At 37.9% G+C, this 144,179-nt stretch overlaps 2 protein-coding genes, 1 long non-coding RNA gene, 1 other non-coding gene and 1 pseudogene across 10 annotated transcripts; 1 reads left to right on the forward strand and 4 right to left on the reverse strand.

Annotated features, from left to right (window-relative positions):
• Window positions 1-1,054: 1,054 nt before the first annotated feature.
• Window positions 1,055-1,161, reverse strand: LOC148804280 (small nucleolar RNA R71). Its single transcript, XR_016081724.1, has one exon. It is a non-coding gene; the product is annotated as a small nucleolar RNA R71 (small nucleolar RNA).
• An 11,380-nt stretch (window positions 1,162-12,541) lies between these two features.
• LOC104596302 (putative carboxylesterase 9 pseudogene) lies at window positions 12,542-13,459 on the reverse strand (annotated as a pseudogene).
• Window positions 13,460-42,915: 29,456 nt separating this feature from the next.
• Window positions 42,916-57,150, forward strand: LOC104596233 (uncharacterized). Of its 5 annotated transcripts, none has more exons than XR_016080826.1 (7): window positions 42,916-47,599; window positions 47,690-48,057; window positions 48,133-50,911; window positions 51,007-52,084; window positions 53,073-53,156; window positions 54,416-54,531; window positions 56,744-57,150. It is a non-coding gene; the product is annotated as an uncharacterized LOC104596233 (long non-coding RNA). The 5 variants fall into 5 exon arrangements; XR_016080824.1 differs by having other exon boundaries at window positions 42,919-47,599; window positions 51,007-51,079; window positions 51,547-52,084; window positions 53,037-54,531; XR_016080825.1 differs by lacking the exon at window positions 53,073-53,156 and having other exon boundaries at window positions 42,917-47,599.
• A 4,866-nt stretch (window positions 57,151-62,016) lies between these two features.
• LOC104596303 (putative carboxylesterase 9) lies at window positions 62,017-63,469 on the reverse strand. Its single transcript, XM_010257375.2, has one exon. The coding sequence runs from the start codon at window positions 63,351-63,353 to the stop codon at window positions 62,340-62,342; it is 1,014 nt and encodes a 337-aa protein (XP_010255677.1). The 5' UTR covers window positions 63,354-63,469; the 3' UTR covers window positions 62,017-62,339.
• Window positions 63,470-78,856: 15,387 nt separating this feature from the next.
• Window positions 78,857-81,409, reverse strand: LOC104596235 (putative carboxylesterase 8). 3 transcript variants are annotated; one of them, XM_088895693.1, is made up of 2 exons: window positions 80,105-81,409; window positions 78,857-79,183 (listed from the first exon to the last, which is right to left on the reverse strand). In XM_088895693.1, exon 1 carries the CDS (start codon window positions 81,106-81,108, stop codon window positions 80,110-80,112), a length of 999 nt encoding a protein of 332 aa, XP_088751819.1. In that variant the 5' UTR covers window positions 81,109-81,409; the 3' UTR covers window positions 78,857-79,183; window positions 80,105-80,109. The 3 variants fall into 3 exon arrangements, with proteins under 3 accessions (XP_088751819.1, XP_010255611.1, XP_019053080.1); XM_010257309.3 differs by lacking the exon at window positions 78,857-79,183 and adding an exon at window positions 79,429-79,749; XM_019197535.2 differs by lacking the exon at window positions 78,857-79,183 and adding an exon at window positions 79,613-79,630.
• Window positions 81,410-144,179: the final 62,770 nt, after the last annotated feature.

Here is a 144,179-nt window from a genome sequence, read left to right on the forward strand (position 1 = left end):
ACCTGAACACAGTTGTTCTAGCTACTGATTTCAGACCTGTACATTGAATGGCAATAGTATAGCTTCAGTAGCTACTGATTTCAGCAATAAGAACAGATCAGTACAAGGAGAAAGAAATTTGTAAATTGCAGTAGCTGCTGAAATTTAAGATTTCAGATCTTAATGTGTAAATGATTTATGAATGTACCCTCATAAATTTCAGATCTGAATGTGTAAAAACCATGCACAACATCTGTACTCAATAAGGTTAGTGGTATGAACTCAGATATGAATATGACTGTTCTCAGTAGCTAAGATTTCAGTTTTGATTATAGGTCCCTGTAATTAATGGCTTCATGCAAGACATACAAGTTGAAACTTAAAGAAGAAGCTTAAAGCTCTTGATTCCAGTCCTATTTCAGATCTGGTTGCAGTAGATTTCAGATCTACTTATTGATATTAGGATTAGAATTTTGTATTCTAAATAGTTGCCTTGTACAATTCAGTTAGAGTAGGATCATTGATTGGTTAAATTATTCATATTCTTTTGTGTATACTAGTCTTTTTATTGCTTTGACTTCTACAGTTTATGACAAGCAAACCTGAATTGAAGGAAATTCTTTACGATCCGGAGATTGAAAGGACTCTCCGTATCTGCCTAAGAGCTGTTAGACAAGTCAGACCGAAAATAGAAGAGATGGCTGAACCTAGAACCATGATGGACTATGCCAAGCCCACCCTAACTGGGGCTGCTTCAAGCATTTTAAGACCGACCATTGCTACTAATAACTTTGAAATCAAGCCAGCCATAATTCAAATGATTCAAAACATAGTTCAATTCTATAGTATGGCTCACGAAGATCCAAATTCCCATATAGCCAATTTCTTGGAAATTGGCGACACCTTCAAGCATAATGGGGTAAGTGATGATGCTATAAGGCTGAGGTTATTCCCATTCTCATTGAAAGATAAGGCCAAGGCTTGGCTAAATTCATTACCAGCCGGATCTATAGCCACTTGGGCTGAGATGGCTAGCCGATTCCCTTCTAAATACTTCCCTCCCTCCAAAACAGCAAAAATGAGAAATGACATTACCACTTTCTTCCAACAATAGGGAGAATCTCTCTATGAGTCATGGGAACGTTATAAGAAGCTGCTGAGGAAGGTTCCTCATCATGGCCTTCCGATATGGCTACAAGTGCAGACCTTTTACAATGGTTTAACCGATTCAAATAAGACCATTCTAGATGTAGCCTCTAGGGGCTTCATCAATAATAAGACCCTTGAAGTGGCCCATGCACTCATAGAGGAGATGGCAGCCAATAATTACCAATGGCTTTCAGAAAGAACACAAGTAAGAAAGCAGCATGGTCTTCATAATGTTGACTCATACATGGCTCTATCTGCTCAAATTGGTGCACTCACCAAGAAATTAGATGAGATGCAGATGGTAGCCATGCATGTGCAGCCCGTGACATGTGATTTGTGTGGGGGAGGCCACATCAGTACTGAATGCCAAGTTGGCATTCAGTTTAGGCAGTGTACAGAACATGTTGACTTTATCGGCATCCTTCCAAGGCAGCAAAGATATCAGTACCATCATGCCTTTCAACCGGGATGGAAAGGACACCCGAACCAATCATGACAGAATTAGCATGCACCGAAGCCCTTCCACCAAAATTTTCATCAACCAAAACAAAATTCTAACCTAGAGGAGCTGATGTCTAAGTTCATAGCCAGTGCTGAAACTAGGTTTCAAAACCAAGAGGCTTCAATAAAGAACTTAGAAAATCAGGTTGGGCAGTTGGTGCAATTGGTCTCAACAAGAATACCAGGCACACTACCAAGCAATACAGAGGTGAATCCATGAGAACAAGTGCAAACTATCACTTTAAGAAGTGGTAAGAAGCTTCCAGAAGTAGAGAAGAAAGCAAGGGTTGAACTCAAGGCAGATGCAACCCTTAAAGTCGGGAACCAGAAGAATGAGCAATTTGAACCGCAACAAGAAATGCACCAACAGCCACAAGTTCCCTTTCCTAATCGGCTGAAGCAACACAAGCTTGAAAAGGAATTCGGTAAGTTCCTTGAGATATTTAAAAGCTTACATATTAATATTCCTTTTGTTGATGCTTTAGCCAAGATGCCCCACTATGCAAAATTTTTGAAGGAATTATTGGCAAACAAAAGGAAATTGGGAGATGTGGCTACGGTTGCTCTAAATGAAGAATGCTCGACAATCCTTCTTAACAAGCTGCTTCAAAAGCTTAAAGATCTAGGGAGTTTCACTATCCCTTACACTATAGGCAATTTAAAAATTGAAAAAGCATTATGTAATTTGGGAGCTAGCATAAATTTAATGCCATACTCGGTTTTCAAAAAATTGGGATTGGGAGAGCCCTAACCCACTAGAGTTGCACTGGAATTGGTTGATAGGTCCATTAAGCATCCTAGGGGGATCATAGAAGATGTATTGGTTAAAGTAGATAAATTCATTTTTCCCGTTGATTTCATTGTATTAGACATGCAAGAAGATGTGGATGTCCCTCTCATCCTATGGAGACCTTTCCTGGCTACCGGGAAGGCAATGATTGATGTCCAACAAGGACAACTCAGCCTTAGGATACAAGATGAGGAAATAATTTTTAAAATGCCTAATGCCATGAAACATGCACCCTCTAGTGATGACTCTTGTTACATGATTGATGCTATTGATGATGCAGTTAATGATTGCTTCCAGGTGAATAGATCGGCTGACCCTCTTGAACCCTACCTACAACAAGGAGAAGTTGAAATGGGAGAAAATGAGGAAATAAACCTCATGATGGCATACTTGAATGATAAGCCTCAGTTCAAAGGGAAGGGATTTCTCAAGTTAGAAAACTTAGGCAAAACTCTTGTACCAACAGGTAAGCCACCATCTCAAAAACCCCCCACCCTTGAACTGAAACAATTACCACCCAACTTAGAGTATGCTTTCCTTAAGGAACCATCAGCTCTCCCTGTAATAATTTCTGCATCATTGAACCCATTGCTAAAAGAAAAATTGCTAAGAGTGTTGTGAGAACACAAAAATACACTATCTTGGAGGGTAGAGGACATCAAAGGCACTAACCCACAATATGCACACACAAAATTTTGATGGAATAGGACAACAAGCCCTCGGTTCAGCCCCAAAGACGCCTAAACCCAAACATGAAAGAGGTGGTGAAGGCTGAAGCCATTAAGCTCTTAGATGCTGGGATCATTTATCCTATCTCTGACAGTTCTTGGGTGAGTCCCGTACAAGTCATGCCCAAGAAAGGGGGTATGACCGTTGTCCCAAATGAAAAAAATGAACTCATCCCGACTAGAACTGTCACCAGGTGGCGAGTATGCATTGACTAGAGAAAATTAAATGAAGCCACCCGTAAAGACCATTTTCCTTTCCCATTCATGGACCAAATGTTAGAGAGGCTCGTCGGGCATGAGTATTACTGTTTCTTGGATGGATATTCAGGGTACAATCAGATCCCATTGCACTAGAGGACCAAGAAAATACCACTTTCACTTGCTCTTATGGTACCTTTGCATACCGAAGGATGCCATTTGGATTGTGCAATGCCCCACCAACCTTTCAGAGGTGTATGATGTCCATATTTTCTGATATGGTTGAAAAATTTATTAAGGTTTTTATGGATGATTTTTTAGTTTTTGGTTCTTCATTTGATGCATGCTTGAATAATTTGGAACAGGTGCTTAGGAGATGCGAAGAAACACATCTAGTGCTGAACTGGGAAAAGTGTGATTTTATGGTGCAAGAAGGTATAGTGCTTGGACATAAGATTTCACAGAAAGGTATAGAAGTTGACAAAGCTAAAGTGGAGGCCATTGAGAAGTTGCCACCCCCATCATCTGTCCGTTCTCTAAGAAGCTTCTTGGGGCATGTTGGATTCTATAGAAGATTTATTAAGGATTTTTCAAAGATAGCCAAGCCATTATCCACTTTGCTTCAGAAAGAAGTGGCTTTTGAATTTTCAGTTGAATGCCTATAGGCATTCAACATTTTGAAAGACAAGTTGATGAATGCACCCGTCATGATAGCGCCAGATTGGACACTTCCATTTGAACTAATGTGTGATGCGAGTGATTCAGCCGTAGGAGTTGTTTTAGGACAAAGAGTGAACAAACATTTTTAGCCGATTTACTATGCTAGCAAAACCTTGAATATAGCACAACTAAATTACACCACAACAGAGAAAGAGCTACTAGTAGTAATCTTTGCACTTGATAAGTTTCGTTCATATCTGATTTTGTCCAAAGTTATTGTGTACACAGACCACTCGGCATTGAGGCACTTGCTTACCAAGAAAAATTCAAAACCAAGACTGATCAGGTGGATCCTACTACTGCAAGAATTTGACATTGAAATACGAGACATGAAGGGTACCGCAAACCTGGCTGCTGATCATCTCTCCCGGTTGGACAAGGTAGGCTTGAAAGAAGAGAAAACCAGCAACATTCAAGAAGAATTTCCAGATGAACAGCTGTACTCCATTCAGGAATATTCATCTCCTTGGTATGTTGATTTTGCAAATTATCTTGCTGCACAAGTCATCCCTCCTAACCTTTCATATCAACAGAAGAAGAAATTCTTTTCTGATGTAAAATATTATTTGTGGGAGGAACCCTTTTTGTACAAATTATGTGCAGATCAAATCATAAGGAGATGTGTCCCCGAGGAGGAGATGGAATCGGTACTCCAATTTTGCCATTATAGAGAAGCAGAAGGACATTTCAAAGCTAACCGCACCGCAACTAAGGTCTTGCAATCAGGTTTTTATTGGCCGACATTATTCAAAGATACCCATAGGTATGTGTCCACATGCAAAAAATGCCAATGAACGGGTAACATTTCTCGACAGAATGAAATGCCCCTTTCTAATATCCTGATCTGGGAAATTTTTTATGTCTAGGGTATAGATTTCATGGGGCCCTTCCCGAATTCTTTTGGGAATAAGTATATCATCGTTGCTGTTGATTATGTGTCTAAATGGGTGGAATCCATGGCTTTACCCACAAATGACTCTAGGAGGGTAGTACATTTCCTGAAAAAGCTTTTCACCCGATTTGGCACTCCTCGAGCTATAATAAGTGATAGGGGAACTCATTTCTGCAACACCCACTTTGAACGGTTAATGTAGAAATATGGAATTAAACATAAATTGGCTACCCCTTATCACCCTCAAACTAGTGGCCAAGTGGAGTTGGCTAATAGGGAGCTCAAAAGAATTCTAGAGAAGACTAGCATCTGCTAGGAAAGATTGGGCCATCAGATTGGATATGCATTATGGGCATATAGAACTACATATAAAACACCCCTTGGCATGTCCCCGTACAGAAAGGTCTTTGGTAAAGCATGTCGTTTACCGGTCGAGTTAGAGCATAAGGCCTATTGGGCACTAAAATTCTTAAATTTTGACATACATGCCATGGGTGCTAAGAGGCGATTGCAATTGAATGAGATGGATGAATTCAGACTTGCCGCCTATGAGAATGCTAGGGTTTACAAAGATAGAATTAAAAGGTGGTATGATAAGAACTTGTTGAGACGGAATTTTCATGTAGGCCAGCAAGTTTTATTGTGCAATTCCCGTCTCCGCCTGTTCCCAGGCAAGCTGAGATCCAGGTGGTCTGGACCTTTCACAATTACACAGGTTTTTCCCCATGGGGCCGTAGAGGTCACCCACCCGGTTCAAGGCACATTTAAGGTAAATGGTTAGCGCCTGAAACCATATTTGGTGGGCGGCACAGTGCCCCCTCCATCAACTCTCTATCTAGATAACCAGTGACCTCCAGCATGATAATATTTAGATACTTAGTCATACACTGTCTGACTTGCATAAATTTATAGCATTTCCTTGTTTTTTATTATTTTTAGGATGTTAGTTAGAATAATATAGCTTCTAATCTCTCCTTCTAGTTTGGAGTGATTTCTAGCAGAAGAGGCTTCCTACTAAAAGAACCATTGCACAATTTAATCTTCAAGAAGTCCTCTACACCACTTTATTCACTTGGTATTGCTCTTGTTGGATTTATTGTTACTCCCTAACACTAGGAACATTGGGGACAATGTTCATCTTAAGTGTGGGGGAGTTAGGCTGAGGCCAGGGTGTGGGGCTGGAACCATGCACCTCAATCACCCCAACACACACATGCAGGCAATGACATGACCAATTAGACTGAAATCCCCTAAGTTCATTGCTGTTTATTAGGTGAATTTAAAGAGGGAGTATAAAGAGTTGAGGGAGACCAACGTTTGTATCAGTTTTTATTCTTGAGAATGATCCAACTTAGCACATGCATGAGGTTAAGGGGGCTGAATATGTCTTTCATCATGACTAGCCCTAACTACCTCCATGTGTATAAAAGCAGTTGATTTCATCATTAATGGTTAGTCAAGCTAGTTCACTTCTAAACTGTTGATGCATGAGATTCAACAAATGCAAAAAAAAAAGGACAAAGCCCAATTGACTCCGCTATTCCGAGCTGAATAGTAAAATTAGCAGCTTGGAATATGAGTTATTGTTATTTGCCTCAAGCTTGTGACCAGTGTGAGATGAAGCATAGAATGCACTCACACACAAAAAAAAGTGTGAGATGGAGCATAAAATGCATTCACACCAAAAGAAGAAGAAAAGGGTGAGATGGAGCATAAAATGCACTCACACCTAGAAAACAATTGAGGAAAGAAAAAGAAAATTGGTAACGACTGAGGTTCAAAGGGACAGAATACAATTGAACTCTCAATGAGGTGCCGTTATAGATTCGAACCTAGTTCAAAGTAATGGTTAATTTTCGTAGTCAACGAGCTGATTTACATATTGAACGGGAGTGAAAACTAGAGCTTGAAGAATCTCATATTCTCTCTTTCCTTGTCTCTTATGCATGTGTTAAATGGTTGTTTATATGAATAGGAGCTGAATACTTACAAAAGTTTCCCAACCACTCAATGCAATTCCCTCCTACAAATTCATCCGGTAAATGGTGAGAATAAAGGGGGGGATGATCAGTTTATGGTTGATGTCTTTGTTTGAGGACAAGCAAAAGCTTAAGTGTGGGGGTATTTGATGAGTACATGGTTTACCTACAATTTATGAAGTTTTATGCATGATTTTATGATGATTTTTTTTGAGTTTCACCCCATTTTTAGTTTAATTTCAAGAAATATTCTAGGGAAACCAATTCAAGAAAAAGAAGGCATAAAACAAGAAAAAAAGAGCCGAAAATAAATTAATTTAGCCCAGCCCAACCAAGAGAGCAATAGAGGATCGCTCAGCCCATGTAGCCCATGCTACACTCTTTGGGAGAACCCAAAGAGAGAGCCTAGCAAGAAAGCTAAATTTGGCCCAACAAAGAGGAGGCCCATTTCAACTCAAATGCAGCCTAGATTGCAGCCCAAAACTGCTCAAAACTCAGCTAAGTTGCAACCCAAAGGGAGTTAGGGGCGGCAACTTCTAGAGGCTTCAAAAGAAGAAAGGGGGTAGCACTCTAGAAGGTTCAAGAGGAGAGAAGGGCAACCAATTCTAGAAGCTTCAAGAGAGGCCTCTAGACTCTTTGAAAGCCTATTTAAGGAGGTCTCTTGAAGGGGGAAGGCGTTTAATTGCCTAAGTTCAAGACTCTCTAGTTCCTTGGGTTCGAAATTCAAGAAGAGGAGAAGAGAGAGCTAGGCACAAGAAGAAGGAGTGAGGAGATCCAAGTATCCAAGAGAGAAGAAGGTGAGTTCGAAGGAGGGGAAGCTTGATTGAGAGATCTAGGTTACATTCTTACTCAGTCTTTGTTTTCTTTGAATTCGAGTTCAACTTTAGATCATGTAGTTTCTCTTCCTTTCTTTCTTTCTTTCTTGCTGTAATGGAGATTGAATGTTGTAAATTCAGATTATGTAATTAAGTTTTCTTGAATCATTCGAATGAATTAGATCTAGCTTTGATATTTCTTGATTAAGAGAATTGATTGTAGAACTGATGGGCCGAATTGTTCTCTTACAAATCCAGATATGAAATTTCAGTTCTGAGATTTGTAATGTCTGAATTGCTTGAGAAAGAATTCAAACATTCATTATTCAGTTTGGCCGATCTGTTCTAACCTCTTGGAATTTCTAGAGTGCTTGAGAGAGACTCTAGAAATTCGGATCTGCTACTCAATAACTGAATTGAATGCAAGGTTAAAGATAACTTGCACAATTCAGTTGGTGATCAATTCAATCTGAATTGATGCCCTTGAATTGTTTGATCTAATGCATGCATGAATGATTAGATTCTTGATAGAGATATAAGAATCATCATTCATGCATAGGATGAACATGCACTTAAAGAGGTTGTTCATTGCCTTGGGGTTTCACCAAACCAAGGCTGAATCATACTCTATTCGAATGATCTAAGAGGGCTGATTGCTGAATCATGAATTTGTAATTTTAGCCTATTCTCCCAACTTGAATGCAAGGTGTTGAACCAATGCCTATTAGGTAGTTTGTAGTTTAGAATTTCAGATTTGAATAAACTGTAGGATTTGGTTAATCAGATAAGAGCTGGCTGGTTTAGTATTAGTAGTTGCTACCCACACGATACTCTACTCATTTCTTTATTACTTGAGCGGCTAGTGCACTTGCTAGTGTCACAATGAACCACCAGTTACCATATCTTTATGCATTTTACATCAGAGCATAAGTTTGATATCCACAGTTTTCCTTTTCTGTCATATACTCATAGTTGGTTGGCTTTTCTTTCAGGGGAAAATCTGGCGATGATTTTTACTGGTTTAGAAAATAATAGGTTATTCAACAATTTCAGCTTTAAGACAATTTTCCAGTAATGTAGTTTAACCCTAAAGAAAGATTTTGTATTAATGATTTTGCTTTTGTTTATTCTTGTTATTTTTATTTTGGGAATCAATCCATTGCTCTTATGTGTTATTGTTGTAGTTTAAGCCTGAGAAAGTAACTGCCATCATGAATGACTTTGCTGAACCTGTATCACTTACTCCAACTGTCTCACCTTGGTGGCACTAAGTATATGGTGATCCAAGATGAACCAGGGGCTGTTATTCAAGGGAAGAAGGTAATAATTTCATATCCTTTCTTAACCCATCAACTTCTTTATTTGTATGCTAGTAGATGATATTTAAGGCTTAATGTAAGGCACAACACTTCACATTGCTAAGTGGTTATTGCTAATGGGGCTGAAATTCTCAAATGGTAGGGCATATATTAGATTAGTCAAATCCTTTTTTTTTCTTTTATTATGGGAAAATGGGCTAATGGGGTGGCTCTCTCCCAAACCCAGGTAAAGGCAGGATTCAACCTCAAGTCTCTGCAATGTCCAGCCATACATTACAAGAAAGTTAGTTGGCACCTTCTATCCAAGTGTCTATATATTTTGGATGGTCAAACAGAAGGCTGTATTGATAACATGGAGATATTCCCGGTGCATGGCTGAAAAGGGCTGTGAGAACAGTGTGAGCACAATTTTGTGAGGACTGAATCTGCGCACCTTTGATGTTGTTTGCCTTTGATAAGTGATGCATTGCTAGTATGCCCTTATGGATGCTACAGAATATTTTGAACTACTATTTATATTCCAATTAATTGCTTAGAGTTCAACCCATGTAAATTTTAGTAACTATTTTTATCTTTATAGTTAAAATACTTGAATATAATTCTAATATTTATATGTTTCGATTTGTAGGTTCAACCAATATGTTAAGTGGATTTGCATTGGAAGATGTGCCACATTATTAGAGAATTTAATTGTTTTTTTATGTTCTTGTACTATTTATATGTCAATTGGATATTGTATTTGAACAATGTCTTTTGGATATTTTAATATATAATCTTTGAATTAATAGATTTTATTTTAATTTGATTTTTATCAAATGGTTTTGCTATATTAAATAGGTATGAAAATGCTAAATCAATAGACAATTTAGGTACCACAAAAATGATGCAATTAAGTGGGAATATGATTTTTTTTTTTTGAAAAAAATTGGTTTATGCCAGCGGTCATGCAACCGCCGGTTTAGCCACAAACAACACCTAAGGTAGCGGTCATCTAGCACCTAAGCTGGCGGCCTTAAGGCCTAAGAACCGCTAGCTTTGACCGTTTTTCTCGTAGTGTGTGAGCATTTCCTCATAAGCCCACCTTACTCAATTGGATAGTAAGTGTTGGAAGAATGGGGTCACTGTAACTTTGGAGGAGAAGCTCTGAGGCGCATCTGAAGACACTGTCTTTAGAACGTTATTTGCCCCCACTCAGTTTCACAGAGTTTGTTGTTGGGTTATAGGCAAATTCATTCCCAGGATACAACAGAGCCTTGGGTGAGAATCTGCAACCAGTAAAGTTGAAGAATCTCCGAAGAAACCTTCTGTGAGACTGTAGTAGATTGGACTGAAAGAGAGAGAAAGTGAATTTTGAAATTGTGTTTTTGGAGTCTGATTCATGCTCCTTAAATAGTTTATGAAGAGGTATGAAGAAAAGGTAGGTGCTGGTTCAGAGAAGGCACCTTGAACAGTCACAATTTCAAATATTGTGACTGTTTAAAAAGTAGTTAACAGTTAATGACTGTTAACTTTGAATTGTCCCTCTTGATCATACCCGATCAAATCGTGACCGTTGATCCCATCAACGGTGATCAATGGTCAGCATCGCACCAAAAGCACGAAGTGCGAGCAAAGTGCACCTCTAAAGCGCCTCATTGCGAGGCACACACGCATGCGCGCATGCGCGGTACCGAACCCCCATACTCTCCTCTACTAATTCTAAGGAGTGTAAATCAGCTCCTATTAAAATACTGAAAACAAAGCTTTTAATTTTCCAATGTGGGACAAATTCAAAACTGGATTTTGTAAGAGAAAAGCTAATTTTTCAATCAAGTGTGGAGGTGCAATTTCTCATGTAATTGACCAATCAAACCCATTGGATTTAATCTCTTATGAGATTAAAATCCAACAGTAAGTATCCTTGCCAAGATACCCAATGATGTTTCTTTTCATCATAAATATCAACACACAAGAAATTACTAAGGAGGGATTCAGCCTTGTTCGATACCCAGTTTCAAGGGTAGAAACCACATTCAAACAAGATTTTGCCTCCATGAAACAAAATTTTTACCCTTCCATCCAGCAATTTTTGCTGCTATTTCCTATAAAATATCTTCAAATAAAGTACTTTTTATTATGCCTTTTGTAGTATATAAAGGTAGATGTTTTCTGACGTAAAACCGGTTACCTACTCTATTATTTGAGTTCTTGATCTTGTAAGTGTATTCAAGATCACGTAGCAAATTTTCATATTTCTCCAAGAAATCCATAATCTTCAAAATGGTTTTTGAATATTACCTCTTGCAAATATGATAGGCTATGACATCCTCGAGAAGCATAATGATAAATTACAGCATCTTCCATCATCATTTTTCTCAATCCTTTACCCATAGGTGGATTTAGAAAATGCATGAGAAAACCTATCAATACCCAAGGAGAGACCCAACCCAAGAATTGGATATCATTTTCTGAACCAGCTGAATCCAATCATCAGTAAAACCATAGGTAATATAACTAAAATCTTCATAAAAAAAAAACTCCAATTTTTTTTTTCTCTAATGTGAAGTTTCCTAAAGGGACACAAATGATTTTGATGGAAATGAATAACACAGAATTGCTTATATGGTAGGGATTGCGATTTGGTCGGGTGCAGTCAGATCCTGCAATTTTAAACGAACAGAAGCTCAAAAGTTTGGGATTTTTAATTTTTTTTTTTTTTTGTCTGGGCTTAAGCCTGATCCTTAATTAATCCAAGCCTAACCCGACCTTTATCCACATCAGCCTGGCCTGATATATACATACATTTTCGTCAAATTTTGGCATGGACTGATTGACCAATTTGAGCCCATCCAAGCTCAAGCACAATCCAAATGCATCAAATTTCAGTGCAGATTAGGCCCAGGTTAAAAGATCGGGTTTGATGTTGGACTTGGTCCAGGCTCCAGCCTTAGGCTCAATTCTTATTCTTAGGTTGGTCTTGGTCTGAATTCTGAACTTAAACTCCACCTAGGCCTCTCGACTTTGAAACCGGATCTGTTCCTCACATAGGGCACCTCATACCGCCCTCACATGCACATCCTACCATGCATTGGGAACATCATCAGTACTTATTATTCACAGGAGATATTCCCAATGCACGGTGAATGTGTCTGTGAGGCGCCCATGGCCATGTGTGTATAAAGTATTGGTAGCTAGACAAGTATGGCATTTGGCACAAGTTCCAATCTGATCCCAACACAGGGACAAGGTCCCAAGTCCCAAGTCCCAAGTCCCAACGGCCATTGGGAACATCATCTCCCGCGCGTATTCTTTTATTGGCGAGATGTTCCCAATGAACGGATACAATGACTGCTGGAATGTGCAATTATCCAATATCCAATTCGTTGGCAGAGTGGTTGACATTATATGATGAACAAATATGAATTGATTATTACAATGTAATAGTAAGTACTAGACAAGGCAAGACGGGCGTAAGGCAGCTAGCTAGCTTAGCTAGTCAGTTAAGAACTCTCTGAGCATGGAGAAAGTGATGGAAGCCCTTCTGAAGTCGACGAGATCAATCCCATGGAAACCAATCTCATCAAAATGAGCTTCAACTTGGACGCCATGTTTCAGTAACATCTCCACCAACTCCTTCTGTCTGTCGGTGCTAACATCCCCACCGAACCCCCTCACGAAGCATTTCCCCAACAATCTAATCTTATCAGTGGTGCACCCTTCCACCATGGGGTTACAGAACTCGTGGTCACGATCCGCTCCCACCGGCAATATCGACTTCCAGTACTGATCCGTCATGGACAGAGGCAATATCAGATCGTTGGCATATTGCAGCTCTGATCTTGTCCTCTTCACCCCACCAAACACAGGCTGGCTCAATATCAACCCACACAACTTCACTGGCTCAAGGTCTAGTCCCAACAAGTGCAGCATGGAGAAGTAAGCGATGTTGCCACCACTGCTCCACCCCACAATATAACACTGCGAGAAGTCACCCAATTCCCTCAACCACGGCTCACCATCGCTGTCCAATGCCTGTTTCCTAACCCACCGAATTGCAGCCTCCACGTCATAGAAGGCCGTCGGTAGCCGGTGATTTGGACCCAGTCGGTAATTCACATGGAGGACTAACGCAGGAAACGAGATGGCACCATGCTCGCAAATTTTGTCACTGAACATGGAGGATGAACCACTGAGGATGAGTCCGCCATGGAGGTAGAACGTAATGGGCATTCGGGTACTAGTCTCCGTCTTGCCATCACTACTACTACATGTTGATGTTGTGGTTGGTCTGAAGATGCGGATCGAGATGCCCTTCTCGGCATCGATGACTACATCTTTGACGAGCACAGTTGGTTCTGATTCCTCCACCACCACGGTCCAAGGGTTCTCACTCTCCACTTCCACTTCCATCGATCACCACTGCTCTATATACTATAGCTAGCTAGCTAGTAGCTACCCTTTCGCCGATTGCCTGTCTAGCACTGTCACTCACTCACGTCGCCATGGAGGGATATATAGAGTAAAACGCAGGGATGCACGCTCACCGGCCGGAGAGGGTGAGGGAAGGGAGAGGTAGTTCTACCCTCCACCATACAGTGGATGGCGAACCGTTTCCCCTTCTAAACAGGATGGATCCCTCTACATATATTTAAACTCTTAACTTGTCCCTATAAAAGGTTGACGTAGTACAGGATTCGTTAAATTTTTATGGACACAATCCATTAATTGGTTTAATACGACCGAATCGTTCTCCATTCTTTTCTCAATTTTAACCTAAAAATTAAGAGACTTTTCATTTTTCTATATATGGAGGGGCTGGCTCTTGCTCTTGGGCCTATGCCAAGCCACACTTTTGACCACCAATTAATTGTACACCCCCCCAAAGTAGAGTTGGGGTAGGTGCCGGTTCGGAATTCATGCCAATTTAGCGGACGGGCATTGATATATAGAGCGGAGGCATTTAATATTTTGAATGTTTATAGATTTGCTGTAGAATTCTGAAATCTGCATTGAGCTTGTCCATACTATTTCATTTATTAATTATTCGATCAGACCAATCCATCAAATTTAAAATACCAAAACTTGCTCTTACACCAAAACCTTTTAAGTCCAAAATATATCATCTCACTTGTTACAGAGTGTATACTCTTAGCTTCAATCAGAATGATGTATATTATGACATTTAATGTAAATGAATAAAGTACATATTTGATTCATGTTATTATGGTATGTTTTTGTGTAATACCCTTAAACTGGACACATATGAGACTCGTGTTAGTTTAGAATCTTCACAGTCGTTGGATAGATTTGGTGAGATTTATCCTGCCAAAGCTGACACTAGTGTGCCGCCAAGTTGGTTGGGGTGGCTTATCTCAACTGTCAGGGTGAGACCTGAGGTGCATGTAGTGTGGGTTTTCTTGAAACCCTGAACCGGACCAGAATTCCAGTATTGCCCTGGACCTTGGAGATAGATGGGCAAAACTAGAATGTTACACCTGACCCCTAGACTCAATTATGATACTACACTAAGTGTCGGATTGGGCTATCTTTGATATGCCAATTAGTGAAATCCTTAGAGGGGGTCAAAACCTGGGTATATTGGGACAGCCCAAGAATTCATCTGAGTGGGTGATCATAATGACAGGATTATCCCCTTTGTTGGACAAAGTGAATGATCAAGGATGCACTCTCCCTGATGGAAACCTAAACTATCGGTAGTCGATTTCAACCATTGAAATTTGTTTTGCAAAATATATATATATATATATATCTTGCTTAAGTCCTAGAAGTTTGCTTAAGTCCATATATGGATCTATTAAGTTTACATACCATGTGTTCCTAACCAGCAGCAATGAAGCCTTGCAGCTGCCGCATGTAGATATCTTCACTAAGATCTCCATTCAAAAACACGGTTTTGACATCCATCTACCAAATCTCGTAGTCATGGTATGCTACTATAGCTAGCAGGATCCTAATGAATTTAAGCATGGCCACAGGCGAAAAGGTTTCCTCATAGTTGATGCCTTCTTTCTGAATATACCCTTTCGCCACCAAACGAGCTTTGAAGGTCTCAACCTTGTCATCGGGGCCCTTCTTCCTCTTATAGATCCATTTGCAACCGATTGCTTTTACCTCAGAGGGCGGATCTACTAGAGTCCAGACTCCATTGGCCTCAATTGAGTCCATCTCAGCTCTCATGGCCTCCACCCACTTCTAGGAATCTATATCCAACATAATTTCCGCGTAAGTCATGGGATCCTCCTCACTAGTCAAGGCTTCCACCAAGTAACTATCCTAGTCATAACCATAACGGACTGGTGGCCGGGATACCTGGGTGGATTTTCTAGGTTGGTTACTACCTAGAACTTGTAGGACATCTCCCACTGCTCCTGAGCTCTCCTCATCAAGAACTATTTCCTGACGATGAGTGTCCAAGATATAATCCGTCTCTAAGAACTAGGCGTTTCGACTGCAAAACACTTTCTGCTCACTTGGGTCATAGAATAGATAACCCACCAAATCCTTTGGGTAGCCTACAAATAGGCAACGACTGGTCTTGGATTCCAACTTGTCCGCACTCGTTCTTTTAACGTGCGCAGGACATCCCCAAATCTTCAAGTGTCTGACACTTGGTTTTTTTCCGGTCCAAAGTTCGTATGGAGTTTTTGGAACCAATTTGGTTGGAACCCGATTCAGTACGTAGATTGCAGTCTCTAATGCATATCCCCAAAAGGATGTGGGTAACTCCGAGCGTGTGAGAACTGACTGGACCATGTCTAACAATGTCCTATTCCTTCTCTCTGAAACACCGTTAAGTTGCGGTGTTGCAGGAGGAGCTAGCTATGATATTATCCCGTTGGCCTTCAAATAGTCCCTGAATTCGTCAGAGAGATACTCGCCACCTCGATCTGATCGAAGGGCCTTAATTTCTCTCCCTAACTGTTTCTCGATTCACTGTCTGAACTCCTTGAATGTTTCAAAGGATTCAGACTTATGTCTCATTAGGTACACGAAACCATATTGTGAGAATCATCGGTGAAGGTGATGAAATACACGTGTTGGTTACGAGTCCTAACACTCAGGGGACCACATACATCAGTATGTATAAGGTCAAGCGTGCCTGTACATCTTTCAGGCTTACCGTTAAATGGTCATTTTGTCATCTTACCTCGGAGGCAAGTTTCACAAGGGGGAAGATCTTCTATGGTTTGAAAATCCAAAGGACCATCCTTTACCAGTCTTGTGATTTGGTCAACACCGATATGGCCAAGTCGGTAATGCCACAGGCACGTGGGACTAACTATATCACGAGTCCTTTTCTTGGGGATTTCGACCGACGTAGTTTCGGTTAAGTTAGTTTCTAGAGAAGGATGTAGAACATAGAGACCGTTCTCCAGTTCCCCACATGTGATGGATTTATTGTTCCTTTTAATAGTAATCATATTACTAAAACAGACAGTATATCCATCAGCACACAGTTTAGAAACAGAAATCATATTTCTTCTTAAGTTTTGTACATAAAGACAATCCTTAAGTACAAGTATTCCTTCTCTAAAGACTAATTCTACGGTTCCTATTGCCATAGCTGCAACACTTGCAGAAGTCCCCAAGTAAAGTGTCACTTCTCCTTCATTCAGCCTTTTGCTTACTTTGAACCCCTACAGTGAATTACACACATAAGTTGAAGCCCCGAAGTCAACACACCAGGACACAGAAGCAACTAACAGATTAGTTTCCATGACACAAGTTTCGAAAGTACCTTTCTTAGATTCCAGGTAGGCAGGACAGTTACTCTTCCAGTGGTCGGCCTGCTTGCAGAAGTGACAAGCATCAGATGTCTTGTCTTTCTTTTGTTTCTTAGATTTAGTGGCCTTTTTCTGGGGTTTTCTATGTTCCCTCCTCTTCTTGGCAGATTTGCCAGCTTCAACAAGCATGGTTATCGACTCATCCTTCCTAATCAGTTCCTCGGCTCGTTGCAACATATTGTTGAGCTCTTGAGCGCTAACTTTTAGCTTGTTCATATTATAATTCATTATGAACGGATTTAAGGACGGAGGCAAGGAGTTAAGAATGGCATCTATCTGTGTGACCAGATCTAGCCTAGACCCAAGGACCTCTAGCTCGTTTATGCAACCCATCATTCGGAGACAATAGTCATGAACTTGTTGCCCCTTGGTCATCTGTGCAGTCATGAACTTTTTTAGGACCTTTTGACGAGTAGAACGGTTCTTCTCTTCATACATAGTTTTTAGACTATCCAATATGTCCTTGGCTAGTTCGATCTGATCAAACTACCTCTGTATCGGATTATCTAAAGAGGCTATGATATAGCAATGGGCTAGGGAGTTTTTCTCCTCCCATTCTTGGTATTCCCTCCTACGGGCTTCCGAAACCCTGTCTCCAGGACGATCCGGTGCAGGATTCTTTGCCACTTTATCTAACTTTTCTGAAATCAGGACCAGCATAAGGTTTCTGTACCAGTCGGCATAGTTTGGACCCTTAAGTTTGTTGTCGTCAAGCAACTTAGCAAATTGTCCATTTGCCATTTTCTGGTAAAACAGCAAAGCGTTAGTCCACAACCTTAGTTTGATTCATGTTACCTACATAGATATGGCTTTTAATCTATGTTCCATTCCCATTTGTCCATCTATGAGATTTCCCTCCTATCTCAGTGATGGAGACAGTGAAATGTCTCTAGAAATGTGGGAAATCACATAGGTTGCGTGGAGCCAACTGTTTCAGCTACATATCCCCACCACCTTTCTGTGACAGATCATATTCACTCATCGTATGAGTTTCCCTTTGGCCTCTGCCAAACAAGGTTCATAGCCATTTTAGGGTAAACCTTTCTGTCCAGTGAGTGTTCACCCATCATATTTAGGTTACGCCAAGGTACCATGAGAGAGTTCCCATTTTCTGGTGAAGCCCCTCCCACATCGGCCTATGACGCCCCTATCATCTTATGAAACACTCTGACAGACCCAACAGCAAATGGATAGCCCAATTTTATGGTGTGTTTCCTCATTACTGAAGAACCCATCATCGTGCTAATGACGGAAGGCCTTTAGAGAGTCCATCATATAGATCTCCCTATAACATGCACTCATATTACCGGAGGGAACAAGTGATTACGCCCTAGTTAATTTAGGTCAAACCAAAGTGGCTCCCACTGACTTTCATAAAGTTAGATTTCTAGAGGCCCAATGGGGCTAGGGATTCCGCATGCGACCCCTTTCAGGGTTGTGGGGCCCACCACGAAAGGAGGGGGTCATCCAATGACCGTAAGGGACACCATGGCAATGATGTGCATTCAGCCATGGTGTGCGCAAGAACCACTATCGTATCATCACGGGCCAAATGCTTATGCCCCATGTGTTAGACAGTTGTATGCCCTTAGCTCCAATCAGAAAGATGTACATTATGAGTTTATTGTAAATGAATAAAGTACATATTTGATTCATGTTCCTATGGTGTTTTTTGTGTTATACCCTTAAATTGGACACTTATGAGACTCGTGTTAGTTTAGAATGTTCATAGCCGTTGGATAAGTCTGGGGAGATTTATCATGCCAAAGCTAACACTGGTGTGCTGCCAAATGTGGGGGTGGCCTGTCTCAACCACCAGGGGGAGACCCAAGGCACATGTAGTGTAGGATTAATTGAATCTTTGAACCGGACCAGATTTCCAGTATTTCCCTAGACCTTGAGATTGATGGGCAAAACTGGAAAGTTACACCTGACCCCTAGACTCGATTATGATACTACACTAGGTGTCGGATTGGGCTGTCTCTGATATGCCAATCAGTGAGATCCTAAGCGGGGGTCAAAACCTGGGTATGTTGGGACAGTTTGAGAATTCATCTGAGTGGGTGATCATAGCGACAGGATCAGTTCCTTTGTCGGACAAAGGTAATAATCGGGGATGCACTCTCTTTGATGGAAACCAAGACTGCTAGCAACATATTTCAATCGTTGAGATTTGTTTTGAAAAATATATTTTATATGAGATAGAAAAGTATATATATTATGGTTTCCAAACGTTTGCAAAAGGTTTTAATTCCTAGGATCCATGTGAGTAGAGAGTGCAGCATTGTTCCTTGCAGCCGAGGGAGAGGTCCTTTCTTTATCGGGCAGTGTTTGATCATTATGGGCTGAGAGGTTAAGTGTAAGACCATTGAGGGTAATACCTGATGGGATAATCTTGCATCTGCCCACAGTCCTTGGGTTTTATAAGGTGGCTTGACCCAAGGACCATTTAGTGCAAATGTTGGGCCCATTAAGAGCCCATGGTGATGGACTCAGGGGTTCACTGTCTCCTATAGTAAATTCGGCCAAGCCTTGTAACAAAGGCTGGGCTGAACCCATGTGGACGATGTGTAGATCATTGTTTGGGTCCCACGCCATACAAGGATAGCAAACTGGGCAGCAGATTAGGTGGTTAAGAGAGCACATAGACTTAATGGGCCTAAAGCCCAATTTGAACTGGCTTAATGAGATTAATTAAATAGGGGTGGTTCTATGATTTAGATCAGCAAATAGGATAAGGGATTATCCCTATCCACTTAGAGAATCTAGATCCAAATAAAGATTTGGATTAGGAAACTCCTAATTTCATTAGGAAGGTTGATCTTTATCTGTAGATAAGACCAGGGATTATCCTTATCTCATAAACTCCTAATGGGATTAGGTGATCCTCTCTTTAAAGGTTATAAACAGAGGAGCAAGGTGAACCTCCAAAATACACAACAAGTAATCAAATCGAGAATTCTTGGTTCGCAAATCATAGAGAGAAGGATCTGCAGTTTGATTACTCCTGCCTTCTGCTCTTGCCGCCCTTGCCAACTCGATCTACACCAGTGGGAGTGATCAAGAAAGGTTCTTGATATTATCTTTTGGTAGAAAAGTTAATCTAAAGTCGTGCTCACCAGCCCTCCATCACATTCTTGTTGAAGAATTCGGTTCTTGTTGAAGAATTGTCCGGCAGATTCTACTTCATCCTACACCGTGTCATCTTCAGTAGAAGAGTCTTTGCACTTCTCCTTGGGCGTGAACACCTTTATTGTGGGTTTACCATTACTCCGTATCAGGTATATCCCTCTCCTCCCATTTGGTTTCAAATCTGGTCTAGTTTGGTTTCAAGATTGATCCTTGAAAATGCAGTTTTCTAAAATAGGGAATAAAATTCACACATGGGAGAGAGAGAAATTTTTGAAATTTCGCCCAACCTTCCTATAGGGTTCGGCCATCCATATGATGGATCTCTCATCCCTTCAGTGGTATCAGAACCAGGCTCAAATTTTGAACCAAATTAAACCAGATATGGATCTGTGCAAATGGGCAAAAGGCGTTCTACCTTATTTGTGCAAATAGCATTTTTCTGGGAATTGGTTCTCAGTTTTTGGGCGATTGATCTGAAATTAAATCTTTATTAATCTGATTAATATTTATAACTATTCTATATATATTTTTATTGATTTTTTGGGTTGTTCGTATGGTGGAGATCGAAATCTTTAATGGCACAAGAAATCTGCGCACCTGTTGTTCTATTCATTCTTGGTCTGTAATTATTTATTCTTAAACAAAATGTATAGGAATTTAAATCTGATGTAATATTAATAGAGAAATAGGTTTTCTATTTTATTTCATTCAGTGATGAAGTAGAAAACGCAAAGGAGAAATTTCGCAAATTTGGGTTCAGCCATCTGCGATTTGCAGTTTTGGAAACTGCATACTACGAACTAACCTCTGTTTTGTAGGGTAGCAGACTTACGAACAACCCTCCTACTGATTCTTGAATGTCTTGTATCAGTAATTTAATTTCTGATCATGATCTTGAATTAAATCTTGAAATTAAACATCGAATCCTAGACCCATTCGAACCAGATTGGACCAAACTGGTTGGACCGAATCTGTGGTTTGATGGGGCTGTTCTCAGCCCCAAATTTTTCACATGGATCCAAGAATTGTTGGTTAATTGCAAAATGCAATTCGACCCACTACTGCAAAACCCAGTTTTAATTTGTTAAAACTGCTTTAAGCCTAATTCAGCATAAAAGATATATGGGCCAAACTGCTCTTTATAGTTCAGCTCATATACCTAGATAATATTAATGGTAATATTATTATAATATCTAGGCTTTAATTATGGGTTTTACAGTTATTTAATTGATTGGATCAATTATGGTTTTCATGCATGGGATGTATGGATGTGTGATGTGCTACGTTCATGGGCCATAAGCACTTGGCCCATGCTGATTCGGTTGGTGCATGTGATAGGAAAATTCATGTGATGAACTCTCTAAAGGCCTTCCATCATTAACATGAAGATGGGTTCTTCAGTAATGAGGAAACGCACCATAAAATTGGGTTATCCATTTGTTGTTGGATCTGTTCGAATGTTTCATAAGATGATAAGGGCGTCATAGACCGATGTGGGAGGGGCCTATCCTAAAATGGAAGACTCTCTCACGGTACCTTGGCGTTCACGAATATGATGGGTGAGCACTCACTAGACAAAAAGGTTTAACCTAAAATGGCAATGAACCTTTGGTGACAGGGGCCAAAGAAACAGATCATAATATGAGTGGATGTGATCCTTCATAAAAGGTGGTGGGGTTATGCAGCTGAAACAGTTGGATCCATGCACCCTATTTGATTTCCCACATTTTCAGAGACATAATTCGCAGTCTCCGTCACTGAGATAGGAGGGAAATCTCATAAATGAATAAATGGAAATGAAACATAGATTAAAAGCCATATCTATGTAGATAACATGAATCAAATAAGGTTGTTGACTAATATTTGCTTTGCCTTTTATTAGAAATGGCAACCGGTCAATTCTTTAAACTGTTGGATGATAACAAGCTTAAGGGCCCAAACTACGCTGACTGGTATCATAACCTTATGCTAGTCCTGACGTCTGAGAAATTGGACAAAGTAGCTAAAAGCCCTTCTCTAGATCGTCCGGGTGATAGGGCTTCTGAGGCCCGCAGGAGGGAGTATCAAGAATGGGAAGAGAAAAATTCTCTTGTCTGGTGCTATATCATAGCCTCCTTAGATAATCAGATACAGTTACAGTTCGATTAGATCGAATTGTCCAACGATATCTTGGATAGTCTAAGGACAATGTATGAGGAGCAGAATTGTTCTACTCGTCAGAACATCCTGAAACAGTTCATGACCGCACAAATGTTCAAGAGCCAGTTGGATGTTAGCATCCACGAACTCAGTAATATGTTGTAGAGGGCCGAGGAACTGATAAAGAAGGATGAGCCCATTGTCATGCTTGTTGAAGGAGGCAAGTCGGGCAAGAAAAAGAGGAAGGCAAAGAAGAAGCCTCAGAAGAAAATTAGCAAGACCAAAAGGCAGAAGAAGGATAGAGCATCAGATGCTTGTCATTTCTATAAGCAAACCGACCACTGGAAGAGGAATTGTCCTCAGTACCTGGAGACCAAGAAACAAGGTAATTTTGAATCATTTGTCATAGAAACCAATATGTTGGTAACTTCTGCTTCCTGGTGTGTTAACTCCGGGGATTCTACTCATGCATGCAATACATTGCAGGGGTTCAAGACAAGAAGAAGACTAAGTGACAGAGATGTGATTCTTTACATAGGGACTTTTGCAAGTGTTGCAGCTACAGCCATAGGAACTGTAGAATTAGTTTTCAAAGAAGGAATTATTGTACTAAAAAATTATTTATGTACCCAATTTGAGAAGAAATTTGATTTCTGTTTCAAAACTTTGCGGATGGATATTCTGTTCTCTTTAGTAATATGATTACTATCAAAATAAATAACAAATTCATCGCATACAGAGAACTTGAGAGTGGTCTCTATGTTCTCCATCCTTCTCTGGAAATAAATATAACTGAAACTACGTCGTAAATAATCCCCAAGAAAAAAACCCATGATATAGTTAATCCCATGTGCCTGTGGCATTACCGACTTGGCCACATTAACATAGATCGTATCACAAGGTTGGTAAATGATGGTCCTTTGGATTTTCTAACTGTAGAAGATCTTCCAACCTGTGAACCTTGCTTTCAGGGTAAGATAATGAAACGACCATTTAACGGTAAGCCTGAAAGATCAACAGGCACACTTGACCTTATACATACTGATGTATGTGGTCCCATGAATGTTAAGACACATAACCAGTATGTGTATTTCATAACATTCACCGATGATCACTCTCGGTATGGTTACGTGTACCTAATGAGACATAAGTCTGAATATTTTGAAAGGTTCAAAGAGTTCAGACAAGAAGTCGAGAAACAGTTATGGAGAGAAATTAAGACCCTTCGATCAGATAGAGGTGGCGAGTATCTCTCTGACGAATTCAGGGACAACTTAAAGGACAATGGGATAGTATCACAACTAGCACCTCCTACTACACCACAGTTAAACGGTGTGTCAAAAAGGAGGAACCGGACTTTATTGGATATGGTCCAATCACTTCTCGTACACTCAGAATTACCCACATCCTTTTGGGGTTACGCATTAGAAATTACGATATACGTGTTGAACCGGGTTCCAACCAAATCCGTTCTGAAGAATCCCTATGACCTTTGGACCGGCAAGAAACCAAGTGTAAGAAACTTGAAGATTTGAGGTTGTTCGGCACATGTTAAAAGAACAAGTGCTGACAAATTGGGATCCAAGACCAGTCGTTGCCTATTTGTAGGTTACCCAAAAGGCTCTGTAGGGTATTTATTCTATGACCCAAGAGAACAAAAGGTGTTCTGTAGTCGAAATGCCCATTTCTTGGAGAAAGATTACATCCTAAACAATCATCGTCAAAAAGTTGTTCTTGATGAGGAGAGCTCAAGGGTAGTGGGAGATGTTCCACAAGCTCCAGTTAATAACCAACCTAAGAGATCTACCTGGGATTCCAGGCCTCCAGTTCGTTACGGGTATGACCAAGAAAGTTACTTAGTGGAAGCCATGACCAGTGAGAAGGATCCCGCGACTTATATGGAAGCTATGTTGGACATAGATTCCTTGAAGTGGGTAGATGCCATTAGAGCAGAGATGGACTCAATGGAGATCAATGGAGTCTGGACTCTGGAGATCAATGGAGTCTGGACTCTGGAGATCCACCCCCTAGGTAAAAGAAGTTGGTTGCAATTGGATCTATAAGAGGAAGAAGGGCCCCGATGGTAAGGTTGAGACCTACAAGGCTCATCTTGTGGCGAAAGGGTACACTCAAAAGGAAAGAATCGATTATGAGAAAACCTTTTTGCCCATGGCCATGCTTAAAGCCATTCGGATCTTGCTAGTTGTAATAGCATACCATGACTACAAGATTTGGCAAATGGATGTCAAAACTGCGTTCCTAAATGGAACATCCGGTTTGACTCTACCATCAAAAAGTTTGACTTTGAGGAAAATTCAGATAAACCATGTGTTTACAGAAATACTAGTGGGGATAAGGTTACATTCTTGGTTTTGTATGTAGATGACATTTTACTCATTAAGAATGATGTAGGAATGTTAACGACGGTGAAAATATGGCTTTCACAGCAATTCTCCATGAAAGATCATGGAGAAGCCTCCTACATACTGGGTCTTTGACTCTATAGAGATAGATCAAAGAGGATAATAGGATTACCCCAATCTGCTTACATTGACAAAATAGTCAAAAGATACAGCATGGAGAACTCCAAGAAAGGAAATGTTCCTTTCAGGCATGGAGTCACTCTCTCCAGGGGTATGTCCCCCAAGAAAGGAAATGTTCCCTATGCCTCAGTCATAGGGAGCATCATGTATGTCATGCAGTGCACTCGTTAACATTTCTCAGGTAGTGAGTGTGGTAAGCAAGTACCAATCTAACCCAGGGCAGGAGTTTTGGACTACTATGAAAAACATACTAAAATACCTTCGAAGGACAAAAGAGTTTTGTCTGGTATTCGATGGTAGTTCACTATAGATCCAATGGTATACTGATGCCGATTTCCAGTCAGATCCAGATGATAGAAAGTCTACGTCTGGTTATATATTCACGATAAGATCGTGTGCTATTTGCTAGAAAAGCAGCAAACAGGGGTCCACGACGTATTCCACAACCGAAGCTGAATACATAGCCGCAAGTGAAGCTACCAAAGAAGTCGTATGGATGAAGAAGCCAATTTAGGAATTAGGAATAGTTCCATCCAGCACATCACCCAATCCATTGTTGTGTGACAACACTAGAGCAAGTGCTCAGGCTAAAGAGCCACGAGCCCACTCGAAGTCGAAGCACATCGAGAGGAAGTACCATGTACTGCGGAAGATAGTTGGAAGAGGGGACGTCTTGATTCAGAAGGTAGCATCAACGGAAAATGTAGCAGACCCCTTGACTAAGCCACTGATACAGAAAGTGTTTGAGAAACACGTGGAAAGCATGGGACTCCGGCTTATACTCGATTGGACCTAAGTGCAAATGGGAGCTATTAGACAGTGTATACTCTTGGCTCTAATCAAAATGATGTACATTATGACATTTAATGTAAATGAATAAAGTACATATTTGATTCATGTTATTATGGTGTGTTTTAGTGTAATACCCTTAAACTGGACACATATGAGATTCGTGTTAGTTTAGAATCTTCACAGCCGTTGGATAGATCTGGGGAGATCTATCCTGCCAAGGATGACACTGGTGTGCCGCCTAGTTGGTTGGGGTGGCTTGTCTCAGCTGCCAGGGTGAGACCTAAGGTGCATGCAGTGTGGGTTTTCATGAAACCCTGAACCGGACCAGAATTCCAGTATTGCCCTGGACCTTGGAGATAGATGGGCAAAACTGGAATGTTACACCTGACCCTTAGACTCGATTATGATACTACACTAGGTGTCGGATTGGGCTGTCTTTGATATGCCAATCAGTGAGATCCTTAAAGGGGGTCAAAACCTGGGTATGTTGGGACAGTCCAAGAATTCATCTGAGTGGGTGATCATAATGACATGATCAGCCCTTTTGTCGGACAAAGTGAATGATCGAGGATGCACTCTCTCTGATGGAAACCTAAACTGCCGGTAGTCGATTTCAACCGTTGAAATTTGTTTTGCAAAATATATTTATATAAAGATATACATATATATATTATGGTTTCAAAATGTTTGCAAATTGTTTTAATTCCTGGGATCCATTTGAGTAGAGAGTGTAGCACTATACCGTGTAGGCGAGGGAGAGGTCCTCTCTTGTCGGGCAGTGTTTGATCATTATGGGCTGAGAGGTTAAGTGTAAGACCATTAAGGGTAATACCTGATGGGCTAATCTTGCATCTGCCCATAGTCCTTGGGTTTTTATAAGGTGGCTTGACCCTAGGACCATTTAGTGTAAATGTTGGGCCCATTAAGAGCCCATGGTGATGGACTCAGGGGTTCACTGTCTCCTACAATGAATTTGCCAGGCCTTGTAACAAAGGCTGGGCTGAATTCATGTGGCTGATGTGTAGATCAATGTTTGGGTCCCACGCCATACAAGGATAGCCAACTGGGTAGTAGATTAGGAGGTTAGGTGAGCACATAGACTTAATGGGCCTAAAGCCCAATTCGAACTGGCTTATTGAGATTAATTAAATAGGGGCGGTTCTGAGATTTAGATCAGCAAATAGGATAAGGGATTATCCCTATCCACTCAGAGAGTCCAGATCCAAATAAAGATTTGGATCAGGAAACTCCTAATTTGATTAGGAAGGTTGATCTTTATCTGCAGATAAGACAAGAGATTATCCTTATCTCTTAAAGAAAATCTAGATCCAAATACAAGATTTGGATTAGGAAACTCCTAATGGGATTAGGAGATCCATTCTTTAAAGGCTATAAATAGAGGAGTAGGGCGAACCTCCAAAATAGTAAAAAAGAAATGAGATTGAGAACTCTTGGTTCGCAAATCACAGTGAGAAGTATCTACAATTTGACTCCTCTTGCCTTCTGCTGATTGAGAACTCTTGGTTCGCAAATCACTAGTGGGAGTGATCAAGAAAGCTTCTTGATATCATCTTTTGGTAGAAAAGGTAATTTGAAGTCGTGCTCACCAGCCCTCCATCACATTCTTGCTGAAGAAGTCAGTTCTTGCTGAATAACTGTCCTGTTGATTCTGCTTCATCCTGCACCATGTCATCTTCAGTGGAAGCAATCTTTGGTTTCAAATCTGGTCCGGTTTGGTTTCAAGATTGATCCTTGAAAATGTTATTTTCTAAAATAAGGAATGCGATTCCCACATGGGAGAGAGAGAAATTTTTGAAATTTCGCCCAATCTTCCTGCAGGGTTCAGCCATCCATACGATAGATCTCTCATCCCTTCATCACCCCTTAATAATGTTAATTTTTACGATTCTGATTGGAGAAACTATTTTAGGTAATTGAAATACTTCAGTATTTTAGCACGATGCGACCAACCAAGCACTTCCACCAAATCAAACTTCAACCTCCAAATTTAGAAATCCATCAATTTTCAATTCTTTCCCCAACTGCATCAACAATTCATAATTGATCCAACACTATACACTTCCCACACCCAAGAATATTGACTAGATCATTAACACAAGCCCATATTTCCTATAAACTTTTCCTACCCACTATCTACCCGCCGTGAAGGAAAAGTTTATAAGAAATCCCGAGTGCATTAACACCACTTAAAAGTTAAATTTCTTTCCATGCAAGCCTCATCAAAGATCGAACACTTACGACAGAAAACAAGCACCTCATCAAATTTCACTGTTAAACCCTTTTCACCCACTGCTAATCTATTTGCAATTCCTTTCTAGCCAATTGAATTGGGCAATTATTTGCTCTCTTCATCGAATGAGATTTCAACCATTTTTGAGGGTGAGATTTCTTCCATCTTTGATCCTAAGCCTCCAGTACACAACTCCATCCAAGATCCTCCTATACATCCCCATTTACCCTTGTTTGTTTTTAAGATCACCAAACTAGAAATGGGATCTGCTCCTCACACATGGGCACCTCACAAGTACATCCATCATGCATTGGGAACATCTCCCCTGAATAATAACTTATAAGTACGAGAGATGTTCCTAATGCATGATAGGATGTTTGTGTAAGGTCGGTGTGAGGTGTCCTGTGTGAGGAGCAGATCTGTGCTCCCCAAACTCGTCATGCTTTTTAGATGGACTGCCTAAACTGCCCCTGACACTTGGAAGTGTAATAATTACATTAAGAAGTATATTGGTATTGGTGAACTTTTCTTTCCTCTGAACTCCGAATGCAAAAAATGTTGTTCTGAATTCAGAATTCTGAAAACTATCAAATATCCATTTTGACTCATATATAAGAGTTTTTGTTTGTCATTTCGAGGTATCATCGGAAAACAAAAAGTTGTATGATTCCACTTTAAGAGATAAGAGGTAAGAGGAAATGAAAACCAATTTTCTCCTAAAGTTAAAAGATTCCTCCTAAGAGATAAGAGTTAAGAGGAAACGACAGACCCTAAGAATCACACAATGTTTCTAAGTGCATAACCAAGAATTATGCACTTATTCTTGGCAAGAGGGACCAACTTGAAAGTTGAAACAATCCTTTCTCTCTATCAACCCATCAAACACAAAATATCAAATGGAATAAATTCACTTTTCAATTTCCCTCCCTCTCTCTCTCTCTCTCTCCTATTTTTTCACCAATATTTAGTGTCCAATTTTCTCTATCAACCCATCAAACACAAAATATCAAATGTTCTTTTTTCTTCTTCTTCTTCTTTTTCCACCTCACTTCAATTGTTTCTTGCCTAGAAGGGCAAAATAAGGTTTTAGAAATTTTAAATAGGTTCACATGTGATGTTCCATTGATAGAAAGTCTCTTTAAGTCCAGTGGGGTTAGCCCACAAGAAGTCTTTTGGAAAAACTAAGAATACGTTGAAGTCAAGTTAATTTTTCATAAATTCAAGGTATGTTTAAGTCTTTTGGTCAAAACATTAATTGGTGTTAGCTAAACCGTAACATAGGCTTAATATTTTAGAGCACTTGTCAAAAAATTCAATATTTTAGAAACATTCTTCCCAATTTCACCCTGTGGGGGAAATTGGGTTTATTAGCAATTTATATGTGCACACCTTGTGATAAAGCACATAACTTGTTGGTTAAGGGAGCTACATGTTTTTATCTACTAAGAAGTATTCTATCTCCGAACCACATGCATTGGAATTGCTAAGATTCAAATTAATAGAGTGCACAATTGATACCATCCAATCACACATTGGGGTTATCTTACAAGCATGTATGTTAAATTCATGGGGAGATGTTTCTAATGTGCAGCTAGATTTCCATGCTTTTATTGCCTGTGTAGAGTTTTTTCTTGCATACCATCCCATCACAATCACATTCCAATTATCCAAACTGTCCCAAACAGCCAAAAATCAAGGGTTTAAAAAGAGCTACCAACAAGTCTGAAATTGGCAAAAACAAATACATAATTACAACCTGCAAATTAAACAAAGTTTAATGAATATTTCTTTATCCATTAAAAGATGAAGAAAAGCAAGGTGCCAACCAACTGGCAAGTGAGGTCTCCTCTCCTACTAGTCATAGCGTAGACTTGTGATTGAATCCTGCCTGCACTTGGATTGATTGAGAGGGTTATAGGTTGGGGGATGGGCTACCCCCCCCCCCCCCCCCTAGTTGTGTAGCCCTTCAAAAGAAAGATGAAGAAAAAAAACTGAAACAAAAATTTTGGTTTGCCATAGTTCAAAATGTAGTTTTGCTTTCTAGTAGGGGTGCTCAAATTCAGCTACACAACCGAATAAGTAGATTTAGTTTGATTTATATGGCTTTTGGTTTGGTTTGGCAAAAAAAAAATCAACCGAACTGAACCAAATAACCAACATATATATTAGTATATATGTATATACAATATATATGCATATTTAAAACTGTAATATAAATATTATATTAACATAATATATATTATTTATTAATACTGATGATGGCAGCTCCAGGTTGGCAAGTGACTCAGATGCTTGGCTAAATAATTCCCACCTGGAATGTGGCTTAGATGCCTAGCTGAATGGTTCCTACCTAGAAGGTGGCTTAGACGCCTAGCTGAATGGTGACGAGCTGGAGAGGTGGCTCTGAGGCCTAGCTAAATGGTGATGAGATGGAGAGGTGGCTCTGATGGCTAAATGAATGGTGATAAACTGGAGAGGTGGCTCTGTTGCCTAGCTGAATGGGGATGAGCTGGAGAGGTGGCTCTGTTGCCTAGCTGAATGGTGATGAGCTAGAGAGGTGGCTTTGATGCGACCTACAAGGAAACAATGTCAGAGTGTCCGGGTTGCTTTACCCGGGGTGGGCACTCCGATGCTTAAGTTAGCGAATTAAAGATTTTAAGATAGCCAAATGTGAGAGAGCTGGAGAGCTGCGAGAACTAAATTGCGCATCTACCTGGGTCTCAGGGGCTGATGCCCTTATATAGTTGGGCTACCGTGGGTCTCGCAAAACACTCCTGGAACCCTCGGCCAATGACGTAGGGGTCCGTTCCGCTTTGAAAGGAGAAAAATGTGCCAATTAATAAGGCTTGTTGTTTTCCTCCGATTCGAGTGGGATGAAGATAAGGCCTACGGTTACGCATCATGATCCTGAAGGGTTCGAAGACAACTAGCAAGCTTCTAGAGAGGTAAGTTGCCAGATCGGAGACAGAGGCAAATCGCCAGGTCGCCAGGTCGGCAAGAGAAGTAGGTCGCCAGGTCAGCGGCAAAGGCAGATCACCAGTTGGGACCCCATTTTGGCTAAGGCAAGTTGTCACCTAGGCGATGCTGGGATGTAGTTCAGTTGTTCTGATATGCCATGTGCCATGATTGTTAGACAGTTATGCCCTTTAGCTCCAATCAGATTGTTAGACAGTAATGCCCTTCATCTTTGGTAGAAGTAGTCTTTGGTTTTTTTTTTCTTTGGGCGTGAACACCTTCATTGGGAGTTACTGTTACTCCGTATCAGGTATATCCCTCTCCTACTTTTTTTGGTTTCAGATCTGGTTTGGTTTGTTTCAAGATTGATCCTTGAAAATGCAGCTTTCTAAAATAGGGAATGTGATTCCTACATGGGAGAGAGAGAAATTTTTTAAATTTTGCCCAACCTTCCTACAGGGTTCGGCCATCCATATCATGGATCTCTCATCCCTTCAGTGGTATCAGAACTAGGTTCAAATATTGAACCAAATTAAACCAGATCTGGATCTGCAAATATGTGCAGAAGGCGTTCTACCCGATTTGCGCATTAACGTTTTTTGGGAAATTTGTTCCCAATTTTTGGGCAATTGATCTGAAATTAAATATTTATAAATCTGATTTATATTTAGAATTGTTCTATATATTTTTCTTGATTTTTGGGTTGTTCGTATGGTGGAGATCGAATTCTTTAATGGCACAAGAAATCTGTGCACCTGTTGTTCTATTCATTCTTGGTCTGTAATTAATTATTTTTAATTTTTAGACAGAATGTATAGGAATTCAAATATGATGTAATATTAATAGAAAAATAGATTTTCTATTTTATTTCATACGATGATAAAGCAGATCGCGTAGAGGAGAAATTTTCGCAGATTTGGGTTCAACCATCTGTGATTTGCAGTTTTGGAAACTACACACTGCAATCTAACCTTTGTTTTGCAGGGTAACAATCTTACGAACAACCCTCCTACTGATTCTTGATTGTCTTGTATCAGTTATTTAATTTTAGATCATCATTCTTGAATTGAATCTTGAATTAAACATCAAACCCTAGACCCATTCGAACCAGATTGGACCAAACTGGTTAGACCAAACCTGTGGTTCAATGGGGGCTGTTCCCAGCCCTAAATTTTCATATATGGGTTTAGGAGTTGATAATTAATTAAAAGATGCAATTCAGCCCACATCTGTAAAACTCAGTTTTAATTTGTTAAAACTGCTTCAGCCCAATTCAGCATAAAAGCTATGTGGGCCGAACTGCTCTTTGCAGTTCAGCCCATATACCCAGATAACATTATTTTATAATGCTATGGGCTTTAAATGGGCTTTACATATGGGTTTTACAGTTATTTAATTGATTGGATCAATTATGGATTTCATGCATGTGATGTATGGATGTGTGATGTGTTACGTTCATGGGCCATAAGTACTTGGCCCATGCTGATTCGATAGTGACTCTTACGCACACCATGACTGAATGTAGATAATTGCCATGGTGTCCTTAAGATCATTGGATGATTTCCCTTCGTGGTGAGCCCCATACCAACTTCCTCTCCAAGAAGAACCATGCGGAACCCTAGCCGTTTAGGGCCCATCTAAATCTGGCTTTATGAAAGCCAGTGGGAGCCACTTTGGTTTAACCTAAATTAAACTAGGGCGTAATTATTTGTTCCCTCCTGAAAATATAAGTGCATGTGATAGGGAGATTCATATGATGAACTCTCTAAAGGCCTTCCATCATTAATATGAAGGTTGACTGTATTGGTGGGTGGGGATGCACCATAAAATTGGGCTATCCATCTGCTAATGCAGTTGGTTGGATTGTTTCATGAGATGATAGGGGCGTCCTAGACCGATGTGGGAGGGGCCTATCCTAAAACAGAAGACTCTCTTATGGTACCTTGGCGTTCATGAACATGATGAGTGAGCACTTACTGGACATAAAGGTTTAACCTAAAATGGCTATGAACCTTGTCTGGTAGAGGCCAAAGGGAAAACTTATAAGATGAGGGGATAAGATCCTTCACAGAAGGTGGTGAGGTTATGTAGCTGAAACATTTGACTCCATGCACCCCATGTGATTTCCCACATTTTCAGAGACACAACTGTCTCTGTCATTGAGATTGGTGGGAATCTCAAAGATGCCCAAAATTGAAATGGAACATAGATTAAAAGCCATATCTATGTGATGACATGAATCAATTAGGTTGTGGACTTACAAATCTGCCTTGCCTTTATCAGAAATGGCAAACGGACAATTTGCCAAACTGTTGGATGACAACAAACTTAAGGGGCCAAATTATGCTGACTGGTTTTGTATCCTTATGCTAGTCCTAACGTCCGAGAAATTGGACAAAATTATGAAAAAACCTTGCTCCGGGTTGTTCGGGTGACAAGGCTTCTGAGGCAGGACGAAGAGAGTATCAAGAATGGGAGGAGAAAAATTCTCTTGCCCGGTGTTATATTATAGCCTCTTTGGGTAATTCGATACAGCGACAATTCGATAAGATCGAAGTGTCCAATGATATATTGGATATTCTAAAGACTATGTATGAGGAGCAGAACCGTTCTACTCGTCAAAGGTCTTAAAGTTGTTTATGACCACACAGATGACCGAGAACCAAAAAGTTCATGACCATTGTCTAAAGATGATGGGTTATATTAATGAACTGGAGGCTCTCGGGTTAGGGCTAGACCATGACCTCCCTCTTTCAATCAGTTTATCATGAACTATAACATGAATAAGCTAAATGCTAGCCTTCAGGAATTTAGCAATATGTTGCAGATGGCTAAAGAACTTATCAAGAAAGAAAAAAGCCGATAGCCATGCTTGTTGAAGGTGGCAAATCGGGCAAAAGAAAGCGAAAGGCCAAAGGGAAGGCTCTGAAGAAAAGTAGCAAAGCTAAGAAGCAGAAGAAGGACAAGGCATCAGATGCCTGTCACTTCTGCAAACAGGCGGCCACTGGAAGAGGAACTGTCCTCAATATCTTGAGACTAAGAAGAAAGGTAATTTCAAATCTTTTATCATAGAGACCAATTTGTTGGTCACTTCTACTTCCTAGTGTATTGACTCCAGGGCTTCAACTCATGCATGTAACTCACTACAGGGGTTCAAGATAAACAGAAGACTGAGTGACACTCTACTTGAGGACTTTTGCAATAGTTGCAGCTACAGCCATAGGAACTGTAGAATTATTTTTCAGAGAAGGAACTATTGTACTGAAAGATTGTTTTTTCGTACCAAATTTAAGAAGAAATTTGATTTCTGTCTCAAAATTGTGCATGGATGGTTATTCTATCTTATTCAATAATGTGATTACTATTAAACGGAATAACAAATTCCTTGCATACGGAGAACTTGAAAACAGTCTCTATGTTCTCCATCCTTCTATGGAAACAAACCTTACCGAAACTATGTTGAAAATAATCCCCAAGAAGAGGACCCATGATACAGTGAATCCCACATGCCTGTGGCATTACCGACTTGGCCACATTAATATAAATTGTATGACAAGGATGGTAAAGGATGGTTCTTTGGATTTTTCTAACTGTAGAAGATCTTCCAACTTGTGAACCTTGCCTTCAAGGTAAGATGACGAAACGACCATTTACCAGTAAGCCTGAAAGATGTACAAGCACACTTGACCTTATACCTACTGGTGTATGTGGTCCCCAGAATGTTAGGACACGTAACCAACATGTTATTTCATAACCTTTACCGATGATTACTCACGGTATGGTTACGTGTACTTAATGAGACATAAGTCTGAATCTTTTGAAAAGTTCAAAGAATTCAGACAAGAGGTCGAGAACCAGTTAGGGAGAGAAATTAAGACACTTCAATCAGATCAAGGTAGCAAGTATCTATCTGACGAATTCAGGGACTACTTAAAGGACAATGGAGTAGTATCACAACTAGCTCCTCCTGCTACACCATAGTTAAACGGTGTGTCAGAAAGGATGAACCAGACTTTATTGGATATGGTCCGATCACTTCTTGTACACTTAGAGTTACCCACATCCTTTTCGGGTTACGCATTAGAGAATATGATATACATGCTGAGCCGGGTTCCAAATAAATTCGTTCCGAAGACTCCCTATGACCTTTGGACCGGCAAGAAACCAAGTGTAAGACACTTGAAAATTTGGGGTTGTCCGGCACATGTTAAAAGAACAAGTGTTGACAAATTGGAATCTAAGACCAGTTGTTGCCTATTTATAGGCTACCCTAAAGGCTCGGTGGGTTACTTATTCTATGATTCAAAAGAGCAAAACGTGTTTCGCAGTCAAAATGCCCTCTTCTTAGAAGAAGATTACATCTTGGATAATCATCATCAGGAAGTTGTTCTTGGTAAGTGCTTATACGGAAGGTATGTTGGACATAGATTCTTTGAAGTGGGTAGATGTCATGAGAGTTGAGATGGACTCAATGGAGACTAATGAAGTCTAGACTCTAGTAGATCCGCCCCCTAGGGTAAAGGTAATTGATTGCAAATGGATCTATAAGAGGAAGAAGGGCCCTAATGGTAAAATTGAGACCTACAAGGCTCATCTTGTGGTGAAAGGGTACACTTAGAAAGAGGAAATTGATTATGAGGAAACCTTCTCGCTCGTGGCCATGCTTAAATCCATTAGGATCCTGCTAGTTGTAGCAGCATACCATGACTATGAGATTTGGCAAAAGGATGTCAAAATTACGTTCCTGAATGGAGATCTTACTAAAGATATCTATGTGTAGCAACCGTAAGGTTTCAGGGTTGCAGGTTAGGAACACATGGTATGTAAACTCAACCGATCCATATATGGACTTAAGCAAGCTTCTAGGAGTTGGAACATCCGGTTTGACTATACCGTCAAACAGTTTGACTTTGAAAAAAATCCGGATCAGCCCTGTGTTTACAGGAAAACCATTGGTGATAAGGTTACGTTCTTGGTTCTGTATGTATATGGCATTCTACTTATTGGGAATGATGTAGGAATGTTAATTACGGTGAAAGTATGGCTTTCACAGCAATTCTCCATGAAAGATCTTGGAGAAGCCTCCTGCGTACTGGGTCTTCGACTCTATAGAGATAGATTAAAGAGGATTATAGGATTATCTCAGTCTGCTTACATTGACAAAATAGTCAATAGATATAGCATAGAGAACTCCAAGAAAGGAAATATTCCTTTCAGGCATGGAATCACTCTCTCCAAGGGTATGTCTCCCTAGACTCCCGAAGAGATTGAGGGCATGAAAGAGGTTCCCTATAACTCAGCCGTAGGAAGCATCATATATGCCATGCTATGCACTCGTCCTGATATTTCTCGGGTAGTGAGTGTGGTAAGTAGATACCAATCTAACCCAGGGTAGGAGCATTGGATCGCTGTGAAAAATGTACTAAAATACCTTCGAAGGACAAAAGAGTTTTGTTTGGTATTCGATGGTACTTCACTATAGATCATCAAATATACTGATACCGACTGCCAGTCAGATCCAGATGGTAGAATGTCTACATTTGGTTACATCTTCATGATGAAGTCTTGAGTAATAAGAATAACAATACACAACCCAAGCCGAACACATTGTCGTAAGTGAGGTTGCTTAATGAATGAAGTGTTCATTCTAGAATTTAGAATTGAACACATCACTCATTCCACTATTGTATAACAACACTGGATCTACGGGAGATTGATGCTAAAAGGTAGCATTAACGAAGAATGTAGCAGACCCATTAACTAAGCCACTAACACAGAAAGTGTTTGAGAAACATGTGGAAAGTATGGGACTTCGGCTTGTACCCAATTGGACCGAAGTGCAAGTGGGAGCTATTAGATAGTTATGCCCTTTAGCTCCAATCAAATTGATGTACCTTTTTTACATTTATAGTAAATTAATAAAGTACATAATTGATTCATGTCATTGTGGTGTGTTATTGTGTAATACCCTTAAACTGGACACTTATGAGACTCGTGTTAGTTTAGAATCTTCACAGTCGTTGGATAGATCTTGTGAGATTTATCCTACCAAGGCTGACACTAATGTATTGCCAAGTTGGTTGGAGTGGCTTGTCTCAACTGTCAGGGTGAGACCTGAGGTACATGCAGTGTGGGCTTAATTGAAACCCCGTACCGGACCAAAATTCCAGTATTGACTTGGACCTTAGAGATAGATGGGCAAAGTTGGAATGTTACACCTGACCCCTAGACTCGATTATGATACTACACTAGGTCTCGGATTGGGCTGTCTTTGTTATGCCAATCAGTGAGATCCTTAGAGGTGGTCAAAACTTGGGTATGTTGGGACAATCCGAGAATTTATCTGAGTGGGTAATCATAGTGACAAGATCAGCCACTTTGTCGAACAAAGTGAATGATCGGGGATGCACTCTCTCTGATGGAAACCTAAATTGCCGACAGTTGATTTCAACCATTGAAATTTGTTTTGTAAAATATATTTATATAAAGATGTACATATATATATTATGGTTTCAAAATGTTTGAAAAAGGTTTTAATTCCCGGGATCCATGTAAGTAGAGAGTGCAACACTGTACCTTGCAGCCAAGGGAGAGGTCCTCTCTTGTCGGGTAATGTTTGATCATTATGGGCTGAAAGGTTAAGTGTAAGACCATTGAGGGTAATACCTGATGGGCTAATCTTGCATCTGCCTACAGTCCTTGGGTTTTCATAAGGTGGTTGGACCCAAGGACCATTTACTATAAATGTTGGGCCCGTTAAGAACCCATGGTGATGGACTCAAGGGTTCACTGTCTCCTACAATGAATTCAGCCAGGCCTTGTAACAAAGGCTTGGCTGAACCCATGTGGCTGATGTGTAGATTAATGTTTGGGTCCCACACCATACAAGGATAGCCAAATGGGTAGCAGGTTAAGAGGTTAAGTGAGCACATAGACTTAATGGGCCTAAAGCCCATTCGAACTAGCTTAATAAGATTAATTAAATAAGGGGCGGTTCTGGGATTTGGATCGACTAATAGGATAAGGGATTATCCTTATCCACTCAAAGAGTTTAGATCCAAATAAAGATTTGGATCATGAAACTCCTAATTAGATTAGGAAGGCTGATCTTTATCTGTAGATTAGATAAGGGATTATCCTTATCTCTTAAAGAGAGTCCAGATCCAGATATAAAATTTGAATTAGGAAACTCCTAATGAGATCAGGAGAACCTCTCTTTTAAGGCTATAAATAGGAGAGCAGGGCGGACCTCCTAGAACATCTCATAGTCTACTGAATTAAGAAAGAAGACAATATACAGTTCAACTACTTCTGTCTTTTGATCTTGTTCTTCCCTGCTCTTGCCGCCCTACCCAGTTCGATCTCCACCAGTAAGAGTGATCAAGAATGGTTCTTGGTATTGCCTTTTGCTAGAAGAGAAAATCTGAAGTCGTGCTCACCAGCCCTCCATCATATTCTTGTTGAAGAATTCGGTTCTTGCTGAAAAATTGTCCTGCTGATTCTGCTTCACCTCACACCGTGTCATTTTCGGTGGAAGCAGTCTTTGGTTTTTTTCTTTGTGCATGAACACATTCATTGGGAGTTACTGTTACTCCGTATCAGGTATATCCCTCTCCTACCTTTTTTTTGTTTCAGATCTGGTCTGGTTTGTTTCAAGATTGATCATTGAAAATGCAGTTTTTTAAAATAGAGAATGTGATTCCCACATGGGAGAGATAGAAATTTTTGAAATCTGCCCTCATCAATTGCCCCCCACTCCCAAGTTGAGATCAGTTCAGCGAAGGGAGTAGATTCGTGCTTTGTCGTAGGTCTTTTGGCCTATTACCAACATATTTTGAGGTTGGGTTAGGGGTCCTTGATGGTGAAAGCGGTTTGTCTTCCCCTTGCTATGTGTGTCGATGTTGTAATTTAAATAGTAGGTCGGTGCCACTGCTGCACTATGTCAGTCCTCTAAGGTGTTGGTCGTCTACTCCTACGATAAGCCACAAGGAGCTCAACCTGCGGGAGTAGCTTTACTCATTGTAGTTTTCCAGCTAGCATGGAAACCTTGAAAGGCTCGACCCATAAGGACAACTGCAGTCTATTGGCCACCGACTTTTGTGAGAGCCATGAAGGGCTCGACCTGTAGGGGCGACCTCGCGAACAAGGCTACCAAGGCTCATCTGGGCTGATTATGTGTGTCGCTAGGTTGGCGGAAGTAGGTTGTCATCTTGGCGATAGAGGCAGATCGCTTGGTCGGTGGGAGTAGGTTGCTAGGTTGGCAGAAGCATGTCGCCAGTTCGGAGGTAGGTCTCCAGGTCCCCAGGTCGTCGAAATTTTGACAGTCTAGTTTTTGCTCTCAGCACCTCGACCTACAGACACCTAGTCACCTCGGCAAGACTAACCTACGAGGGCGGCTCCACAACCTACTGGTCATCAACTCCCATGTAAAGCATGGAGGGCTCAATCTGCGGCATGACCTCATAGTTTGTTGGCTATCAACTCCCACGAGAACAACAGAGGGCTCGACCTGTGGGGTGGCCTCACATTCTATTGGCCATTGACTCTCATAGAGAGCACATAGAGCTCGACATATGGGAGTGGCCTCACAGTTGGGGAGATTCTGCCCGAGCAAGAGTGCGAGAACTCATTTGGATTAATCGTAGAGAGCACATAGGGGGTTCTTTCGATCAAGCACTATTGTTGTTATTACTTGAGGCTCAGAGAATTGGGTGAGGGCATAGCCTTTTGTAGCGTTTCCCACAAACAACGCCAATTGATGATACGCATTTTGGCAGCTCCCTGTTGGCAGGTGACTCGGATGCCTGGCTGAATAATTCCTACCTGGAATGTGGCTTGGATGCCTAGTTGAATGGTTACTACCTGGAAGGTGGCTTAGACGCCTAGATGAATGGTGACGAGCTGGAGAGGTGGCTCTGATGCCTAGCTAATGGTGATGAGCTGGAGAGGTGGCTCTGATGCCTAATTGAATGGTGACAAGCTGGAGAGGTGGCTCTATTGCCTAACTTAATGGTGACGAGCTGGAGAGGCGGCTCTGTTGCCTAGCTGAATGGTGACGAGCTGGAGAGGTGGCTCTGACGCCTAACTGAATGGTGATGAGCTGGAGAGGTGGATCTGATGCGACCTGCAAGGAAATAGTGTTAGAGTGTCCGGGTTGCTTTACCCGGGGTGGGCACTCCGATGCTTAAGTTAGCGAATCAGAGATTTTAAGATAGCCAAATGTGAGAGAGCTGCGAGAACTAAATTGCTACCTGGGTCTTAGGGGCTGATGCCCTTATATAGTTGGGTTTCCGTGGGTCTCACGAAACGCTCCCGGAATCCTTGGCCAATGACGTAGGGGTCTGTTCCAATTTGGAAGGAGGATAACGTGCCAATTAATAAGGCTTGTTGTTTCCCTCCTATTCGGGTAGGATGAAGATAAGGCCTTCGGTTACACGTCGTGATCCTAAAGGGTTCGAAGACAACTGTCAAGCTTCTAGAGAGGTAGGTTGCCCGGTTGGCGACAGAGGCAGATCGCCAGGTCACCAGGTCGGCGGTAGAGGCATGTCACCAGGTCGGCGGCAGAGGCAGGTCACTAGCTGGGACCCCATTTTGGCTAAGGCAAGTTGTCGCCTAGGTGATGCTGGGATGTAGTCCAGTTGTTCTGATATGCCATGTGTCATGATGTCAGTGAAGGGCCAAATCTGCCCTCATCAAATACATATAATATTATTTATCAACTTATTGAGCTTGTTAACGGGTCCAAACCAAATTAAATTTGGTTTGATTCAGTCAGATTTGTGACACTACATTAACCAAAATGTTAGTTAGGTTCTTGATTCTAATCAAATTGAAGCAAACCAACCGAATGAATACCCCTAATTTCAAGTACACGTGTGGTCTCGTAAACCTGTTGACATAAATTACCCCTTAATCATTGAATTTCTTGGGGACAAATGTGTACTTTAACAAAGAAACATAATTAAGACAATTAATATTGTAACAATTTGAAATAAGAAGGGCTATTAAATTGCCTCTATTGATCGAAATAAAAAGGTTATTAAAAAGTAGGGGATCTCCAATCCAATGCAATTGAACTTCATAAGGGATTTTTCCAAGTCCTATATTTTAAAGTGTTAACTCTCGTTCTCTATGGTCATATCTTTTATTTGAGGTGTTTTGATTTCCCACTAATAAATTATATTAATTAAATTAATATCTAATAGTTTTGACAATACAAAACCTATGCATTTAAAATTGACATGAAAATAAAACCATCATTCAATTTAGATGGCATGTAAGTAAATAGGCGAACTCATAGTGTCATATTTATCATATTAAAAAATAGGTATGATAAATAAGAGGAATTATTTGTTAATGCTCAAAATGAAATATATAATTTAAAAACTACCCAAAAACAAAACTACTTTCCTATTCAAATGGTGGATTAATGGTTTAACCTTTTAGGTCAAATGGGTAAAATAAAATTTTTAAAAATATAAAATCATAGAATTAATAAAACATATTAGAATTTTTAATAAATAAATAAAATTATTTTTCTTAATAACAAACTTGTAAGAAAACTATTTTCTAAGTAGTGGTCAACGATCCATAGGGATCTACTTAGGCAAATCCAACTCGTGCCTAAACTGACTTAGATTGCGATTTAAGACAAGCAAGGCTTGAATTTTCAGTCCTTGGGTTGGGTGGGCCCAAAAGTTTGGCTTTTTCTAATTTTTGGGCTGGACTTGAACCTAGCCCTTAGGTAGCTTGAGCCTAGCCTAACTATATACAAATAGCGACATATTTGCATATATACATATGTATATGCATACATAAACACATACATTTAGTATGGGCTGATTTAGCAACATGAGCCCAACCCACATCAAATTGCAATGCGATTAGGCCTGTATTGGATAGATTAGGCTTATGCCCAAGCGTTAGACCCAATTCTTAGGGTTGGGCTTAATAAATTAAGCCTAACTCGCCCAACTTGCTATGGATGAAAATGGATTGGATCAAATTCGGATAGAGGTATATCCCAATCTGATCAATAATGTTATTCTATATCTGATCCAATAATTTAACGGATCTCACAAAGGTTAAATTGAATTTGAATAATAAGTTTGTAAGGTTTAACAAATTATTAATAGGAAAAAAAGAAATAAAATAGTCTATACAAAGAAAAACGAAAAACATAAACATTTTTTCAACCATTTTTATTATATATATGCATATTTTTATAAAACAACATAATTAATATAGAAATCAAATTACAAAAATGCAATTATATATATAGGTGATTCAAATTCAATCCTACTTTTAATTGATCCTATTTTTGATCATATCAAATTTGAATTCAAATCAAATCATGATTCAATCCATTTTGCACCCCTACAATTTGCACCTCTAATGATTCCTTGCTTGGATACCAATATAAAACCTAAAATTTTGATAAAAAAACAAAAATATAAAAAATACAAAAAAAATGTTGAGGCTTAATAAATAATTAGTACTTTTATTAACAATGGAAATGAAAATGCATAATTTAAATCCAAAAGCATACCATGTTTTAATTACTTATTTATCTTTTAATAATGGGTTTAGATAAACATGTTGGAATTATCATTTTTTAGCTATCATTGAAATCAATGTTTTTGAACTGTTGTTGATCTGGATGGTCGGACTGTTTGGCCTGGAAACCATCCAAGCAACCGGTTTCATTTCACCCCTAACCCGTTCCTGGGTAAAAAATTGTTGACTTTGTCAAAAAACTACTGACCCGTATGATCGAACGTCGACTTGTTTGACCCGAACAGTGGTTCGCAAGTATAAAGTTGCAGGAGAGAATTTGTGTCTCAGATTTGAGGAAGAAGAAGAAGAAGAAGATCTGAGAACTGAGATCTTAGATTTGAGAACTCAAAGTCTATTGCCACTGCTTTGCCATCGCCGTCATCATTATCGTCACCGATGAGCATCGAAGCACCCTCCTCTTCCTTCTTCTTCCCTCCTTCCTTTCCTTTCTCTTCTTTTCTTTTTTCCTCTCCTTTCTTTCTTTCTTTCTTTCTTTTCTTCTTTCTTTTTTCCTTTCTCAGTCGACAACATCACTTTCTCTCTTTTCTCAAATCTCATAACTCATAAAGTATTTGCCCTAATAACAAACCGTTCGACCCAGATAGTCAAACCGCTAACCTAGAAACTGGTTGCTAGAACGTGTTTTCTTTTAACCAATCTTCCCAATAACTTCATTAATTAATTATAAAAGAAATGCAAGAATTCCACATTACTCCCGAAAAAAAGTGTTTCACAAATTGTAGACAAATTTGATACATTGTAGCTTTATTTTGATGTTGAGTCCAAAATCTAGATCGATGAACTAGATTGGAACTAGGCTAGGCTAGACAGGCGTAACAGTGGTAGCTAATTAATGACTAGCGAACTTTTTCATCAAGGCAAAAGTGGAAACCTTGTCGCCCTTCCTCTCCCAGGCGTAACAGTGGTAGCCAATCCGAACTTTTTCATTCGGATTCGGGGTCGATGACATCAACCATGTTGAAATCCTTGTCGCCCTTCCTCTCCCAGACTTTCTCCAACCATTAGTTACAATCTTCACTTTTAAACCTGTTAAGGGAGGGCTGAAATCATGGAGCTTGGTATTTCGGAAGAAGGGGAAGCTCAAGTGAAGGCTACGACGACAGGGTTGAGGCTCTGTGAGTTAAGAAGAGCGGTAGTATCTGAAATGGTGGATGGAGCAATATTTGTTGAAGAAATACAGAGGTGGTTGAGGAATCCAGGAGGAGGAAATGTTATAGGAGGGGTGAGAAGACTCCCAGGGAGAAGGTTCTGCTTCTTTCTAGATTCAGAGGAAGAGGCGATGAAACTGGTGTAACTCAAGCCCCTCGAGATGCTTTGGATGAAGAATTTTTCTTCACCGATGGAACCCCGATCTGGAAAAGGGAAGAATATCCGGTGGGTATTAGAAGTGAAAGGACTCCTGCTTCGAACTTCCCCCTTCATGCGTGGAGTTGGAATGTGTTTAAGGAAATGGGCGACCTGTTGGGCGGTTTCGTGGAGGTAGACCCATTAAATTTAAGATGGAGAGATCTGGAAGCAGTGCGGTTGACCATCTGGGTCTGAGCTCCAGAGGAGGTCTCGAAAGCAGTATCAATGGAGGTTCAGGGAAAGGTGTTCTTGGTAAGGGTGGTGGTTGAGGGGCCGGAGGTGCTGGAAGGTAAGGGGTTGTGAAAGTTTAAAATGGTGGCCGTCGATTCGAATTGGACAAAGGCAACATAAGATCCTCCAAGTAAGACAACAGAAGGAGGAGGCAGAAAATCAGAAAGTCTGGAGGAAATATGGGAGAAGCCTGGAAGGGAAGTTTTAGAGTGTTACTCTCCTGCCATCAACAAAGGCTCCAACATCAGAAGGAAAAATGACAAGGAACCAAGTGAAAGGCGGTTTCGAGAAATTGCAAAGTGATCGGAGAGGTTGAAGGTGATCGGAGAACGTGCGACGAGTTAAGGTGGGGCCGACATCCAACATTATCTCAAACTTTGGAAGCTAACCAAATCCTAGTTCTCAAAGCTAGCCACTATATTTGGGAGAGACTGCGGGGTTGGGCAATCTCTGAGGTAAGAAGAAACAAACTTACAACTATGCTAATGAGAAATTTAAAGAGTTTAATAGTGGCCAAAGGTGCTTGCAAAAAAAGAGGCATGAAATTTACTTGCATGAGGTTGGCAAACAAAGATCTGACTTTGTTGTACAGATTCAAGGAGAAAATTTGAGTAAGGATGGGATAGGTAATTCGGAGTGCATCAGTACAGAGGAGTTAGAGGTGATGAGAGTCTCAGTCCAGTGATGGATGCACAAAGGAGCGTCCGCAAGGGAATAACCCTCAAAGAGAGAGAAGTGTTGAATAAAACGAGTGGACAAGAGTACGGAAACAAACAAGGAAATTAGGATTGTTTTTCTTAGGGGGAGAAGAAAGTGCGAAGAACATTATTAGAAGCTTGGAGGAGGAAGAAAGAGATTTGAGGGAGGACGAAGAGCAAGCGGAGGAGGAAGAAAGAGAAGACAATGACTCACTGAAAGAAGTGGAGGAAGGTTTTAGGTTTAGAGGTTTAACCAGAAGCAGGAAATTGAAAAGACTAACTGAGTTGTCTTTAGATTGTTTAGTGCAAGTGGTTAAAGAACTGAGGAATTGCAGTTCTAGGGGAAGGGGAAGGAGAGGAAGAGGCTTGTAGGGAGGTTTGAAAAGATTTTTGGATTTGTTTTGTCATGTTTTGTGGATGAGGGTAAGAGTGTGGTTTGTTTTTTGTTGGGTAGTGCCTTGGTGAGTAGGCGTAGTTGGTGCTTTGTTTTGGCTCAAGGTGACAATTCTGGTTGAACCCTTTGTAAATCATATGTAAGAACAGAGAAGTCACCCAGTTCCTTCAACCATGGCTCACCATCAGCAGGGTGCAATGCCTGTTGCTTCAACCAAAGAAACACTTACTCTGCATCATTGAAGGTAGGGATGTCAATGGACCGATTTTGGATTGGACCTCATCCAAACTGAATTTGATTTTTAGACGGATTCAACGGTCCAAGAAACTATGTTGGGTTGGACTGGTCCGAATGCAATGGATTGATATAAATAATGGACTGAAATTGGACAAAAACCGATGAACCCAAGTCCGGTTCAAAAGCATTCATTTTGAAGCTTAGGGTTGTCTCCACGTTCAAATGGTCTCAGATGCAAGTACCAAAACCGATGATCCGCAGTCCCATTTTGAAGGCACCCTACAACGTCCCATAGCACATCCCCGTCGTGTATTAGGAACATCTCCCGATGATATTACCAAATCATCGGGAGATGTTCCTAATACAAGGTGGGGATGTGCTGTGGGACGTAGTGGAGCGCAGATCTGAACTCAGAAAATGCATCAATATGTAGAGATTTCTTTTTTTCTTTCTCGTTTTCTATGAATATGTTGATAATATTCACAAAGGCAGAAGGAAATAGAAAGATGATAAAACGAGATTGAGAGAAGTGTAGAGAGAAAGGATGGGTTTGTAATTGGGAGAATGAGCGAATTGGCGAAGCAGCGGTGGGGAATAACTAGAGGGAGGAGAAAAGGAGTGATAGTGTGTGAACTATATGCTCTTAGCTAGAGGGTAGTTCGGACGTCGGTTTTCTTTGTTGGCCGGTTGAACTATAAGAATGAAACTCTCAGAGGACCCAAGGTGGCTTACTCGGTGTGAGTGCTCAGATGCTTAAGATAGTACTTTGCGTGCGAGCCGAAAGCTTGTATGTTAGAAGGCTAGTGAGCAAATAATTGTGTGTACCTTGTGACGTTGAGGTTAGTGCCCTTATATAGGTGAGCTGTCATAGGTCTTACGAGACACCTCCGAGATCCCTGGCTCGTGCTACTAGGAATATGTTCTGCACCAGGAGATGGAGTTCGTGTTAGTTGATAAGGCTTATCGAGTCCATCCGATCCAGACGGGATAAGGATAAGACTTGCAAGCATGCAACATAATCTTGGAGAGCTTGGAGACAGCTGGCTAGCTTCTAGATGTTGGCTACGTGTCACCTCGGCAGGTCGGGCCATCATGAGCTGCTCAGACCTCGGTCTTGATCGAGGTGCCCGAGGTACTTGAGTTGACCTGGCTCGCTGAGGTGGCATGGAATGTCAAGTCATCATTCAATCAGTAGGTCGCTTCCATGTGTTCGGGTGTTGATAGGTCGGGCCAAATTACCCCTCATCAATTGCCCCTCACTCCTGTGCTAGGGGTATTTGACCCGGTGCGGGAGTTTATGACAAGCCTGGGTGGATTTAGCCCGGTCTTCATCTTGGCCGTGGTCTGATTTGTGGGTCAGACCAAAATGACTCGATTGGCTCAACCTTAGAGCTAGACCACGTCTTGGGGATGCACAGACGTCACTCGGATTATAAATTTCGTGGACGTCAAACACGCGCTCAAACGATTTTGACCTAGAAAGTCGTGCGACCACCCTCATAGGAGCTGTCAGATTAGATTGATCTAATCCACCTGTGATCGACTACAATGGCTATAAATAGGGGACTTGGGGTCCCATTTTCTTTGTCTTCCAGGTCAGTCATCTGTTCTTGAGGTCGGTCTCCTCCTTTTTAGGTAAGCTACCTTCCCTTGTTCTAGTTTCTTCTTGTCTTCATTTCCATCATGTCAAGTAGCAGTAGTTTGTTTGAGGAGAGTGGGGAGTTTGGTCAGGCCGAGGAGGGCAACTCGGCTCAAGATCTAGAGTTCGGTCCAACCGAGGTGGGCACCTTGGTTCAGGACCAAAAATCCTCCTATAAGAAAGTGTCGTCTTCATGTTGCACACATCCATCTCGAGAACTAGACCGACCGCTTTGGTCCTTTTGCTATGTCACCCGAGTAGAGCCATGCTTTAGCTACTCGGTATAAATTTCCCGATCACTATGGTTATTTCCTGCCCTTGGAGCACTTGATTGCCGGGCTTTGCTTCCTTCTTCACCTCTTCTTTATTGAAGTTTTGAAATATTTTAAAATTACCATCAATCAACTCCACCCGAACTCAGTTCGCACCCTGGTCGGTACCATCTCTGTTTTTTACGACTTTGACTTTCCCTTAGACTTAGATACTTTTAGCTCGCTCTGCTCCATAAAATAGAATCTAGCTGGTCCTAAGGATGGGAACAAGTATAGTTACTATATACCATACTGGCTTGGATATAAGCTTCTTCATGAGTATCCCTCAAAAGTCCTAGCCTGGAAGAGTAGATACTTCACTCGTGCCGTTGATGGGGGATGACCTTTCCCAACTCACTGGAGGAAAGGCACTAGTGAACCCGGGGATTGATTGGATAGGAAGATGAAGAAGAAAATGTGAACCATGGTAGAGCTCAGCTAAAGCCGAAGGACTACTTGGTTGAGGAGAAACTCGTTAAGGCCAGGCGAAGTCGCTCGGGTAGGTCATCACTTCGGGCATATGTACTTTATCTTTTCGTACTAACTTCTTTTGCATAACTTTGATTGATCTTCTGCTCGTCTTTCACAGGTATTATGGTTGATATTCCGATGTCCAAACTTTTCTCCAACATGAAGAAGATAAAGAAGAGGAAGGCCTCTCGAGGAAATTCTTCCCAAAAACTAGCAACCGAGTCCGCTGTCCCTGCTAGGGACAAGGAGGACCAAGAGAGGAAGTCACTGCCTCACCAGCCCGAGTTAGCCTAGTTTTCCAAGCTTTGGCCCAATCATCCTAGGGCAGGCTCTTTAGGTGAGGGCCCCAAGGAGAGCCAGAGCATCATGGACATCCGGGTTAGCCTCAAAAAGAGCAAGGAGGCAATTTTCCCCGAAGAAGTCTCTAAGTTTGCCGAGTTGCAGATTCCCGAGCTAGGCGCCCAGGTACTAGGTCACCTAATGGTGGTATGTCTCTGATCTCGATACTATGCTTTTGCTTGTATTTTCTTTTGTACTTAGTAAATTTTGTTCCTTTTGCAGACAAACTCCATGATCCACTCACTCCTAAAGTAGTCCGAGCCACAGGCTGCGAAAGTATAAGCTGCTGAGGTAGTGGTCGCAGAGTGCCGGACCAAGCTAGTGAAGGCTATTGACAATATCAGAAAGCTGGAGGCTGAGGTGGCAGCGAAGAACGGGCATATCGAGAGATTGACAAAGGAGTCCGACGAGCAAAGGAACACTTTCACTCAGTGCGAAGCCCTTCTTACTCAGGGGATCAAGGACGCCAAGGTCCTTGCTATCAAAAACTACAAGGCTTCGTTGGAGTTCAACAAACTTAGGTAGGACCTCAGTACAATAGCCTTCCGAAAGGGCTTTAAGCTATGTCATTGGTTGGCTAGGTGTGTGTTCCTCGAGCTTGACCTTGGAGTTGTCACCACAATCGGAGTCACTACAGAGATGATGCTTGAAACTGACAAAGACCTAGACTCTGAGGAGGAAGGTGATGACGATGTCGACGAGGGAACTGTGGAGAAGGACATCCCAGATGCCACTGCCGAGGAGGCCATGGAGACTGATGAGGCCAAAGACAGTTCTAGAACTACCGAGGCTAGGGGCAAGGAGCCCCATGATGATTAATCTCTCCCTCTTTTGTTGGACCCCCTATACAAACATCATCTACTGAGCCTCCGAGCTTGGTTTAGTAGACTTTTCTCTCTCTTCTTTTTTTTTTGAATTTACAAATTAACCTTTTGAAGTAATGGAACACAACTCTTCTTTTCTTCACCTCGCATGCAACAAGGATAAGATTTGTAGACTTAGTTGATAAGGCTTATTGAGTTCGTCCAATCCAAGCAGCATAAGGATAAGACTTGCAGACGTGCAGCGTGATCCCGAAGAGCTTGGAGACAACTGACTAGTTTCTAGAAGTTGGCTACATGTCACTTTGGCAAGCCGAGCCATAACGAGCTACTCGGACCTTGGTCTTGGTCGAGGTGCTCGAGGTACCTGAGCTGACCTGGCTCGCTGAGGTGGCATGGAATGTCGAGTCATCATCCAATTAGCAGGTTACTTCCACGTGTCCAGATGTTAATAGGTTGAGCCAAATTACCCCTCATCAAGGAGGAAGAGGGAGTTTGAGTGGATTTAATATTTTTTTTGTCTTTTTGTATCTGGTTCAACTGGATTCCAATTGCTAATGGTAGAAAACCCATTAAATAAAACCAAAATTCAAAATGCTACATGGTAGCTCCTTATTGGTGGGTTGACGCATCCAGTGCAAATGCGGACTCATTACTGAGGATAAGATATACATAAAAATATAGATAGGCCTAATGCAGATTTCTGAATTTCACTACAAATCTATAAGCACTCAAAAGTTCAAAAACCCACACTCCTCCAAGGGTTGTCATTGTTGCCTTCCATCTCTATCTATCACCTAGCCGACTAGCCTGCCCACTCACGTAGTGGCAGAGGGAGCGATTCAAGGGCCATTTGATAATAGTTGAAGTGGCTGGATTATTGAAACACTTGTTGCTTTTGTAAGAAGTGTATATGGATACTGTTTATAACAAAAGGAGTATAGAAATGTAACTTCTAAGAGAAAATAATTCAGTTGTAACAAATTAAAGAAATCTGATAGAAAAATAATGTAATTATAAAAAATAGAGTAGAAAACCATCAATAGCAAGCAAAGTTAGAAAAGTAAGAAAATGGAGAAAATTGGACCTATTGGTTTAACCGTGTCTAAGACAATGTCCTTAAACAATTTTTTTTTTTGAAGGCTTTAATCATGTTTTATTCATTCAAGAGATTGACACAAATAGATGCCAACAGGGCCAAGTAAAGTTTAGAGACATTCTCAAAAAGAATAAAGCAAAGAGATGAATGTAGGAGAATCGGAAGAACTTCTGCAATCAAAGAAAGATGACTTAACATCACCAACAAAAGTGGATAAATACATCTCCAAACCACCGTAATTGGCGAACAAACTGACAAAAGCAATTTCCAAATAAAATGAAAACTGATAGAGGAAGTTACAAAGCCACAAGTCATGACCTATAACTTAAACAAAATTTCACCTCCTATGGATCAAGTTTGATGCATACTATTTCGGCGTCTTTCTTTAGGATTCAACAACTTTTGTGGCTCCTAGTAACCGTGCACTTGGAAATACTGGATCACACGAACTGCAGCAATCTTCTAATTTGGTTTATGCAATCCAACTTAATTGATTCAATGCATGAGAATGTGAAAATGCCAAAACAAGTGTAAGAAAGGAGTAGGAGAGAAGGATATTGTTTCTTGTGTTTTGAGTCTCTAATGCCCTTGGTATATATAGATCCAATGGCACCTTATGAGAAAAAGGCACTAAACAAAGAAAAGGCAAGTATGAAAGGTTACCAAGGCTGCGTTTGGTTGAAGTGCAGATTTGCACTCTGGTTCAGATTTGCATCTGTTTGATTAGGTTTCAAAAAAGCATTGATTTTCGATGCAAATTTGTATATTTTCTTTGTATGGAAGAGAGGAGAAAATATTGCTTTTTAAAAACGAAAAAAAAAATTGCTCCTATGGTCGGTCGAAGTAAATAGGTATTGTGGTTGCATCAGTTTTGAGTTTTTTTTTTTTTTCTCCAAAACCCTCGAAGAAAAAGAGAGACAGAGGAGAACGGAGAGCGACTTTCAACTGCGAGCAACTCTGAACTGCGAACTAAAGGTAGCTGCGAGCGATTGTGTAGAAACGGAGTAGATAGAAGAGAAACAGAGTAAAAACGGAGTAGAACAACTCTGAACGACTCTGAACTGCCTTCGTTTTCACAGATGTAATCCGATCTACCTTCATTTTCCGATTAGCTACAATCTACTTTGTTGTTTGTTCGGTTTTCCGTTGAGAGAATCTTAACCTCTTCGTTTTTAGGTCGTGTTCGATCCGTTTTTCCATTCGTTGGAATTTTCGTTTTAAGAGAGAATCCTAACCTCTTCATTTCTAGGTAATGTTCCATCTACCTTGCTATCTACTTCCATTTTTCCATTGGTTGCAATTTGCTTTCTACCTCATCTTACTTCTCTTCATACTTGGCACCAGATTATGCCATCTCCTTCTAATTACTAATTAGGCTGCCTAGCTTTATGTTTTGACATATTTCAGTTTGTATTTGGGTGCAATTGTTTCTATGTTGGTACTGTTTCTTTCAATACGGTGGTGATATCCCTTGCAAATTGAAATTAAAGAGTCGTTGCCATTAAAAGAAAGAGTCGTTAATCTGACCGATTTTATTAATATATATTACAGGCTGAAAAGAATGCTAGAGAGTGAAGGATAAGTCATTGCTTGTCTGTTTTTCTTTTTGGAATGCTAGAGTTGTTGCTTGTTGATGAACCTACAATTTATCTATAATTTTTGAGGACTTTAGCATGGATTTTTATGCCGGTTTTATTAATTTTTGCCTTAATTTAGCTTAATGCTAAGAATAAGTTTCAGGGGTAATTAATCCAAGAAAAGGAAGGAAAAAGGCAAGAAAAGAAGGTTCAAAAAGACCAAATTCAGCCCAACCCGGTTGTGGAAGCAAGAGAGAGCACTTCGACCCAAGAAGAGCAAGTGGATTCCTTAAGAAAACCCAAGAAAAGAAAGCCTAGTTAAGAGTAGAATTTGGCCCAGCAAAGAAAGCCCATTCTCAGCCCAAAAGAGCAGTTCAAAGTATAGCTATCATGTGCTAAGAGAGAGTCTAAGTGCAGCCCAAATAGCAGCCCTTAGGAGGCTTTCAAGAGAGCTCTAGAAAGTTCAAGAAAGGGGTGTAATACACCCTATTCTAGAGGCTTCAAGAATATAAGGAGGCCTCTAGGAGGGGGGAGAGGTGTTCAATTGCTTGAGAGGAAGACTCTCCCACTCTTAGAGGTCCGGCCACCTTGAAAGAAGAGAAGAAAAGAAGGCTAGGCGCAAGGAAGAAGAAGAAGAAGGGCTAAAGGAGATTAAGTCAAGCAAGCAAGAAGAGAAGGTGAGTTCGAAATTGGGGGTATGTGATTTAGAGATCTTTTGTAATAAATCAATTGTAGTTTCATTCTCCTTTGATTTGAATTTAGTTTCTTTGTTATATTTTCTTTTTTCTTTCTCCTTCCATTCTTGATGTATTTTAGCTTGTAAAATTTCAGTTTAGCAATCTAATTCTTTTTTGATTCATTTGAATGGTTATGAATTGTACTTGAAGTTTCTTGAATAAGGGTGTTATTATAGATTAATTCGGCCAACTAACCTTCAAAACTCAGATCTGAATTCAGATCTGCAAATTTCAGATTGGTCGAATGGATATAAAGCTTTGAATTCCTAGAGTGCTTGAGAGAGACTCTAGGAATTCAGATCTATTATTCAAGAACTGAATTAGATGCAAGATTAAAGATAACTTGCACAATTCAGTTGGTAATCAATTCAGTTTTGAATTGATACCTTAGATGTGTTTGAAGAAATGCATGCATGAGGGTTAAATCCTTGATAGATATGGGGATCATCACTCATGCATAGATTGAACATGCACTCAAAAGAGGCTGTTCATGAGCTTGGGGTCTGACCAAACCAAGGCTCAATCATGATTTATTCGAATAATCCAAATTGATAGATTGCTGAATTCTGAGATTGACATTTACTGCTTACTCTTCTAACCTGATTTGAAGGCAATTGGGCCAATGATTTAGATAGATTTTAGTTTAGGATTTTTAGCTTTCATTAAAGTTTTGATTTGTTTGTTAATCAGATAAGAAGTACTCAATTTAGTATTGATACTTGTTTCCTAAATTCTCGTGGGAACGATACTCTATTCACTACTTTATTACTTGAACGGCTAGTGCACTTGCTAGTGTCACAATGAGCCACATCACTTGTCTGTTGATTTATTTTTGTTTAGTTTGACTGATATGTGTGAGGGTCATATTCGTATTCTTTTTTGATTGATTAAGTGCATTAGTGTTGGTGGGTTTTTCTCACTTTCGAAGGGGCTGGTCTGTTCTTGGGAATCCAAAGATTTATTGCTGATCGATAGGAAGTTATCAGTTCAGATCTTATACCGAATTAGAATGGTGAGAATGAGTTTAATTTCTGCAATATATCTACTTTCTTTGATTACTTCATCCACCACCCTTAATCCTAATTAATAATATCAGGTTATATATTTCCTTGTGGGAACCAATTGGCCTGTACAGCTTCTGGATCTTATGTTTACAACAAATTAAACCTCAACCCCATTTATTATATCAATGTTCTAAGTGGATCTGTCATCTCCTTCTAATTACTAATTTGGATGCCTAGCTTTATGTTTTGACATATTTTAGTCTGTTTTGGATGCAATATCTATAGTTGGCAAAATAAACCTGCCTGTATGTTTAAAGCTGCATAATCCCAAATAAGGTTTCAATAATTCAATTGAAACTTTATCACATTCTTGTTGCCCTTGATTGAAATATTACAAATTGAATAATTTAGCATTCTATCATACCGTTGTCATTAGGAGGTCTGAATATTCATGTTTCTTCTGCTACATGTAGCTACAACAATTTAGAGTAGTTTTATTTTATTTTATTTTATTTTATTTTTTTTCAGCACTTATCTAGCCTCTAAGCATAAAAGATCAACTTTAACAGAAGTCTTTAACATAAACTTTAGAGATTTTAGAAAAACAATAATAAAGATTTGTAGGTACAGCAATTTAGCTTTAATAGCTAATTAGCTTTAAAGCTGTTAAAGTTGATCTTATTGGTTTTCATCTTCCTGAAATCCAATAATAAATGCTTTTCACTCTATGTCAAATCGTCAGTTACTTTCCTTTGGGCAGCTTATTAACTTCTTTGTGCACTTTTTGCCCATGACTACAATTAGTTTTTTCCCTCCGTTTTGGTTATTTTGTTCTGAAGAAGACAAAACAATTTGCTTTCCTAATAGTTGACAATGATCTTGTTAACATGACTGAAATGAAACTCCTAAGTTTACAAACAATATGCTAGAAGGAAAGGAGTAGTATCCATAACTTTGCATTTCATACAAATTTTGTTGCCTGTACATGTTCTTTTGGTTAGGAAGCTTTCATACTTCAGAATTAACTTTTTCTTTTGTTAGTTATTTGGAATTTTTAATTAGAGAAATGTTAAAAACCCGGTTGCCTAATCTCTTTTAATGGTAATGTCAATCCAAATAGCACTATTTAAGTGGTGCCATTTTTAGTTGTACTTTGAGAAAAAATTGTGTCAATATTTCATGAAATTTAGTAGTAATTTTCTACACGGTGACATGTTTTGTAGGGGTTGATTATGCTGATAAGTTTTGATGAAGTTCTATTTTGTAGGTAGACTCTGTAGAGGGTCCAATGCCACAGACAAGATTTGTTCTCCACTGTTTGAAGCTATTGACAGATGCATACCAGGGCCACACATTGACAAAGATGGTGCATTGCAGATGCTTGTTAGTCATTTTTCTTTTTGCTAATAGATGTAGTTACATCTGGATAAGGTTTCATCTTTTTCATAGAGAACTAAATTAGACATGTCATCATGAACCCATGTGCATTTTCTAGGGAAGTTCTCATTGGCATGGCCATTTTCCACTATATATTTGTCTTAAGATTGCAAGTTTATAATGAAAAAAGAAGTTGATTGCTCAAAATTTCTTCTGGTGGTAGTTGGTACTGATTGATAGGAAGGATGAAAATGTTAGTAATGGGAGTAAGTCATAAACAGGTGAAAAGTAAAATTTTACTTGTTAAAGTGATACATGAATCCAAATTAATAGCATCAGGAAAGACTGCTCTACTGAATGCAAAATAAACAAGGTAAATTTGGTTAGCTGAGAGGTTATGATGGGCATGCTGGTGCAAAGTTTGGCTGCTTCTATATTCTACCTAGCATTTTTTAGTAGCATCTACTTCAACAGAGGAAAGAACAAGCAGTACAATGTCTCTTGCACCTTTCCTAATGATACTATGATGTTCAGGCTAGACTTCTTCCCGCCAAGGTTGCCATTATACATAAATTTCTTGTTGTCTTGCTCCCTACAATGATCAATAGGAAATAAGGAATAGCTTATATGCTTGGATTGCTATTGCTATCTGCGTGTACCCATAATTGTTCAATTACATATTTACTATACTTGAGTGACATGACATCTATTGGGTATTGAGGTATTAGATCTGATTTTTAATCTGATTGGATTTTTGGTGGACTGGTTAGAGGTTCCACATGTAAATATGCTACATTCAACTCAGAAGTTTTTAATCTAGTGGTTAATGATGTGAAGTGATGGGAGAATGAGAATATGAGGGACTGAATATGACATTACTGCTAGCAGGGTGATGGGAATGGGTTAGTTTTCTCAGCTAAGCTAGGTGGCTCTAGATATACGCTGCAGCATTCTTGGCACTGAGGGAGGCAGAGGGGCTAGTGACGATATCAGTAGCAGTGGATGCTTCTTGTGAAGGTGCTAGAGGGTCTAGAAATGAACAGTTGGAGAGGAAGGGGTGGACATAGTTTCACTTTAGACCAACATGGCAGGATGAATGGAAGGGAGGGGAGTCCAGAGGTGGGGAACTGATTTTGAGCGGTTCACAACAAGAAATGAATAGGAAGGGGCAGTGGGGCACTCAAGGGAGTACTAACTGAGAAATCTGTTGGGAGCAGGAAGGACCGAAGGATAGTGTTGAAGAAATTGTGAGAAAGAAGATATTGTGGGGACTTTATTGCTGCTCAATTGGTAGGATCTCTGACTCACCGGAGTAGAGACCTGGGATAAAATCCCGCTGTCACCAGGGTTGGGGGGGGGTGAAGGGGGGGGAGGGATGGGCAACCCCCTCTTGTGTAACCCCATGAAGCAAAAAATAAGTGAACTTTATTGCTAAGAAGCAAAAGGAGATAAGTTTGTTGTTTCTAGAGGGAGAAGTCATATGGGTTGCAGTGGTGGAATGTCATTTGGGGTTTGGGATTTGAAGGTGGGTTCATGTAATGCAAGTTGAGGTTAGTGGTTGCAGTTTATTGCCTTTTCTTTTCTTTCTTTCTTTCTATGTGCAGCATGGTGTGGTGTTGAGTCTTTTGGCTGGCTTCTGGGTAATGAGTTCCCTTGTACACTAGGACTTCTGGGCCTTTTTATTAGAGTACCAAGTAGCCAAGCGCTTGTTATATTTCTTATTTGTGCTGCCTCTCCTTTTATATGCAACTTGTGCAGTTTTGTTTTTGTTTTCTGGCAAAAGTTATGTTATCAACCAAGAAGAAAATGTGAAATGGGTCATATTTTTCATTTTACACTTAGTCAGATAAATTTATGCCGATAGATATAGATTGACAAATACTTGTAATTGAGTTCCTACTTCAGTATGATGTCTTTGCTTAGATTTTTATGGTTTCAATATGAAGAAGCTAGTTGTGGAAGGCAACCCATCAACCTTGATTGTTGGGTAAGAAGAGTGAAAAGAACATGCATATTACCCAATATCTTTGTGAAAGTTCAAATGGTAGTTGTCTCCTAGAACACTTGTTTCATGCATTCTTATGCCCACAGCTAATATGGTAGAAAATGGTGTTCATATTTATATCATGTCTAGTGTGAAATCATCTTAGAAGCAATGATACATGGTTACTGAAGTCTTTATAATATATTAATGCTTTTGCATATTTATGTACTGAAGGAAATTGGCTGCATAGATGCTGATCTTGTAGTTCAGATCAAGGGACTTGTTGCATGTGAAATGAATTCTAGAGAAGAGTTGATATGCACAGAGTGTTTGTTTGAAAACCAACTGGATGATCTAGAACCAGAAGAAGTTGTAGCTCTTATGTCTGTCTTTGTATTTCAACAGAAGAACCAGAAGAAGCTGAGCCTACTCTTACTTTCAAAAATGCATTCAGCAAGAGATTTGCTAGATTCTGTAATTTCAAAAACAAGTCTTTTAACAAAAGGATTTTTGTTATTTTTATATTTATTTAATGGTCTATTATTTTTTATATTTGTTTAATGGTGAGAGTAGCTCGAAAACCATTTGGTAGAAAGGAACATTGTATTTGCATTGATGAAAATGCCAAACATCCACAAAAATTGCATCCTTATTTGCATCTTTCAAAACAAATGAACTGGGTGCAAAGTGGATGTATAAATCTTGAATCACTTTGCACTTACATGAACCAAACATTTTTGTTTTGCACTCTATATTTAACAAATAAAAGGTTCCAAATGAAGAATTTTTAACCAAAAGGCACTAAAAGACATTTAAAAGACACCCGTAAATAAAGAGGCACTTTAGTGAAAGGTCACTGATTTAAATTAAAATACATACTTAAAGAAACTTTAAATGAAAATACACTCTCAATTGAAAAGTTATTTAGAGAAAGAAATGTCACTTAAAATTTAAATTTAAAATAAAAAATATCTAAAAGAAATTTGGACAAATTACATATGTTAGAATTTGTAAGTATGTGAAAAAATAAAAAGATAAAAATACCACTATAAAACATTTGAATTACATAGACTAAAAATAAAACAGGTTTGTCTAAAAGTACTTGGGTAGATCACTTTATCCTTAAATACTTAATTTATTAATTATTATTTAATTATCTAATTGATTAAAAGACAAAGCAATAAATCTAATCATCCAACAACTTCATCCGTTGCCAACGGCCCTAAACAGACAACGCACAGGCTTAGAGAGAGACACACACGCACACATACATATAGGGGTGCAATTTGGGCGGGCCCAACCCTAGCTCGAATTGGCTCAACCCGGAATTTTACATGGGTTGGGTTTGGATTTTTGGTTTTCGGGTTGGGCTTGGGCCCAAGAAGTCGGTTTTTTTTTTTATTTTTTCAGACTGGTCTCGGGTCCAAGAAGTTAGGTGTTTTTTTATTTTATTTTTTTTATTTTTTGGGTCGGGCTCGGGCCTAGTCCTTAGGTAGCTTGAACCCGGTCCGAGCCCAGTCCAATTATATACATTTATACATATATATGTGTATATATGTAAATGTTGCTTACATATTTACATATATATACTTACATATTTGTATATATTACATTTATATAGGTATTTTGCATACATATTTACTTGCATGCATAAATATATGTATATATTTTTGCATAAATACATTTACATTTGTATAATTTTAGTGTGACCAACCTGAGCCCGGCCCATGCCCGAGCCCAACCCAAGTGCATCAAATTACAAGACAGGCTGGGCTCGGGTTGGAAAAATTGGGTTTGACCTCGGACTTCAGCCTTAAGCCCAAATTTTAGGGTCGGGCCTGGATTGATCATAAACCAGGCCCAACCCACCCGACTTGCATCCCTACATAGATACATAGAGGGAGAGCAAGTTCCAATCTCCACCACACCTCAGTGGGTGGTGGATAATTTTGGACAAGCCAAATTGTAAAATATATACAATTGAACTATCCTCTAAATTTAATAGCCTTTTTTACTTTTTAGGCGCAATTTGGAAGGAGTAAAAATACAAATATACAGAATGCAAAACTATATATTTTTTATTATTTTGTATGTATTTATATTATACATATTTGTATTTGTACTCCTTCAAAACTAAGCCTTATGGACAGAATTGATTGTTTGACTAGGATAAAATCGTTCTCCAATTTTTTCTCTATCCACTCTTAGACATGGAAATACAGAAAAGCTGGGTTCCACGCCAAATTTGAAGTAAGCCGTTTTATCCTTTTGTAGTTTTGAATTTTGATGAATATCCCTCTGAAAGGTATGAATGATCATTTCAGCCCGGCCCTGCCTGGCCCAGAAATTCCGGGCTTGGGCCTGGGTTTTATGCTCAGGCCCGGCCTGGGCCTGGGCCCACATCAGGCCCACAAATTTTAGGGCCGGGTTTGGGCTTAATACTTCAAGCCTAGCCCGGCCCTTATATATTTAAACTTACACATTTTGTGTATAATGTATACATATGTATACATGTTATTTTACATTAGATTATATATTTTATATACAAATATTATAACATGACATGTATAATTTATATTATATGTAATATTTTATATTATATAATGTATAAAATAAGTTTATATGCATGTTATATCGTTTAATATAAAATATTATAAACATGTAATGTTTTATATATGAAAGACATTGGCCCAAATCAGGCCCAGCTCGGCCTGGGCCCATGTAGACCTGGGCTAGGGCTTATGTTTCAGGCCCAAAACCCCGGGCTGAGACTGGGCCTAAGCTATAACCCTTATCATAAGTGCAAAGCCCGGCCCGGCCCGGCCCATGGTCACCCCTAGGTATGATATGGGGAAATGGCTTTGATCAATCAAAACCCCTATCAAATTTCAACGAACACCACCTGAATGGTTAAACACTTGATACCGGTTCATTGGTTATTATTATTATTATTTTTTTTTGGTATATGTCAAAATATCATAGTTGAAGTTGATCTAGGCAGGGTTGGATTGGACTTTATGAACCTAGTCCCACTATAAGGCCTATTCTTGAGTTGAGTCCAGCCCTAATATAAAGCCTAACTTGATATATGTTATGCAATATTGGTTTACATACCTTAGTGTTCATAAAACCAATAAAATTTATCTTAATATTTATTAATATATAAATTTTAATAATCAATTTTAGCATTTAATAACAAACATTCAGTAAGAAGAAAAAGTTTACTTAAAGATAAAAATGCATATAATTATGACAAACAAATAGAATAAAGCATAATGATGGACTTGTGGTCATTACAATCTAAGAACAACATATACAAACCCGAAACAGGTCCTAAAATCCCATGCATTCCATGTATTGGACCTTCAGCCGAATTGTAGGTAGACTTGTTCATGGGCCGGGCCAAGCCGGGCTTTTACTCTTCATAAACATGATTTTGTTAGGCCCAAGCTCGAGCCCGGCCTGACCAACAGACCTACAACATAGGCCCTAGCCCTGCCCTAATAAAAAGCCCGAAGCCCGACCTAACAAAAGAAAGATCTCACTGCCAGTGACTATGTTCGCCGGTGCTAAGTTTGCGTCTGAGAGAGAGAGAGAGAGAGAATTCACCACTGCCGTTAGTGCTCAATTCGCGGTGAGATGCAATTTTGATAGTGAAAAGTGGAGTTAGTTCGCGTCTTAGAGAGAGAGAGAGGACTCACTGCCACCGCCGGTGCCGGTGTTCACTGCCTCGCCGATGTCTGAGATTTGAAAGAGAAGAAGTGAGAAGGGGAACGAGAGAGAGAGAAAGAAAGAGAGAGAAAGAGAGAGAGGGAGAGAGAGAGAGAGAAAGAGAAAGAGAAGACTTACCGCCAGTTTGTCAGAGTTGTTGCGTCGGAAAATGTTCGCCAATTCTGCGGCTGCTTGAGAGTGTAAGGAGGATGTGAAGAGAAGAGAGGTTCGACACTAGACACTGGGCAGTTTAGCTAACTAGAAAAGTGGAAAGAGATGAATGAGAAGGGTTACTTAGATATTAGGATTTTGGGGTTTAGTCTATAGGTCGGGCCGGGCCGAGCTATTTTGGTAAATCGCGAGCCCAGCTCGAATTTATTGCAGGCCTGGCTTTTTGGCCCGAGGTCAAGCCCGTGGACTCATTTGCGTGTTCAAGTCCGTCTGGGGGCTGGGCCGGGCCGTCAGGCCACCCGGCTCATGAACAGGTCTAATTGTAGGTATCAATTGATACCTTGAGAAAGTTTGAACCTTGGACTCTATTTGGAAGGAGTAGAAATATAAATATGTAGAGCGTTAAACCTTGTATTTTGTATTATTTTGTATGTATTTATACTGTACATATTTATATTTGTACTCCCTCCAAACTGAGCCTTGGCCACGCTTCTCCCCTCTTTTTGCTTTCAATTTTATTTGCTATTTAATTACTGCAATAGATTTAAATTTTAAATTATTTTATTTCCTCTGCATTTTCTTTTCGATTTTGCTCTTAGGATCATCTTTATTTTTCATTTTTTTCTGCCTTAGAGATTTTTCTAAATTGTGCTGTCTCGACCCTAGAATCACTAACTAGTACCCCATAGAATGGAATCAAACCTTCTAGGAGGAAATGGGAAAGTGGTGCAGATTATGAAAAGTTGAGAAAAGGAATAATGGATATTCGTTTTCTTTGTTTCAAATTATACCATCTGTAGCTGTCTCTAGTTCTTTTAGTTTTGGTACTTGAAAGCATTGCTTATTTTTGTGCATTCCATTTTCATCTGCATTGCTCAACTCCTCCATCTATTTCATCCTTTTCTTCTGCTTTAAATATCACTAAAGTTTTCCTTTTCCTTTGAAATAACCCCAATTTGGCGTTGGGTGTCGTGAATACCTTGTATGGTAAACGGATGGAATGACACGTGGCCTCTTTATTTCTTCTACTTCTCAATTGAAGACCCTTACTTAAGACTTTGCTTTTCTCCAAGTGAAGCTACATCAAGAATTCTTTAATTACAAGGTACAAGGTGATAACTGATAAGGAATCGATTTTGGAGGACCTGGTGGCATTGAGTATTACCTCACAAAGCCTACAAGAGGATCGATTACATGCTCTACAATAAAAACACGGTCAAAATTCAGTTGTTAATAGCTTTTGCCCCTAAATTGTTAAAATAGAATGGGTTAGGGTTTGTTGCAATCTTTTTTTCTCCCATCTTGCTTTCCAATGTTCCAGACAGATACTACGTACAGTCGTCTTGAACAGTTCATGAAGATGCTTCTGTCACCCATGACTGAATTTTCCACCGTAGAACTGAAATATAATCTTCCATTACCAGAACTCAACTGTACTAATAAATACGAAAATATATTAATTTGAGGGGGAAAAAAAAGAAAGATGGTAGAGTGAATGACAAGGGATACGAGAGAAAAGAGTGTAGAAGAAGGCTGGAAAATCTGAACAATAGACAATGTTGTGGCAGAAGAAAATGGGTCCGATTCAGATGGGTGACGATCAAAATGCTTAGCAAAATAATATATGTATGAAACTGATGCTATTGGAAAATTAACTACATATATGTATGAAATTAAGTGACTGAATTCATAAGCACAACCTCGTAGGGTTAGAAAAGAGTACAACAATGTAGCAGAAACAAATGGAAAGATAAACGAGACAGAAAGTAAACACTTGTTTGCATGTTTTAGCCTGGTCTATTATCCTGATTAGGGATTCCTAGTTGAACATATACCAACTTTGCTTTACTAGGGATTTGCGACATACATACAGAAAGAAAGAGAGAGAGTGCTGAGAAATGCAGAGAAAGAAATTAGCTAGTACTAGTAGTGCATGGGCATGCAATTACTAGCAGTTGAGCATGAAATGTTTGGCGATATCCAGGGTGTTCATGGCCCTTCGAGGATCAATTAGATCGATGCCATGGAAACCAACATCATCAAACCGAGCCTCAACCTTCACCCCACGTTGCAACAGCTTCTCCACCAACTGCAGCTGCCGATCGATGGTTACTTCTCCACCGTAACCCCTCACCAAAACCTTCCCAATTGATCCAACCTTATTGCTGAGATTGGCATCAAGCATGGGATTGCAATATTGGTGGTCTCGGTTGGCCCCGATGGGCAATGCCAACTCCCACATCAAATCAGTCACCTTTAAAGGGAGGATTTGATCATTGGCGTATTTCTTTTCCGATCGGGTTCTCTGGGTTCCGCCAAACACAGGCTGGTCCAACACAGTCCCGACGATTTTCAGAGGCTTAAGGTCCAAGTCTAAGGAGCGCAGCCTGGCATGGAAGGCAATGTTGCCACCAGTGCTCCACCCCGCAAGGAAACACCTAGAGAAGTCAGCAAAGTTCCTCAACCACGGATCGCCGTTGGGGATTATCGCCTGGTTCTTCACCCACACCAATGCATCCTCCGCGTCTTCATAGGCTGCCGGTAGCCGGTGCTCCGGAGGGAGACGAAAATTAACGGAGATGATGACTGCAGGTCCTATTCGTGCAAAACATTCGCAGAAGTCGTGGCAGAAGATGGTGTCCGCACTGTTAAGCACCCAGTTACCACCGTGAAAGTAAATAATCAGAGGAAGGCCTACCACGGTCTGATCATTGGCATGTGGGCTTACAGGTCGGAAAATACGCACCCAAGTGTTCCTTTCAGCATTCAGGGTCACATCTTTAGAGAGAACGTTTCGTCCGGAGACGGAGGCGGATGCCGCCGTTTTCGTATCGCTTACTGCTTCCACTTTATCCAGGGTTTTCAGTCTGGTTAGCGTACCGTCTGGGTTGAGCACTATACTTAAGTGCTCGTAGGGATCGATGGAGCATTTGGTTTCTTCCTCCTTCCTTTCATTTGCCATTCTCACCGTTGATCATAGCGTTGTTTACTCTTGCTCCTGTAATTTGCACACACCCACAAACCTACGTTAAGACGAGACTCGAGAGACAGACAGAAAGAGAAAAAGAAAAATCTCAAACTTGATCGTTTCATCTGCTCCTTTTATGATGATAAGCATCGGAGAACCGTGATTGTCGGTTTTGTCCACTTTGACCACCATAAACTTTCCAATGATAACTCGTTAGCCCCCAATTTATGCTCAGTGCAAAACTATATATTTTGTATCTATTTATACTGTACATATTTGACAAATTGAGCCTTATTAATTTTGTCTCGTTTTTTTTTTCTATTATTGGTAAAAGTCCATCAAAATGTTTTGAAAATATGTTAATAATTTTGCTTCGAATAGAACAAATCAGGGTGAACCTTGGATGGGTTCAGGTTCGGTTTTCACAAAATTTGAATAGATCCAGCCGAAAAATCCGAGCTATATATACTCTAATATATATATAATTGGTTTGTCTATGTCAGCAGCTCCGTGCACCGTGCAGGAAACGCCATTTTAATTTTCTGTTTTTCTTTTGCATTTTCTTATATTTTTAGGATAAATTATATAAACTACTCTTATAGTTTAGCTAAGTAACTAAATACACCCCAACTGTTTGACTATTGTCTAATACTATCCTTATTGTTTGGAAAAATTACCATTACCATTAAAATATTAACGGAATAGCTGAAATGCCCGTTTTTCCCTCTCTTAAACACCTTAGTTTGCACCCATTTTCTGAGGCTCAATTCATTAATTATTTTCACCTCATTTCTTGTTTGTCCCCCCCTCATCTCAGTCTTTACACATTGTGGCCGTTTTGTTCATCATCTTCTCTGACAAAGAACAAAGAAATACCCAATTGTAGATGAAGCCACTTTTCTTTTTCTTTGTATATACTCATTCAGTTAAGTCATTCTCATATCCCTTCGCCCTTGATTCGTTAAAACAATAAGGGAGGAATCAAGTTTTGTCGCCCCTGATTACCGTTGCTGTGTCGACTGTGTCAAGAGGTTGGAGACGAAGGTGAACAGTTGATATTGGGTCATTGTTTCTATAAAGGTCAAGTTTTCTCTTTATAGAAATGGACAACTACCACTCCCTTGTGAAATACAGAAATAACTACCATGCGAAATTCACAAGGAATGACCTTTTTCCCAAGCCCAATTTGTCACACTTGGTCTTTTTCAGTTCTGTACTTCATGTACCAAATTCCTCGAGATCTGTTCCATCTCCCTGTTCGGGAGACTCGACTACACCAGTGAGATTTTTAGTCGAAATGAAAATCTGACCACTAACGACTGGAATGCAATCATTCGATGTCTCTCTCAAAGTGATGAACCCAGGGAGGCCATTACATGTTACCGAACCATGTCTTAGAGACCCCAAAAGCCAGATGCTCTGACATGTTCATTCACTCTCAAAGCTTGCGCATGAATGTTGGTCCTCTTGGTCAGCTCATCCGTTTCAAGCTACCCTTCCCCGGCTCCTTCCTCGAAACCCAGAATGGTTGTGTGTGTACAATGTACTCTTATTGTAGTACCCTGTATTTAAATTCTATAACTTGTGGTTTTCTTTATTTGTCTATAATTTCCAGTTTTCTTGTAGCCACCTGATGAGGGCAGATTTGGCCTTCCACTGACATCATGACACAAGGTATATCAGAACAGTTGGACTACATCCCAGCATCACCTAGGCGACAATTTGCCTTGGCCAAAATGGGGTCCCAGTTAATGACTTGCCTCTGTTGCCGATCTGGTGACCTACTTCTATTGCCGACCTGGCGACCTGCCTCTATCGCCGACCTGGTGACCTGGCGATCTGCCTCTGTCGTCAACCTGGCAACCTACCTCTTTAGAAGCTTGCCAGTTGTCTCCGAACCCTTCAGGATCACGACGCGTAACCGTAGGCCTCTTCATCCCACCAGAATCGGAGGAAAACGACAAGCCTTATTAATTGGCACATTATCCTCCTTCCAAAGCAGAATGGACCCCTACGTCGTTGGCCGAGGATTCTAGGAGCGTTTCGCGAGACCCACATTAGCCCAACTATATAAGGGCATCAGCCCCTGAGACCCAGGTAGATGCGCGATTTAGTTCTCGCACCTCTCCAGCTCATCACCACTCAGTTAGGCGTCAGAGCCACCTCTCCAGCTCATCACCATTCAGCTAGGCAATAGAGCCACCTCTTCATCTCGTCACCATTCAGCTAGGCAACAGAGCCACCTCTCCAGCTCGTCACCACTCAATTAGGCGTCAGAGCCACCTCTCCATCTCATCACCATTCAGCTAGGCAACAGAGCCACCTCTCTAACTCGTCACCATTCAGCTAGGCATCAGAGCCACCTCTCCAGCTCGTCACCATTTAGCTAGGCATCAGAGCCACCTCTCTAGCTCGTCACCATTCAGCTAGGCGTCTAAGCCACCTTTTAGGTAGGAACCATTCAGCTTGGCATCCAAGTCACATTCCAGGTAGGAATTATTCAGCCAAGCATCCGAGTCACCTGCCAGCCGAGAGCTACCAAAATGCGCATCATAAATTGGCGCAGTCTGTGGGAACACGATCGAAAGGTCATCCCAATTTCTTTATAGTTTCAAACTCAGTCTCAATCTCAATGGCATCTTCCAGCCACAACGATAAGGGTAAAATGAACATTACTAGGGGGCAAGAGCAGCAGATAGTTGCTCCCCAAGGACCCTCGGTGACAATTGGCTAGTTCACTATTCCTCTGACCATATCTGCAGTCCCATCATTGTCTGCACCCCACGCTCCCCAACAGGTGAGTGTCCCGCTCCCCCAGGTGAGCACCACATTCTCGGAGCCTTCCATGATTCCCCCTGGGATTGGACTCCCAGTTCAGCGACCTCATCCAGAGTGTCCGAACGATGCAGATTAAGATGCAGCAGATTCATCAGTTCCAACAATATTACTTTTATCAGCAGCAGTTCCCACCACTGCAACCAAACCAGCTGACGAACAATCAGTGCCAATCCCCGCCTCGTAGGGAGAGAACTTCGCAAGTACTGGCCCCCAATTTGGGGCAAACCCCGCCCCGGGGTGTTATAGGTGACCGACGTACTCCCCTTGCCTCTCGAAGAGAAAGCCCGAGGAATAGACCCGAACCCAACCAGCCCGAGAGGCGTACCCGGAAAATTTCTCATGTGGAGCACTAATCCGAGGTCCGAGGTGCGGGCTCCAGGAGAGACCCCTCGGTTCCTTGCAGCAACCAGCATCGAACACATGATGAAGAGGAGGCGGCGAGAAGAATCTTTGAACCAACTCACCCTACTATTCGAAGTAAGACCAAAGTGACTAACAATACGGAGACTGACAGTACAAATGTCGCTCCACCGAAAAAGCAGCGACGGCGACGTCGCAAGACTCGCCGTTCATCAACAAGAAATGATCCAACAGCAAAGCCCAACCATCCGGCTGACCAAGGACAGGAAAGAGAGGAGGTGAGCTCGGTGGCCACAGGAACAACGCCTGCACTTTTGAGCCGGCCTTCTCCCCTGACACCCGAGCTCCTTGCAGCTCCAATGCCGAAAGATTTCAAGGTCCCACCGCTAGACAAGTACGATGGGTCCTTTGATCCCAATGATCATGTGAACACATTCCAGTCCCAAATGCACCTCGTCGGGGCCGATGAGGCTTGTATGTGCGTGGCTTTCTCTACCACGTTCAAAGGAGTAGCTCGAACCTGGTATAGAAACCTAGCGCCGGGTTCCATCGGAAGTTGGGTGCAGTTCGCAGACATGTTCACGGCCCAGTTCATCACTAGTAAGAAGTGTCTGAAGTCACAGGAGAGTGTTCTAAACGTGGTGCAAAGGGAGGGAGAGTCAATCCGCAACTATATTAAACGCTTCAACGAGACCTGCCTACAGATACCGGACCTTGACCCAGTAGTACGTCTCATCGCAACACACAAAGGCATCACCCATAAAGAGTTCAAGTGGCATGTTGTAGCCAATAAATCAAAAAACATCACCGAGTTCCTCCAGTTGGCAGACCAACTTATCAGCACTGAAGAGGAAATAAACCAGAAAACTGACAACCAGCCAAGAGAAAAAATGAAGAGGGAGGAAGAGGGGATGAGCAACAAGAAAAGAAAGAAAAGTAAGTCCCCCAAGTGAAGAAGCAAATCCCCCTCGCGAAGCTACAGATCGGGTTGGCGTTTCAGGACCCCTCTAGTCGAGAGGATGAACTACACCCCTTTGAACACGAAGCAAGGAGAGATCTTAATGGAAATAAAGGATTCCCCTATCGTCAGATGGCCACCTAGTCTCCACGGAGATCCAACGACTAGGAACCCGAACGTTTATTGTCACTTTCATCGGGACCATGGTCACAGCATAGAAAACTATAGAAACCTCCGCGACAAAATTGAAGAGCTGATCCATCGTGGGTACTTGAAAAAAGTACATTCTACACGAAGAAAAGGAACAAGGGAACCGACAGGGAGATATGAAAAAAGACGCCCTAGAGAGTAACAAACATAACGAACAACCACCTCGCCCGCTACCAGAAGAGAGACCAATCTGCAGAGTGATTAATATGATCACCGGGGGATCTGTTGTAGCGGGGTGCATAGTGGCGGCTGGGAGAACATCATTCCGAGAGCTAAAGCATGAAGTAGAGAACCCACCCAAACGACCTCGAATTGAAGAACCGATCTACTTTACCGAGGACGACGCCCGCGGGATCCAGTATCCTCATGACGATGCCTTGGTCGTAAAGATGGTCACCAATGACTTTCAAGTAAGGCGGATCTTGGTGGACTCAGGTAGTTCAACAGATATCCTCTTCAAGGAAACCTTTGACGAGCTACAATTACAACAGAGTGACCTAACGTTGGTAGACACCCCACTAGTAGGGTTCAGCGGAAAAGAAGTCAGGCCTATAGGTCGTGTCACAGTACTGGTGGAGGCGGGCACGTAGCCGAATATTGTCTGGTTCGAGCACACATTCTTGGTGGTCACTACCACATCCCCATACAACGCAATCATAGGTCGGCCTATTACGCATGTTTACGCGTAGTAGTGTCGACCTACTACCTCACGATAAAGTTCCCAACATATTGCAGAGTGGGAGTAGTACGAAGCGACCAGTTCGAGTCCTGGAGGTGTTATGTGGCTGCTCTTAAAAGAAAAGAAAAGATAGAAGAGGATGTCGAATTGGAATGACCAACAGACTACAGCAAGGAGTGAGCTGCCCCAATGGAAGAGACAGTCCACATACCAGTGTCTGAAACCGAACTAACTCAGACTCTCCAGATCGGAGCACTCGTAAGCAAACCGCTACGAAATAAATTAGTAAGTTTCCTACTTAACAATTTAGATGTTTTTGCCTGGTCTGCAGCAGAAATGATTGGAATTGACCCTCGTGTCATAACTCACAAACTGAATGTGGACCCTTTAGTTAGGCCAGTCTGACAAAGAAAACGTAACCTCACCCCAGAACGGTGAAGGGTAGTCGATGAGGAGGTCGGGAAGCTCCTCATTGCAGACTTCATCAGGGAGGTCCATTACCCAAGCTGGGTCGCAAACCTGGTGCTCATGAAGAAAGCCAATGGCAAGTGGCGCATGTGCGTCGACTACACCGACTTGAACAAAGCCTACCCAAAGGATTGCTTCCCCCTACCCAGAATTGACCGCCTGGTATATGCGACCTCAGGGCACGAGTTGCTAAGTTTCATGGATAACTACTCTGGCTATAATCAGATTAGGATGGATACGGCTGACCAAGACGAAACTGCCTTTGTAACCGAACTATGGCTATATTGCTATAAAGTTATGCCCTTTGGTTTGAAAAACACTGGAGCAACCTTCCAGCGACTTGTAAATAAAATTTTTGAGCCTTTGATTGGAAATAAAGTGGAGTGTTATGTTGACGACATGGTTGTAAAGACCTAGTTCTCTGAATCTTTAATTAATGATTTAGACGTTGTTTTCCAATTTTTAAGAAAATATAATATGAAATTAAATCCGAATAAGTGTGTCTTCGGAATCATTTCGGGAAAATTCTTAGGCTACATAGTCAACCGATGTGGTATCGAAGCCAACCCAAAAAAGATAAAGGCAATTATGGACATGAGTCCACCTCAGAAAATAAAAGAAGTCCAGAGGCTGACTAGCCGGGTAGCAGCCCTAATCCGGTTCATGTCCAAATCAGCAAGTCGATTCCTCCCCTTCTTTATAGCCATTAAAAAGAGTGAGACTTTTGAATGGACTGAAGAATACCAACTTGCGTTTGACGAGCTCAAAAGGTATCTAAGTACCGCCCCAGTTTTAACTCGAGCTGAGGAAGGTGATATTTTGAAGTTGTACCTCTCTGTGAGCGATGAGGTAGTCAGCTCGGTACTAATTAGGGAGGTAGACTGGGTTCAACAGCATGTCTACTATGTAAGTAAGGTACTGCAAGATGTAGAGACCAGATACCCCGACATCGAGAAGCTAGCGTACGTGCTAGTGGTAGCAGCTCAAAAATTGCGCCCCTACTTCCAAGCCCATACCATTGTTGTCCTTACGGATAGACCTTTGAGGTACATCCTACTTAAACCCGAGGTGTCCGGGAGGTTGACGAAGTGGTTCATCGAGCTCATCGAATACGACCTCCGGTTTGAGCCACGACCAGCGATCAAAGCCCAAGTCTTGGCAAACCTCGTAGCAGAATGCACGTTGATGCGTATAGATTACACTAGCAAGTGCACTAGCCGATCAAGTAATATAATGATGAGTGGAGTATCATTCCCACGGGGATTGATCCAACAACTATAGTACTGAATCAGCCTTTTGTTATCTAATAAACCGAAATATTAAACGGAGAAAAACCCTAACTCCTAATTAGCAAACTACCCTAAGCAATTTCGAATCAGACCACCTTTAATGATAAGAAGAATTACTGCATGCAAGAAACTAACAGAATCGGTTCAACAATTAAATCTTTAAGCAGCCCAACCGAAGTGAATTCAGTCTTGGGTTGGCGAAACCCTAATTGTATGAGCAGCCTCTCTTGAGCACAACCCACTCTTATCTATGGGTGACAATTCCTATATCTCTATCAAAAAGTTAATCACCATAGATGCATTAAGAACAAAGAATTCGAAGATCATCAATTCAAGTATGAATGAATGCCAAACGAACCATGCATATTATCTCTAAGATGCATTAAATCCATTTTCTTGATTAGTTGATCTGATTATCTAAACCCTTTCTCAAGCAATTCAAACAATCCAAGAAATAGGAACAATTCGGCCAAGATTATTCTATTAATTGAAAACCCTAATCAAGAATCCCAAGAATAAATCACAATAAATCGGGTCTGCTAAAATATTAATTACATATCAGATTTGAAGTCCATCATGATTCGCATAAAAGAAAGAAAGAAAGAAAGATTCAATAAAGAAAAATAATGAAATCCTAATCGAATCTAGGTTACCAAATTTCAGAATCAAAGAAGAAGACAACCTAAGATTTCTACATCAATCTTCGATCTCCTTGATGTGATTCCTCTTCAATTCGCATTCAGCAGCCTTCTCTCTCTTCTCTAGCACTTCTCTTCTTCTTCTTCTATGGTTTTCTCTTCAAGGGTCCGAACCCTAATGTATTCTTTTTCTTTTCTTTTTATACTCTTCTCTTCAGCCTTTTTCTTCTCTAAAGTTGGCCGCCTTTTTGGAGCCTGCCTATGGCTGCGGTTGGGCTGTAGTTGGGCCTCCCTCCTTGGTGGGCCGAAGTGCTTCTCTTATAGAGTTTCAGTTGGGCCTTTCCTCTAAGTGTCTCCCATAGGGTTTCGGCTGGGCTTTCCTTCTAGATGGGCCGGAATGCTTCCCTATTCACCCTATTAGCATGTCTTCATGCTATCTTCACCCTAAGCTATCCCAAACTCTTGGTTTCCTGAAATTTAGCTCGATTAGTGTGGAAATCATTGAAAATCATTATCAAAACCAAGTATAAAGCAATAAAAATAATGTGTAGAATGCGCACACATCAAACTCCCCCACACTTAAGCTTTTGCTTGTCCTCAAGCAAAGATATTACTCATAAACTGACCATCCCCCAAATTATTTCCACCTATCGAATGAATTTTAGGATGAGAATGTGTTAAGTGATCAGAAATCCTGCATAAGCACTCTAATTCATCCCCATGATTAGCCACTCTTACCACATACATAAGAACCAAGGAAGGGGGGAACATGATATTCTTCATGCTCCAGCACTCACTTCCGTTCCATATATATAGCAGCTCCTTGACCGCCATAACTAACCATCACCTCGAGTGTGGTCTTAAATCCTGTCAATGCACTAAATTGAATGTTCAACCATATTTGTGTCCCTTTGAACCTCAGCCGTCATCGAATTCTTTTCTTTCTTTTTTTTTTCTAGTGTGAGTGCATTTTATGCTCCATCTCACACGTGTCACAGGCTAGAGGCAGATAACAATACTCATATTTCAAGTTGCTAGTTTTACTATTCAGCTTGGAATAGCGGAGTTGGGATTGAATTCATATCATAAACCGCTAGTTTTACTATTCAGTTCATGATAGCGGAATCATTTGGACTTTGTCCCTTTCTCTTCTTCTCTCTTTTTTTTCTTTTTGCAATTATTGAAATTCATGCATTAACAGTTCATGATGTGCACTAATGGCTCGAGTTTCATTTGAACTTCAATCAAGAACCCTATACACATGGATAGAATTAGTGCTGGTCATGATGAAAGCCTTATTCGGCTTCCTTAACCTCACATATTATGATAAAATTGGATAAATCACAAGAATAAATTCTAGCACTTACGGTGATTTCCTTCAACTTCATCGTATTCCCTCTTGGAATTCATCTTATGGACAACAATAATTTTGAGAGGAATTCCAGTTTATGCGGCCTATCAATACATTTATGTATTGGGGTGATTGAGGTGCATAGCTACAACCTCCCCTACACTTATCATGAACATTGCCCTTAATGTTCATAGAGATAGAATGTGAAAATGAATTCAGCAATGAGGGCAGTGGAACTTCAATCAATTAAAGGGGATTAGAGAACTTCCCTGAAGAGCGTTCTGAATTCTGAATTGGCTCTTCCGTTTGGCCCTTCTAGCTACTGAGAACCAAAAGAAACTAGGAGGAGGAGAGAATGGGAAACACTAGGGGTAATTAGCAATCTGCGATATTCAAGTTAAAAAAAAAAACTCAAATGATGCGGAAAAAGAAAAATAGAAAAACAAATAAAAATAAGAACTACTTATCAGCATTGGGTTGCCTCCCAATAAGTGCTTGTTTTCTGCTTGAAGCTCGATAGTCTAGTGGCATCAATGATCATCTAGGTATACAATCGATGGGGCAGGCAATGTCCCATCCACTATATATGGCTTTAGGTGCTAACCATTGACCTTGAATGTGCCTTGGGTCGGGTGTGTTACCTCTACAGCTCCATGAGGGAAAACTTGTGAGATGGTGAAGGGTCCAAACCACCTCGATTTCAGCTTGCCTGGGAACAACTGGAGGCATGAATTATACAATAACACTTGTTGCCCCACCTGAAAGTCGCGCCTCAATAAGTTCTTATCATTCCATCGTTTGGTTCTTTCCTTGTAGATCTTGGCATTCTCATAGGCTGCAAGTTGGAATTCATCCATCTCATTCAACTGCATTCGTCTCTGTGCTCCTATGGCCTGCAAATCAAAACTTAATAGCTTTAGGGCCCAATATGCCTTATGCTCGAGTTCAACTAGTAAATGGCATGATTTTCCAAAGACCAACCTATATGGGGACATGCCGATGGGTGTTTTGTATGCAGTCTTATATGCCCACAATGCATCATCTAGCTTGATTGACCAGTTGGCGTGTTGTCGTAGGCACCCAAAAATAAATCTCTACTCGTAAAGATGGAATGTAGTAGTGCGAGTAGGGATCGTTCCCACAGAGAGTATCTAACCCAAATTATGTGCTACGTGAATCAAAGATGGAGGGGGGTGTATGTAACGAAAAACAGATTTAAAATAAGGAAAATCAAAATTAGTAAAGAACGCAATTTAAATGAGAATTTAGGTAATTTTGAGTGCTGAAATTAATCAAGGAACAAATCTTGGTCTAGGATAGCATCCACCATAAAAATTACCCTACTGCTCATCGATGCAAAGATAAATCAATTCAGACTTTGAATATTCATCGTAGGAATTAATTTCCTGCATCTTCCTACTATCAGTTAATCGGAAAACAAGCAATCCTCTTAACCCTTACTACTGAACGACCCCTAAACAAGCATTAAAGATTTAATCCAGTAATAGCATTAAGCATTAGAGATCGATGAAGCTAAACAACACAAGCACAAGTGGTTGCATTTAATTTAGTCGACTGTTCTTCCTAGGATCTAACAATTTCTGACGTAGCAAATCATTAAACCCTAGTTGCTTCGCAGATTAGAGGGATAAAACAATTACGGATTTGATATCTAATCTAGCAATAGATTGTAACGAATAATAAACTAGTAGGCCTTCCTAGTAATCAAACGAAACAACCATAGATATAAACATAGAAGAACATTCGATATCCAAAGAATGAATTAAACAATAAAAATCAAATTAGATCTCACAGTTTGGTGGATTCTGAGGCTTCTGCTTCCTTCGACCAAGTACAAGAGTTTAGCCACACATGGTCATGGTGAAAACTCCCAAGAAAATCAGAGAATAGGGAAGAGGGGCGGAGAGAAGAGAAGAGAAGAGAAGAGAGGTTTGGTTGCTCCCAGTCTGCTTCTTTCTCCCTTGCTTCTCCAAGGTTGAGTGGTGCCTTGGGTGCTAGTCCGCCCCCTTTATATAGACTTAGGAGGGAGCTGTCTCCTGTTCCTCTAAGGAGTTCTTTCTTCATTAGGAGTTTAGTTCTCTAATAGATAATGCCTAGATTAGATCTAATATACTCCTATCTCCTAACTGATAATCTTAATCTCTTTTATCCTTCTAGAAATACAATAAAAAATTGAATCTAATAGGACTCTTTGATGTTTCTTATTCTTGCATTCGTATTGGGCTTCTTCAACGAATTGGGCTGCTGCAAGGCTTCTCTGCGAATTGGGCTTCTGTTGCGAACTGGGCTTCTATGCGAATTGACTTAGACTTCGGGCTCGATTTTGACCTCGATGCAGTCCGAATATATTAAAATTCAAAACATTATAGTTGTAGAGTTTTTCCTTATCTTTCCAATGCATCTTGAATCATCTCAATCGGAGTCCGGATCGGAGAGTTATGCCCAGATTACTGCATGGCGCCAAAATTGTGCAAAATTACCCGATTAGCCTTGTTTTTCACCCTACGCCTTCTTTCGTGCCCTAAATAAGTTCGCATCTGCTGGTCCCTTTTGGACTGGCAAGTGACTGATCCTCACCAATAGTCATCCTCCTTGCAGCCCAGCATTCATTTAAACAAAAGTAAACAGGGTCAGACTAACGGCTGTTTGGACTCCAAATAACACATTTCAATTTAATTAAGCTTTGTAGTTGAGTTCCAAAATCAACCAAAAAGGCACTAAAGCTATTTTTTCATAGTAAAACTTTTAAAAGCCTAAACTATAAAAAGTTAAAATAGATTTTGTGGGTAAGAGATCCGAATTGATTTTGTGCGGTAGTTTAATGGATTTTATTTTGGGGTGTTTTGATTGGTCAAAGCTCTTCTAGTACCACGTCTCATAGATTTTTTTTTTCTTTTATTTTTTTATCATCACTATTATATTTTGGATAAATGACTTAAATATACCCTAAGCTTTCATAAATTAATTTAAATGTACTTTGAGTTTTTCAAATAGACTTAAATATACTTTGTGGGCTTGTGAGCTGACCCCATTAGACTTAAATATACCTCATTTTTTCTATTTTTTCTTGAATCTCTTTTAATATTTTAAAAATCCTATTTTACCCTTTGAAAATAATAGAATCTTTTAAAATAATATTTTTCCTTTCTTGCCCTGTTTTTAAATCACAACAGAACTTGATTGCTCAAGGATCTTGCTCTATTTTTATTAACCTAAGTTTTCCTTTGCAACCATACTAACGCTCCATTTGACATTCCTTATTTTAAGGGCTTATCTTCTTTTTGCACTTAAAAACATTTTAATTGCAAAAAGGAGATAAGCCCTTAAAATAAGGAATGCCAAACGCAGCCTAATTGTCTAAGGCTTCTTATTTGACTAAAATATGAGTAAGAAGCTTGGCCATGAAGAACAAATTGGAAATGGAGAGGGAGAGGAAACAAAGATTTGGACCACTGAAGCAGTTACTCTCAAAACCTATCTCTATAGGACCCTTTTTCTTTGGTGCCAAAGGTTGAAAGCTTATGTGTTGGGAACAGGGGTGGCAACGAGCCGAACTTTCCACGGGCTGCTCGAGCTCGGCTTGGTTTCAGTCGAGCTTGAGCCCAATTTAGTGGCTCAATTGACTCGTGAGGCTCGTGAGCTTACTCGAATATATATATATATATATATATATATATATATAATAAAAATATCATAATTATTAATTATTATAAATATAAAATAAAAAAATTTATAAAATATAAAACCAGCCGAGTCGAGCTGAGCTCGAGCTCGAGCTCAAGCCTTGTAGAATAGTCTCAAGCCGAGCTCGACCTTGGTACTATACGACTCGGCTCGGCTCAGCTCAAATCCACCCCTAGTTGGGAGGTTTCTTTACCAAAGAATGGGAGCTCACATAGGGGAGAGACAGAAATTTGTTGCTACTGTAAAGGAAAATTTGATTGTCTACACAAAAACCTTATTCATGTTCTTTGTCCTCCTTTGTACTCCCAAACATCCTCTCACTCATCAACAATGGATCCCATTTGTTGGCATGTTGATGAAGCTCTTGTCTTCAAGGTTAATTTGTTGAGTTCAAATCAGCCCCCCACAACATCCCACAGTACATTCTCGCGGTGTATTGGAAACATCTCCTGATGATAATACCAAAAATAATGATATCATCATCAAGAAATGTTCCCAATACACAGCAGGGATGTGATGTGGGACGTTGTGGGGAGAAATCTTGTGGGGGCTGATTTGGTCTCTAATTTATTAGCCCCTACTTCAAACAATTTCACCATTATGATGTCAGAATCACTGAAAACTCAATGGCACCATTACTTTGGGCCATGTTCCCAGAGAAGGAAAAGGATGGGGTTGTAATTAGGGAGCATGTTCTCAAGTTTTTGTTGCCAATAAATCAATCTAAGGAAGCTACTAATCCAATTCCATACACTCTGAAATCTCATTCTTTCCATTGATACACATGTAGATAATAGAGGGTAAAAAGGTCTTTTACAGCCATAAGGTATATTTAAGTCAATTTAAATATATTTAGGTCAATTTAGAAAAACTCTGAGTATGTGAAGATCCGTGGCCGGGGTGGGGTACAGAGTAGTAGGGTGTATGTGAAGATCCGTGGCCGGGGTGGGGTACAGAGTAGTAGGGTGTATGTGAAGATCCATGGCCGGTTATATCAATTTATTTTGAAAGGTTGCTTATGAATTGGATTTTGATCTTATTAGAATCCGAATCAAATTCAGTTAAGTCCTATATTGGATTAATGTAACCAAATTACATAAACTCAGATGGTGTTTGGAAGCGTGGGTGCTTTTTGGGACTGATTTTCAAGAAAAAATATTCATGCTTTCAAGATCCATTTTTCAAAAAGAAAAAAAAAAAAACGCTTCTGCCATGTAGCTAGTGAGTAACACTGTGCTGTTTGGTAAGGTGATTTTCATCACCGTTTTTCATGTATGTGCTGATAGGTAAGCACCACATAAGATACACATCAGTCAACCATTGGGGGAAAAGGTTCACTGATACATGAAACGCCAAATTTGGCATTTCATGCATCGGTGGGGTCCCAATTTACGAGGCATGCCCGATTTTTCAATAAACGCCTGAACCAAACATTCATATATATGGGCGTTTGTTGAAACGCCTATGTGGATTCGACATGGCACCGCTGTTTTGAAAAACGGCCACGGTTCCAAACATCCCCTCAAAAAATACAATCCGTTTATTAGGGCATTTTTGGGAGGGCTTCAGCTAGCTTTGGCTAAGCCATGTTGAAGAAGATACCAAAACTAATTTCATTGGAAAGTTGATTCCTCAATTCATTTATCGCTTTCTAGGTTTTTCACCAAACATAACTTCAGGGCTTACTTGCAATGCTAGAAACCCGTTGCATGAAAGTGTCTAGCTTCCAAGGTAGGCTCTACATGAAAAGCCTAAAGCTATAAACCCCAAAAAGCCAAATACGTTTTAATTGAGCTATTAAGGGAGTGTTCTGTAGTGTGGATGAGAAATTGGTGGGTGTGGACCGATCCACACCACTACACAGTCGATCATAAATGTTTAATTTTTGCATTTTATATAGTAAATAAATTAAAAAAAGGCATCAATATGTAGGCAACAATTGCATTTTTTAAATAATTAAAAAAATAATATTTTAAATGTTAAAAAATTAAAAATTAATATTTAAAATAAATAATGAAGAAAAAAATTGAGAAGGAGAATCGTCAAACTTGTGCTAAAATTAACATTAAAAATTATTATTTTATTGATTAAATATTAAAAATTTTAAAATTATTAAAAGATTAAATAAAATAAGAATATTGGACCAATGTAACACAAGTGCATTACACTGAAACTTTCCCACAAACTATCTACACCATAGTGTAAACCATCCACAAAAAAATACTATAGACGATAAATTGGGGTGTGGTCCGTCCCTATCTATACTATTTTATAGACGGGGACCATTCACACATAGCATAACACCATATCTTACCGTGAATAGTACCAAAACGGTCCCATCCATGATATTTACACACTACCTAGCGCCACCTAAATTAACTTTCTTGAAAAACTAGTTTTAATAGCTTCTTCAAAGTGGCTCACTGCCCATTTGGGAGGTGCAGCAGCTTCTAGGATTACATGAGCTGAGAAATTTAGAGAACTGTTAAGCCATGTTTAGTAAAATACCACAGGCAAAATTAGATTTACATGAGCCTAAAAATCAACTTTACATGAAGTTATCAAAACTAACTTCTCAAAAGTGGTTTAGTCAATGCAACTCAATCAACTTAAATTTATCAAAGCTGAAACCCTCCCCAAATGACTACAATTGATTTTATAATATGTTTATAATCCCATATACACTTCTTAATAATTCTGAAATCTTTATAGTACTTCAATAATTCAATGGTTTTTCTTCAAAGTTTCAGCTTAGATTTGTACAAAGCTCTCTTCGGCTATGTTTGGTTTGAAGGAAAATGTAGGGAAACCTATATAAGATTTGTAAAGGCTTTTCTACCTTTCCTTACTTTTTCCTTTAAAACAAACATAGCGTTAGGTTTAATGTTTTGTTCCATCGTCTTCAACAAAACAAAATGAACATGATAAGGTTTCCATAAATTCTTGATTCTTCACATCACACATAAACATAAAGCGGCTATTAATTTGGTTCACTCCCATTTCCAACCATTTAAATCTTTGTGAGTTGTAGACTTGTAGTTGTAAGCCCAAAACATCAAATATACACGTATAGAAGAATCTCTAAATGGTTCTGTTTGTTTCTGGATGTATGGGAGTAGTACAAATAGGTTGAAGATATATAAATTCTGTGTAGTCCCACTTTTCCTTTTTTCTTTTTTGATATTCTTTTTGAAGGGGGGCGAAGGCAGCCCATCCCCCTAACCCAGGTGCCAGGAGACCTTATCAACCAGCTGGTTAGTACCTTGCCAGTAGTCCATTTTATATTAAAAATAAAGCCCTCACCTCTTGCAAGCAAAAGCTTTGCAGTCTGCACACATATAACATTCAAATACACATTGTTTTTACTTTTTACCAAAAAATAATTAAGCATTGGTAATGTTTGTAATATCTTTTGTACATTATATTAAATTTATGGGAAGATGTTACTTAAGTACAGTTAGATTCCCATGCTTTATATATATATATATTGCAGGGAATCCCATGGCAAAAAAAATAAATAAATCCCCATTTCATATAAGAGAGAATTGAGGAAGAATTTAGGGAAGAAGGTGGCTTCATGTTGCATTAGTTATTATGATGCAAAATTTGCATTGCATAAGTGTAAATGAGATAAGAAATACAAATTTTATATCAATTAAAAATACAAATCATAATTACAAACAAACAAACATATGCAAACAGTTTTAATAGACATGGATGGCCATTTCTGATCCAAGCTACTTTACCCATTCGCCGAGGGGGTGATTAGGCCAATCTGTGAGAGATCTTTTGTCAATGGTGGGAGTAGAGGAGTTCAGATCAAGATTAGTAGCATCAATCACATCAATTGGACGATCTATATCTTCAATAGCTCTCCATGTTATATGTCTCAGGCTTTATTAAAAAAGAAAAGTAAATAGATTTTATAAATTCTTCCGACTCATAAACTTTTATAAGGTTTTTATAACTTGCCAACAATTACTAAAGTGAGGAAATACATACAAAAAGCCAATCAAACCATAAATTTCCCACCAAAAATACATGATTCACAAATGGGGGATTCCGGATTCGGGCGCATCACAAAACAATTGGAATGGATCGGATCTAAGACGAATCGGATAAGTCCGACAGCCTTACTCGACAACAGAATGAAGAATCAATGAGATTGAGGTTTGGACTTTGGAGCACAGATACAGTCAGTCCTAATTATCACAATAATTACTGCTAATATTGTAAATAATTAACTTACACGTGTCAATTCCTGGTGGCAAACGAGTGGATGAAGCTCTTGATGACCACCGATAAGGCCTGAGCTCTTGCGGGTTCGAAGAGGTCGATCGCATGATAACCTCCTTCCTCAAACCGAGTAACCACGTCCACCCCAAACCCGTCCAACATCTTCACAAACTCCTTCTGACGGTCGATCAGTGGGTCCCCACCGTACCCCGTTACCAAGCATTTCGGTAGGGATCCGATCATCCCCTCCTTCAACTTCTGGGGGTGGGACCCCATTGGGTTACTATACTCGTGATCTCGATCGGCATCGCTGGGGAGCGCCAACTCCCACATCAGATCGTTGACTGGTAGAGGAATTATACGGTCTTCGTTCAGTCTCATTTCCGATTGGGTCCTCTGGACCCCACCGAAGTACGGCTCAATAAAAATAAGCCCACTGATGTTCACAGGCCCGAGATCCAAGCCCAACGCGCGCAATCCGGCGTGGTAGATTATATTGCCACCGGAGCTACTGCCCATGAGGAAGCACATGGAAAAATCGACATAGTCCCTCAGCCAACGGTCACCGTTGGATTCATCCAGCGCCTGATTCTTGACCCAGAGAATTGCATCCACGGCGTCTTCATAGGCCACGGGGAGACGGTGTTCCGGAGAAAGGCGATAACTGACTGAGACGATCACCGCCGGGAATTCACTCGCCATGTGAGCACATGACTCGTGGAACTGTTGAGTTGCAGAGGTAAAAAGGATGAAACCTCCGCCGTGGAAGAAAATTAGGAGAGGGAGATTGGAATCGGGAGTGGCTTCACGAGGGCGAAAGATGCGGACCCAGGTCTTGTTGGCGGGGTTGATAGTAACGTCTTTGGTGGGGACGGATTGGAGCGAGACGGAAACATCACCGGTTGCTGGAACGTCGGAGCTCGGATGGTGTCGGGTGAGAAAGCCGTCCGGGTTAGGAACGATCTTGAGGTAGTCGTAGGGATTGATGGAGGTTGCAGTTGGAGAGGGATCTGCCATGATATCTGGAACTTTCGACTGGAGTGCCGTGCCGATCGATCTTCTGCGTCGGAACTCGAAACTCCAAACGACCAAATCTCAGCCGCTAAGAAACCGTTTGGGCGCTTTCGTTTGCCTTTCTTATCTATGTCTCCACTCTCGAGTTGCCACTTCTGCGTCGGAACTCGAAACTCCAAACGAACAAATCTCAGCCGCTAAGAAATCGTTTGGGCGCTTTCGTTTGATGTCTCCACTCTCGAGTTGCAAAACAAATCCATGTCTTTCTTATCTGATAACGAATTAAAGTATGTTGCTGGTTGCAATTATATAAGGCTTATGGGAGGTGGAGCAATTATTTTCTCGTGGATCCCTTTTAGGTAAAATAATGAAATAACATCCCTTTATTGCTAATAAAACAAATATGTAGCCAAAATGCGCGATTGCGTGATTGCGCATGCACTGGTGATGACATGCAACGTTTTCACTTCAGACGTAAGCGGATTCGATATATATCTATATAGTCCATGCTACCATGTATCTCCTAAAAAAACTTTGGCGCCAACTGTCTATTCTGTCTGGGATGTCAGTTACCATGAGAATTTTCATGGATAAATTAGTTGAACTGTTCAAAACATGTCCAGTCCAGAAATTGTCTCAACAGCATATGCTCTTGGGCCCCAACGGCCAAAGTTAACCTATCTCTCCTTATCTATTAAATCAATAAGAAAATCATATAGGTTTAACTATTTCTAACAATCATAAAGAAATAATAATTTACTTTCTTAATGTTTAATTAAGTGGCACTACTTTTCTCCATTTTCTTTTAAATTGTCAATATTTCTTATTTATCTCCTAAATTATCTTTAACTCCTATTTATCTCTTAAATTATCTCTAATTTAGTAGAGAGATTTTCTCCAAAACTATCTCTTCCAATTTATCCTCTTCGCCACTTTTTATCTATGACTATTTAAATAAAGTTTTAATTAAAATTTTTCATAATTATTTAAATATTATAACAAAATTATATACTAAATTTCAAATACTTATTCAAAATACAAAATTAATTATAATAGATTTAATGATATTCATATTATTGATAATTCTATATTTTTACAAAATTCATCATTAAATTATGTAGTAACAATATAAATTATAATTTTATGAATTATTCAATTTAAATGTTATTCAAATAATAAAATTTAACATTAAAATAAAACACCATTTAAATATTTCAAAAACTTAATATCATAAATAGCAAAACATTAAAAATAGCTAAATAATTATATAAAAATATTTAATATCATGTAATGACTTTAAAATCAATAAAACTCAAATAATGAAAATTTTTAAATATTTTAAATATTAATTAAATATTTAAATAACAAAATATTTAATATGACTAAATTTTAAATAGTTAAAATAACAAAACTATGTAATAAATTTAAGAAATTTCTTACAAGTAGAAAATTAATTATAATAGATTTCACAATATTCATATTAATAATAATTTAATATTTTTTACAAAATTAATAATGAATTATGTAATAATAGTACTAATTAAAATTTTATGTATTATTCAATTCAATAAATAATTAATATTTTAAAAAATTCAATAATAATATTATTTAAATAACTAAATAATATTGTAAATCACTAATTTGACTTATATCAATTACTAATTGTAGAAAATAATTTTCAAAAAATTAATACTTATTAGTAATCATTTATATATACTAAAATTAATATTTATTTTATTTTCAGTAATTATTTATTATATTCTTTTGATAATTATGTTTTCAATAATCATTTATAAATTTATTTCTGTTTTGTTATTTAACAGAAAATTGTCAGTTATTAGTGGAGATTGAACAACTATTATTTAACTTTTGAAATTTAATTTATCGTATTTATTGTATTCTTGTTATAAATATATTTTTAGTAATTATATATTTTTTATAATTTATAGATTAATATTTATTAGAGAGTAAACTATTATTTGAGATTACACTATTTATTGACTAATTTAATATATTTTCAGTATTTATTGTATTTTTGTAATTATTGTATTTATAGATATCTATTAGATTTTCATTATAAATTTATGTTCAATGATTGTGTACTTCTACTATAAATTTTCAATAATTATTAGGGATTAAACTATTGTTATTTATTAGAGATTAGACTATTAATTTATTTGAAATTAGGAGTATTCAAGGATTGGTTTAGTTCAGTTGCAAGCTGTTTCAGCAACCAAAGGTCAAGTCGGGAGTTTGTCATCCGAATCCGATTAACCATTAGTAAAAACCTACCAACTCGGGTTGTATCGGTTTGGGTCTATTTTCAACTTGGTTTGTTTGTTCAAAAGATTTAAAATTAAAATCTAAATTTAAATTTAATAAGTTACAGTGGTATCATTAAAAAATAAATTTAAAACTTAAATTCATGATTAATTAATTAGTGATATATTACCAAAAAATAAATTAATTACTATTAATAATTAATTATTTTACTAATATTAAAATTTAAAAATTAATAGTTGTTTCATGAATAATTAAATTGATTACTAAATTAACTATTATTATTGTTAATAATAGTAATATTTTATAAATTAAGAATTAAAAATTTTATTAATTCATAATTAAGAATTATTAATTATAATTATAAATTTATTAATATTTTTAAATATTAATTATAAAATTAAAAAATAATTATTAATTATTTTTGTGAATAACTAAAAATACCATAAAATATTACTATTCTTAGTAATTAATATTATTGTTAGTAACTATAAATTAAAATTAGCGCTATTAATTAATTACTAACAGGGACCTTGCGATGGACGAGTTTTGTTAAAAGAATTTGAGGCGAAAAGAGCTAGGGGTGTACATTGGGTTGGGTGGGCCTAATTCAATCCTGACCCAATTCAGCCCAAGCTTTTGCACAAGTTGGGGTTGAGTTTTTGAACTTCAAGTTGGGTTTAGGCCAAGAAACTTAAGGCTAACATAAACTCATGTTGGGTTTAAGTTGCGGCCTTAGGTAGTTTAAGCTTGACCCCACCCAATTTGAGCATGTGCCAACATTTTATAATATGCATATCTGCATATTATCAATATGTTCTACTTAGAAATTGGGCTATAAAGCTCAATACGCCCAAGCCCAAGTCCAACCCAAGATGTTAAGTTAAGCTTGGGTTGGGCCTAATTTGGTAAACTCAAGCCTGTGTTAGTAAATTATCAGTAATTATTGTCATTCTATATTTCTATTTTTGTTATATATTAGTAAATTATCAGTAATTGTTGAAAATTAGCACTAATTTTTCTCTTACCAACTTAGGCCCAACCCGAGCTTTAACCCAACATCTTGAGCTGGGCTTGGGATTGGACGTGTTGAGCTTTGTAGCTTAATTTCTAGGTAAAATATATTGATAATTTGTAGATATGTATATCACTAAATGTTGGGCGAGCTCAAATTGGTCGAATCAGCCTTGGGCTACCCAAGGCCTCAACCCAAGCCCAACCTGAATTTAGGTTAGGCTTGAGTTTTTTGGCTTGATCCCAACTTGAAGTTGAAAATTCAAGCCCAACCTATGAAAAATCTTTTGTAGAGTTGGGTTGGGCTCGGGTTAGGGCTATTCAAACTGCACCCCTAACTCCTTTTGCCTTAAGTTCTTTTAACAAAGCTTGTGCATCGCATAAGTCCCCACTAATATATATATATATATATATAATAATTTAGTAGAGAGTTTTTCTCCTAATTATCTCCAATTCCTACTTATCCTCTCCCCACTTTTCATATATACCTATCGAAAGGAAGTTTGAATTAAAAGTTTTAAGAATTGTTTAAAATTTATAACGAAATTATGTAATATTTTTAAAATATTTATTCAAAACACAAAAAATAATTATAATAGATTTAATAATATTCATATTATTAATAATTCTATACTTTTTGAAATTCATAAATATTAAATATTTAAAATAGATAAATAATTACATGAAAAAATATTTAATATTATGTAATAACTTTAAAATAAATAAAATTTAAATAACAAAATTTTTAAAGATTTTATATATTATTTAAATATTTAAATAAATAAATATTTTAAATAACAAAATATTTAACATAACTAAATTTTAAATAGTTAAAATAACGAAATTATGTAATGAATTTAATTTTTTATAGAAGTGGAAAAATAATTATAATAGATTTCATAATATTTGAATTGATAACAAATTATATAATAATAATATAGCTTTTCATTTTATGGATTATTAAATTCAATAAATAAGTAATGTTTAAATAACTAAATAATTAAATAATATCATAAATAGCTAAATAATACTTTAACTACTATTTAAAAAACAATTAAAATAGACTAAATAACAAAATTATGTAATAACCTTTAAAATTTTATCTAAAACACAAAAATAATTATAAGTATAAAATATAAACAAAATTTTAATTTTATTTAAACAAATTAAATATAACATATAAAATATAAAAAAATTAATTTGTTTCTAAACAAATTAAATATAACATATAAAATATAAACAAAAATTTAATTTGTCTTCAAACAAATTAAAATATAAAATATAAACAAATTAAATTTTTAAAATTTTATTGAAATAATGAAAATAGATTAAATAATTAAGATGTATTGAAGCTTTCAAATAACAAAAATAGGTAATAGCTTTAAAAAAATGTTTATAATAGATATTAAAAAAATAGAATAATAGTTGCAATTATTAATGTACTAATAATAAAAACATTATTTCAATTACGTCAATTAGTAATTATAGAAAATAACTTTCAAAAAATTTGATATAAATTAATAATAATAATTTTAAAATCTTAATCTATATTTATTATATATTTATATGTACTAAAATTTATATTTGTTGTATTTTTAGTAATTTTTATTGTATTTTTGTGATAAATATATTTTCAATAATTATGTATAAATCTATTTTTTTAGAGATTAGACTATTAGTTTAGTTGAAATTAGGAGCGTTCATGGGTTGGTTCAGTTTAGTTATAGGATGTTTGGCCAACCAAATTTACCTGGTCGGGTTGGGAAGTTTGTCACCTGAAACCAATCAACCATTAGTGAAAACTAGCAAAATATTTATACATGAAAAAAATACATATTATTAAATTTTAAATTTATAATATAAAATATTTTAAAGAAAGAAATATAGGAATTTCCCTACTTTCTCATATATATATATATATATATATATATTAAAAGAAGAAAGTGAAGAAATTTTCTCATTTTTTCTCATTTTTTAATTTTTTTAATCTATGTTTTTATTAATTTAACCAATTCAATTTCTACACTTGAACCATTTTTGGCCACGTTGGCTGGATTTCAATTAACCAATCCACATTTTTTCATATCTGACAAACATAATTAATGTATTTGATCCATTCTTAGCCATGTCCCATTGACCAATAACCATATTTTCTTTTTTCAGATTTATGTGGAGAGCAGCAAAAGTTTATTTTCCTGGTAAGTGATACCCATTTCCTAGGTGGGTAAATAACTTTCCCACCTAGGGGGGAAAATGCCAACACTTGAATGGAACAGAAATTCCTCTTTTAATAATAGACTTTTATGGTTAAAATGGTCATTACATTATTTAATTGGAAAATAAAAGAACATGGATAAAATGCATTTACTAGGGTAAGTGTTTCCTAAGAAAAATTTACCCAAGTAATTTCATTTACCCTACCCGGGTAAATAATTTACCAAAAAGTGAACACCACCTTAGTGTTCTCATGATTCTCTGCCAACCCACCTAATCCATTCTATTCTCCATTTTTTTTTCCTTATGTTTTTCTTCTCGTCATAGCTTCGACAAGTAAAAACGCTTCCCCATCTCCTTTCTTCTTTTCACTATTCTGAACCCAGTTTTACATTCGGTGGTTTTTGAATAAAAAACAGGGGCAGGAAGATGTTGCTTTGGACAAAAAATAGGCGTTGTTTTTGACTGAAAACAGGGGCAAAAGGAGACCAGGTGTGATCAGTACATTTTGCTCTTGATCCGTTTATTTTTGCTACATATTTTTTATTTGAATCTATGCTGCGAACACTTTAGATGTGATTAGTATGAAAAAACATTAAAAAGGAAACCAAAAAAAATAAGAGAGGTCTTATGTTGTAAAAAAATGTCATTTTTTACTAACCAGGCGAAGAAGATAAAGATAAACGGGTCGATGCTGACCCGTTTTCACTAATCAATTAAAGGGTCAGTGTTAAACCATTTCTGACTGAGTTGATTACCATGTTATAGATGGTGGTTAGATCTACCGTGTTGTACACGGTTACCTACTGTCATTTGTTAAACTATATTAATAAAAATATACAAATATATAGGTTATTGTTTATATCAGTTTAACCATATTCTGGAATTTTTACTAAAATTAAACTATAATTGATAAAATTGAAGTTTGTTGAACGTTTTAAACTGTAGTTAGCAGTAATTATATTTAAACTATATTAAAGTTTAAGCTAATTTATGTTTTAAATTATAATTAACAGTAATTACATTTTAAGTTTAAATATTACCAATTGTTCAACTATAAGTTTAATTATCAATGAATTATAATTTGAAAATAAATTATAAAATGACAAAATAATTATTATTTTGAATTAACAGTAATTATATTTAAATATACTATATTTAAATTATATTTTAAACTATAACTAATATTAATTATATTTATGCATGATTATATATCTAAAAAATTAGAAAATTATAAACTAATTATTATTTTGAATTACCAGTAATTATATTTAAATTACTTAAATTATAATTTAATAGAGAATTTCTCTCCTAAATTATCTCAAAATCATATTTATCCTCTCCCACACTTTTTATCTATATCTATTTAAAGAAAGTTTGAGTTAAAAATTTTAAGAATTATTTAAAGGGTAAAAGACTTAAACATCCCCTGAGTTTTCTAAATACTAAAACCTCCCCTCGTTTTATTTTAAGGACTTAAACCTTCCTTGGCAGTAGGGCTGTTCATAGGTCGGGTTGGGTCGGTTTGGGTCGGTTTCGGTTCTGAGTTCATCCCTGTGATAAAATCTTGCTAATTTTAAAAACAGTCATAAATTGAACATCATTTCAGCCATCTCCTATGATAAAATTTAAATGAAAAGTTAATCACAAAAGTTGTTCATTAATCACTATTCACTAATCCAAAGTTTCTTGCAACCATTCAAAAACTAGGTGGCCTAATGGGCTTTGGAACTTCATGTTCGAACTAGGAACTAAGTTGGTTCAGTTTGGGTCGGTTTCGGTTTTCTTATGTTAAAACTGAAACCGACCCGAATAATCAGTTTAGGAATTTGCACAACCCGAAACCGACCCATGCTGATGAAAACCCGGCCGACTCGGGTTAGGTTGGTCCAGGTTGGTCGGTTTAGTCGGGTTGGGCCTTCTTATGAAAAGCCCTACTTGGCAGAATAACACACCGTTACATTTCATGGAATCAATAAAAAGACTACTTTGACCTTAAACAATCTTTAAGTTTTCAAAACATATAAAAGGCCGATTCAAAAAATGTACATACAATGTACATTTTTTAAGTAATAAAAATAATTTCGTCTCGATTACCACTCACCATTGAATATTGATTTGTGCTCAAAGACTTTCTTGTAGATCTTGAATATTGAATCCTGACAATAGCAAAAGGGAGAAGAGTAGGGAGCCATGGTTTACGGTCTTTTCTAAACAAGGTGAAACATAAAGTGTGAAAGTTCATTCTGAGCTTATTTTTATTGTCAGTTTGTGAATATGGAGTGTTGCTGTCAAATATGAGGCTGAGGGCAATGAAGAGATTTCACTGGTGCCCGAGGCCAACAGGTCTGATCTGTAAGCAAGAGGAGAGAACCCGTCAGAGGCCTCGGGTGTTATCCTATGGGTAGAGATTCCAACGGTCAAGTTAGCTGAATACTTAAGAGGGATCAAACCGGGCAAGAGATGAGGGCTCAAAACTTAGTGCTTAATAGCCAGAATTAATTCTCTTGGGATTCTAAATGTAAGTGAGTAAGTGTGTTTACTTTGAGATGAACACCCCCTTTTATACCTGACCTTGCCTTGGAGTGGTTGGAAGCAGTTGGTGATGTATAGCCAGGATTTGATCTGGTCGATGCCACATGGCATGACCCGAGGCCCACCAAGTATCCCTACATCATGGAGAGACAATGAGACTCAGTTTCTAATTAATGAGGACAATTTGAGCATTCGGTGCTTGATCCACTAATAAGTTGCTTTTTTTTTTCAATTTTCTGTTTGTTTCAGCGCAAGAGTGCCTTTTCAAACAAATTAGCATAAAGTTGTTCAATGCAATGATATAGAGGAGCCTGGGTTCTATTTCCGAAGGACTATATTGATTTAACTTTGTAAAGGTAACGTAATGAGAAAAATAAGAATAGGAAGATGAGTCAAAATGCAATGATATATCGATTTTAAATTTATGATATAAAATATTTTAGACTAAGAAATATAGGATTTTTCCCACTTTTCTGTATTAAAAATTATATTTAAAATATAATATTAATATATATCTATGGTCGGGTCATTCGACTTTGGTCGATTTACAAATGGCCAAAACAAAATTGATCCAACCTAGTCAAGTTGGGAAATTGTTGAACCAAAGCTGATCAAAAATACAAGAAAATTGACCAACTCAAGTGTTGTGCAAACAATTGTATACTCTTATGTATTTCTGTTGTTTAGCTTTCACTTAACAAATCCCATGCATTGCATGGATCCCCGCTAGTTAAAAATTAAAATATTGTGTCACTATTGGTCAACTCGGGGGTTTCATTTAGCCGGAGGCTGGTAGGCTTTGACCAAAAGTCACATAGTTAAACGGTTACGAACGTTTAGTTAAAATCGATCTAACTTATAAGATTAGAAGTGGATCATCCCATGGAATCGTTTAGCTGAAATCAATTTTCTTTTTCATTTTACTTTTTTTTTTCTTTTTGGCTTCATGGGGCTATTAGACTTAGAGGTGTCAACGGTATTCGAAAATCCCATTTTGAATTCGAGATTTGACATAATCAAATTGAATTCAGATAATTTGAATATCATCATCGATCAAAGTGGTTTTAATTTACATTGCTTCTAACCCCAACCTGGTTGATTGACACTTGTATTTTTATCTTTTAACAATGGATTGGATATTGGTCCGGTCCAACCTAATCCAATATAAATCCTTTACAAATGGATCAGTTCAGTCAAACCCAATAAATACTTTGGACCATTAAGCCCAGATTGGTCCAATTCGATATCTTATTGGTCCATCCAAATTGATTTTGATTTGGATGGATCCAAACTGGTCCATTAACATCCCTATCGATAACCAATTTACTATTGGGGTGAACATATTTCGATTGTAACTAAAAAAGCGAATAGAAATTTCCAATTTCAACTTGTTCGATTTGGTTATTTTGGTTTTAGGGTATCTTGGTTATCAGTTTGGGTTCTCTAACTATGTAAGTTCAATTAATCAAATTAGCAAAATTTTATTCTCAGATAACGGTTTGGTTTTAACCAAATAACCCAATGGGAAATTCAGTTCAGCAACTTTGGTATTTCCTTAATTTGGTTTTAGTTTATTCGATTCAGCTTTTAGCCAAATAAATCAAATGATCACCTTTAATTAATTATGTCAGGAATCTTTAATATGGTATTAAAGCCTATTTCACCAAATGGTCTAGCATTTGATTCTTGTTCCCCCCCCCCTCCATTATAATTAATTAAATTTCAGCATAAGATATGGGGGGTAGGGATGATAATTTTCCACATCCTCGCCGGGTACCCAGATTCCCCAACCTGATAGGATGGAGATTGCCCTAGTGGGGATGAGGTCAGGGATAGAGATTGCATTGGTGGAGATGGGGTGGGGATGGGGATTGATAGTGATACTCAATCAGAGATGGGGATGGGGATGGGAATGGGGAGTGAATTCCTCACCCCACTCAACCCCGATTATATATAAAATATTAAGTGTACACACACACACACATATATATATATATATATTATTTACAATATTTTAGTATTATTTATATATATATATCAAAATGTATTTAAAATATTTATATATTTTAAAAATTCTCTCATTTTATGCAAATCTATTTTTAAAAAATTAGTAAGTGTGCACATACTTTGCATGTGGCAATTCTAGATGACGATAATTATAGTAATAATTTATCCAAAATTTTCTATAAACTTTATGTATTTTTTATTTTTTATTATTAATCGGATACATATTGCAAAATCTAAATTTGATTACATAAACATCTCATCCAAATACGTGATAATCAAATCAAATAATGAATTTTCAAGTATTATTGATAAGCCTACTTGCTTGGCTAGACTCTTCTTTTTGTAATGTTTTATCTTTTTTGTGTATCTTTTTTCTTTTGTCTATTTATCCAAAAAAATGTAATATTTAAATAGAGGGAATTAAATGAGGTGAAAAGTAGTTGTTCAATTTACAATTTAAACATTACAATTCAATAAGAACTAAATTCAAAAGGAGTATTTACTCACTATTTTAACAATTGGACCAGACCAGACGATCAAACCATTTGGCCTAGGAATCGGTTAGGTCACTAGTTCCATTTTGTCCCTAAACTACTATTTTTACAAAAAAAAAAAAAAATAGTTGAAATGATAAGAGAACCACTAACTTGGATGGTTTAACCATTGAAACGTTCAATCCAGTTAATGGTTCTTGCGCTGCTTTAAAACTAATTCCAATATTTTTATTTATTTTAAATGGGAATTATAAAATAAAAATTTGAAAAAAGAAACTTCCATATCTCATAATCTTGTTTGATTATTCCCAATGGTCAAAATTAGTCAGGGTTTTTAGTTTTTCTATTTTGATTTTGAGTTTTTCTCATTTCTGTGATTCTTTTTAAGAGATTAAACATTGATCTTATATTAGAAATTTGAGATACACTAATGAAGCAAACGATTTGGGATTTGAGAGAGATGTAAGAAGAGGGCAAATGGTACTATAGCGGTGCTAATAATGAACCTGGAGACGTAAGAAGAGGGCAAATGGTACTATAGCAGTGGACTTTAACCTAATCCTAATCTAATGGTCAAAATTTAAAAACTTACATTATATTTTACATCCTAACGGTTTGACCCGCTCAAAATAAACGGTTGAACCACTAACCTGGAAACCAAAAGCCAAAGCAATTCTGTTTCTGGGTTGGTTTTCAAAACCTTGACTTTAGTCAAATGAAAGTTCCACAATCTTATTCATATTTTTAATAGTAGTGTAAACATAGAATTATAAATATATTCAATTTTTTCTATAACTGTTTTTGTATTTTTGTGCGTAAAAATAATTCAAATATGCCACACTTACTTTTTGTTTAATATGATAAATGCATGATATTATATCTGTGCCTGAATTATCTTTTTGCAAATTTTATGTTTTTTTCATTTTTGTATTTTTACATTTTATTAATTTGTGTTATTTATTTACAACATTAAAGCTTAACATATTTAACCCAAAAGTCAAACTATTTATTATTAATTTTTATATTTCATATTTGGTTAGTTCTAAATGATGTATTTCATTTTCATTATCGATAAAAATAATTCTTGTTTATTACACTTATTTTTTAATTTGATTAGTAAAAATATCATAAATGTGTCTACTTTTTTCTTCATTTTTTGTAATTTTCCATATTTATTTCTATTTTAAAAAATTTATTACCTAACTATGACTTTATAGGTTGATCAATTTGATTTGGATGGTTGAATTGCTTAGCCACCACTTGGATAAAGAATGGTTTTGTTTTTGAATCATTTTAAAAATATATGGGTTTATATTGTTAAAAATATTGACATAGATATAATTTGTAGCATTTATTAGTGAAAAATAACTTATAAATATAGGATATAATAAGAGAAAATAGGATTTAATGCCTTAAGTCTAAGACTTAATGAGAGGGGATTCAATGAGGTAAATAGTAATAATTGAAGTTACACTTTCAACCCTTACAATTAGAGATGGATTAAATAAACAAATATAATTGTTTTAGTAGTCATTAAAGCTATCATTAAAGTTATAATAAAATGACTTTTATACCCTTTATCAAATAAAGAAATAAAGGGTAATTTTAGTCCAAAAGAAATTTCACACTACATTCACACTTTTATATATAGTATAGATAATTTTAATGTAAGATTTTTGAGAACTCGAGTCCTAAACGAGGATGGGTTCCCCTTCCCCATTGGGGATCGAGGATGGAGGGTCATTTTATCCACAACAAAGATCAGGGTCAGGGATGGGGAGTATGGTCCCTACCTCAAACCCACCTCGTTGCCTTTCCTATAGGTGTGCTTCTACTTGTCCACAAACCCGATAGGTTTTCACAGCAAGAGCCATGTTAGAGAATAAAAACCTATTCAAAGAACTCACCTAACAACTTCAACTTTTAGGTTGGATAGTTCCCTAAATGTTTTGGGGTTAGTTAACTATATGGTAAATTCAAATTTGGATATTTATTTAATTGATTTAAGAAATTTTTATTTTAGTAAGGAACTAAGGTTGCATTTGGATAGGCTTCAAGATTTGTGCTTTTGAATTCAAAAAGCACAAAGTCCTAATTTAGCCTTTGTACTTTGAGCCCGACTCTCATGCAAGCAAAATCTCTATGCATATCGCATTCAGCTGTACATTGGGAATATTCCCATACATTTATAAACTCATGGAGAGATGTTCCAAATGTAGGGTAAGATCCCCATGCTTTTATAATGTGTATAGTGTTTTTTCTTGGAGAAAATCCCACTGTTTCATTGAACTTAAGAATGTGTTAGCTTTATGTTATAGTCTTTTTAAAGCAATTCTTACCAAATGGTGAGAACTAAGAACACTTTTGGGCTCAATCTTGTTTTGCACAACTCAAAGCTCTAAAGCAAAAGGCTTATACAAACATGGTCTAATTTGGAATTGGATTTAATTAGTTTGTTTCTAAAAGATGGGAGATTTTTTTTAAGGGTCAAATACTAAAACCTCTCCTGATGCTTATCTTAAATATTGAAACATCCCCTCGTTTTTTTATTGGACTTGAATCCCTATTGCATTTATTGGGTGATGTCAACGTACAAAAACATGCCCTCAGCTAATACTTCATTTAGATCTGTTAACACATGACACATGCACTTTAATTTTTTTGACAAACCAATTTTTTCTTTTTACCTTTGATCATTCTTTTTTCTTTAGCTCGTTGATTTATTTGAACACAAACCTTCCAAGAAAGTACAAACTTGAACAAAGATTCTAGTTAGGGGAAGTTTAATCATTATCACCAATGTTATCGATCCGAAGTTGATCTGCCTTAAAATAGTCACCTGGTCAAGATTTTGGGTTTGGTTCATTCAAGACTTATCAAACGGTCAAAACAGTTGATTTGATAAAAAATCGTTCGGCGTTACTAGTTCAACTGTTGATCCATTCGACCCAGTTACTGGGTCGCATATTGCACACTCAATATATGCAAACTTTTGGAGGCCATAATTTTGCACTCCAATGTCCGATTGGGGTGACTTTTTTTTTAAATCTTTTTTTTGCCTCAAATTGCAATTTTTAATATTTTTATAAATAAAAAATTAAAAACTAAGTTATAAAATATAAATTTCAGCACCTTGCCAGGTTGCCCCACTAATTTTGCAAAAAAAAAACCCTTTTTGGCCTCAATTTGCAATTTTTAATATTTTTATAAATAAAAAAAATTAAAAATGGAATTAAAAATGTAAAAATACATATAACATATCTAAAACATATTTATACATTATTTATTGATAAAATATATATTTATACACGTATATACATGTATATAAATATATATACTTAATACATACATACATATATATATATATATATATATATATATATATACCAGTGACCTATATATATATATATATATATACCAGTGACCTGCGACCCGGAGGTAAAAATGGTTCGGCCTCTATCTCAGTTTATAAAACATTGCTTAGCACCCAAGATTCACCAATTGATCAAAGGTTAAGTGTAGGGTTGCAAACGAGTCAGATTGGATTGGAGTTGGTAAAAGGTATATGATCTGATCCGATCTGTTAAGAAATCTGATTTATCTGAATTCGATAAGAATTCATTGGATTTTTAAGAATATGATTCAACTTCTAATCCGAATATCTTATTAGATATCTAATTCGATTAAACATGTAATAAAAAAACTTAATGTTATAATATAAATAATATATAATATATAATATTTCATAACTAACCGATCAGATTGGATTGTAGTATATCTGAATTCGGTCATATAACTAAACAAATTGACTTTTCCGATCCAATTCAAATTGTTAGAATCAAGGGAAGTATCTAAATCTAACTCTTATCAGATCGAATTCAGATTCAAATTGGACCTGATCCGACTTATATAGCCCTAGTTAAGTACTTTGCCTAGACATTTCGCAAATCAGTCAGATATGTCCATAGAGCTCCAAAACTCCAATCAAACCATATCACCCTCTACAACAATGGCCTGTAATAATGATTCTATCTTTGCTGATATTGTTCCAGCTCCGGAAAATGCGATGTTAAAGGTGATCTCTCTTGTTTGCCCATTTTTATTAACAATAAATATAGGATGATGCTTCTTAGTTCCACTATTACCTCATTGCTGCCACTTTTTCCCCTTGTTTTTATTCTCAGAGGTTTTGTATATTTTGATCAACACCTCATTCATTGATTCATTTTACATGGTGTTTGGAAGCGTAGGCATTTATTGGGACCGATTTTCAAGAAAAAATGCCTATGCTTTCAAGACCCGTTTTTCACAAAAAAAAGTCTTATTTTTGTTTGGTAGTATTTTGCCACATATGCAGTGAGCAACACTATGTTGTTTCGTATGGTGATTTTCATCGTCATTTTTCATGTATGTGCTGACAGGTAAGCACCACATAGGATACAAGTAATCGTCAATCAGTCAACCATTGGGGGAAATGGTTCACCAATGCATGAAACGCCAAATTTGATGTTTCATAAATCGGAGGGGTCCCGATTTACGAGGCATGCCCAATTTTTCAATAAACGCCTAAACCAAATAATGAAATATATGGACATGTGTTGAAACGCTTATGTGGATCCGATGTGACACCATGTTTTTAAAAAACGTCCACGGTTCCAAACATCCCCTTAGTTAATTGTCATTGAACCACACAACAGTGGTAATTGATGAATTCCCTACCCCCCAAATAAAGAAGAAAAAAAGAAAAATGAACAACCAAGCTACCAATACCACAAAATTTGGATTTAATGTTTGGTATAATCAATGATTAAATAAAATAAAATAACCAATGTGATTCAAAACTCGTATTTATTTATTTTTTACGCCTTCTGGAAAACACTGATTTAATTAAGTGATTTTCCTAGTAATCAAAAGAGCATGACACCCCACCTTATGAGCCATAGCATTAAAATTACGATATGTATTTTTCTATCTAAATTGATTAGAAATCCATCTAATCTAAAAAACTATTAAGGGTATATTAATCATTTTCTTTCTCTATTAAAAATAATTGTTAATTTGAAAAGTGAAGAGATGTTTTAGTGTTTAGGAGAAATATTAAAGAAGGTTTAATTCTTTTACCCTTTTTTTATATCTTGATCAAAATTTTTGTACCATAGAGGGACACTACTAGAGTTAAGACAACGATGAACAGGGTATGGGGGTAGGGCCCTTTTCTAAGGCTGTGATTGGTTTCAATGAAAAGGTAGGGAAAGGAAGAGATGAGAAAGGAAAGGTTTCTTAAGGTTCTCCTATCTTTTCTTTCAAACCAAACATAGGGGTTAATTGGCAAATGGCAAGTCATTTTTGAAGATCTTCTGGCAGACTTGACAATCAAAAGACGTTGAGTTTTTGTATCAAGATCTTAGTATATTTAAGACTATTTGGTTAAGGCACGTCTTTTCGCATGAAAACAAGTTGATAAAAAGCAAAAAGCTCCATTTAGAGCTTTCTAAAAATAGCCTGAAATGAGCTTTCCACATCTTTTCGAAGCTGCGACTTTCGATAAATAAATCTTTTCTCAATCAAAGAGAAAAAGACTAAAACACAAACTTTCAAACTTTTAAAAAGCCAACGGCTCACTTGAAAAGACGCATCAAAAGGGGCCGTAATGTTGGGATTCAAATAACTAATCAAAAAATGCAATTAATATAATATATGGCACGATTTTTGTGCCAAATTCAATTATTCATATATTGCCACTGGGGTGGTGGGTGTGGCACCTTGACCCGATTTGATTACAATGAAATAAAATTATTAAACTAACCTAGCCCTATAACTATTAGGGTCAATTACAAAGATCAGCATCATCCCAAAAGTCACCAGTCACCCATACACCCCCTCATTCTCCCAAAAGTCCACCTAGTACTTCCTTCACCTCTACATATACCAAACTATTAAAAAGTAAAGGAACAAAATTTATAAATTAAAAAATCTCATTGCCATGTGCCCTATAATCTTCAATTTTTTTTTCATTTCTCTATCTCTTAAAGTTGTGGATATGTACATACAAAAAAAAGATTATGTACATCTCTAATATTATATATCATATAAAATAAAAATAAAAATTATAAATAAAAATATTCTTTTTATAATGAAAATAAAATAAAAAATTTAAATCCATTAACACACTTTGATTTTATTACATTTAATTTGAATAATTTAAAAAATCATAATTTATATTGTTAGTACATAATCTCGTGATGAATTTTGTAAAAATATAAAACTACAAATAATATGAATATTATTAAATCTATTATAAATATTTTTTTGTGTTTTTAATAAATATTTTAACTTTATACTATTATTACATAATTTCATTATTAATTTTGTAAAAATATTAAATTATTATTAATTTGAATATTATGTTATAATTTTTTTATTTTTAAGATTTTTTATTTTATTGCATAATTTTGGAATTTTAACGATTGAAAATATAGTTATGTTAAATATTTTGTTATTTAAAATAATTAGTTATTTAAATATTTTGATAATATATAAAATATTTAAAAATACTCATTTTTTGAATTTAAGATATTTATTTATTGAAATATTTAAATAATTAAACATTTTTCTATGTAATTATTTATCTATATTTAGTATTTTATTATTTGGAATATTTAGTTATTGAAATATTGAAAGAATATTTTATTTTTTAATGTTATATTTATATTTTTTGAATAACATTAATTTGAATAATCTGGAAAATCATAATTTATATTGTTAGTATATAATTTTGTGATGAATTTTGTAAAAATATAAACTATTAATAATATGAATATTAATAAATCTATTATAATTATTTTTTTTGTGTTTTAATAATTATTCTAAAGTTTATACTACTATTACATAATTTCATTATTAATTTTATGAAAATATTAAATCATTATTAATTTGAATATTATGTTATGATTTTTTTCATTTTATTGCATAATTTCGTTATTTTAACTTTTTAAAATATAATTACGTTAAATATTTCGTAATTTAAAATATTTAGTTATTTAAATTTTTAAATAATATATAAAATATTTAAAAATACACACTATTTGAATTTAAGATATTTAGTTATTGACATATTGAAATAATATTTTATCTTTTTAATTTTAGATTTCTATTATTTGAATAGTATTTCATTTGAATAATCTGGAAAATCATAATATATATTGTTAGTACATAATTCGGTGATGGATTTTGTAAAAGTATAAAACTATTAATAATATGAATATTATTAAATCTATTATAATTATTTTTGTGTCTTTAATAATTATTTTAAAGTTTATACTATTATTACATAATTTTGTGAAAATACTAAATTATTATTAATTTGAATATTATGTTATGATTTTTTTTTATTTTATTGCATACTTTCATTATTTTAACTATATAAAATATAGTTATGTTAAATATTTTGTTATTTAAAATATTTAGTTATTTAAGTATTTAAATAATATATAAAATATTGAAAAATACTCATTATTTGAATTTAAGATATTTAGTTATTGAAATATTTAAATAATTAAATCTTTTTTATATAATTATTTAGCTAGTTTTAATATTTATTATTTAAGATATTTAGTTACTGAAATAATATTTTATTTTTTAATGTTAAATTTCTATTATTTGAATAATCTGGAAAATCATAATTTATATTGTTAGTACATAATTTCATGATGAATTTTGTACAAATATAAAACTATTAATAATATGAATATAATTAAATGTATTATAATTATATTTTGTGTTTTTAAAAAACATTTTATATTATATAATTTTTTAAAATATTTAAATAATTTTTATAATTTTAATTTAAACTTTCTTTAGGTAGATATAGATAAAAAGTGGCAAAGAGGATAAATAGGAATTAGAGATAATTTGGAGATAAATTCTCTAGTAAATTAGAGATAAGTTAGAAGATAAATAGGAATTGGAGATGATTTAGGAGAAAGTGGGGGAGGTAGTTTAGGATAAATTTTAGGAGAGAGATTGTTGGGGAAGGAGAGCATCTCATTGGTTCTTTAAAAAAATGACATGGAATAAAAAATAAAAAATTCAAAAAAAGGAGAAAATTTCTTGACCACTTTGTTTTAATATATATATATATATATAGTTTCTAGGTTTCATTAATTTGAAGTAAGAAAGAAAAATAATTTAATCTAAGCGAGTACGGTTTCCCTCATCCCAAACTTGGCCGATACCAGCTGATGGGGAGGTCAAGTTCACCTTACCCAACCCTTGCCCTACACTTGATTAAAGTTTATTGAATTTCAAGCCCAACTAGATGGGGTCGAGTCAAGATAGGTTTGCCATTTCATTTCATCCAAGTAATTGACCGACCAAGGTTTAAAATTTCGATACGATACGCCCATATCGTATCTTTTAAAAATAGATACAAGATACACATGGAAATCGGGCATAGCATCTTTTTTTATGCATATTGGACCCAATTGACTCTAAAACTCCAAACCTCATTCCTAGAGTGCTAGATTTGAAAAAATATGCAAGAAACAAGTGTGAATCGTTAATTTTTTTTAGATGTTTCAAATTTTGAAAAACTATGGTAAAAATAGGTAAATTTCAATTTTTTATAATATCTTATAATATTTTTTGTTGAATGTATAAATTTATGTTAATCTACATTTCTTACATTCAAAATCATAATTTCTTTTTGTCTTATCGATATATTTATGGAAATTTCATGAAGATATTTGGGAAAATATAATTAACAAAAATTTTAAAAATGTAATTTTTTTCTCTGCTTATAAAGACTAAATATCTTTTAGATCTATGGATTTATCTATCATATCCACAGAGCAATTGAAATTTCTTCTTTAATAATTATTTTTTTATTTTTATATTATGGAATTAAAAAATAAATAACAATTAATTATATTTTATCATTTGATCACAATGATTGAATATATTATAATTCTGTGGATGATCTATCATATCCACAAAGCAATTGAAATTTCTTCTTTAATAACTATTTTTTGAATATACTATATAATGTTTCTTTATTTTTTATATTTTTTGAAAATAAATAATAAATAATAATTATTATTTATATTTTCACTTAGAAGTTGTCTCAATGCATATTTTATGGTTGGATAAGAGAGTTGGGTTTTTCCCATCCCATAAAACAATAAAACTTAAGAATTATAATTTAAAAATTATAGTTAAGCATAGGATTTTTAATGAAATTATAATTAACTACAATATATTTCTTCATAAAACCACTAAAATATATTAATTTAATGTATATACACCTCATTGAGGTCTTATATTTAATGTTGTTGATGTATTTTTATGATTTATTAAAGTATTTATAGTGTTTCCAAGCGTATCTATGCGTATCTTAGGGTCTGTTTCGTCGGAATCGAAATCCTCTAGAATTGGAATCGGAATGCTCCATTTCCATAGTCTGTTTGGTTCAAACAAAAATGGGAATGGGAATTAAATGGGATTTCATTCCCAAGGGAGGGCAAGGAATGGCCATTCCCTCAATTGGAATCGGAATAGCTGGTGTGTCCGGAAGCACGTCGTTAAACACTTTGGAACACCAATTTAAACATTTATAATTTTATTCCAATTCTCAAACAACTACTAACGCAGTAAAGTGATGAGAACGGGTTGTATCCACAAGGAAGCAAGGGAAAAATAATTATGTACTTAGATCCGGGAGAGAGAACACAAAGGGGAGTTGCAGAAATATAAAATTAATTAATTAAAAAAATGGAATTCATTAAAACCAAATTCGAACAATACTGAGAACAACAAGTGCATAAAAATAAATAAATAACAGAAACAAATAAATAAAAGGAACAAAATAAAAATGTCTGAGAATCCGATCAGAGGTAGCAGTCTCCGGATATCTCCTTCGACCCTCGAACTTCTCGAGCTAGGCCTTCCGTCTTACTTGGTCGAATTTCAGATTTGTAGAAAAGAAATAAAGTACAAATTAAATCTAATAAAAGTAAAATTTGTAGGAAGGAAAAATAAATTGAAAATTAAAAAACATAAAGTAATTCTAAAACTGAAGAAAAAATGGTTGGGATTCAAATCCAGAGGTGGCAGTAGTGGTGTTGGTGAACTGCAAGATGGAACCCCTCCTTTTGCCTAGGTGTCCTCCTCTTCCCTTACCCTTGAACTTCTCAAGATCAGCCTTCCTTCTTACCTGTGTGAATTGACCAACCCCTTCTACAGGGCCCCTAGGACCCTTTTTATAGAGAATGGTGGACACAACTAGAAATAGGGAGAAAGATGGGGGGGGGGGGGGGGGGCGGCAGCTGGGATTTAGCAAAGTTAGGGATGCCCTAAGGTTTCTATTGGATGGTTAGGATGGTTTTGAGGTGATCCTATGGTTGAAAATAAAAGGAGAGGGCACCCAATATTATGTAGGGCTAAGATTTGGACGCCCAAAAATGGAGGGTGTAGATTAGAACATATAGGGTTGAAGGGTTAAGATTAAAAGAATAGGTGGTGCCCTAGATTCAATGGTTGGGATATAAGATGGAGGGAGTGGCTAAGATTTGGAGGTGAGGGGCTGAATGGTGAGGATTAGTAGTTAGGTGGTGCCCTAGGGTTTAAAAACTACAAAAAGAATGCCCTAAAAGGATGGTGGAGATTAGAAGAAGTGAATGGTGGAGATTGCACAACTGGGGGCGGCTAGGGTTTGGTAAGGAGGAAAAGAATGGGTTAAAAAGGCTCCCTAGGGTTTTCTAAGGAGAGGGGAGCAAGGTAATACAGTAGGATGGGAGCCAATTGGGTTTAGCAGATAGGAGGCACCCTCCTGTTCTCAGTTCTCTGCAAAAACACCCCCTCTCTCAGCTGGTCTTCACACCAACTTCCCAAAAACTGAACTTCAGCCTAGAAAACTTCTCAGTTTTCTACATAATTTGCACAGAGACCCTTAGAGGTCACATAATTGATTTTAACTGGAAAAATGGTACATTTTGACAACTCTAATGTCAAAAATATTGCTGAATTGATGCCCTTAAGGCATTAAAATGCAGGGTTATCACACCCCCCAACTTAACCATTGCTAGTCCCTTAGCAATGCAGCCTTAAAATTACACTCAGTATATAGATTTTTCCCATCTCAAGATCCTCCCTAATAAAATTAGTCAAGCATCCTGATTCCAGCATTTTCAAACTCTGTATAGATCGGTATTAGGCTTTAGGGGATAAATCTGTCTTGTTTTGAATATTATAGAAACTTGGCTTAAAAAATATTATTTACCCTTTCATTTGCAAACTGTTGATTTTAAAATCAGACATGTATTCTTCTTTTTATTCCTAACAATGGATTTCTACCCCTAAACTTATTATTATTATTATTATTATTATTATTATTATTATTATTATTATTTTTATTATTCTATTACCTTTCACCGTTTTACGTGAATCCCGACACTTGCCTTAGGTGAAGAGACCCAGTTACTAAGTGTTAGGTAAGTGTCTTTGGCATTCCCTTTCACCGTTTTACGTGAATCCCGACACTTGACTTAGGTGAAGAGACCCGATTACTAAGTCTAGGGTACCCATTAACCTTTTATCCCCCTTTAATTTTGCAACACTGTTCAGGGTAGTCCACTATCTCTTAACAATTTGTAAAATTTTGTCTAATTTCTCAATCTTTCTCTTCCTATCTTGACAGGGGCAAACTTGGGAGTATTCTTTAATTTCCAAACGGTTTCGACAATATTCAAACAAGACCAATTTTGACTCCTATCACTTGCTACCAATTTCTACAGAATTCAATATTCTTTTATCAATTTCCTTAACTTTTTCTGTTTGGGAATCTCTTTTAATGGAAAATTTTAAAAATTCTAGTGAAATTTTAATTCTTCATCTTTAAAGGCTTATCTTCACAATTTTTTCAATTTCTTTCTCTCTCTTTTCTCACCCCCCCAACTTAAATGCCATTGTCCCCAATGGCATGACTAGAGTGATGCAAAAAGGATTTGGGCCAAAGGGAACAATGAATAAGGTTTTCCTGAGGGGTTCAAGGTCTTCCACCTGGTCTTGAATCACGAAACGAAAACTCTAATCCTAAAAGTAACTAAAAATTACGTTGGATTGCCTCCCAACCAGAGCTAAGTTTAACGTCTTCAGTCGGACACATTTACACACTTTCTTCATCTAAACTCTCCGACTCACTTTCATCTTCCAACAGACAGGGTTCAGATTGGGCTAACCAAGGGGTAGGTAGGGCATCTAAAAGATTGTCCTCTATATCTACCTTGCATTTATGTTCCCCTAGGTTTGGATACTTAGAGACATTGAAAACGTTTAACCGAACTTTTTGCTCCCCTAATGAAATGTTCATTTCCCTCGATTTAGAGTTTGTATTAGCCATTGCTAGAAGCGAACATCGTAAGATTATCGGGATGTGGTTCAGTTCCTCAGTTAGGGTCATGTCTGGGATGATGAAATCCATTGGAAAGTGACAACCCTCTAGCCTGACAATGACGTCCTTAATAATACTTCGAGGGGTCTTGACTGACCAATCAGCGAGTTGTAGAGTTAATGAGGTAGGTTCTAACTTGCCGATCCTGAACCTATCATGAATGGACAGAAGGTGATTCCAGAGATGACACAACTTATGAGAGGAGCATCAGGATCTTTCAATTTTTTGGGAAGTTGGTTTAGGAGAGCTACACTAACATCTACCGAGAGCATCATTTTTTTTGGGGTCGATCGTGTTACCATCATTTGAGTACATAGCTCTTTCAAGAACTTGGCATAGGTCGAGATATGTTGGATCGCATTGAGGAGAGGAGAGTTAATATGGACTTCCCTGCTCTCCTCGTTACGAGTCTCTTTCTTCTTTCGCATCGGCCCGACTGTGACTACAGTTGGAAAGGGAACTACGGGTTGGTTCATTATGTGCTCTTCTTCTAAGTTTTCCTTTCCTATTTCTTCTCCCCCCAACTTAGGGTCTTCCTACTCCTTTTCTTCTCACACTGGCCCTCTAAAATCCTCCCACTCCCTAAGGTTGTAATAGCCTTGGTATTTTCAGGTTGAGGGTTCTTAGGAGGTGGTTGAATTTGTTGTGGAGGAAAACCCGGTGGCTGATTTCTATGATTCACAACCGGTTGGCTTAGTAGTTGCCCTACTTATCTCCCCTTCTTGGCTTCGGCTAGCTGTCCTATTTGGCTCCCTAATCTATCGAGGGACTACTGCTGATTTATGATCAACTGTTGAAGCTGCATGAATTGATCATCTACTATACGGGTCTAAGGAGGTGGAGGGTAAGCCTGATATGGTTGGACCGGTTGGTTCCTAGGGTACACCTGCTAAAATTAACTTTGTACTTGTGGCCTCTGAAATTGCTAGGCCATGGAGTTAGATGGATGGTATTATTGTTGGGACTGCATGTAGGTTTGACATGGTTGAACCGGTTGAGTCCCAAGGTAATCTTTGTACTCCCAGTGGGTCTGGGCTTCAAACCATTGAGAGTGCCTTTCTGGAAAGGGGGTTTCTTGGGCTTGGGCCCTGTAAGTGAAGTTGGGTTGATTTTCCCACCCAGGGTTATATGGACTAAAGAATGGGTTAGCATTGGGTTGGAAAAATCTGTTGGCCGCATGTACTTGGTTTGGCATGACTAGTTGACATGGGCCTACTACAGGGCACGGGCTAACATGATGGGTCGATCTTGCATAGATGGAACATGTTGGATAGGATGACGAGGTTCAGTATGAGCCGCTTTGTTGACGACATGCAAGGACTTGGTCAAGTCTATGAGCCATTCCATTAATCTTGTCTAGTTGTCTAGACACATGGTTCCAATCTATTTGTGGCACAGGTTGAAAGTAGTCATTCCACACACTCCGGCCATTGAATTCATTTTGATTTAACCCCCCCTTTTTTTTTAAATTTGAAATTTAAATTTTGAATTTTAATTTCAATTTTAAATTCTGCAATTTAAACTTAAATTTTAATTTTAATTTTTTTAATTTTTTTCTTCTTTTTTTCTTTTTTTTTTTAATTTTTTATTTGAAGTTTGAAATTTAAATTCAAATTTAGATTTTGAAATTTACATTCAAATTTGATTTTTTTTTTGCTTTTTTTTTGAAATTTGAAATTTAAATTCAAATTTGGATTTTGAAATTTAAATTCAAATTTAATTTTTTTTATTTTTTATTTTTTAATTTTTCTGAAATTTGAAATTTAAATTTTGAAATTTAAACTCAAATTCATATTTTGAAATTTAAATTCAAATTTGAATTTTTAAATTTTTAAAAAATGCAAGCAAATCAACCACATGACCTAGGAGCTGACCTAGGGTTTCCTAAACTAGTGGTCCAACCAATGTGAATCCTCTTAAGTTCAGTTGGAATTAAACCACTTCCTTTAGTTAGCCATGTAAGAGGTGGGGATGTGGGAGGCTCCCCTTGCTCTCGCAAGGACCTAATTAAGTAACTACAAAACCGACTTTGGCGTAGCCATTTAACCTCTTTCCTTAGACACCAACTGCCGGTTATGGAAAATAATTACAAGCTTTCCTAAAATTCAGCACACCTTTGAACCAAGTGTGAGGCTTCCCTAAAGGATCTTTCTATCCAAATTTTAAATTAGGGTTAGGGTGAACCGCACGTGAATGGTGGTGATTTTTGGGCCAAGGAAGGGTGATGAAATTCCCACCTTATCTTATTTATCTTGGATGCCCTTAAATGAATTAACGAAAAAACAAAATAAACAAATCAAATTACAACTAACTACAATGCATGAACAATTATTTCTAAGAGGAAATTCAGCAATTAAACCTAAGAGAATAAAGCAAACAACTAAGAAAAAGAAACAATTAAAATACTAAAGAGAACACCTAACACATTCACAACTAACAATAATAATTTCAGAAAATAAATAAACCTATATGATGCATACTCTAGAATATCAAACCCAAAATAATGGGATGAAAACGCAAGAAAAATATTCAATTTTTTTTATTTTTTTATTCAAAATTTAAATTCCTGGGAGTTAAAATTAAAATTCAGATTTTGAGATTTAAATTTGAAAATTTTTTAAATTTTTAACTTTTTTTAATTTTTTTTTCAATTTTTTCTTTTTAAATTATAAAATTTAAAATTTAAAATTTGAAATTTGAAATTTGAAATTCAAATCCAAATTCAAATTCAGATTTGAATTAAAATTTAAATTTAAATTCAGATTTGGAATTTAAACTCAAATTCGAAAATTTCAACAATTTCCTATTTAGCAATTAATTATTCAATTTAACAACTAAAAGAAAAGAAATTAAATAAAGCAACAAATAATAATTGCAAACAGAAAATAAAACAATTAAATAAACAAAAGAAAAAAATTATGCTAGAATTTTTTATTTATATTTTGTTGTTTTTTTAATAAAAGAAAAACACAAATCTAAAAATTAATAGAAAAATAAAATTAACAAAAGAAAAATATGCTGCAAAAATAAATAAAATAAAATAAACAAAAAAACTTTTTTATTTCTTTTTTTGTTTTTTATCTGAAATAAAAGAAAAAAATGAATCTAAAATTTAAACCAAAAATAAAACGAAATAAAATAATCAAAAATTTCTTTCTTCTTTTGTTTTTTTAATCTGAAATAAAAGAAAAACACAAACCTAATAAAGCAGAAAAATCAAACAAGAAATTAAAATAAAGAAAGAAGAATAGATCTAGAAACAAAATGGAAGCAAAAAAATACTAAAAGAAAATAAATTGGATTTAAGGAAAAAATAATTAAAAAAATTTGAAAATTACTATTCTACCAAAAAAAAGAGTTTGAAAATAAAAATAAGAAAATTAAAAATAAAATGGAACAACTACACCTTAAACGCAATCCAATTTCTCTTTTCTTTTTTTTTGTCGCGCAGTCCCGCAATGCTCCGGTACCCCACCTTTCGCTATTCTGTCCTGCAGAATCAAAGAGAAACAAGAATTAATTTGAGATAACAGATCAAGCAATCAAACGAAACAAAAAAAATGATGAAACAGATCCGGAAAAAGTAAATAAAAAATTTTTCTCTGTTGCTTCCCTGGCAACGGCGCCAAAAACTTGGTTTGTCCGGAAGGACGCCGTTAAACACTTTGGAACACCAGTTTAAACATTTATAATTTTATTCTGACTCTCTAACAACTACTAACGCAGTAAAGTGATGAGAATGGGTCATATCCACAGGGAAGTAGGGGAAAAATAATTATGTACTTAGATCCGGGAGAGAGAACACAAAGGGGAGTTGCAGAAATATAAAATTAATTAATTAAAAAAATTGAATTCATTAAAACCAAATTTGAACAGTACTAAAAGTAATAAGTGCATAAAAATAAATAAATAAAAGAAACAAATAAATAAAAGGAACAAAATAAAAATGTTTGAGAATCCGATCAGAGGTAGCAGTCTCTGGATCTCTCCTTCAACCCTCAAACTTCTCGAGCTAGGCCTTTCGTCTTACCTATTCGAATTTCAGATCTGCATAAAAGAAATAAAGTGCAAATTAAATCTAATAAAAGTAAAATTTGCAGGAAGGAAAAATGAATTGGAAATTAAAGAACATAAAGTAATTCTAAAACTAAAGAAAAAATGGTTGGGATTCAAATCCAGAGGTGGCAGTAGTAGTGTTGGTGAACTACAAGTAGGAACCCCTCCTCTTGCCTGGGCGTCCTCCTCTTCCTCTACCCTTGAACTTCTCAAGATCAGCCTTCCTTCTTACCTGTGTGAATTGACCAACCCCTTCTACAGGGCCCTGGGTCCCTTTTTATAGAGAATGGTGGACACAACTAGAAATAGGGAGAAAGATGGGGGGCGGCAGCTGGGATTTAGCAAATTTAGGGATGCCCTAGGGTCTCTAATGGATGGTTAGGATGGTTTTGAGGTGATCCTATGGCTGAAAATAAAAGGAGAGGAAGCCCAATATTATGTAGGGTTGAGATTTGGGCTACCAAAAATGGAGGGTGTAGATTAGAACATCTAGGGTTAAAGGATTAAGATTAAAAGAATAGGTGGCACCCTAGATTGAATGGTTGGGATATAAGATGGAGGGAGTGGCTAAGATTTGGAGGTGAGGGGCTGAATGGTGAGGATTAGTAGTTAGGTGGTGCCCTAGGGTTTAAAAACTACAAAAAGAATGCCCTAAAATGGATGGTGGAGATTAGAAGAAGTGAATGGTGGAGATTGCACAACTGGGGGCGGCTAGGGTTTGCTAAGGAGGAAAAGAATGGGTTAAAAAGGCTCCCTAGGGTTTGCTAAGGAGAGGGGAGCATGGTAATACAGTAGGATGGGAGCCAACTAGGTTTAGCAGATAGGAGGCGCCCTCCTGTTCTCAATTCTTTACAAAAACACCCCCTCTCTCAACTGGTCTTCACACCAACTTCCTAAAAACTGCACTTCAGCCTAGAAAACTTCTCAGTTTTCTACATAATTTGCACAGAGACCCTTAGAGGTCGCATAATTGATTTTTATTAGAAAAAAGGTACATTTTGACAACTCTAAGGTCGAAAATACCGCTGAATTGATGCCCTTAAGGCATCCAAATGCAGGGTTATCAATAGCCCATTTCGATTCTAATTCCAGACCCTTAGTTTTTCTCCGATACGCATGTGTGTCCAAGGCATATCTCGATACGTCTCTTAAAATTGCCTTTCCGATACACTTGACATTTCTGATACTTTGAACCTTGTGACTGACTGCCCACTGAATATTTGATCAAAACCATGTTGATGAATCAGACCTTCATTTCTCACATGATGGATCAATTGATTGATTTTGAGTCACATCTTATGTTCCGAGTATGAAGTGAAGTTGGAATTCTGATGCCTGAGCCTGTGAGTCCATCAAACCTAAATTTCTGAAAATCCAAAATATATCCCAAAACCCCAATTCAACTTGGCCCATGGAAGATGGAACCATTGTTGGCTCAGACAGTTACATTGTTTTGTTTAGAAATCGTTCAAGTAACTGGTTATGTTTCACCTTTAAACCATTTTTTGGTCAACAACCATTAATTTGGTCAGTGATACATTTATCGGGGCAATTGAATCATTGACCCGTTCGACCCGGGCAATAGTTTTGACTAATTTTATTTAAATTATTTTAATTGAAAGGAGTAGGGGTGGCAACGAGCCGAGCTTTTCACGAGTTGCTCGAGCCCAATACAGTGGCTCGATTATTAAACGAGTCGAGCTCGACTCGTGAGGCTCGCGAGCCAGCTCGAATATATATATAATCAAATTATAGAAAATAATATATATAATAAAAATATTATAATTCTTAATTTTTTAAATATAAAATAAAAATTTTTATATATAATTTTTATTTTTATAAAATATTTTTTCTCAAAATCGAGCTCAAGCTTATGCATTTTTTACTCAAGCAGAGATCGAGCTCAAGGTTCTGGCTCGAACCGAGCTCGAGCCTTGTAGAACAGTCCCAAGCCGAGCTCGAGCCTAGTACTATTTGGCTCGGCTCAGCTCAAATCCACCCCTAGAAAAGAGTCATTCGTTTAAACAGGACAGTTAAACCACTAAAACGGTTTCAAGATTGGTTTTTAAAACATTGACCTAGCCTATAATCATGATCTGATTGGGTTTTGAACTGGATCAATAAGATTTCTGGTCTATCTATGCCAAATTGCACCATTAGAGGGGGAAAAACTTTAGCTATTGGGTAAATTAGTAATTACATCTCAATTTATTTTGACTAAATACCAAAGCATGGGCGTGAATAGGTGAACTGCCCAGAAGGTGCCCAACCCAGAAACTGTCTCAACAGCCTATGCTGTTGGGCCCCAACAGCCAAAGTTAACCCACTAGAGGGGGCTGATCCATGGGAGACGAGGGGAAATCTTTAACCTTTTTGCCTTTGTCATTGCGAAATTATGGAGCGCTCTAAATTAGAATTACTAATGCCAGTTTTGAAATCCGATGCCAACAGCCTACGGATAGAGCTGACATGGCTAATGAGACCCTATCTACACTTTGGAAAATGTATGGCCATCATGTTAACTCCAACTGGGTCCGGATATAGTAGGCACGTTAGGTAAGCACAATGAGTGAGCACGTAATAGCTGTGTGACACGTGCCCGAGTTAATGTGCCTTTCATCCAAACGTTTTTCCTCCATTAGACATTTTATTATCTTTGTCAAAATAATTCAAAATAAAAAACAATGAAAAAGGAAAACGTAAATGAGTCCCAACTCTCAACACGTTTAGGTTTTCCTTTTTCATTGTTCTTATTTTTTTTATTTTTTTGACAAAGATAATAAAATAATAGATAATTTCTGTCTAAGGGAGGAAAAACATTTGGATGAAAGGCGCCACACAGCTATTACGTGCTCACTCATTGTGCTTACCTAACATGCCTACTACATCCAGACCCACTCCAAAACCCATAAGACAGTACATTTTCAAGTATAGTTGTCTACAGCTTATCATCTAAACAGATGCACCGGGTGTTATTTTAAAGAATCAGCATTGCTTCACTTGAACTTCCAACCTAGTAGGCTTAAAAAGAGAACTGATTAATAGGGTTTTATACCCTTTTTTTGTTTTTTTTTTTAGTTTAACCATCAATTAAACATTGACTCATAATGTAGTGTTATAATATTTTTTACATAAATAAACTTGTTCTTCGAATAGTATAAAATTAGTTACTCAATTTCAAGAATTTACACTGCATTGAGTGCTGGCTTTCGGGATTGCCCATTTAAATTTTAACAAAATTCCATCCTAAACTGGATTTAGTTATACAACTAGAATTAATAGGACTGATTTGATCTCGTGATTCTATGTCTCTAGCCCCGTAAGGTGTTAAAGGGGGTCAACTTACTCCAATTATGATTTATATAATGACATATTTGTTCATGCCCCATCTAACATTATTTATATTTAATACCTAATATTATATAAATGGATATTTGCCTTGTTTTAGTGCAGATCACAAAAAACTAAATTCAAATACCAAATATTATATGATTAATACTTATTTGTACATGTGCATAAATATTGTAAAGCTTTGCGAAGCTGACTTTAATAAATTATTTTATTTAAAGTATTTATCTATATAAAAAGTCATAAGAGACTTGAGAGTTGCTTTGTGGCGTGGAACAAACTTATTTTTCAAATTGGGTATTGCTGAAACCTCTCTTTACGTTTCTGATTATTACTGAAATCTCCCTTGAAGTTGGGTAATTACAATCATCTCTCCTAAACTTTTCAACATAGTAGTAGATACCTAAAACACCCTTACAATTGCTTATTCCTAAAATGTTTATTTTCAAATTTTCTCTTCATCAATTGTTATCTCAAACCCTTCCAATCTCTTTTCCAAAATTTATTAAATTTCTAAATCTGTCCTTCATATCAATCCTTCAAAAGTCAAGCCACAATTTCAAACTCTTTTTTTTTTTTGGTTGCTCGTAAAGTTTGTATCAATGTTTTAAAAAATGACCCAGAACTAGAACAGTTTTGGCCACCAGTTTTCAAGTTGACAACTCGACCATCTGGTTTGAATGCATGACCCATTCTGACAAAGAAAATTAAAAATAAAAAATGGCCAAAACCGTCGAATGGATTGATGGTTCAACCGTCTGAAACAATAGGTCATTGACTGATTTAACAGTTTTTGGCCAGGGACCGGATTTGGGGTAAAACGGAACTGGTTGCCTAAACAGTTCTCGAGCCGAACAGTCCAACCACCTAGGTCTATAACAATTCGAAAGCCATAATTTCTATTGTTTTCCATAGAAATGAGCCACAATAGTAACTATATGGGTATTTTGGACATTTTTGTGTCTCTTATTAAATGATTTTAACAAGAATAGTCTACTTGGAAATATGTAGAAAATTCAAAGAGGTTATTGCAATTGCCATACTTCATCGGAGCTTTCAGCAATTTATTGGGATCTCCAGCCAACAAACACGTTACAACACCCTAACAACTTGATCTAAAACCACGCATCACAAGAAGGAGCTCTGATCCATTCGAAACCACGTTCCTATCAAGAAGGAGCTCTGATCTATTCAAATTCAAGATTTTCACAAGTAAACTCCATTTCAATATATCAACGTGACAATGCGGATCATAGTGGTAGAAGAGCAATTCCATCGCTTAGAAATTGCTTCATTTGATCGATTTAAATGGATGAATAAACTTCAATTTAGAGCCAATATTACTTCAAAATCATTCCAGCATTTTACCAATTTGATTTAGATTTAATCTGGATTGGATTAGATGGAGTCAAATTCAAGTCCTATCCTATTATATAAATATATTATTCGAATCTTAAGATAACCAAAATGAATGTGGGATCAGACTGCACATCTAAATCTGATCTAAAATTCAATTGGATTTAAAGACCTTGGATTTAATTTTTATTTTGATTGGATTCAGATTTAATCTAACTCAGCTTCAATTATTTAAAATATAAAAAAAAAAATTAATTACTTTTCAACTTTCCAAAATATGATTGAATTTATCGAATTTGAATTAGAAGTCACTTTAGTTTTGGACATTAACAATCCTCACAGTGGGATTGATTAGTGATTCAATATTTAATGATCAATCTACTTTTTAAATTTTAGCGATGAAAATCTTTTATGTCATTTATTTTGATGAAAAAATCATTTTATTTAATTTTTAACCTTATATGCACGTGCATAGCACATTCTCTTCCGCTAGTTTGTATAAAAAGTCATAGTTCTTCTCACATATTTTACCATGCATGCTCTTGGGGGTGAACAAGAAAAACCGAAAAAATGAACTGAACCAAAAGTCTGATTAACCGAACCAGTTGGTTCGGTTTCAGTTTGGTATTTTCAAAAAACCAAAGGTATCAGTTCAATTTCGATTAACCAATATAAAAAACCGATGGTTAAATGAACCAACCAATATACATATATTTATATATTATATATATATATATATATTATATTATATATTATTTGTTGCTTAAAACATAATATTTTATATATATTTTTAACCGATAGGCTTCGGATTAGATTTGGTTACCGGTTTTCTATAAACCGATAGCACCGGTTTGGTTTCAAAAGTAGGCCCACAGTTTGGTTAAGCAACCCCTACATGCTCTCTCTCTATGCACGTACACATCTCCATCCCACAAGGAGCCACCCCACATCACATCCCCGCCGTGTATTGGGAACATCTCTCAATGATACTACCAGTCTCGATGTTGTCATCATCGGAAAATGTTCCCAATACACAGCGGGGATGTGCTGTGGGGTGTTGTGGGGCGGAAATGTGATCTCCTTAATTATACACCCATTCGTAGGGAAAATCATTCCTAACCCAGCCTAGAAAACAGACCAGCAAATTTTGGGGCTTGGGCTTGATCTTGTGTGTTCAGGTTATATGTATCTACATCTACATTATAGTTTGAATGCATGGATTTTTAACAGATTCCAAGTTACCTAGAGAATGGGTGGGTGTGAGTCTATGTGTGTCTTTGGGGAAAGGTGGGGAATGAAGGTGATCATCGATGAATTGGCAAAGCCAAAAGATCAATGACAAAATCCAAAATCTAAAATAGTTAATTCTGTCATACTTGTATAGGTTTCCTTACCTTACCTTAGGCTATGTTTGGTTTGAAGGAAAAGGTAGGGAAAGGCAGGGAGATGTAGGGAAACCTTTAGAAACCTTCTATAGGTTTCCTTGCCTTTTCCTACTTTTTCCTTCAAACCAAACACAGCCTTAGTAAATATGAGAATTGATAGTTCTTCTATGCATCATTATTTATCTATGTGATCTGGCCCATCATGTGAAAATCTTAATTTTTGTTAACAACACAGGGTTTCCCGTACCTAGAGCTAGATTTGGTTCTTAAAAGGCTGTGTTTGGTTGCAGTGCAATTTTATTTGCACTAATACAAATGCATGGGAATGAAAATGTAAAAAATGCAAATTCTGGTTTAATTTTGTTTTTGGATTTTACTTTATTTTGTTTCATGTCTTAATTTACTTCATTTGTACTGCAATCAAACAAAATAAGCTAAAATTTGAAACAAAAATATGTCAGAATTTACATTCAAATCATTTGCACTGTCTTGGTTTTGCATTAGTACAAATTTATTTGCATTGCAACCAAACACAGCAACTTGTTTGGTGTTGTCTGTTTTTCTTGGGGTAGTTTTATTGATTTTGTAAGGGAGTGCTTTTTGTAATTCAGGTCAAGGTTCAAAATATCAATACAGGGCAGTGTATTTGCCTGTATCGAAGCTCATCTTTACCTTTTTTTTTTTCTTTCAAACTGGTTCAGAGGGGTTAATTTAAGACCCATCTACCACCTGAAATAGGTGAGACCCCGAAACACTAAGTATAGGGGCATATTAAAGGGGGGCCTGATACGATACATATCAGCCAATACGCCGTGATACGTTGCAATATTTCTATCCTTGCTTCAGATTTGGCACAAGGAGGGCAATGTCCTCTCCTGTTATTTTATTCTCCCGTTTGATAATGGTTAATAAAACTTTTAAGGTGTCCGCCAAAATAGAAGTATATGAAAATGTTGCCCCAATTGAGAGATCTCATGATAGAGAAAGATTAGAGATGAAAGCCTATGCGTGGTTCAACATTCTTACTATGCTATTTCTTTTTCAGATACACCCACACCAATATCTCTTGACAAAATAAAATTTTGGTAGAAAACCTCCCATCATACCATGTGGGTTATATGGGCTTCATTTCTTTGTATGGATAGAGAGATAATGAATCAATCCCCACACATACGGGTGGCCACGAGGTGAGTTCTTCATGAGCTATTCAAGTTCGGCTTGTAAAAAATTCGGCTCGAAGCTTGGCTAAGAGCTATCCAAGCTCAGCTCATGAAAAGCTCGACTCGGCTCGGTTTCAACCGAGCTCGAACCCCACTTATAAGTCCGTTTAATAATCGAGCCAATCTCAAGCCTAGTATAGCGTGGCTCGTTTGTTCGAATAGCTAATAATAATAATAATAATAATAATAATAATATAGAAAATTATAGAAAATAATATATATAATATTTTGTTTTATATATAATAATAACTAATTATTATAATTCTTAATTTTTTAAATATCAAATAAAATATTTTTTTATATAATTTTTTTATTTTTATAAAACATTTTTTCTCAAGTCAAACTCAAATTTACAAGTTTTTGACTCAAGTCGAACTCGAACTCAAAATCAAACCTTAACAAACTGAGCTCGAGCCTTATGCTATTCGGCTCATCTCGAATCTACCCCTACCCACACATACACATACATAAGCTGAAACAATTAATCTGGTCTGGACATCAACAGTACATTCGTCTTATTGTCAATCTCTGATCCCAAGTTCTTGTTACGGTGTCAGTTGGGGTTGCGATGGACCCTTCTCTCTCATCTTCCCCTCCCATGCCTTTCACAACCATTACGTCCCTCATCTCTTTGGTGTTCGGATCTGCTGATCATAATACATAACTGGCCACATTCATCCTAGAATATCTCTTATATTATTTATTTTCAATATTCCCATTATCGTCATTCACGAGCAATGTGTTATGGTCAATAGATCCCAAATATTGTTCCACTATTTAACTATGTTTGACTTGTTTTCAGGACTGCTATAGCATTACTGCATTATTGCATTACTGCAATCTTTAACTGTTCCTACCTGAGTTTGGAAAGAGTACAAATGCAAATATATAGAGTGCAAAACCTTATATTTTGTATTATTTTGTATGTATGTATGCTGTACATATTTGCATTTGTACTGCTTCCAAACTAAGCCATATCAAACTCCCCCTTCAATAGGGGAGGGGTGCAATTTGGGTGAGCCAGGGCCTGACCCGACCCAACCTAAGTTTTTGCATGGGTTAGGCCTTTATTTTCATGTTGTAGGCTGGGCCTGGGCCAAAAACTCGGGCTTGGCCTAAACTTGGGTTGGGTCTGAATTGAGCCTTGGATAGCCCAAGCCTGACCCTAGCCCAGCCCAATCCAACCTAAGTCCACCCAAACAAATGCATGCATACATGCATTATATTTAGGGAAAATTGCTGAAACCTCCCCTAATCTGATTGTTGCTGAAACCTCCCTTTAAGCCTTGCAATCACCTCCCCTGGATTTTGTGGCATAGTTGCAAGTAGACCTCTATTGCTAGAATCCTCTAAAAAGAGACATGAAAATGTCGAAAAATACCCATGCAGTTGCTTTTTTTTCAATTTTTCTCTTCATATGGATTGCTAGTCCAAACCCTTCTAATCTCTTTTCTAAAATTGATTTATTTTCCAAATTTGCATTCATATCAATCACTAAATGTCCCAAATTTGCATTCATATCAATCACTAAATATCCAAATTTGATTTAGGCCTCTTGTTAGAGGATTCTAATAGAGTGGGTCTACTTGCAATTGTGTTAGAAAGTTCAAGGGAGGTGATTGTAATTCCCAAACTTTAGGGAAAGTTTTAGAAACAGTCAGAAACTTCAAGGGAGGTTTCAGAAATTTACCCTTATATTTATACAAAACCATCTCTTTTCTAGAAGAAAATCTATGATACCGGAAAGATATGATACACGAAGAGCTTTGTCCAATCAAAGCAACCCTGTGAATTATGATGAATACTACCTGATTGGTCAACCCAGCCCGAATTGTATTTGATTAAGCTTAAGTTGAACCTTTGGACCAGGCCCAAGCCCAAGCCCATGGTTAAGATTGGCAATTTGATCAAAATTGCCTTTTTCAACCAATGGGGTAGCCCATTGGACGATATCACGCTCGACCCCTCAGGTGAGCTTTCTAAAGAGGCTTCTTTGCACTGATGATCTCAATTCTCAACTAGGAGGATGCTGAAACTATAATTTGTGTACATCACAGCTTTCAGGTGCTTTGCCCACATGGCATAGATTGGGGCCAGGTACCCCTGAGTCCCCTTTACCCTCGTGGTCAAGTAGGTGACTCCTTCCAGTATCCATCCCGAACTTGTGGTTGAACTCTATTACAGTTAGGGGAGGTCCCGGGGAAAAATAGCTCAATACCAAGATGATAAAAAGCTTAACACTTTTCATTCTTATTATTTATTCAATATGAAAAAAATTGAAAAATGAAAAGGTCGTCTTATTCAAAACCCTAATTATAATATCCCTTCTCTCCCATTCACACCTCAAATGCATCGCTATTATGGAGAGAAAACTTGACAAATAAAACCAAAAACAGCCACTTTTGCTTGAAACACTGAATCTATAAAATAAAAATTTTTAAAAGTACCATGTCATCGTGACTAAAATATCTTGAATCTAAGACACATTAGCCAAATCCGATTATTAACATGGTGTTTGGAATCGTGAGCACTTTTTGACACCAATTTTTAAGAAAAAATGCCTATGCTTCTAAGACCCATTTTTCACAAAAAAAAAAAAAAATGTTTCTGCCATATAGGCAGTGAGCTAGCAACACTATGCTGTTTGGTAAAGTGATTTTTATCACCGTTTCTCATGTATATGCTGACAGATAACCACCACATAAGATACACATCAGTCAACTATTGGGGGAAACGATTCACCGATGTCATGCATTAGTGGGGTCCCAATTTTCGAGACATGCATGATTTTTTAATAATCGGCTGAACCAAACAATGAGATACATGGGTGTTTGTTGAAATGCGTATGTAAATCCAACGTGACACTGCTTTTTTGAAAATCGGACACAGTTCCAAACATCCCCTTAATAAAAAAAAAAAGTGAATCCAATTGGATTTACATCTCGGATTGGATATTCGGATTTAATCCCAATACATTCGCCCATCTAAACAATCATAAAAAATGATATAAATACGTAATAAATTTATATAAACAGAAAATGGGTTTATTAATCATAAACTTTATGTAGTTTTATATATGTGCATATACATCATTATCATCTAAAGTGTTTTCCAACCATAGGAGATTGCTTACAGCATGAATCATATTTGGCCTTCAGGACCTATGACTATAAGAGTCACATAATTTTTTAATGTCAATTGTGAATTTACTACAATCTTCTTCCTTTCCTTTTTGTTTGCCAATATCTCGTCGCAGTAAGTTGATCAATTGGCTAATTGGATAAACTGAAGGGTGGATAAATTATTTATCCACTCTACAAAAACGATAATCATCTTCCGCCTCTATCTTTATTTAAATAATTAAAAATGCTATTGAACATTGACAGTTCTTGCCCAGATAAATGTATTACCCGGATGCCGAAAAATGAATGAAGCCATACTAGCAGTTACAATATAACCTTATTGATATAATAAATTTTTTTTAGGCAAAAGCGGATCAATTCAATTATCTCGAATCAGTAATATCAGAGGATACAAGAGAGGTAGTCACTTTAGGGCAGAGAAACCAAATACGTGGTCTGCTACAAGATAAAGCCCGGCGCGCTAAACAATGGGTATAGATATAATAAATGGATGAGATTCTTAAACTCCAGATTAATTAAAAATAATTGAATCGCATATCAAGCTGCCCACGAGTTAACATTTTATACTGCTTCGAGCTCAAGGGTCCACTCAGATTTTAACAAAAACTTACCACGGCTCATACAAATGGAAAATTGTGAGCACAAATAAGTACTTCGGAATCCATGAGTAGATCTCCAAAACATAGGGTATGATGAATTGGAAGTGGAGCTACTAATGACTAGCTATAACTTTATAAGACTCCGTAATAAGTCTAAGGCCATGTTTGGGACTGTTTATTTGTATTTGTGATTATTTTGTCTTTCATTTTTTTTCAAATTTTCAAAATATATCTTTATAAAAGTGTTTTTATTAAATTATTTTTATATAAGCATTTTTATGAAAGTAATTTTATGAAAGTACATTTATAAAAGCACTTTCATGAAAACATTTTTATAAAGTACTTTTACAAAAGTATTTTTATGAAAGCACTTTTATAAAAATACTTTTATGAAAGCACTTTTATAAATCCATTTTAATAAAAGCATTTTTACGAAAGTACTTTTATAAAATTCAGTTAGGGATAACTTTATAAGTGGTATTTGAAAATTTAACTACGTATAATTTTGAAAGAAAAAATTTGAAGAAAAGCTTTTATATAAACACTTAAAAAAATTTAAAATTTGGACTTAAAAAAACCCTTATTTTTAAAATAAGCACTTGTTTCGGACTTATTTCTAAAACACCAATAAATGCTTAATAGTGTGGTCCCAACCCAAATAAACACTTATTTTTAAGTACACCCAAACATGAACTAAGGAAGTCTATGAGCTTACTTCACGCCTTATTGTTTGAAAGATTTATCGGAATATTACAGGCATCCGAGTCAAACGTATTGTTTTATCCATGGCTTTCAAAACCAGAACGGACCGGAAAAACCGGTAACCATTTAGCCCCTTGGGTCCAGTTATACTGTAAACCATTATTTATTAAAAAACATTGAAGAAGTCAAAAAACCGCTGCCCCAGGTGATCGAACCGCTAAACTATTCGACTTGGGAAGCGGTTCGCGAGTAGCAAAATTCATTTTCACTCATTTAAAGAAAATGCCATTCATGTCCCCAGTCCCCCGATTCCAGCCTTACATTAGGGTCGGAACGAAAATGCACTCTGTTAGACAGTTTTGTATAACCTTAGCTTCAATCCGATTTGATGTACTTTTGTTATTTAGTGGAAATAAATAAAGTGCATGCTTGATTCATGTTGTTTGGTTTAATTCTGTGTAAGACCCTAAAACTGGACACTTATAGAGACTCGTGTTAGTTTTAAATGTTTACAGCCATTGGATAAGTCTGGGGAGATTTATCCTTCCAAGCCTGATACTGGTGTGCCACCAAGTATTGGGATGGCCTGTCTCGGCCACCAGGGTAAGACCCAAGGCACATGCAGTATGGGATTACTCAATTATGACACTTCACTAGGTGTCGGATCGGGCTATCTTTGACATGCCAATTAGTGAGATCCTTAGATGGGGATCAAAACCTGGGTATGTTGGGACAGTCTGAGAATTTATCTGAGTGGGTGATCATAGTGACAAGATCAGCCCCTTTGCCGGACAAAGGTAATGATCAGGAATGCACTCTCTCTGATGGAAACCAAACTGCCAGCAGTTGATTTCAATCGTTGGAATTTTGTTTTGCAAAATTAATATATTTATATATATATATATATATATATATATATATATATATATATATATATATATATATATATATATATGTACGGTTTCAAAAGACTTGAACCGGACCAGATTTCCAGTATTGCCCTGGACCTTGGAGATAGATGGGCAAAACTGGAAAGTTACACCTGACCCCTAGACTCAATTATGACACTTCACTAGGTGTCAGATCGGGCTGTCTTTGATATGCCAATCAGTGAGATCCTTAGATGGGGATCAAAACCAGGGTATGTTGGGACAGTCTGAGAATTCATCTGAGTGGGTGATCATAGTGACAAGATCAGCCCCTTTGCCGGACAAAGGTAATGATTGGGAATGCACTCTCTCTGATGGAAACCAAACTGCCGGCAGTTGATTTCAATCATTGGAATTTTGTTTTGCAAAATTAATATATTTATATATATATATATGTACGGTTTCAAAAGACTTGAACTGGACCAGATTTCCAGTATTGCCCTGGACCTTGGAGATAGATGGGCAAAACTGGAAAGTTACACCTGACCCCTAGACTCAATTATGACACTTCACTAGGTGTCGGATCGGGCTGTCTTTGATATGCCAATCAGTGAGATCCTTAGATGGGGATCAAAACCTGGGTATGTTGGGACAGTCTGAGAATTCATCTGAGTGGGTGATCATAGTGACAAGGTCAGCCCCTTTGCTGGACAAAGGTAATGATCGGGAATGCACTCTCTCTGATGGAAACCAAACTGCCGGCAGTTGATTTCAATCGTTGGAATTTTGTTTTGCAAAATTAATATATTTATATATATATATATATATATATATATATATGTACGGTTTCAAAATGTTTGCAAATGGTTTTAATTCCCGTAATCCATGTGAGTGGAGAGTGCGGCACTGTTCCTTGCAGCCGAGGGAGAGGCCCTCTCTTGTCGGGCAGTGCTTGATCATTAAGGGCTGAGAGGTTAAGTGTAAGACCATTTAGGATAATACCTGATGGGCTAATCTTGCACCTGCCCACAGTCCCTGGGTTTTTATAAGATGGCTTGGCCGAGGGACCACTTAATGTAAGTGTTGGGCGCATAGGGTCCATGTGATGGACTCAGGGGTTCACTGAGTTTTTCAATGAATTCGGCTGGGCCTTGTAATAAAGGCTGGGCCAAACCCATGTGGCTGGTGTGTAGATCAATGCTTGGGTCCCATCCCATACAAAGAAGTCCAACTGGGCAGCAGATTGGAAACTAGTTAAACACTGAGCATTAAATGGGCCAAAAGCCCATTTCGAATTGGGCTGTTATGATCACCCATCTATGGGGCGAATCTGAGATTAATGTTAGTAAAAAGATTGGGCTTCTAACCTTATCCACTCTACGAGACCAAATTCAAATTAGATTTGAATCTGCTAACCTCCTGATAAAATCAGGAGTAAGCTAACTTAATCTGCAGATAGGATTAAGATTATCCCCTATCCAAATACTGATTTGGATTGGGATAACTCCTAATTAGGAGGTTTCTTAATCAAGAAGAAAAGATGAGAAACCAAAGAGAAATATTTCAGATTTCGAACCAGGTTTTGGTGTGCAAGGGATACCTCCTGTGAATTGAGATTTGATCACACATATACTTCAGAGAGAAGAGAAACAGTTCAGCCCTCTTTGTCCCTAGAGTTCTCCTCCAACCACCGCCATTCCCTCTTGCAAGATTGGATCTTTGCAGCAACAGGAAGTCAAGAAATCAGTTCTTGACATCAGTCTTGCAGGAAAGACTGAAAAAGACTCAGTGTTCAGAGTTTCTAGAGGATTCTTGCGAAGGATCCAGTGCGTAGGACGCACCCTACTAGTTCTGTTCCATCCACAGCTGTGTCATCTTCAGCAGGAATGGATCTTGGTGTATTCTTTGGGCGTGAACACCAACTTTGGGAGATACTGCTTCTCCGGATCAGGTATATTCCTCCCTTTTGCTTTTTGGTTCAGATCTGGTTCGATCATGGTTCAAGTAAGATCCTTGAATATAGTATTCTAAATTCAGGGAATATGATTCCCAGTTGGGAGAAGGTAGGAAAATTTTTGAAATTCGCCCACCCATTCCGCAACCTTTTGGCATCCATTAGATGGATCCTACCATTCTTTCAGTGGTATCAGAGCCACATGTTCGAATCTTGAACCAAAAGAAAATCAGATCTGACCCTACGCAGATGGATAGAAAATGTTCTTCCAAGATTTGTGCAGATTGCTTTCTTTTTTTTCAAGAAATGGTTTCTTGTTATGGGCGATTGATCTGAAATTAATTTTTGTTAAATCCAAAATTTATTTAGAATTGTTATTTATTTATTTTGATTTAATGGACTGTTCGAACCTGGAGATCGCAATGCAGTTTTGGTGTAGATGGTCTGCGCACCCTTTTTCATTTATTTTATTCAATTCGGTCTGTAAATAATTTTTTTTATTTTTCTAGACTGAATGTATAGGATTTGATCAAGAATGTAATTAATTAATAGAAATAGGATTTCTGTTATTTATTTTTCTTGATTAAAGAAGAAGGAAGAAGATGGCGGCGCTGGAGATATGCAGATGGAGAAATTGCTTCCTGCGATTTGCAGTTTATGAAACTGCAACATTAGTGATTAACCTCTGTTTGGCAGGTGGTGCGAACAGTCCATAGTTGATTTGTGATTGTTTAAAATCAAGATTATTAATTTCAGATCTTTCATGAATTAATTCTTGAATTAAAAATCAGTTTTGGACCATTTCGGACTAGATTGGACCAAAACTGTTTGGACTGAATCTAGGGTTCGAAAGGGACTGTTTTTCAGTCCATCTTTCTCACACTTGTTGTTCCAAATCTGAGGTTCAATTACAGGGATTAATTCGACCCACCTGTAAAGTCCAATTTTAAAGGGTTAAAACTGCAAAAGCCCACTATTGCGAGAAAAGCTGTATGGGCCGAACTGCTAACTGCGATTCAGCCCATACACCTAGTCGACATTAATTGTTAATGTTAGGTTTTTAAATGGGCTATTAAAATGGGCTTTACAGCAGTTGATTGATTGGAACAATTCCTCCTTTACATGCGATGCTTGGATGTTTGATGTGCTGCGACCGTGGGCCATAAGCACTTGGCCCATGAAGGCTCGTTAGTGGCTCTTGCGCACACTATGGCTGAATGCACATCATTGCCATGGTGTCCCTTAAGGTCATTGGATGACCCCTCCTTGCTTAGTGGACCCCACAACCCTGAAAATGGATGCGTACGGAACCCCTAGTCGATTAAGGCTCACCAGAAATCTGACTTTGTGAAAGTCAGTGGGAGCCACTCTGGTTTGACCTAAATTAGAACTAGGGCGTAATCTCGTTCCCTCCAGCAAATATGAGTGCATGCGATAGGGAGATCCATATGATGGACTCTCTAAAGACCTTCCGTCATTAGCACAATGATGGGTCCTTCAGTAATGAGGAAACGCACAATAAAATTGGGCTATCCAATTGCTGTTGGATCTGTCAGAGTGTTTCATAAGATGATAGGGGCGTCATAGACCGATGTGGGAGGGGCTTCACCAGAAAATGGGAACTCTCTCACGGTACCTTGGTGTAACCTGAATATGATGGGTAAGCACTCATTGGACAGAAAGGTTTACCTGAAAACGGCTCTGAACCTTGTCTGACAGAGGCCAAAGGGAAGCTCATTTGATGAGTGGATATGATCCGTCACAGAAAGGTGGTGGGGTTATGCAGCTGAAACAGTTGGCTTCACGCACCCCATGTGATTTCCTACATTTCCAAGGACATTTCGTCATCTCCGTTGCAGAGAAAGGAGGGAAATCTCAGAGATGAACAAATGGGAATGGAACATAGGTTAAAAACCATATCGATGTGGGTAACATGAATCAAACTAAGGTTGTGGACTAACGTCTTTGCTATTTTATCAGAAAATGGCAAACGGTCAATTCGTAAAGCTTCTAGACGATAACAAGCTTAAGGGCCCAAACTATGCCGACTGGTACAGAAATCTTATGCTGGTCCTAACTTCCGAAAAGTTAGATAAGGTAGTGAAAAATCCTGCCCTAGAGCGTCCGGGTGATAGGGCTTTTGAGGCCCGTAGGAGGGATTACCAAGATTGGGAGGACAAGAACTCCCTAGCTCGTTGCTTTGTCATTGCCTCATTAGACAACTCAATACAGAGGCAGTTCGATCAGATCGAACTAGCCAAGGACATATTGGACAGTCTAAAGACAATGTATGAAGAGCAGAACCGTTCTACTCGACAGAAGGTCCTGAAATTGTTCATGACCACGTAGATGTCCAAGGGGCAGAAAGTTCATGACCATTGTCTTCGGATGATGGGATACATTAATGAACTAGAAGCTCTTGGATCCGGGCTAGATCTTGGCACGCAAGTGGATGCCATCCTAAATTCCTTGCCCTCTTCCTTCAATGCGTTCACAATGAACTACAACATGAATAAGCTGAATGTCAGCGTCCAGGAACTCAGCAATATGTTGTAGAGGGCCGAGGATCTACTCAAGAAGGATGAGCATGTGGCTATGCTTGCTGAAGCTAACAAATCGGGCAAGAAAAAGAGAAAGGCAAAGAAGCCCCAGAAGAAAGCTACCAAACCCAAGAAGCAGAAGAAGAACAAGACATCTGATGTCTGTCACTTCTACAAATAGACCGGCCATTGGAAGAGGAACTGTCCTGCCTACCTGGAATCTAAGAAAGGTAACATCGAAACTTGTGTCATAGAAACTAATATGTTAGTTACTTCTGTGTCTTGGTGTGTTGACTCCGGAGCTTCAACTCATGCGTGTAACTCACTGCAGGGGTTCAAAGTTAGCAGAAGATTGAGTAAAGGCGAAGTGACACTATTTTTGGGAACGACTGCAAGTATTGCAGCTGCGGCGATAGGAACCGTAGAATTAGTTTTTAGAGAATGAGTACTTGTACTTAAAAATTCTCTTTATGTACAGAACTTGAGAAGAAATTTAATTTCTGTTTCTAAACTGTGTGCTGATGGATATACTATTTATTTTAGTAATAAGATTACTGTTAAACGGAATAACAAATTCATCGCATGCGGGGAACTAGAGAACGGTCTCTATGTTCTACATCCTTCTCTGGAAACTAACTTAACTGAAACTACGTCGATCGAAAATCCCAAGAAAAGGAATCGTGATACAGTAAATCCCACGAGCCTCTGGCATTACTGACTTGGCCATATCGGTGTTGACCGAATCACAAGGCTGGTAAAGGATGGTCCTTTGGATTTTCTAACCGTAGAAAATCTTCCCACTTGTGAACCTTGCCTACAAGGCAAGATGACTAAGCGGCCATTTGACGGTAAGCCTGAAAGATCTGCAGGCACACTTGACCTAATACATACTGATGTATGTAGTCCCCTGAGTGTTAAGACACGAAATCAACACGTGTATTTCATCACCTTTACAGATGATTTTTCACGATATGGTTACGTGTACCTAATGAGACATAAGTCTAAATCCTTTGAAATGTTCAAAGAGTTCAGACAGGAAGTCGAGAAACAGTTAGGGAGAGAAGTTAAGGCCCTTCGATCGGATCGAGGTGGCGAGTATCTCTCTGATGAATTCAGGGGCTACTTGAAGGACAATGGGATAGTGTCACAACTAGCTCCTCCTGCTACACCTCAACTCAACGGTGTTTCAGAGAGGAGGAATAGGACCTTGTTGGACATGGTCCGGTCACTTCTCGTACGCTCAGAATTACCCACATCCTTTTGGGGATACGCATTAGAGACTACTATCTACATGTTGAATCAGGTTCCAACCAAATCAATTCCGAAAACTCCATATGAACTTTGGACCGGAAGGAAGCCAAGTGTAAGACACTTGAAGATTTGGGGTTATCCTACACACGATAAAAGAACAAGTGCGGACAAGATGGAATCCAAAACCAGTCGTTACCTGTTTATAGGCTACCTAAAAGATTCGGTGGGTTATCTATTCTATGACCCAAGTGAGCAGAAAGTGTTCTGTAGTCGAAATGCTCAATTCTTAGAAACCGAATACATTCTGGACACCCATCGTCAGGAAATAGTTCTTGATGATGAGAGCTCAGGAGCAGTGGGAGATGTCCCACAAGTTCCGGGTAGTGACCAACCTAGAAGGTCCACCCGGGTATCCAGACCACCAGTTCGATATGGTTATGATCAGGATAGTTACCTGGTGGAATCCTTGACTAGTGAGGAGGATCCCGTAACTTACGCGGAGGCTATGTTAAACATAGATTCTCAGAAGTGGGTGGAAGCCATGAGAGCCGAGATGGACTCGATGGAGACCAATGGAGTCTGGACTCTAGTAGATCTGCCCTCTGGGGTAAAAGCAATTGGTTGCAAATGGATCTACAAGAGGAAGAAGGGCCCCGATGGCAGGATTGAGACCTACAAAGCTCGTTTGGTGGCAAAAGTTATAATCAAAAAGAAGGCATCGATTATGAGGAAACCTTTTCGCCCGTGGCCATGCTTAAATCCATTAGGATCCTGCTAGCTGTAGCAGCGTACCATGACTACGAGATTTGGCAGATGGATGTCAAAACCGCGTTTCTGAATGGAGATCTTAATGAAAATATCTACATGCAGCAGCCGCAAGAATTCATTGCTGCTGGTCAGGAACACATGGTATGTAAACTCAATAGATCCATATATGGACTTAAGCAGGCTTCTAGGAGTTAGAACATCCGTTTTGATTCAACCGTCAAAACGTTTGACTTTGAGCAAAATCCAGATGAGCCCTGTGTTTACAGGAAGTCCAATGGGGATAAGATCACCTTTTTGGTGTTGTATGTGGATGATATTCTACTCATTGGGAATGATGTAGGAATGTTGACTTCGGTCAAAGTATGGTTGTCACAGAGTTCTCCATGAAAGATCTTGGAGAAGCTTCATATATATAGGGTCTTCGACTCTATAGAGATAGATCGAAGCGGATAATTGGATTATCCCAAGCTGCTTATATTGACAAAATTGTCAAAAGATACAAGAGTAAGTTAACTTACTCCTGATAAGATCAGGAGTAAGTTAACTTAATCTGCAGATAGGATTAAGATTATCCCCTATCCAAATACTGATTTGGATTGGGATAACTCCTAATTAGGAGGTTTCTTAATCAAGAAGAAAAGAGGAGAAACCAAAGAAAAATATATCAGATTTCGAACCAGGTTTTGGTGTGCAAGGGATACCTCCTGCGAATTGAGATTTGATCACACACAGACTCCAGAGAGAAGAGAAACAATTCAGCCCTCTTCGTCCCTGGAGTTCTCCTCCAGCCGTCGCCATTCCCTCTTGCAAGATTGGATCTTTGCAGCAACAGGAAGTCAAGAAATCAGTTCTTGACCTCAGTCTTGCTGGAAAGACTGAAAAAGACTCAGTGTTCAGAGTTTCCAAAGGATTCTTGCGAAGGATCTAGTGCGTAGGACGCACCCTACTAGTTTTGTTCCATCCACAGCTGTGTCATCTTCAGCAGGAATGAATCTTGGTGTATTCTTTGGGCGTGAACACCAACTTTGGGAGATACTGCTTCTCCGGATCAGGTATATTCCTCCCTTTTGCTTTTTGGTTCAGATCTGGTTCGATCATGGTTCAAGTAAGATCCTTGAATATAGTATTCTAAATTCAGGGAATATGATTCCCAGTCAGGAGAAGGTAGGAAAATTTTTGAAATTCGTCCACCCATTCCGCAACCTTTTGGCATCCATTAGATGGATCCTACCATTCTTTCACACTCATCCTCGCTACTACTTGCTGAATCCCCGCATCATCCCCGTTCGGCATCACATGAAGTCCCCATCTACAAACGTCATCTCTATTTCGATTCACTTCGTGTCAGAGGAGAAACGACCGACTGCTACTTTGAAGATTCAGAACTGTTTCTGGGGATTCTTGGTTAGAAAGAACATGAAGAAAATTGTTGAGATTTAAAGAAAGAGGTAGATGAAGTTGATCAGCGGATTTCGAGGAGGGAGATGGTGGATTTGGTTCATACGGATGTGAAGGAGTGGTTGAGAGTGAATGAGACTCTAATGACTTTGCTTTTTCGGCTGGATTCAGTTTGAGACATTGATTCTGGAGTTAGGGAATGCTGGAAGAAGGTTATGAGGAAGGCTATTGCCTTGCAGGAGAAGGTGGATGCCATTATTGCCGGTGATCAGGCTACCATTGTGGTGGATGGTGTTGGCTCCAATGGTCAAATTCTAGGAGGGGATGACGACGTGGATTCTTCTTCAGGTACATCCAAAACTTTTGCTAGTGATTGTATTCAATCCCTGGACCTTAGAGAATCAACCGATTCTTCTGACCGATGTGAAGCCCCTGTTTCCCAATTATTTTTCATTTGTAGATTTTCATTTATAAATATATATTTTATTTTTAATTTATTTATAATGTCACAGGTCAAACCATTCGATCTAGATTGTTGAACCGCTTAACCAGAAACCGGTCCCTGACTGATTCTGTTTCCGGTTCGTTTTTAAACTTGGTTTTATCAATGTCTTTGTACGTAATAACTTCGATTGAATTGTGAATTATAGTTTACGCCGGTTAGAGAGGACATCTGTTGATTGAGCTGTATTGACTGAACCACTTCCCAAGTGAATAGTTGATATACATGATAGAATGCTATTTATGTGCGAATGGTATGTGTTCTTAATCTCCATTCAAGTTCCTCTGTCATGAAGTTCTGTGCAATTTCAAAGAATAACCTGGGTTTCTCAAACATTGTGGCCATCTCTGAAACTTTTCTCTAAGGCTCAGCTGGGTTTTGCACTCTATATATTTATATTTATACTTCTTCCAAATGGAGCCATGCAGGTTTTGCACTCTGCATTTGGTTGCAATGCAAATTTTCATTTATACTGGTGTCAATGCATACGAGTGCAAATGCATGGATCCCGAATTAATCCTGACTAGTTATGTTTCAAATTTGACCTTGGTGGTTTAACTTTGTTTTATTTATTTATAAGAAATAAAATGATTATTTGAAATAAAAATGAGACGGTAAGAAGGTTTTTTATTTGGGGATATAAGGTAGGAAGCAAATTGAGTGATCTCAACTTTATATGAGTGTTATAAGAAGGACAATTAGGCGATGTTTGGTTTGAAGGAAAAAGCAGGGAAAGGTAGGGAAATCTTTACAAATACCTTTCCCTTCCTTTCCTTGCATTTTCCTTCAAACCAAATATAGCCTTAAAGTAAGAGGAATTGATGCAAATTTTGTATTAAATTTTCAGATATAAAATTTACACTACATTTATTATTATAAACAAATAGATGCAGAACTGAATCAGATGCAAAGTTTATATCATTTACATTTGCATTCAAAAGAAATGGATATATAATTAAGATTAGCGTCAAAGAGATGCCAATCAGGCCAAATAAAGATCAGAGATGCATTCTCAAGAAGAACAAAGCAAATAGATGGGATTAAGAGAATCAGAATAACTTTTGCAACCAAACCACTATTACTGGCGTGCAAGGTGAATTAACATCACCAACAGAAGTGGACAAGAATATCTCCAAACCATCATAACTGGTGAACAAACTGACTATAGGAATTACCAACCAAACCGAAAACTGACAGAGGAGGTTACATAACCATAAGCCAAAAACTATAACTTCCAACCCCGCCTAAAAAATTGTAGAACACGCATCATCTGTAATTGCCATCCAGTATACCGAAGAACTGTCAACTGCAAGCTGTCTTCCAAAAAAAGCCGGAGAATTGTAACATCCAACCACAATGTCGGAGAACGGAACGCCATACATAATGCCAAAAAATACTAGAAAACTGCAACTATCATTCAGAAAAGTGGATAACTAAAACTACCTTCCAGAACACCCAAACACATCACAAGCATATAAGACGCCCATGTAAATTCAAACAAACGTAGCCAACCCACGGAATTTTGAAGACAAAAGCATCGACGACATAAATACACTTTCAAACGAACGTAGGAGACAGGTCACTGTCGGTCTGCCACCGACATGTGGAAAATGGCTCCTTTGTGGGGAAAACCTTGATGAGGCTTCAACATTTCTCCAAATTCTTGTGTTAATCACTTATTTTTTTTGAGAGTTGAAGCTTTGATCAATTCAGGATGTCAGTCGGTGGGCCACCTCTCACGTACGTGGGATATATTCAATAACCAAAGCTAAGCAGAGAACCCTCACCTTTTCATATTAAGTGTTCTAATATTAATTTGCTCCATTTAGAAAATCCATCCATTCTGGAGCTAGACTAAAAACATTAAATCCAATCCCCAATCCGTTAAAAGTTAAACATTAATCAACTATTCTCCCATTTACCTACAATTTTGAGAACTATTATCAATTTATAAAGAACCTTACTTTCATAGCATCGTCAAGCTATAGAATAGAGAATTTAATAAGTTGATTAACAAGGCTGTGTTTGGATGACAGGGCAGAAGGGGAAAAGCATGGAATGGATTCAGTGATAGATTCAACTCAGTGGACGACACAGCTAAAAGTTTACTAACTACTTTCCATGTTTTTCATACCCAAATGGTGGAGTGAATTCAGGAATGGCAATGGGGCGGGTTCGGGGCGGAGATCATATTCCCCATATCCGACCCCGATTCTGAAATTAACTTTCATTCTCGTTCTTGATTTCCGTTGGGGATAAAATTTGTCATTCATCTCCGATCCCCAATAGGGATGGGTTTCCTGCGGGGGCTCGAATCCCCAAAATTTTTTTAGATAACAGTATTTTTTTTCGAAAAATAAATTTACTTAAAATAAATAAATAATTTTAATTATAAATAATGTTTTAAATATAATATATATATATATATAATTGGGGTCAAGGAAGGGCAGGGACCTCAATCCCCATCCCCAACTCCGACCGCGATCAGGGATTCCTATTAATCCCCATCCCCATCCCCACCCCACCAAAACAATCCCCATCGCCGACTCCATCAGGTCGGAAAAGTTGGGTCCCAGTCGAAGATGGGGAAAATTGTCATCCCTAAGCAAATCTTGTGAATCCTTTTCCACCATTTGATTCCACTAAACTTAAAACTATTAACAAAGATATAAAAATTCTCGAATTTAAGAAATAACCGAAAAGAGGTTATATAGTGATAGAACTTGCATGGTCCTGATTATTCCAAACTTGGATGTTAGAAATTGCATCCAATTAATAATTGGATTGGATGCCATTTGATCTGGTTAATTATATATATTGTATAATTAATATAAAGTTTATAATTATTAAGATCAATATCTTATATTTATATCATTTATTATACATATATAAGTTAAAAATAACTTGGTATTCTTTTTTTTTTTGTATTATTTTTAACACAATAAGATGGTTTGGAATAAATACATATCCAATCCAAAATCTGATATGATAATCAAATCCGCATGCAGATGTAGATGATTCATAATGGATGCAGATGCAGATACATCTAGATCCTATCTGAGTCCAATTCGTTTACAGTCCTAGGCTGAACCAGAAGTTAAGTACATATAACTAATAATTTGCTAATATGAGTTGTTCCAGTCTGCTTGACATAGTTATGCCCACGAAGACTTAAGGCTGCATTTGGATGTGGTGTAAATTAAGAACCGATGTAAAATTTACATCGGTTCGGTTTTGTAGGTGTTTGGAAAGATTGTGTAATTATTATCAACGTAAAACTCCACTTCGGTTCAGTTTTGCATGCATTTGGATGGAGTGGAGTTTAAAACCTCGTCACTAGAAAACCTTGCACTCTACCACCCATTGCTATTTTCAAAAAGCAATGGTCACTTTCATGGTTCAGTGTAACATCATCGATATATTTTTTACACCGATGACATTTTACACAGATTCTAAACGCAGCCTAAAGAATGCCAAGTCTTCATCATAAATGATATAATTTATATTGGAAAAACTTATAATTAGGAGGTTTTCATCAAAATTCATCCGGGGGGTGATTGGTCAAAGCTTTTCCAGTATCATAAATTTACACTAACATATAGATTATAGTATGGGTGCCACTTAGGTTGCATTTGGCATCATTGCTGTTTTGAGTTGATCAATACAAATTGATGAAAGACCTGAAACCTTTGATCAGAGTTGTATGACAATTTGTATTGATCAACATCAACCAAAACCTTACAGGGTAGAAACAGCACACGAGTGGATCGATTATCAAGAACTTGAAAAGTATTAAGAACCCAAAACAAAATTAGCATTAAGTTTTTGCAGCAATTGATTGACCTAATAAAAGATGGAAATAAGAATTAATGCCACGCATATGGGATATACAATAAGTCCATTAATTATTGACTAATTTAGTACTGCTGGAGTTTACTCAATGAGACAGGCAAGAATTGGAACTGATCATATTATTAATCAAGACAAAATCATAGAACCAGAACCATTATAACTAATTTAGTTGGTTCAAATCTGTGAGAGGGACCCGGCCCATTGACAGAATTCATAAAAATTAGTAAAATGAATAATATGATGAAATAGCAAGTATAGGAAGAAGAATTCATCTTAAAATTAACTTACAAAGAGTTATACCAATTTCTTGATGAAATAATAAAAGCATTCTGGATAATCAAGTGGTTCAACACTTCTTCATATGCCAAAATAAAATAAATCCAATAAAAGTACATTTGAGATCTTGCAATTGCCATGGTTAGCAAAAAGTGAATAGTGCCTTACAAAGCAATCAAATTAATTCTGTGATAGTTCTTATTTACATGATGCTCCTGAAGTCCCACCACTACATAAATTATGAATCAAAAATTAATTTCAGCATATCAATGGATTTTGATGGATTGGGTTAAATGGTAAATTTGTCTTAACTTGACCCTATCAGATGGGTTGGGTTAAATGGTAGACCTGACGACCATCTTGTATTTGGGTTGAGATAAAGCAACAAAAAACCCAACCCATTGCCATTGGCATCACTATAAGTCATTATTTTTTTCTGGTTTAAATACTTTGACAATACTGTGTTATGCTGTTAATCTCTCTTTCTCTCTCTTGTTGTAAAGGAGACTTGAATTTTTTCTTTAAATGATTCACAGATCAAATTTTCTATTGCAAATTACCCTGAATGCATCAAAGAAATTGCAAATATAACCTTCACTAGAAATAGGGTACCGTTCATGGTCAAGAAAGTTAAGGATTGAAATTATCATAGTTAAAGAAAAATATGAGAAGAAGCTGACAAGAAACTGAATTATATCACCAAAAAGGGAGTGTCACAACATTTTGCCATTTCCCTTACCCTCTCACTTTTCTTCTTGCTACTCGCTGCTTTTCTTTCTTCTTTCTCTTTCATTGATATGTGATATTATATGTTATTAGTATAAAATCTTTCACAAATTTTGTACTAATAAATATTATTTTTAAGGTACAACCCCTCCCCAAAAGAGGAAGAAAAGGAAAAAAACGCCTATATTAATCTCATTTTCAAAACTTCTCCCATTCTTGTTCTCTACAAGAGGGGGCTATGTAATTGCACTAGAAGCTCCATTCAGTTAGAAATTGATGACCGCAGGACGAGATGAAGGATAACTCTAATGCAAGGTGCAGAATTCGCGATAGAATTAACCAGTACTGAGAATGGAGAATGAAATACTACTCAATGATAAGAGCTGTTGGATATGGAGTATTTAGGTGGGGGAGCAACCATAAAAAAAATACAATCCTGAGAAGTAAACTTCCAAGAATTTCTAGAATACTTGGATTATAATTCATATATTGATTTGAGAGGACTAAATGAACAAGGAAGGAGTAATTGAAAATGCTGTAACAAACTGAATGTTAATTACAATTTTCTTTTTCTTGCTAGTTAATTTTGTTGCATGATCATTAGCTTGTTAATAATCATTGTGAAGGGTTGAGAGATCCATCGTATGGACGTCCAAAGATTGCGGAATAAGGGGCGAATTTCAAAAATTTTTCTCTCCCTTCAACTATGAATCACATTCCCTATTTTAGAAAATAATATTTTTAATGATCATTCTTGAACCATAAACTGAACCAAATCTGAACCAAAAGGAGTAGGAGAGGATTATACCTGATCCGGAGAAATAGTATCTCCCAACGAAAGTGTTCACGCCCAAAGAAAGATCCAAAGACTGCTCCCACTGAAGATGGTGCAGTGCAGGATGGAGCAGAATCAGCAATGTTCTTCTCCAAGAACTCTGTCCTTCGCAAAATCAGTAGGTTGGTACGTGAGCACAGCTTCCTTTCAATCCTTTCTCAAAGAATTGATGTCAAGATCCAATCTTGACTTCTCCCACAACTGGAGATCGAACTGGCAAACAGGGCGGCAAGAGAGTATTCGCAGGGTGCAGAATTCTCTCTTCTTGTTTTCAGCACTGAAGAAAATCTGATGTGTCTATTTCTTAAGCTGCCGCCCCATTCTTCTGTTAACCTAAAAGATCAGCTCCTAATCCAATTAGGAGCAGCTTATCCAAATCATATTTGGATAAGACTTCTCTTTAGGTGATAGGGATAAACCCTTATCTTATCTGTAGATTACATTAGCTTTCTCCTAATCTCATTAGGAGGATTCTAGATCTGAATCATATTCAGATCTGGACTCTCTGAGTAGATAGGATTAAGACCCTATCATATCTACTAATCCATCTCAGAGTTCGCTCCTTTAATTAATTAAACGAATAGCCCAGTTCGAAATGGGCTTTAGGCCCATTAAGCTTATGTGCTCACTTAACCTTCCTAACTGCTGCCCAGTTGGGCTTCCTTGTATGGCGTGGGACCCAAGCATTGATTTACATATCAGCCACATGGGTTCGGCCCAGCCTTTGTTACAAGGCCTGGCCGAATACACTGTTAAAGACAGTGCACCCCCTGAAACCCATCGAATGGGCTCTATGGGCCCAACACTTACCCTAAGTGGTCCCTGGGCCAAGCCACCTTATAACACCTAGGGACTGTGGGCAGATGCAAGATTAGCCCATCAGGTATTATCCTCAATGGTCTTACACTTAACCTCTCAGCCCATAATGATCATACACTGCCCCGACAAGAGAGGACCTCTCCCTCGACTGCAAAGAACAGTGTTGCACTCTCTACTTATATGGATCCCGGGAATTAAAACCTTTTTGCAAACATTTTAGAAACCATAATATGTATTTTTATATCTCATATAAGATATACTTTGCAAAACAAATCTCAACGGTTGAAATCGGCTGCCGGCAGTCTTGGTTTCCATTAGTGAGAGTGCATCCCCGATCATTACCTTTATCCGACAAAGGGGCTGATCCTGTCACTTGATCACCCACTCAAATGAATTCTCGGACTATCCCAACATACCCAGGTTTTGACCCCCGCTAAGGATCTCACTGATTGGTACATAAAAGACAGCCTGATCCGACACCTAGTGCAGTATCATAATCGAGTCTAGGGGTCGGGTGTAACTTTCCAATTTTGCCCATCAATCTCCAAGGTCCAGGGCAATACTGGAAATCTGGTCCAGTTCAAAGATTCAATTAATCCTACACTGTATGTGCCTAGGGTCTCACCCTGGTAGCTGAGACAGGCCACCCCAACCGACTTGGTGGCACCACAGTGTCAGCCTTGTCAGGATAGATCTCCCCAGATCGACCCACTGGCTGTGAACATTCTAAACTAACACGAGTCTCATTAAGTGTCTAGTTTAAGGGTATTACACAGAAAACATACCAAGGGAACATGAATCAAATATGCATTTTTATTCATTTACAATAAACTCATAAAGTACATCATTCTGATTGAAGAAAAGGGCATACAAAACTGTCTAACAGCTCCCACTTGCACTTAGGTCCAATCAAGTACTAGCCAGAGTCCCATGCTTTCCACGTGTTTCTCAAACACTTTCTATGATAGTGGCTTCGTCAATGGATCTGCTACATTTTCCGCTGACGCTACCTTCTGAATCAGGATGTTCCCTCTACCAACAATCTCCCGCAGTACGTGGTACTTCCTCTTGATGTGCTTCGACTTCGAGTGGGCTCGTGGCTCCTTAGCCTGAGCAATGGCTCCATTGTTGTCACACAACCTGGGATGGGTGATGTGTTGGACGGAACTACTCCCAACTCGTGAACGAACTTCTTCATCCACACGGCTTCTTTGGCAGCCTCACTTGCGGCAATGTACTCGGCCTCGGTCGTGGAGTCTGTAATGGACCCCTGTTTGCTGCTTTTCCAGCAAATAGCACACGATCCTATCGTGAAAATATATCCAGATGTAGACTTTCTATCATTTGGGTCTGACTGGATATCGGCATCTGTATACCCTTGCATCTGTAATGAGTTACCATCGAATACTAGACAAAAATTTTTGTCCTTCGAAGGTACTTAAGTATGTTTTTCACAACAGTCCAATGCTCCTGCCTTGGGTTGGCCTGAAATCTGCTTATTACACTCACTGCCTGAGCTATGTCAGGACGGGTGCACAGCATGGCATACATGATGCTCCCTACGGCTGAGGCATAGGGAACGTCTTTCATGCCATCAATCTCCTCAGAAGTCTTGGGAGACATCTTCTTGGAGAGAGTGACTCCGTGCCTGAAAGGAACATTTCCTTTCTTGGAGTTTTCCATGCTGTATCTCTTGACTATTTTGTCAATGTAAGCAGATTGGGATAATCCTATTATCCGCTTCGATCTATCTCTATAGAGTCGAAGGCCCAATATGTACGAGGCTTCTCTAAGATCTTTCATGGAGAATTACTGTGATAGCCATACTTTCACCGTAGTTAACATTCCCACATCATTCCCAATGAGTAGAATGTCATCTACATACAGAACCAAGAAGGTAACCTTATCCCCACTGTTCTTCCTGTAGACACAGGGTTCATCCAGATTCTGCTCGAAGTCAAACGATTTGACAGCAGAGTCAAAACGGATGTTCCAACTTCTAGAAGCTTGCTTAAGTCCATAAATGGATATGTTAAGTTTACATACCATGTTTTCCTGACCTGCAGCAATGAAGCCTTGCGGCTGCTGCATATAGATATCTTCAGTAAGATCTCCATTCAGGAATGCAGTTTTGACATCCATTTGCCAAATCTCATAATCATGGTATGCTGCTACAGCTAGCAGGATCCTGATGGATTTAAGCAAGGCCACAGGCGAAAAGGTTTCCTCATAATCGATGCCCTCTTTCTGAGTGTACCCTTTCGCCACCAGACGAGCTTTGAAGGTCACAACCTTACCATCGGGGCCCTTCTTCCGCTTGTAAATCCATTTGCAACCGATTGCTTTTACCCCGGAGGGCGGATCTACTAGAGTCCAGACTCCATTGGTCTCCATTGAGTCCATCTCTGCTCCCATGGCCTCCACCCACTTCTGGGAATCTATGTCCAACATAGCTTTCGTGTAAGTCACGGGATCCTCCTCACTAGTCAAGGTTTCCACCAGGTAACTATCCTGATCATAACCATAACGGACTGGTGGCCTGGATACCCGAGTGGATCTTCTAGGTTGGTTACTACCTGGAACTTGTGGGACATCTCCCACTACTCCTGAGCTCTCCTCATCAAGAACAATTTCTTGATGATGGGTGTCCAAGATGTAATCAGTTTCCAAGAATTGCGCATTTCGACTATAGAACACTTTCTGATCACTTGGGTCATAGAATAGGTAACCTACAGAGCCTTTTGGGTAGCCTACAAATAGGCAACGGCTGGTCTTGGATTCCAACTTGTCTGCACTCGTTCTTTTAACGTGTGCTGGACAACCCCAAATTTTCAAGTGTCTGACAGTTGGTTTCTTTCCGGTCCAAAGTTCATATGGAGTATTCGGAACCGATTTGGTTGGAACCCAATTCAGCACATAAATCGTAGTCTCTAATGCGTAATCCCAAAAGGATGTGGGCAACTCTGAGTGTATGAGAAGCGACTGGACCATATCCAATATGGTCCTATTCCTCCTCTCTGAAACACCGTTAAGTTGTGGTGTAGTAGGAGGAGCTAACTGTGATACTATCCCATTGTCCTTTAAGTAGTCCCTGAATTCGTCAGAGAGATATTCACCACCTCGATCTGATCGAAGGGCTTTAATTTCTCTCCCTAACTGTTTCTCGATCTCTTGTCTAAACTCTTTGAACTTTTCAAAGGATTCAGACTTGTGTCTCATTAGGTACACGTAACCATATCGTGAAAAATCATCTGAGAAGGTGATGAAATACACGTGTTGATTCCATGTCCTAACACTCAGGGGACCACATACATCAGTATGTATTAGGTCAAGTGTGCCTGTACATCTTTTAGGCTTACCGTTAAATGGCCGCTTCGTCATCTTGCCTTGTAGGCAAGGCTCACAGGTGGTAAGATCTTCTACAGTTAAAAAATCCAAAGGATCATCATTTACCAACCTTTTGATTCGGTCAACACTGATGTGGCCAAGTCGGTAATGCCACAGACATGTGGGATTAACTGTATCACGGGCTCTCTTCTTGGGGATTTCAGCCGACGTAGTTTCGGTTATGTTAGTTTCTAGAGAAGGATGTAGTAGGCAAGGCTCACAGGTGGTAAGATCTTCTACAGTTAAAAAATCCAAAGGATCATCCTTTACCAACCTTTTGATTCGGTCAACACCGATGTGGCCAAGTCGGTAATGCCACAGACACGTGGGATTAACTGTATCACGGGCTCTCTTCTTGGGGATTTCAGCCGACGTAGTTTCGGTTATGTTAGTTTCTAGAGAATGATGTAGAACATAGAGACCGTTCTCTAGTCCCCGTATGCGATGAATCTGTTATTTCTTTTAATAGTAATCGTATTATTAAAGAAGACAGAATAACCATCTGCACACAGTTTTGAGACAGAAATCAAATTTCTCCTTAAATTTTGCACATAAAGACAATCTTTCCGTACAATTGTTCCTTCTCTAAAAAGTAACTTCACGGTTCCTATGGCCGCGGCTGCAACAGTTGCATTAGTCCCCAAGTAGAGTGTGCCTTCTCCTTCATTCAGCCTTCTGCTTACTTTGAACCCCTATAGTGAGTTACACGCATGAGTTGAAGCCCCGGAGTCAATACACCAGGACGCAGAAGCTACCAATAAATTGGTTTCTATAACACAAGTTTCAAAGTTACCTTTCTTGGATTCCAGGTAGGCAGGACAATTCCTTTTCCAGTGGCCGGTCTTCTTGCAGAAGTGACAGGCATCTGATGCTTTGTCTTTCTTCTGCTTTTTGCCCTTAGAGGCTTTCTTCTGAGGCTTCTTTGCCTTCCTCTTTCTCTTGCTTGTCTTGCCAGCTTCAACAAGCATGGCTACAGGCTCATCCTTTCTAATCAGTTCTTCAGCTCTTTGCAACATATTGCTAAACTCTTGCAAGCTGACATTCAGCTTGTTCATGTTATAGTTCACGATGAACGGATTGAAGGAAAGAGGCAAAGAATTAAGGATAGCATCTATCTGGGTTGCAAGGTCTAGCCCGGATCCAAGAGCCTCCAGTTCGTTGATGTAACCCATCATCCGAAGACAATAGTCGTGAACCTATTGACCCTTGGACATTTGTGCGGTCATGAACTGTTTCAAGACCTTTTGTCGAGTAGAACGATTCTGCTCTTCATACATTGTCCTGAGACTGTCCAATATGTCGTTGGCAAAGTCGATCTGATCGAACTGCCTCTGTATCGGGTTGTCCAAAGAGGCAATGATGTAACACCGGGCAATGGAGTTTTTCTCCTCCCATTCTTGATAGTCTCTCCTTCGAGCCTCAGAAGCCCTATCACCAGGACGCTCCGGGGCAGGATTCTTTGCCACTTTGTCCAGCTTTTCAGAAACTAGGACCAGCATAAGGTTCCTGTACCAGTCAGCATAGTTTGGGCCCTTCAACTTGTTGTCATCAAGCAGTTTTGCAAATGATCTGTTTGCCATTTTCTGATAAAAGAGCAAACATCAGTCCACAACCTAATTTGATTCATGTTCATTTCATAGATATGGATTTTAATCTACGTTCCATTTCCATTTATACGTCTTTGAGATTTCCCTCCTTTCTCAGTGACGGAGACTACGAGTTGTCTCTGGAAATGTGAAAAATCACATAGGGTGCATGGAATCAACTGTTTTAGCTGCATAACCCCACCACCTTTCTGTGACAGATCATATCCACTCATCATATGAGTTTTCCCTTTGGCCTCTGTCAGACAAGGTTCAGAGTCGTTTTCAGGTAAACCTTTCTATCCAGTGAGTGCTTACCCATCATATTCGTGAACGCCAAGGTACCGTGAGAGAGTTCCCATTTTTTGGTGAAGCCTCTCCAACATCGGTCTATGACGCCCCTATCATCTTATGAAACACTCAGACAAGCCCAACAGCAAATGGATAGCCCATTTTCTAGTGTGTTTCCTCATTACTGAAGGACCCATCCTCATGCTAATGATGGAAGGCCTTTAGAGAGTTCATCATATGAATCTCCCTATCACATGCACTCATATTAGCCAGAGGGAACAGTTAATTACGCCCTAGTTCTTATTTTAGGTCAAACCAAAGTGGCTTCCACTGACTTTCATAAAGCCAGATTTCGGTAGGCCTAAATCGGCTAGGGTTCCGCACGTAACCTCTTGATGAGGTGTGGGGCCCACCACTGAGAGAGGTCATCCGATGACCAAAAGGGACACCATGGCAATGATGTGCATTCAGCCATGGTGTGCGCAAGAGCCACTGTCGATTGAGCATGGGCCAAGTACTTATGGCCCATGTACGTAGCACATCACACATCCATACATCACATGCAGGGATAAATTGGTCCAATCAATTAACCATCTGTAAGGCCCATTTGAAGCCCATTTCAAATCCATAATATTAACCATTAATATTATCTAGGTACATGGGCCGAATGGTTCAGCCCATATAGCTTTAAATGTTAAGTGGGCTTTCAGCAGTTTTAACCTTTTAAAACTGGGTCTTTACAGGTTGGGCCGAATTAACCATTTAATTAAACACCAATCCTTAGGCCCATAGTGGGGAAATTAGGGCTGACTTTCAGCCTTGATTAAACCCTAGATTCGGTTCAAACTATTTGAACCAATCTTGGTTCGAATGGGTCTACGGTTTGATCTTTAATTAAATCTTTAATTCAAGAAAATAATCTGAAAATAAATACTAATGAAAGGAAAAACAAGTATCAGTCAATCAGGGCGGTTCACACAATTCATCCTGCAAACCAGAGGTTAGATCACAGTTTGCAGTTTCACAAACTGCAAATCACAGATAGCAATTCTCCCATCTGCGAAATCTCCTTTTCTGCGCCGCCATCTTCGATCCAAAATAGAATAAATAGAAATCCTATTTCTATTAATAATTACATCAGATCGAACACATATACATTGAGTCTAGAAAATAAAAAAAAAATTATTTACAAACCAAAATAATTCAAGAACTGTAAAAACGCAGGTTCCCTGCGCAAACCAATAATTCGATCTCCTCTTGTACGAACAGGCCATAAAACAAGAAAATCATAAAGAACAATTCTAAATAATAATCAGATTTATGTAAAATTAATTTCAGATTATTTGCCCATTAATTTTGGGAACAGATTTCCCAAAACCCATATGTGCGCAAATCGGGTAAAACACCTACTGCCCATTTGTGCAGGTTCAGAACTGAAACAAAATAGTTCAAGATTTGAACCATGGCTCTGATACCACTGAAGGTTTGAGAGATCCATCGTATGGACACCCAAAGATTGCGGAATAAGGGGCGAATTACAAAAATTTTTCTCTCCCTTCAACTGGGATTCACATTCCCTATTTTAGAAAATCATATTTTCAATGATCATTCTTGAACCATAAACTCAACCAGATCTGAACCAAAAGGAGTAGGAGAGGATTATACCTGATCCGGAGAAATAGTATCTCCCAACGAAGGTGTTCACGCCCAAGGAAGGATCCAAAGACTGCTCCCACTGAAGATGGCGCAGTGCAGAATGGAGCAAAATCAGTAGTGTTCTTCTCCAAAAACTCGGTCCTTTGCAAGAATCAGTAGGATGGTACGTGAGCACAGCTTCCTTTCAATCCTTTCTCAAAGAACTGATATCAAGATCCAATCTTGACTTCTCCTACAACTAGAGATCGAACTGGCAAACAGGGCGGCAAGAACAGGGAGGCGGCAAGAGATTATTCGCAGGGTGTAGAATTCTCTCTTCTTGTTTTCACCACTGAAGAAAATCTGATGTGTCTTTTTCTTAGGCTGCCGCCCCCTTCTTTTGTTCACCTAAAAGATTAGCTCCTAATCCAATTAGGAGCAGCTTATCCAAATCATATTTGGATAAGACTTCTCTTTAGGTGATAGAGATAAACCCTTATCTTATCTGCAGATTAGATTAGCTTTCTCCTAATCTCATTAGGATGATTTTAGATCTGAATCATATTCAGATCTGGACTTTCTGAGTGGATAGGATTAAGACCCTATCATATCTGCTAATCCATCTCAGAATTCGCCCCTTTAATTAACTAAATGAATAGCTCAGTTCGAAATGGGCTTTAGGCCCATTAAGCTTATGTGCTCACTTAACCTTCCTAACTGCTGCCCAGTTGGGCTTCCTTGTATGGCGTGGGACCCAAGCATTGTTCTACACATCAGCCACATGGGTTCGGCCCGGCCTTTGTTACAAGGCTTGGCCGAATACACTGTTAAAGACAGTGCACCCCCTAAAATCCATCGAATGGGCTCTGTGGGCCCAACACATACCCTAAGTGGTCCCTGCGCCAAGCCACCTTATAACACCCAGGGACTGTGGACAGATGCAAGATTAGCCCATCAGGTATTATTCTCAATGGTCTTACACTTAACCTCTCAGCCCATAATGATCATACACTGCCCGACAAGAGAGGACCTCTCCCTCGACTACAAAGAACAGTGTTGCACTCTCTACTTATATGGATCCTGGGAATTAAAACATTTTTGCAATTATTTTAGAAACCATAATATATATTTTTATATCTCACATAAAATATACTTTGCAAAACAAATCTCAACGGTTGAAATCGGCTGCCGGCAGTCTTGGTTTCCATCAGTGAGAGTGCATCCCCGATCATTACCTTTGTCCGACAAAGGGGCTGATCCTGTCACTATGATCACCCACTCAAATGAATTCTCGGACTGTCCCAACATACCCAGGTTTTGACCCCCGCTAAGGATCTCACTGGTTGGTACATCAAAGACAGCCCAATCCGACACCTAGTGCAGTATCATAATCGAGTCTAGGGGTCGGGTGTAACTTTCCAGTTTTGCCCATCAATCTCCAAGGTCCAGGGCAATACTGGAAATCTGGTCCATTTCAAAGATTCAATTAATCCTACACTGTATGTGCCTAGGGTCTCACCCTGGTAGCTGAGACAGGCCACCCCAACCGACTTGGTGGCATCACAGTGTCAGCCTTGTCAGGATAGATCT

This window comes from Nelumbo nucifera, chromosome 1 (genome assembly GCF_055504915.1).
Source record: "Nelumbo nucifera cultivar China Antique chromosome 1, China Antique-T2T, whole genome shotgun sequence".
NCBI lineage: Eukaryota > Viridiplantae > Streptophyta > Magnoliopsida > Proteales > Nelumbonaceae > Nelumbo > Nelumbo nucifera.

Coding starts and splice junctions, on each gene's coding strand:
- LOC104596303 (XM_010257375.2), bottom strand. CDS start 63,353: ATGGCAAATGAAAGGAAGGAGGAAGAAACCAAATGCTCCATCGATCCC.
- LOC104596235 (XM_088895693.1), bottom strand. CDS start 81,108: ATGGCAGATCCCTCTCCAACTGCAACCTCCATCAATCCCTACGACTAC.